Source organism: Onychostruthus taczanowskii, unplaced genomic scaffold (genome assembly GCF_017590055.1).
Source record: "Onychostruthus taczanowskii isolate IOZ18803 unplaced genomic scaffold, ASM1759005v1 scaffold20, whole genome shotgun sequence".
NCBI lineage: Eukaryota > Metazoa > Chordata > Aves > Passeriformes > Passeridae > Onychostruthus > Onychostruthus taczanowskii.
Window position 1 is genome coordinate 6,157,972 of NW_024499240.1, and position 144,179 is coordinate 6,302,150.

Genomic DNA, 144,179 nt, shown 5'->3' on the forward strand with positions numbered 1-144,179 from the left:
CTTCGTTTCCGCGGAACTCCTCGCGGGCCGTGGGTGCGGGCGGCGGGAGAGGTGCTTGTGACCCTCGAAGGCGCCCGCAGCTCCCCCGCAAAGGCGCTCGCTTTCCCCGTGCGCTGCCTCCCCGCGTCCCGGCCGGGGCTGGGCTGGCTGCTCGGGAAGGCAGGCATGGGTTCGTGGCCGGGGCTCGGGGCCCGCCGGAGCGGCTGCCGCAGGCCGCCCTGCCCGGCTCCCAGCCGCAACCGGAGCACTTTGCACGTTTGTTTGCTCCCCGCTTCTCTCAAAGCGCTATTAATAAATGAAGAGAAACATCTACCCTTTGTCTGGTAAAAGATCTGACGCGGACGGAAAGACACGGTGAGGGGCTGCGGACGAGATGTGCATTTATTAACAAAGTCCTAAGGAAGAAAGTCCAAAACAAAGCAGTTTCCGCTGAGAGTTATCACTTCTGTTGCAGGTCCGTGCCCACGGATTATCCAAAGGAACCTGAAGATCCTACTCACACAGTTAAAGTCAAAAATCAAGAAAAAACGTAAGTTTGGTGAGTTCTCTAAATTTCCTTTTCCATCCATCTCTCGCTTTCCCTATCGCGACAGGCCCGTCGCAGGGAGCACAGCCCGGCCCCGGCCCATGCCCTCCGAGCCGGGAGAGCTGCTCGGTGGAACCCGCCGGCGGCTGCACCCCGGGCTCGCCGCCCCCCACGTCAGATAAAGAACGGCCCGCAGAAAGCCCCGCTGGAAGCCGCCCCTGTTCCGCGCAAGTCGAGCCCGGCTGGGGAGCAGCCAAGGCCTGGACCCAGCGGCGGGGAGCGGGTGGCTCCCCGGGGGGCTCCATAGCTGGTTTGAGAGGCCCCAGGGCGGCCCCGCTCCGCGTCCCGCAGGGCCCCTTCGCGCTCCCCAGTGCTCTCAAAGACGAGACATCCGCGGCCCCGGCGCAGCCCCAGCGGTGGGTGCCCGGCTGCCCTGCTTGCGGCCGGGTCCGGCGGCGGCCCCAGCGCTTTCCTTATATACAGGGCTGCCCCGGGCCGGCGGCCGGGAAACGTGCCGAGCGGGGGATTCTTTTGCCGGGCTCCCTCCTACGCGCCGGCTGCTTTGCACTTCTGAAAGTGCCGGGGCTTGGGAAGTGTTTTCCTTTTCATTCCTGGCCGGAGCGTTTACTGCCACGGCGCTAGCAGTCATAAATTTTGCTACAACCGCAATGACAGGTGCATTGATATGCACCCTGAGAGCTCCGGCTGCTTTAATAACCGCTTCGCTGGCCGCTCTCACCGCCTCTTATTTATTCGGTATCATATTAGATATTGATCCGAAGCAGAATTAAGTGTAGTGGAAGTTTTAGTAGAGAACTGCTTAATATGAAAGTGTCGGGAGGAAAGCGACTGGCAGCGCCTGGGCCAGCCGGCTCCCGCGCACACGCGCGGCTGGACGCCTGGGCTCCCAGCTGCTCTCCAGGCAGAGCCGCGAGAGGGTCGGCGTCCCGCAAAAGCACTGGAACCAGCGGCAGGACAAAAAGTCCCATTATCATGTGCAACGCCTAACAGTTCAGATGAGGTTAACCTTTCTGGAGGGGAAGAAGGGAAATCTGAAACACAGACATGGATACTTTGCGGTTTCCTACCCTCAGTGCCTCCAAGCCCACCTCCCACGGCTCGGCCTCACCATTTGGATGTCACGTTTTTTTTTTTTTTTTTTTTTTTTTTCTTCCCCGTAGGCTCTTTCTGGCCAAACCACCAAGTGTTGAGCCCCTGCTTTGGTGTTACCTATAAAAACATCACCCCGGGCCTTTCACTCGTGGAAAATCAAACCCTGGATAGGTCTCCCTCTCCCTCTTTTTCTCCCTCTCTCTCTTTTTAAGATCTAAAGATGAGCCACCAAACAGTTGAGCATTGTCCATGTGATTTATGGCCCATAGCCTCCTTTTTAGGTTCAAGCAGAGTTCACAAGCAGTTGGTATTTCAGAAAAGAAATAAGGCTTTTAACAGCTTAACAGCAATATTCTTTCTTAAGATTCTGTGTATTCTTTTGGGAACTATATTTCACAAGGCATATAAAAGCCTACGCTTAAGGCAGTGTTGTGCTAACAAAAGTCCTCAGTCCAGACCGGTCCCGAAAATGTAGATGACAGAAGTGGGAAAAGAGAGACAGAGTTATTTGGGCAAAAATACTTTCAAGACTCGTCAAGATTATCACATCGTACTAAAACTAATTTTTATCGCCATCGTCCATATCTGAAGACTTTTAAAACAAAAATTTTCCAGGAGAAAAAACCAATTCCCGTTCTGTCAGCTCCACAGATCATCTCAAGCTTTTGTTTAGGAAAGAAAAGGACCCCGGCTGTCTGTGACACGGGATAAACCGCCTAGAGCGGCCGTGGATCGCAGCTCGCTGAGGTTATTTTGACTTACAGAGATGTGTTTGCCGGTGAATTTTAGAGAACAGATCAACGATACTTGGCGGGACCAAGGGTACTTGCGAGAGAAAGAAGAGTACTCTCCTAGTATTGCATAAGTATAGGCACGAGAACAATAATTGTCGGACATCTTTCAAAGATTTCTAGCTACTTTGCTCTAGTATGTTAGTAGCCTTAAATCCTGCAGAAATACAAGGAAGTCTCAAGATATGTTGATTTACAGACTTACATTGTCAGGTGAAGTATGTGCTAATTTACAAAATTGCCAAAAGTGTCAGAGAAAACCCCTATCCCACAAGAAAAATAAGAGCAGGGAATATTAAAAAGGCGCACTAAAATTGCAGAACAGTTTCCATCTTGTACTAAGCGCAGAGAAGTTTTGGGAGCAGCAAGGAGAAAGGTAACAGCACCCTGCCTCAAAACATCTGCCCTAAGGGGACCGTGCCTTTCGGTGGGAGCAGCCTCATGTGGGAGCCGGGGGGCGGGGAGGGGAGAGCCATAAGCTTGCAGGCCGAAAAAAGAAAAGAACCTTCTAAAAATTACCTCAAATGTCTCAGGTTCTTTCTACTGGGTACAAATAAAAGGGACGAGAAACGTTGGGTGAGGGAATTTAATTCATCACAGAATCAAAATAGGGGAGCTGACCTGCGACTTCCTTTATAGTGCAAAGTAAAGGGAGTGAATGGCGCCGGTTATACTTTAACTCTGGAGGAATCCGGGGAAAGAAGAAGGGCGGGTTTACAAAGGGGACGGGATTTTTCTGCCTCTGCCCGGCCGCAGCCCGGGCTCCATCCATCATGTCAACCGCGCACGGCCGTGCGCACGCGTGCGGGGCGGGGGGCGCGGATGCTCTCGCCCGAAATGGGCCACTGGGTCTTTGGGGACACCAGCCAGCACATTTGCTCCCTGAGAGCCCTTGCCTACAACCGCGGGGTCCCATCCAGCCAAACTGGAGCGGGAACGGTGCAAAGGCAAAACAAAGCGAATAAAACATCCCCCAAAATGCTTCAAAAGGTGGCCTGTAGGATGTCCCGCCAATGTGTTCCGTTCCGCCCTGCACATCGCTCTGGGGTGGCTCTTTCCCTGCAGTGCCCCGGGTCCTTCCCTGGTGTACTCTGCTCTCTCCCTGGTATGGCCCAGTTTGCCCTGACTCCTGCCTGGTGACCCTGCTCCTCTCCTTTTGTCTCTTGGTCCTTCTTTGGGTCCCCTGCTCCTTCCTTGATGTCTCCCAGCCCTCCCCTGGATGGGAGGCCGAGGCCGAGGGTGCCGGGAGGCGGGGGGTGCCGGAACCGTCCCGTGCCAGCCGCTACCAGCCGATTTCCCCCTCTAAAAGTCTCTTTTGTGTCCCGGCTGTTTCTCTCCCCAGGTGGCTGCGAGTGGCCCGGGCCGACGACGTGAGGCGCGGGGCGGCGGTCAATGTTATTTGAGCGGGGGCCGCGGGCCTCGGCGATCGCAGAGCAGAGGATGCAGAAAGCCGCCTACTACGACAACGCGGGGCTCTTCGGGGGCTACACCTACAGCAAGGCCGACGCCTACCCCTACGGCGCGGCCCACCAGCCCTACGGCCAGGCCGGCCTGGACGGCGAGTACCCCGGCTCCGCCTGCTCCGTCCAGGGCTCGGCGCCCGGCCGCGCCCCGGCCCACAAGGGCAGCGAGCTGAGCGGGAGCTGCATGCGGCCGGGCGGGGGCGGCCCCGGGGGCAGTCAGCCCCCGGGGATCGGCGAGCACCAGCCCCCGGCCCTGCCGCCCTCCTCCCCGCCCAACCCCCCTCCCAGTGTGCCCCCTCCGAAAAAAGCTAAGGGGGGCCCCAACTCCTCGGGCTCGGCCAGCGCCACCCTCAGCAAGCAGATATTTCCTTGGATGAAGGAGTCCCGGCAGAACTCCAAGCAGAAAAGCACCTGCGCCCCCCCAGGTAGCTCAAAACCCTCGCCCCGACCCACTCCTAGCCCGGAGAGTCGGGCTGAGTCCCTCGGGCTGAACCCGTCGGGCTGAACCCCCTGGCTCCGGGCCTTGTCTGCTGCTCCTCCAGCTGCCATCGCCCACCTATCCCCCCACCCCACCCCGCTGAGCGGTCCCAGCCCTGCCGGGCGCTGCAGGTGGGACAGGCTGGGGGCGGGCTGCCTGGACGGGTGGCCGCTGGTGGTCTCTGGGGGGAGGCAGCTGCGGGAGGGTGTGTATGTCGGGCAGCGAGGAGTGGGAGGCCGCTCCCGGGTCCTCTGCACCCCCTCCCCGGGCGCCGACAAAGCGAGAGGGTACAGCAGGTTTCCGAGGGACCCCGGGAGGAACGGGGGGCTGTCTTTCGTGTGGAGAACCAATGTCTCTTTGTGCCTCTTCCCCGCAGGAGAGAGCTGCGAGGACAAGAGCCCCCCCGGGCCGGCCTCCAAGAGGGTGCGAACAGCCTACACCAGCGCGCAGCTGGTGGAGCTGGAGAAGGAGTTTCACTTCAACCGCTACCTGTGCCGGCCGCGCCGCGTGGAGATGGCCAACCTACTCAACCTGACCGAGCGGCAGATCAAGATCTGGTTCCAGAACCGCCGGATGAAGTACAAAAAGGACCAAAAAGCCAAAGGCATCATGCACTCCCCCGTTGGACAGTCCCCGGACCGCAGCCCCCCTCTAAGCGGCCCAAACCACGTCGGCTACTCCAGCCAGCTCCCCGGCGTCAACAGCCTCAGCTACGACGCGCCCTCGCCCACCTCCTTCGCCAAGTCCCAGCAGAGCATGTACGGGCTGGCCGCCTACACGGCGCCGCTGAGCAGCTGCCTGCCGCAGCAGAAGCGCTACGCGGGCGCGGAGTACGACCCCCACCCCATGCAGAGCGGCGGCGGCGGCTTCGCCAACCCCAGCCTGCAGGGCAGCCCCGTCTACGTGGGGGGCAACTTCGTGGACTCCATGCCGGCCTCAGGCCCCATGTTCAACCTGGGGCACCTGCAGCACCCCTCCTCCGCCAGCGTGGACTACAGCTGCGCCGCCCAGATCCCCGGCGGCCACCACCACGGACCTTGCGACCCCCACCCTACCTACACGGACCTTTCCTCTCACCACACCTCTCAGGGACGGATGCAGGAGGCGCCCAAGCTCACGCATCTGTAGCGGGGCGGCGGCCAGCGGGCCCCGCTCCCCTCTCCATTACCTCACTTTTCTGACGGGACAGTGTTACTGTGCTCTCGAGTGCCAACAGTATTAGTGGATTTGTCTCCCTTAGCAGCTCCCTTCTTTCTTCCGCAGCCCCGAGTAGGTCCGTGAACAGGAGCCTTTCTCTTAGAGCTGTTTTAAGCATGACAGTGCAATATACTGCCAACCGAGGGACTGATAAGCTGGTAATGATGTACTTGAAGGTAAGTCTTAGAGATGCTGTAGTGTTAGCAGCGCGTCATGCTGAGGTGTTTTAGACCAGTCGTGAGCCGTCGGAACTCGCCCGCGCGTAAGCTTATTTCAGAGAAGTTAATTTATGAGTTCTTCCGTAACGTAAGGATCGCATTGGACTAAATGATATGTATTTATTATTTTAAGCGAGACATTTTTTGTATCACTGATTATTTATCCTCGTCTTAATGTATTTATGTGGGTATTTGTAGAGTTTCTTCACCAATACTTCGGGAGAGGGATTCAGGTCCGTGGTGACTTACATTTCACCTATTTAGTATAATCGGTCTGAGCTAGTTGAGAGAGTAGTCTTGAACAGTTGTAACAGTGGCTGGTGTTTGTAGTTTATGTAAGGATTAATTAAGACAGCAAGTCGTAAATCATTAATAGAGTAAAACAAACTGTGGCATCACACAAAGAGCCGTTACACTTTAAAAAAATATTGAAAGTATTTTTAAAGTATTTATTTCTAATCGGCTGGCCCCGCTCGAGCGCCTCGGTGGCGTGGCTGGCAGCTGGCTCGGCCGCGTGAAGCCACCTTTAGTTGGAAGCGCAGCCGCTTTGAGGAGGCGATCTACAAAGAGGGGCTCTTGGCCATCTTGTTTCAGATCAAATCCTGCATATAAAAACCTCGGTGAGGTTAACATTTATTTATTGGCTGGGTATCTATCGTGCATATTATTTCGGTGGGCTATTTTCTTTTTTTTCTTTTTTTTTTTTCTTTTTTTTCTTTTAAATTACACTCTGGCTATCCAAAACTTTAAAGAAATTAGGAGCTTAGAAGGCAAAAAAATTAGAAACCCTCTGATAGTGCTAATTTCATTAGGGTCTCCATAGCAATCCGCGCAGCAGCTGCCACCTCCTTTGTTATTTTTATACTGTTGTCTTTATACTAACCATAAATCAATTTTTAGACATCTTTGGAAGGCCGAGCTTTTCCTCTTGTGTTTTTTTTTCTTTCTTTCCATAAATATAAACTTTGAAAGAAAATTGACAATCAGATACACACAGCCGAAGGGAGACGCTGATTCGGGGTGCGGGCAGTGGCTGGGCGGTGCCGCCGCGCTCCCCCGGTGCCCGGCAAGGACAGTCCCACCCGGCCTGACCGCGGCAGGGGGGCACCGCCACCTCTCCCTGCCACAAACAGGACACTTAACACGGGGAAGAAAAAATTAAAGTAACAAGAAGATAAAAAAAAAATGGAAAAAGAAAGGGAACGATGCTCTGAACCCTGGTGTTTCCTCCTCTCTAGTTACACGGCTGTATTGAACTCGCTGGATTTACAGAGATACTTCTTTTGTAAACGCTGTGATTAAAGTCTCTTCTTGACAGTACATATCGCTCTGAGAAGACTATTCTTGTCTCTTTCTAAAAGTGTCGAGTTAAATATTAATCCAAACTTCTACATTCCCCACCAAAGCGTCTGATGCATCGCTTTCCAGTCTGACAAACACTGCAGCTCCTACACCATCCTCTAATGACAGACCTGGCATTCCTATTGTGAGAAATATTTTGCCACCTCCCATTCTGGTCAATACAGACAAGTTTTCTTTTATTTATTCTTCTTTTCTTTCCCATCCCATCCCTGCTTTATTCTTTGCCATTTGGTATTTATGTTCAGCTGAACACTAATGATTTAAAATATTACTTAGGGTTTTGTTTTCCCCTCTGTGAGATTTCAGCAATGCTGTGATACAGTGAAAAGTGTATCTTTTGTTAAATTCCACTTTTAACCAAGCAAATTTGGATATATGTGTTACAGATCTGTAAACAGAACAGAATAAACTTCTTTGTTTGGAGACATATTTTAACCCTTTTAAGCCCTAAAATTCTATTCTATGGAAGTTTTTGCACAAATTGTTTCTTAGAAACACCACCCAGGAGTAAATAAAACATACAAACAACACAAAAAAGTAATGCTAGACACCACTTGTGATTGATACTTCTGTAATATGCCATAAATATATACATACATTTGTCTCTCCAAAACTTTCTGCAATCAATGTGTCCACAAACAAAATTGTCCATGTAGGTTTTTTGTGTGTTCTTGAAACACAACATATTTTGCATCACCCACTTCTATTGGTGAAACAGCAAGGCACCACCATTTCTGCAGGACACCCAGCGTCCTTTTCCCTTTTGCTTTGTGCTCTGTAGGCTGTTAGTCAAACAGGGTCTGCCCCGACTTACACTATTAGTCCTTCATCAAATCTGTTAAGAAAGAAAAGGCTGTTTAGAGATCTGGGGAAGGAAGGGAGTTCAGAGGAGCCCCGACCACAAACACAGTGTTACTGAGGCCCACTGTCCTGAATCACTTTCATGTTGCAGAAAGATGGGGCCAGCAGATATGGTTTCCAGTGGGGGAGGAGGAGGAGCTTGTGTGAGGGAGAATCTTCTTGTAAATAAACTCACTTTCTTCTCCGTGACTCTGGCAGAGGCGTCTTCTTTGTAATGCAATAGAAGTCCATGATGATAACCTAATTATTAGAAGTAATGTAACTTTAGCAAGATTGCTGGCATTTTTACAATGTTTGTACAAGCATCAGCAATCTAGAGGAGAGATACACTTTGGCACAAGCCAGACTTTTTCTTGGCCCATCATTTAAAACCCATAAATTATAAACAACCCCCTTTCAGACTTAACAGGAGCTCAGCTCCTTTGCAACAACATCTGATGTGATGAACTCCAGCCACCTATTTAAAACACAACTAGCCAGCTAAGGCCAGGCCTGGGGCTGATCTTAGCTTTGTTTTTCTTTACAAATAGGAGGCACGGCACCCCTTCCTCTCCTTCCCTGCTCCCTCCATCTGCTCCAGACCCATAAAAGTGAGCCAGGCTCTCTAAATGCTGGCAGTGATGTTGCACTATTTGGGATAGGCAGCTGCTGATAGCACTGGTTGAGAGATATCAGGGGTGCACAGAGCTTCAGTGAGGTCATGCAAGTTATTTTGTTCAGATCAATGGGGTTTGGGTCTCTACTTTCTGGTTTGGCCTTTACAGTAACCCACCATTGGATGGCATTCCAGCAGTTTCCCCAGTGCAAAAAGGAGCTGAGTCTTTGTGTTATCTCCATGCAGTCAGTGTAAGGCTGAGCTACCCCTTTGCATGAGGAGGGGGGGCATCACTGTCACACTGTGCATGGCCTGGTTAGCAGCACCAGGGCAGGGGAACCTAGATAGGCACAGCCAGGGGCTTCCAGCGATGCCACAGTTTTGTAGGTGCCACTTGTGTTTGGCTGGAAAAAAAAAAGCCAAATGCCTCCTGCTCCATTAGCAAGTACTTCCTGAGCATATACTGCAGGCTCCCAGCCCTGGTCCATGGGCAGGCCAGGGAAGGACTCAGGGGCACCCCCATGGCTTCCACTATGAGACCACACCAGGGTCACCTGGGGCTGCAGGCAACCTTGTCCAAAAATGAAGAGGATGCAGCTGGCTGCACACCCAGGGGAAAAAACAGGGTAAAGGGGATGGGGCTGCTGGTCTACCACTGGGATGGTGCCTTGCTGATAGCTGTCAGCTGAGGGGAGAAGAAAGGAGCTGCAGGTTGAGATGCCATCCTTCTACATGCCAGCCTGCTGTGCGAGCCCAGTGGCCACACACAATGGCAGCCTGGCAAAGGCACAGTGTGCTGCACGGTGGGCAGGCCCAGATGTCCAGCACTCCACTGCAGACCTGCCTGGGAACAAAAGCTGGAGCTGGGTGGGCAGCACAAAGGGGTTGGTGCTGCCAGGGCAGGTAGGGCCGTGGTGGTCGGCTGGGTGTCACATGATGTTATACATTGATGAACAACATACCTCTGCTTTTAAAAGGTGCAAGATAAGCTGGACCTCTGTTGGCTGCAGCCACTCACCAGGGATTGAATGGCAAGTGAATCCCTGAATGGGCAATGTCTCTCTGTTCCCACGTGAGAGGCAGCACTGGGTACCCCGTGGTGCTTGCTTGGAGTGGGGCTGCCAGGGGAGTGAGAGGGCTGGCTCTGTTAAGGGTCATCAATCACACAAAGAGCACTTTTTACTCGACAGTGGGTCCTCCTACTTCTGCTTGGACCTGAGCCAGCTGGGACTGGAGCAGAAACCCCATCCAGCAGAAGCAGAATGCAGTCCCAGAGCCTGAGAGCCATGGAGTAACAGGGCAGGACTGAACCCCTTCGATCACATAGGCTAAGATACAAAATGGGACTCAGTGAGGTATCTGTGCCTGCACATCCCTAAGCCTCTGCACATGCTGCTCAGGAGCAGGGGTGAGTCTTTGTCCCCCCTTTTGGAGCACAGGGTCCTGAAGCTTTATGAATGTTCTGGGATGAATTACAGAAAGACTCAGCTACAATGACAATAAGCACAAAGCAGAGTGAGACAGCAAGGAATTTGTACTAGACAGGATGGATATCTTCTGGGTAAAAATACTCATGAATGTAGGATTTAAACAATTTTCTTTATTTGCTGAAGTGCAGTGTCTCTTGCAACAGAAGTTTTGGGAGCAGTAGGCAATCCCATGCTGAGTGAGGTACATGGGCTCAATCTTTCCTCTAAGAAACATTTTAGGATCTTTGGGAGCAAGAAAGACAAGACAAGACAGAAATCTTGGCTGCAAACTCATTGACACCCATTTTGCACACAGCAGTATGGCTTACCTTGACACATCTGGGTTATCAATATGTGTAATATTTCTGTCCCAAAAGTCACAGCCATGGGACTGGAAACAGGGCTTTACGTGGCAAGGGGCCAGCATGGAATCATTCTTCAGAGCAAATCTTTACAGAAGAAGGGATGGACTATCCTCTTCTCTGTGTCCACATAGAGGATCTTTGTTGTTAATCCCACATACTGGGAGAACAGAGGTTCCTATCTCAGGGGTCAGCTGGGAAAGAGGAACTTGTGGCAGGGAAACATTGATGGCAGAGGGAAACACCCCTTCCTGAGGGTTGCTGTGACTGTCTGAAAGGGCTGTGCTAGTACAGGGTGGCTCCCCTGACGTGCCAGAACAACTCCCTGGAGTCTCTGTGCATCCCTGAGTTTATTCACATTTTACAAAATAAACTCCCAAGAGCTTCCCCTCCTTCTGTAATAGCCTTTCTCACAGGAGCCTTAGGTGATTTATTTGCACTAACAGAGCCACTGTTTAAATATCCAGTTTTTGCCGCCATTGCCCTCAACACACGCTGCTCAAGCAGCCTCCCTAAGGTGAGTGCACCCAACGGGACTCAGGGCTTTTTGGCTGGACTTTTGTTGAGGACTCTCCGTGTGTGGAGACACGAGGCTTGACTCCATTTCAGAAGGCTGATTTATTATGTTAGATATTATATTAAAATGCTACATTAAAGCTATACTAAAAGAACAGAGAGATCAGAAGGCTACAACAAGAACAGAACAGAATAGAATAACAAAAATCCTGTGACTGCTTACAGCCTTGGCACAGGTGGCTGTGGTTGGTCATCAATGGAAAACAATCCACATGGACCAATCACAGATGCACCTGTTGCATTCCACAGCAACAGATAGTAATTGTTTACATTTCTCTCCTGAGGCTCCTCAGCTTCTCAGGAGAGGAAAAATCCCAGCAAAGGATTTTCATAATATCATGGCTACAGACTTTCTCCTACATCATGTCTTGGTTCCACAGCGGCTTTCTCAGGTTTTGTAGAGGCCCACATACTTCCAGAAACATGGTGACACAAGGACTCCTTTGGTCCATTGTTCTCACAGAGGTTTTTGCCCCAGCAGCTCCCCTGTCTCGCCATCACTTGACTACACACACAGGCATTCCTAAACTTCCCAGCCATTCTCAAATTGTCTCTGACAGCAACATGTTCTTCACATTCTTTTTTCTCCACTTTTCTTCTTCTTTCTTTTGCCTTCCAACAAGTCCTTGATGTTTTCCTTTAAACTCCTTGTAAAAAACCAGCTTCAGTCACTCTATTCTGTATCACTGGAACTTAACTATTTAAGTCTGAACACTGAAATTCCTGTGTATAGAAAAAACCCCTCGCTCTAAAGCCAGAGCATCAACAAGAGATGATTTGCCTGTATTTAGCCACTGATTTCTGCTTTTGTCACCCTTGAACAGTCCTGCCAAAACAAACAGGTAATGAACAGGAAACTCGTAACAGCATCCAGCTGGGTAAATGGAAAGATCATATGTTGGTGTGAACACAGACAGCTTTTCTAGCACTTAAAACAGTCTTAGGTGTAATTAAACCAGTTGCATTCTGCAAACACAAGACCCAAGTAAAGCAGCAGACCTGTTCTGAAGCCAATTTTCTTTCCTTCACTGCAGGCAGGAATTTTTACAGCAGGGGAGACTGAAGAGCACAGATGCTCTGCTGCATGGACAGCCATTCTCTGCTAAAGAGAAAACCTGGTGTTCCCAGGCTTCTGATTGTTCAGAAGATAACATTTTCCAAACTACTCTGATTGTCAGGGGAGTGCTGAGAAAGTTTGCATCATCCAGAACTTAACCCCTTCCTCAAAATGTATGTTTCCTAAAAAGGGTATTTGATTTAAACTGTTCTTTATTTATACTCGCACCCCCTGAAAACAGAAATTTAGGTGATCCTCCATTATTAGAATATCAGGGCAGCACAGCCCATCAGAGTGAACAAGTCTGTGCCAGGAGAACACTGAGTGTCAGGACTCTGAGATTTCAGTGCTGCTGTGTCTGTAGACTCAAAGTTCAGGATATAATCCCTACAAAGCCAGCGTATTATTGATCTGCAATAGTTGGTTTGTAGTAGAAAAACAATATTAGCTGGGGAGAAAGTAGGGCTGAGGCCATGTCACTGATCAGAGTCCCTGTGCAGGGAAATGCTCCTGTACCCTTGCAGGATGTGCATGCCTGTCCTAGCAATGTGTCATCTCAGGGCCCCTGCAAGAAAAACCCAACAGATCTGCTCTGAATTCATCAGCTGGGTATAATGGTGGAGCTGAGCTGCGGAGCATGAATCTCCATGGGAAAGAGTTGATACTGACTCGGTGAAATGGTCTGATTATGTCTCCCCATTATATCCTTTTCCTGTCACCAGTCTGGCCCTCTGAAATCCACAGGAGATCCAGTGGAATGTTTTCTTCTATGAGGATTCTGGTTGCCTTCATGAGGTTGGCATCATGCTCGGTCGTTGCAAAATTTGTGGCCTCTTCCTGACCACAGCAAATGGCACTTTTGCCAAGAGCTTGTAGAGCTCCTTAAGCTGTTGAGTGGAAGGCACTGGATGATGGATGAAAGCATATAAATTTCATGCTTTTATTTAGAAATAAAATATATTTTTTAATAATGTACAACCCTTGCATTTCCCAGCTGACTTCACATCCACCTACAAAGAATTAGAGGGTTGCAAGTCTAATTCAACACAGCGCGATGTAGCCCTTCTTCATGTTCCTTGTATGTCCAGTCCCAAGTCACCAAAGCCCAGGTGCACTCTGCCCAGCACACCCTTCTGCTGTTCTGAACTGCACTGACACATGGTTATATCACATGGTTATCAATGCACTGGATGAAACCGATCATTACCCAAATCAAACATCACCATGGCTCAGACTGGATGGTCAAGTGTCATTTGGAGACATTTAGTGAAAGAAGATCACATCGGGAGTCCAGATTTCGCCTCCTTCACCTTGTTGCCGTTTCCTGTTGTTCTGGGGGATTGAAAACCAAGAGAGAGTTAGACGATTTGGCTGGGTAGAGCAACTTGGTGCTCTCTGCCAGCTGTAAACACTCAGTAAACAATGCTGAATCGCCAAGGGAAAAATAAAAGTCCATTAACGGTGTGAGCCTGTTAACGGTGAGGAGATTCATTTTTGAGAGGCTGCAGAGCACTTATCTGATGGAACGAGACCATTAAGTGCCATGAGGTGCAGCAGCAACCCGCCCCTCGCCCCAGCCTCCGGGTGGGGAGACCTGGGTGTGCCCGCGTGGGCTCCCCTGGGAGCCCCCAGGAGTCTGGCCGGCTGCAGGGCAAGGGAGAGCGCAGACCTGTACCCGGACGGGAGCCCGGATAGCGGGAAAGCGCCAGCTCACTCACCTGCTAAACTCCCGGCAAACGTCCCAAGTGTGCGGCGACTCCGTCGAGCGCAGGGGGAACGGCCTGTCCCGGGGCAATCCCGGTGCGGCGGGCTGCCCACCTGCAGCCCCGCGCAAACCCCGGGCAGCCGGCCGCGGGCAGGGGAACTGGCAGCGCCCGGGACCCCCGGCTCGGGCTCCCCCCTCCGGGCTCCCATTGGCCGCGGGGCGGGACGTGCCGCCCCGCTCCAGGGCCTATATTAGGGCAATATTGCCCCGGCGGGGCGCCGTGGTGCCCCGTGGGTCATGGACCTGGGGTACTTTGCTCTCGCCTTCCCGCCGGGGCTGTGCCGCGGTGCCCCGCAGGTCCCGTACCCCCGACGAGAGGACGACGCCTTCCTGGCGCTGGGCACCACGGCCAGCGCCGCGTCCCGGCCGCAGGCGCCGGGGTACGCGGCCGCCGCCCCCGCGGCGCTGGGCGCTGCGGCGCCTCTCGCCCTCCCCCGGGGCCGCCCCCGCGCCCGGCTGCCCGGCTCCCGCGGCGGCCCCGGCGGCGCCCCGCACCTTCGAGTGGATGCGAGCGAAGCGGAGCCCGCCCGGGAGAAGTGAGTGGGGCGGCGGGGAGCGGGCGGGGGCTGCTCCCATCCCGGCTCCCCTCTGCCCTTTTCCTGCCTCGACCCCACGCCTTTGCCCCCGCTGAAGCGCGGTGTTTTTCGGCGTTGCAGGCGGTGCGGCGCCGTGCGGGGGGGAACCTCCCGCCTGCTCCGCACGCACCAGCTTCAGCACCCGGCAGCTCACGGAGCTGGAGAAGGAGTTTCACTTCAGCCGGTACCTGTCGCGGGCCCGCCGCCTCGAGGTGGCCCGCTCGCTGCGCCTCCGCGACGCCCAGGTGAAGGTCTGGTTCCAGAACCGCCGCATGAAGCAGAAGAAGCGGGAGCGGGAGGCGCTGGCCGCCCCCGCAGCCGTGCCCGCGGCTGTCCCGGGCGGCCCCGCCTGAGGCTCCGCCGCCCGCACGGAGGGGCCCGCGGGGACGCCGGGGCTGGGCTGGAAGCTGCGGCCGGCGGGGCACCGGCTGTTCCTTCACCGGGACCGCGGCTGTGCAGTTCCGCTGCTTTTTCTGTTGCAACTTTATGTACAGTTTTATTTATGGGGATTCAGGGAAAATCGCCGGCCCGGAGCGCCGCTGCTCGGTTCGAACCGGGCCGAGGCAGCGGGGGGGTGCAGCTAGGAGTTAGCGGAGAGCGCCGCTTCCCCAAGGCAGGGCAGCGACCGGCTCTGCCAGCTCTCCTGGGTTCGGGAGGAGCTGGGTGCGTGGAGGGGCTGCCCCGTGCTCCCGACCCTTTCTTCGTTTTGCATTTAAAAAGACAGATCCGTGGGCTCAGGCAGCGTTGGTACAGAAGGGGAGAAACCCCGAGAAGGGAGAACAGGGAAACTTCCTCTTACAGGAAGGGTCAGGGATGGTCATGGCATGAATCCAAGATCCCATTTTGAAAGAAGTGTCCTTGTCTTCTGCCCTGCCCTTTGCAAAATTGCTGCAAAAAAGAGTCTGGTTTTGCTTGTATTTATCATTCATTCATTCATTCATGTATTCATTCATTCATTCATTCATTCCCATTTCTTTTCCTGATGTGACTGATTTAGTAAAAAATCTGGTTTTGACAGAAAAAACGGCAAGGTAAAATTTAAAAAGAAATAAAGTCTTAAGAGGAGCACCTCTTCCCTTTTGAGCTGCAGAGGTGCTGGGATTTCCCTGGCAGCCCAGGACTGGCCAGTGGCCACTATGCTGACTCCCAGCTCCCCTCACATGTCCGTAGACAATATAAAGCCTCTTACAGCATCTCGGGCCAGAATCAGTGCATTTAGCCCTCTCAGTCTTCATTGTATCTCATGGTTAAAAAATTGCATCATTATAAATCTGTTTGGAACAAATCTCACCACATGCAAAACCTCAAGACCTGTTGAAGCTCAGAAAGGTGCTTGGGTTTGACCAAAGACTAATTCTGGCAAAAGGGATGAGGATTCCTGGGTCTTTTGCTCGGATACTTGCACAAAAAAGATTGGCAATGTTCCCATAGATAAAATAACAGTATCAAAGCGGACAAAGGAACCAAGCTTAGACTTTTTCCCCATTTGTGCGTGGGAAAGCAAAACAGCAATGTGGAGAGGTATGACATCTGGATTTACATGAAGGTGATTTTATTTATTTGTGGACAGGACTTTTATTTTGGACAAGCCTCTTTCTGCCCTGGATTTCTGCGGAGTGTTGGACTTTGGGGTGAAAAACCAATTATGGGACTCGGGGAGAGAGGCTTCAAGGGGGCCTGTGAAGTGCACTGGGTCCCTGTCTGGAAGCCAACCCCAGACACCAACAACAATTTGTCTTTGTTGGATGCTTGCTGGGTAAAACGAACACAGAGAGAAGATGAAGATGGATGTCTCAAGTCAAAAGGTCTGCAACAAAGAAGATTTTTACTCTGTGTAATACTTTCCATCCCCTCGGGTGCCCTTCTGCTTAAGGCTTTCTTCTGAAGACTTCTGCTGAGGGACTGGGAAGCCACTGCTGATGGAAGCTTCAGCAGAGGTTGGTGGGAACCCTGGGAAACCACTCCCAAAAGCTGGGCAGGCAAGTTATGATGATGTTGTGGCAACAAATCCATGGCTAAACGGGGCCAGGAGCCTCCTTGACAAGGAGATGGATGTTCCCCATAGTGAACATCTGAAGGAAGGGACTTCCCAAGACAGAAGGTTTGGTCACACATCATGTCCTGACTGTACTGGCAAAGGACAATGCTGCTAGAGGCTCACGGTTGTGCATGCACACAGGCACATTTTTGTTCTGTACATAGAGTTATGGTTCATATCCCTTGGGCTGCTTCACTTCATGGCATAACCCTAAAAATTCCCAGGACTGAAGTACTCGTGTGAAACTAGCTGCAACCAAAATGTGTGGTTTGCAGTTCTTCATTAAAGTAATGACACCAAACAAGTGTTTATACTGCAGGCTGCTCATTCATTAAAAACCAGAAAATAATATTTCTGCCACTTTTTTTTTTTTTTTTTTTAAGGTGCTACTTAAAGCAGAATAAATCAAAATCTGGTAAAATTAATGAAAATTTGAATAAATTAAATTTGTTTTGCAAGCTCAATATAAAAGGCAAGTACACTGCTAACCAACCCTTTTTTGCAGCTGTTTTTAAGGTCCATTTTTATGAACTCCTCTGTTACGACTCTTTCATTTTTTTTTTTTTTTTAACAATACAAATGAGCATAGACATACAGCTGGAATAACCCATTTTACTCAGAACACATTTTTCACATATAAACTTTAGAAAACAGCTGTATTTTCAGTTGCCTCCAAATTTGTCGCATGTCTATGGGGTTGCTTGTTTGTCAGCCTTTTATTTTCCTAATGATTTTGACATTTGTGCCAGGCACTTCAGGCCAGAGGAATGCTTCTTGTACTGCTGGCACACTCCTGCACTACCAACATGGAAAGAAAGATTCCCATTGATTTCAGTGGTGCTGGATCAGACCATTAGAGCACACTAAGTCTTTTACAATGAATGTTTTTGTGACATATATTTTCCTGAATAAATAAATACATGTCCTGGCCTTGTAGCAGTGCACAGTTCTGTATCCATCAAAATGACACAGACCGAATGCACAGAGATTTACTCTGAAATTAAGATGAAACCTTATGACTCTCTCAACGGCAGTCTGAATTTGGTGGTATGAGCACAGCTATATTCTGTCTTAAGAACCAGTACTTCTTATTAATTGTGATTTCTGCTCACATGACAGGGCCAGTTTAATAGGATCTTTCTCTTCACAAACAGTTCTAGCTGTATGAGGATTAGATATTGCTCCTTTGCACTATTCTGTCAGCAAGCTACCCAAAGGAAGGAGCTAATGCAAGTCACATGGCAATTCTTAAATAATTAAATAAAAATGCCTGTGATATCTGTGTGTGCACACATGAGACAAATAAATGATAGATAAGGTCTAAGATTCACTCATTTAAACTTAATTCCAAGAGTTTTGTTTCACACATGCTCAATTTGATGCCCAGCAGTTGGAAACAAGTTTTAGATTTGGCAGCTAGTTATAAGAGCACAAGCTGCAGTTTTAACTGCAATCGGAACAAAATATTCCAGACTGGACTCAATAGATACCCACTGCCATATAATTTTTCACAAATTATGAAACTACTATTTCCTGGCATTATTTTTCCTCAGCCATCATCAGAAAACCACAGAAAGACCATTCTCTTTCAGTCATATATTAATTTTTGCATACTGACTGTTGCTCAAAGGGCCCCAGGCTACAAAGGGATATGAACAAAGTAATTTTTTATGTGTTCCCATTTTGCCTCAAACAGAACAAAAATATTGATTTGGAAGTTTTCCAAGAGGAAAAAAGTTGCAAAATTACTGTTCCTAAGTGGTATATGTGAATGTAGAGATTTAATATCTTTTGGATAGGTAAATGATAACAGAAGAACGCACCCCTTTGAAAACCAAGTTTAGGCAAGAACCCAGGCTTGCCTGGGTATCTGTCTTCCCAAGTGGACCAGATGTTACTAAATTGGAATTACAGCACAGGGAACACTTTGCTCAGGGTCAAACCAACGACTGTTTTATGGAATGAGCTTCATAACCAGGTTTATTTTGACCATGCAAGTAGCCAGCAGCAAGGTAGAAAACAAAAATATGCAACCCAACCCCCACATTTTAATCTCCTTTTGAAAGTGTCCCTCTCCATTATTTATTGGTACAACCTGGAACTGTGGTTTATGCTAATAATGGAACATATTGCTAGCAGAGGAGATCAGACTATTACTTCTTCTAAGAAAAATCTTTGCAGACAAAATTACAAATTGCAAACACCTCCTTGGAGTTCCAAGAACTTGTCTCTAGCAGCTAAGAAATCATACTTATGATTTGTCCTCTGTTAGCCTAAGTGCCAAGGAACCCTCAAGAACACTTGCAAATCCCTGACTGGAGAGAAATAGGTATGGAGAGAAACCCCAGATGAGACGTGGCTGTTACCAGCTTATCATGAACAGGTGACTGAAGTTTAGGGGACACACATTCTGTTCTGTTTGCAATATGTGGATACATACAGCTATGTGTTTATGTGATTCACTCAATCTCAACCATTGTTTTTCTATAACTTTTCTTAATGTCAGTGAACTAAGGAGTCTTTGGCAAAGGAAAGTCACCCTGATAAAGAAAGGTGAACCCAATGACAAATCATTCTTCTCCCTATAACAACAATGTCTGTTATTCACACGTTTACTTAACCACATGTCTAAGATGCCCCCCAACTAAATATATAGGGAAAAGATGCTCCACAGAGACAATGTTTTACTGTAGTTTATCTTTTTCTGGAAGTCTTTTGCTGTTCTTGATCATCAGCCAAGTGAAAAAAGTAACCCTTGGCTGTAAATCTTCCTTGGCTGTTTAAGCCAATTTACTCTTACATAGAGTGTTAAAATCTCTGCTGGAGATACAGTCCTGAGACCTTTTTGTAAACTAGACAAGGCTTCCTTTATACTGAAAAAGTTTAGACCACTGGTCCACAAAAGAGCTTTTCATAAACAATTTTGGTACTTTTGTGCTTTTGTTTCTTCAAAAGACAACAGCCACTGGTGATTAGCAGATTGAAAACCACTAGTTTAAGTAAACAAACAAACACAGGAACAAATCCAGTCAGTTTCTTTTCTACTAGCCTAGCAGACTTCCCACCACCTGCAAAATAGATCTTTTTTTACTATGCTTCACCAGAAAGCATAGTGTTGCAAATAATAACTCAAAAAATTTTAATTTTCTTCTGAAAAATGCGGCATTTTTAACCAGGATGATGTATTATGCCTTATGGAGGTGTTTAACAGATCTAACTCAATTAGTCTGGCCTATGGCCCTGACCTTTGAGTGAGACCCCTACACTGACCAGCATGGGGGACACACTAACCTGTGTGCTTGAGCCCTGACACAGAGAACAAAGACCTCAGCAATGCATCAATTCATGCTGCTGTGGGTGAGCATAAAATGCCACCCATGTGTGAATTCAGTGAGTAAGAAGACCTGCTTCTGTGGGGCAAAAAGAACCATTCCTCCTGCCCATACAGCCAAGGAAGAACACCTGTAACCCAGTAATATGATTTTGGTGACATTAGCATAGCAGGAGAATCTGAGAGCTAAGGCTTTCCTGCCATTACTCTTCATCTTAACGGCTGTGCTACACTAAATATACATTCCTAATGCCTCTTTTTATGTTCCTTTAACAAGTAAGCTAGATTAAACACTATAAAGTTTAGAGTGGTATTTGAAAATAGATAAAAATATCACTAAATTTTTTAATGACTACTCAGATATGATTTTGCCCAGTCACTGTTCAGATAATGGAAACAGTTTCTAATCCTGGCAACCTCTAGTATTTGATCCATATCTTAAGCATAGATATTTGGTATAATTATTTTTAATACACAGACATTTATAGATTTATAAATTACACAATTTATGTGAAGTGACATTTTCTTCAACATCCAAATGTATCAAATCCAATGATAATTATCAAACAGTGTTAAAAACCTATCAATAAAATAATCTATCTTTCCCTTTAGAAATCCAGCTGAGTAAATGTGTAGTAGGTACATGACACCAATGAGCTATCAACCCCATTTTCTCATGCTGGAGAGACCAGCCGCCAACAGTGCACGTAACAGGGTGACATCTTCTAATAGGTCCAAGATTTTGTAAAGTTTTGTAATTGTAACCAGCACTGTGAGAACTGTGACTTTAATTTCAATGTGATCAGGCAGAAAGTTCAAAAATACAGGACAGGACTGGCTGAACATTCTTAATGTCACGTCTCACTTAAGAAATGGACCACCTGGTGCTTCTGGTTGCTTTTCAAATGTAGCACTAAATCAAATAGATGTGTTAATCCGATTTGGGACTTTACATGAGCGAATTGCTGCAGCAAGAGTTAGGCAAGAAAATGGCTCTCACAAATCTGGTGTAAGAATGAATTTGAAAGAAAAAAATAAAGATACACCCAAACAAGAATAAAACCTTTACATCCTATCTGCAGGCTGTCAGTGCCATTCATTTGTGATGCTGTGTGTCCATCACCAGTGATCTAAGGCCTGCAACAGAGCTCACCCATCCCAGAGGCAGACAGCCATGCTTTCAAGAATTGGAAGAACATGGCTTTGGCCTCTTTTTCTGAACAAAAATTTCCTAAATTTGAATTTCATTGTATTTAATAAAAAGGTGATGGTAGGATGGCATATCTAGGTGTTGTTGGCATCAGTCACACCCAGACATAGACACCCAGACTTGTGGTCACTGCCAGCCTGCAATTTGTGTCCTGAAGTCTTCCTCAGCTGCAGCCTGAGCCTCACCAGTGGCCACATGATGTACAAGCAATATCACCAATTGCTCACATTTGCTGGATTTGTCAGTCTCGGGGCTTGTTCTGCATTGGTCTTTGCATCCAGCTCTGCTGGTAGTTCAGGCAGACCGGCCATCTGACTCATTACTGTAAGTTTTCAATACCAGCATTACTTTAACCAAACACATTTAGTTCTAAACATCTGACTAAGAGGGTTTCAGGCCCTAGCAACATTACCCTTGTAACTTTTGCCAGCCTCCAGGGAGCTGAGAGGAAGTAAGGGATTTGGAACATCATGCATACACATGGCTGTTAGCTGGACTAGGCTGGAATTTAGCTGGATTAAGTTGAAATTTAGCTAGCCTGTGCTCCCTGCACATTTATGTAAACTGAATATGGCTCACATGGCTCAAAATATTTCTCAAACAGTCTTTCCTTTTCTATGTCCCAGTGCTCAAAAAGATAAAAAGTGCATCTTATTTGCAAAATATTCTGAAATCATTGATGCACAACTTTTTACTTCTGCTGGCTCTGTCTCTACAAAGACCAAAAAAACCACCTGGTGCATTTCTCACATCCTTCTCCTGGTGCCAGGAAAGGGATCAATCTGATCTGCCACATCTCCTCACAAATCTCAGGGGGTACACAGCCTCACCAACTCATACCTACAACCAGAAAGACCATGTGTTTTTAATGTATATACATCCAAGTTATTTCAGTCCGCATATTTTCTTTTCCTTACCACAGTTGTACCCTGGGGAGAAACTATGTCAAGTATGAACTTCTACAGCTGTAATGAAGATATGGCAAAGCTTTTCTTGTTCCTTTTATGGAACAAGACAACGATTTTACATGGAATAGATTCAACTTCTGAAGTTTCTGCCATGTTGTATCTACTGAATCAGTTCTCAGCCTCCCTTAAAAATATAGAATGGCACTCTGATGATCAGGCTATGTGTCTAAACCAGAGGTGTTGGAAAAAAACCCCAACAAACCCCACTAGAGAAAACTTCTTATTTATGAGATACATGGGGGAAATTATTCAGAAAATAAAGTCACTTCCATGTAAGCTTTTTAAAAGAGGAGATTTCCCAGCTAGAGGTAAAAAATTTATAAAAGACCATTCAGCTCTGCAGCATTTAGCTGTAAAAATGGAAAAGCTCCCATAAACAATGTGTTGCTTCTATGAGGACTAAGTAATGAGGCAGAACCAGTCACAACCTTTTTGCTGAAGAGAAACGAACAGCATGAAAAGCCAAGTCCTAAGCCCCATCCTGGCTGAGCAGAGACAGCATTCACACAAGGTCAGCAAGGCTCATGTCCCTGCTCCTGCATGTTGGTTTCCCTAAAGCACTCCCCAGGGCTGTGGAGGTTGAATGGGCTGACTTGGATCTGATGAATTCTCTACCAAACTTTCTTCTCAGGTGTTCTAAGAGCTCCACACATATGACTGATGAGAGGGTTTTGTAGGTGGGTCTTGCTTCCTCTCCCTTTCTTAGATAATTCAAAGGGTTTTGGTTTTACCCTGCTGTGGAATAGAAACACATTCTTAATCTCACAAATCTTTTGGGACAAGGCAACAATTTCCTGCCCAGCTCTACAATAATTCACAGCATATCCCTCTTATGCTGTGTTGCAGATAAATATTTCACTATAGCTGCCTCTCCCCTCCATGCAGGGTAGGTAGTTTTGATCATTTCTACAGCAAGGAGAAAGTACTTTTTTTCTATGCTGGCCTCCAGAAAAGGATTTAGACCCTCTCACAAGGAACTTTGATGAATTAATAAACCTCCTCAGTATTTACCATGCTTGTCCAGAAACTGAGTTGCAGCTCCTTAATTTTCCAGATAACATCTGTAGAGTTTGAGAAGACTTGCCTAACCAGTGCCTACAGTCAAATTGTGAATCATTATTCTTATTTTCATTAACAAGATGGATCTGGATTTTGTGACAGTATGAGCTACATAAATATCAGGATGAACCTTTACAGACACTGCTGCAAGCTGGAGTCATGACTGCTGCTTTGACATTTGTGCCATTTTGCCAATGCAGACCAGATCCATGCTTAAAAAAAAAAAAAAAAAAAAAAAAAAAAAAAAAAAAAAAAAAAAAAAAAAAAGACTTGTTGGTGTCTAGTCAACTAGGGATTAAAAAAGATAGACAAGTATGGAAGCAGCCTGTTAACACAGGTTGGATCCAAGGAAACCAAAGGCAGAGTTTGCAGGGAGAGTAAAGGAAGGCAGGGTGGACTGTGCAGCAGCACAGGCAGGGAAACCAGGACAAACCTGTTGTCTCCTGGAAGCTCCAGCTTGCAGGTCCCTCTGATCTGAGCTTTTGTTTAAAAGTCAAATCCTGATCCCATAAAGCATAAGCTGTGTGAAATGTGTTGCTCTAAATGCACCACTTGCATGGAGAAATAAGCTCCATGGGCAGCTGAGACACTGTCACGGTCCTGCGCCCCAGCTGGGACAGCCTCCCCTCCAGTGACCCAGTGGATCTATTCAAAGCTCAGTCCAGGTCATTGCCCTCTTTGCCTAGCCATGGCTCCTCCTTATTTAGACTCTGACCTATGAGCTGATGCCCCTGGCCCTGTGGAAGTGCCTGATGCCCTGGGCCGAGAGCACTGGGATGGGCTGTAGAGGCTGTGCCCTGCACACCTGCAGAGATGCTCTGGGAAAGCTCAGGTAAAGCTGGGAACATCAAGGTCTGACTTCAACGTCTTAGCTATTTCAGAGCACAGAGCAAGCTCCCTCAGCAGCTGCTGGGAATGACAGGGATATGCAAGAGCCTGGGGGCTGCTAACACCTTCAGTGAATAAAATAGTGAAGTTTGGGTTTCTGCACATCTTCTTTGATGTCCGCTCAGTGCAGCTGCAGGGATGACAGATGCGCTACAGTAGGCCTGGCGCCCCTGAAAATCTCACCCTACTGAATAAAAGAATGCAGAAAAGGAGGTGAGAAAAGGAGAAGAAAATGATTAATCTAATGGCATTCATACAGTTTGTGATTCCCTGTTTGCTTTCAGAAATGCTATTCTTGTATCTCTTAAAACTCTAATAAACCCTTTGTATCTTCATGTAGGTTGCTGGAAAATGCATCAGCATTATTTTGTTTGTCAATCAAGAATGCAGTATCTTCCTTAAGTGTGAAATTATTAATGTTAGTACTCTGACTATTACATTTTTATAGACATATGCTCTTAGAAATAATATCTTGTCTTCTTTATGCAACAATTAAACACTTTTGAGCCTATCTGATTACGAAAATAAGAAAATACTGTCAGCAGCATGCAATTCATTTTATTAGTATGAAAATCTATTGTAAGGCACACCTGAACTTTCATAAACCCAACTTTATTTCTTACTCCATCAGGGACACTACCACAAAACATATAGACCAACTTCCCAAGCAAGTGCATTGGAGCTACAGGTTTGAGTCTGGCCTCACTTTTGAATTCAGGTTCATATAATGGTATCTCCTTAGTATAATCATAGGCCTGTGTGAAAAACTGAAAAATTTGCAACTTGGCTCATGCTTGAATAGTTTTGGCACCATTCCTCATACTGAACAGTGGATTGCATGAAATGGCTGATAGGCAAACACTTGCCTTAAAAGTATACCAAATGCCCTATTAGATCCATTTGATCATGCTACTCCGGATTCATCTGTTCCTGTTGGTCTGTGTACTTTGCCAGACTGTTTAGTGTACAGAGAACCTCTGGCATGAAGTCATGCTAAAAACACCCTCCTGCTGCTGCTTGGCACTGCATGTGCTGGCAGGGAAGGGCTTACTCAAGTCTTCCTTCATTGTAGATTTCCAGCAGCCATAATAGCTCTTTAAAGACACTGACAAGCACCATACCACTGAGCAGTCCCCAGGATGCTCTATGTTACACCAGAGGGGCAGCCTGACTGTGGGCCAGGCAAAAAGAAGGCATTTCAGTGCTGTTTTTTTCCCCATGTCTCTCTACTTCTTGGCCTTTTCTCAAAACTCCAGCTGTCCCACACAAGTAGTCTTCAGACACTTCACCCATGCACAAAATTTCGCACCGTTCTCTTTGACAGAACCATTGCTAATTGAATTTGTGACTGTCAGCATTCCTCCTGTGTCTTGGAAGGGCCTGACTTGTTAGAGACCTGCTCTGTGGAAATGCAGAGCAGTATTTTGGGCAGACATCCCCAACTGTGCACTGAGAAAGTGCTCTGATGAGGTCTGCTGAGCAGTGTGTGACCCAAGCTTGCTGTCTTGGGATGAAGAAAGGTTATACTGCAACACAGATCAACTCTGCAGTGTCCTCTACCACCTCAACAGTTCTCTGAAGAGGAATATTTGCAATCAGTGTTGGGCTGATACAATACTCTTGTATCCACCTTAAACCAGACTTAGCCCATAATGTGCTTCATGAACTTGAGAACTGCACATGACGCCTAGCAGTGTTCTCAGTTTTGGAGAAACTAATTTAAATGCCTTCATTTTTGGGTGATTTGTTTAATCTTATCTACTGTCATCCATATGGCTAGCTAGACTGTAATTTGAATGGCCAATAGTGTAACAATAGTGTTACAAAGCAAATAGCTTGAAAAAATGCACAAGACTAAAAGTCTTTTGTTGTCATCTCACAATTCCTTTTGTAAAGTATTCCTAACAATTGCATCTGCAAAGAACTCATCTGCAGACAAAGGTATGTACTATTGTTAGCCATACATTTTGTAAAATATTAACAGAGAAAAAGAGATGTTAAAAGTTGTCTAAATAATATTAAGGGAACTAATAAGACCTGTTGCTTTTTCCTAGGCAGAATATTAATCCTATCCAAGTTCCATACTATTTAAAAAGCAATGCATGTATATGTGTCCTAGTCCCATTTCACCTGCAGTCAGTTTAACCCTAGCAATTAATACCTTATGGGGTAAAGGCAGCCCAGTGGAGAGATGGGCTACGAGAAAACTGCACTCCATCTTTTTGGTGTGCCCGTGTAAGCACCCCCTCATTGAGGGCTGACCTTCTGAAATGTGAAGCCCAGGGGACAGTGTAATTTTGCTTTCAGTTTCCCTTGAAAACCCAGCTGAAAGCGCATCCTTCTCTGCACTGAAATCAGAGGGACCAACACCTTGAGGTCTGCTGTGAAACCTTTGAAATCTAGGGAAGCTAGGGAGCTTTCCATGGCATGGAGCAAGAGCTACCAGAAAGAAGTTTGTTAATGGTGAGGCCATCTGAAGGAACAACTCACAAGCAGATCCTGCAGAAAGCCAGGCTCGTGAGACTGATGCATTTCCCTGAAAAGCTGGAGGAGAGAGGCATATTGAATAAAGTTGAAGGTCAGTTGCAGTCAGTTTCATTGCTCCCATCTATTGTCCCTGGAGATCTTCTGGGAGGATTTTCTAGAAGGTACTCTGCTAAAACAGTCCTTTCAGTGGGAGCAGGACTGGGAATGCAGAAACAAAACTACTGCTCCAATCTCCTGTCCCAGAGACAGAAGCTTGAGTGTCTGTGTTCTGCCACTTGTTGGAGGCATGGCCTGAGCACCACTCACTTTTCCTCCTGTTTTGGCTAATTGTTTGGATTTGGCAGCAGATTTCTGTTGATATTTATTTGTTCATACTTGCTAGATTACTTTCTGATTTTTGTACCTTGATTTATTTTGCATCATCCGCCGCCATTTCTGCAGATGACATCTCTGTGTCAAACTGAGCTCTTCAAAGAAACATTACTTTTTAATTGGCTGCTAATATATGTATTTGGCCTAGCTTATCCCTAGTTCAAGCTTGGTGTTTTGCCCATGGCTTGTGTTTTTAGCCTTCTAAGTACTGCTGATGATGAAAGGACTCAAACAGCACAAACCAGCTTAATTTAGACTCTTGCAATCTCTTAATGCAAAACCACTCAGCTTCTCAAGACTGCTCAGAGTTTCTGTAATTTCAATGCTATCCAACTTACAGCTGTAATTAGAAATGAAGCTTTCATCAGCATTTAAAAATAATCAGTTGTCTTAAACTTCACTGTTTTAAGTCCTCAGTCCATTGTTCCAATGTATCTACTGTCTCTTCTGCTCAGATGGCATGCTTCTACTATCATGTGAAGAAGATATTAAATATATTCATGTGAAGAATGATTTGATAGTAAGTGTCACCAGGGCAGTTTCACCTACTTTGCAAACATTAATACGTGTTTACATCCCACGTCCTCTGTACATAAAACATTTAAGATTTTACAAGACAGAAATGTTGTGCTATCTGTCCTTCACAGCAAAGCAAGTCATACTTGATAAAATAAAATATTCTAATTCTTATTGAAGTGTGGCTGAAGAAATGAGGATCAAGAGGGACTGCAAGATAATGAAACAAATAATTCACATATCCTTTATCTTCTCTTCTCTGCAATCTACATACTGAGTATGTAATTTTATAGCATTTTCCAACACTTAAGCAGTCTTCCTGTTATAGAATTAAGACCAAAAAAATTTATGGTTGCTTAAAGGCAAGGTATACGTTCCAAAAATCAGAGTCTGTCTTCTTGAATTAAGACTCCCAACCTGGCAGGAAGAAAAGGGAGCTATACCCTTTAGTTCAGACCTACTGTCCCCGAGACGCTCCGGGAAGCATTTGGGAGCTCCGTTCCCTTGCGCCCCCATGTCCAAGCTAAGGGGGCAGAGGCTGAGCAGGCAGCGCCCGGCCGGGAGCTCCCGGGGGTTTGCCCTCAGGCTGGGATACCAGAGGGGAGTGACAGTCGCTCCCGGGCCGGGGTGCTCGGAAATTCCCCCAGGACCATCCCAGCCCGCTCCCGCGGGCACGGCTCCGCGCCCACGCCCGGCAGGCCCGGCGCTCGCCCCGCGGGCGGGGGAGCCGCGGGCCCCGCCCCGGCCCCGGATGCAGTCGTTGTCCCGCCGGCGGCGCGGCGCCCAGTTCCTGTGCGTGCCCTCGGCCCGCCCGCCCTCCGCGACATGTCGCTGGTGGCCGAGGCCTTCGTGACTCAGCTGGCCGGTGAGGGGCGGGGGCGGGCGGGACGCCGGGGCCGTGCCGGGCGCCGCGCTCCGAGCCGCGGGGTGAGGGCGGCGGCGGAGCCGGACTCCCGCGGCCTCGGTCCCCGGGGTGACCCCTCGGGATGGGGCCGCGGCGCCGCGGGGAGGGGGCTGTGGCAGGCTGGGGGCGGCCGCGGTGCCGTACGGAGCCCGGCCCCGCAGGACGCGGACAGGTCCCTCCGCACGGCTCGTCAGCGAGCACACCCCGTCCCCTGTGTGGGCTCCCTAACCCCGGCTGTGCCGGCGCGTATCGTTTGTTTCATTTAATAACTTATTTGAAACGGATTAATTTTCTTCAGTGGTCCAGAAAACCGCGTCGTGTTTACAGCTGCGGCAGCTGGCGTTGAGCCGCGCTGCGTGGGAGAGCTCGGTGGCCCGCGGGTGCGCGCTGTGTCCCCTGTGTCCCCGCGGGGAGGCTCCGGGACCTCTGCTACCTGTCAGGGCTGCCGTGCGCCGCCCGCGCTGGACGCGACCTTGAGATGAAACAGAAAGAAGTGCGTGTCACTGTGGAGCTATTTAGCAAAAATTACAATAATAAACTCTTAAGGGAAAAACCAAAACATGTACCGTAGATAGTGTCTGGCTAGGAAGTTCAAAACCCAGTTAGTGTGTTGCATGGTTAAGATAAGTGCCTTGGTCAGTTTCTCCTTTCTTCTTATTGTCTGTTCTGGAATTTTTGCTGCTATTCGAACTCCCAGACAATAAATACTGCAAGGGAGCAGCATGTTGATTAATACCACCCTGTTGAGGAGGATGCTGGAGTCTGGGCCTTCTGCTACTTCGTCGAGGCCTCCACATAAGAATCTGAGTTGGATTCTCTATTATGGGTGTACCCTGACTTGTTGGTCATGTGAAGGTGGTGGGTCTTCAGTCTGGGTCTGCTGTAGAGCTACCCATAGACAAGCTTGAAAGTTGTGCTGGCCTCTTGAGTTGGTACTTGCTAATAGACAGATGTTAGCACAAGCCATGCTTATGTTGAGGGCCAGAGCCCTGGATCCTTGGGATGTGGAGAATAGGGTATTTGCTTGCCTTTATGATCTCTTTAGTATATTTTATTTATATTGTGAAATACAAGGATAATGGCGTACGTGAGTGAATCTTGATTCTCCTGTCTGTTCTGTAACCTTTATGAATATTCTAGAGTGGCAGCTTGCTAATACTTATTTTGTCTGGAATTACAAACACAAATTCAAGACTCTACTGTATGTAGGCATCTCATTGCTCTGTTATTCAAAAAGCTGTTGTTTCACAGTTTCAAAAGCAGTTATCTGCCTTAAAAATAAAAGATACCTTTGCCGGTGGGTCATGGCCTTTGTAGCCTGTCTGTGTTAGGCACCAGGTCCAGATTGAAAGTAAATAATGGCAACATTGCTCAATTTGTTTATATGAAAGATTTTTCAAATTTAAAGAAGGTTAACCAGGATCTTGGCCAATGCCCACCACACAGCTGGGTTTCCTGAGATGTTAGCACAGACATAGGGAGTATTTAATTCTGGTACTAAGAAGATATTGCCCAGATCTAGGAATATTTGTGAGGAAGAAAAATGGTATATCTGCAAGGAAAGAATACTGTTTAACAATTACACTTGTTTTAATAGCATCTTATTGGGATATGCCATATCTGTGGTTGTGAATGATTGAGAATTTTTTTCATGCTCCTAAAAATGAAATTTCATTGGCTTTTCATTAGGTTCCTGTTCATGAAGATGTCCCTTTGTCATAGCAGTTGCGGCGGGCTGCTGCTGCTCTTAACATATAACAGCTATAATGCATGGGTCCTTACATGCAAGTATTTAAAATAATCAGCTCAGCATAATTTGCTTTCTAGAAATGTTTAAAAGCTTAGGAGAGGGTTTTAGTAGAGAAGAGGAACATAACTTTCTTTTACACACGTTTTTGTGTATGTATTTGGATTTTTTTTTTAAAGTATTACCTGTCTTCACTTTGCGTGTGCCTCGTGCATTCACTATCACCATCTGAGCACAAACTGAAATACAGAAAACACATCTGAAGAAACCTTCTTTCAGTGTGAGGAGCATTGGAGCAAATTGCTCAGTGCAGTTGTGGAGTCTCCATCCCTAGAGGAGAGTGGAGATGGGCAGCCTGTGGCTTGTGTGGCATCCCAGAGGTGCCTTCCAGCCTCAGTGGTTCTGTGCCCAGCAGTTCTCAGCTTCTTGGAGTGCTGCAGGAATTCTCTCTGAGCAACATGCATTCACCTGACCATGCTGGGCACAGCCTGCTGCTCTAATGCCTCAATGATTAAACACTAGGCAATGACTGAATCACCTGTGTGGTGTGTAATGCTTACATTAGTGGCATTCAGCCATTTGCTCATTCAGAAATACAAAGAGGTTGATATTATGTCTCAAGGAATAATAAGCATTTCCATAGCCTCTTGAGTTACAAGCATTCATGAGAAAGAAGCATCACAGTTTAAATCATCCATTTCTAAACTGTAGAAAATATTAATTGAATAATATGGTAGAGAATTTATTTAGAGTAGCTCAGCATCCATCACATATTAACAGGATAGGAAATGAATGTTTATGCTATAAGAAGAATTAGAGTGCCAGCTTTCAAGTGGTCTACAACATTAATCTAACTCTAGTAGTTTTGAGAAGCTGACTGCTTAAATAATCTCTAAATGATTGCTGAACATACATTTAATTGATCACTGAATTACTCAATATGCTTTATTTTTTCCCCCAAAATACATTAGTTTTAGGTCAGTGATCAAAAGAGAGAAAATAATAATTGTTGCTTGTCCTTTGATCTCTAGAAAATGACTTCTGTTTATTGCTGTTATGTCCAAGGGTCTTAGGTTGTTTTCAGTACTAAGGGAAATGAATGCAGTGTGAAAAGCAGGTGCCCTTCTGCCTTAAGGTATTTTATGTTCTCAGTGTGCCTCCAGTGTGGCATGCCAGAGTACAAATAAATCTTTGACATGCATGTTTTGTGTATTGAGACAGGCTTCAATCTGAGTGAGAAAAAATTAATTGGGAACAAAACCTGGCCACCTAAATTGTTCCCATACATAAAGATAATAAATACATAAAGGTATTTAAACTGAGCATGCATTTTGTGCATCACAATGCGCATAGGTAAGCGTTGGCACTTCCTCTATGTCTGAGGTGGAAAAAAAAGTTATTCTTGCTTAAAATAGGTTGTTGTCGGCAGAGATTGTTTAAGCCTGCTGCAGAGGTTCTTGTAATGAAAAATTTGAGTTTATTTGAAAATACCAAATTTGTCAGACTACATGATTTTATCTTCCAGAACTTTTTACATGTATGCTTTTCATTTGGTAATCAAGCTGAAAGGAATCTCTTTTAACTCCTGTTCAGTTTCAATAAGCAAGTTTCTTATGTCACTCTTGCCAATTTGTGCTCAGACATGTTTTATGACTTGATTTCAACCAATCCTTTGAGTGGATTGCTTATCCAATCTATTCTTTTAGGTTGGGGAAAACATTACTTTCACAATTATTGTAGTATAGGACATATTTCATTTTGAAATACTGTTATTTCTTGTTTTTAAACAGCAGCATAATTACAGTTTATAATAGAGCATGCTTCTATAATTGTTTCTGTCTCCATTAAGACTAAGCAGTCTTTCTCTAATCAGCATTTTATTGTTACATGTTTTCTGCTAAAGTGATGTCTTCTTTTCTCATTCCAGAAATGAGATTGCTCTGGAAATAATGGTAACAAAATTAGTAAACCAAATGTAGCACGTATCTTGATATTGTCCAGTTTGAATTTGAAAGTAAACTTTCATTGGCTGATGAAACCATGACAGGTGGTTTGGATGAGAGTGCTGTTTTGGAGCCTCAGCTCAAGAGGTCATAGAAAAAAAACCAAATAATGGGAACAACTTTGGAGAGGAGTCAGATTTGTCTTCTCTTTCTCACTCCTTTTTTCTCTCTGGTCTTTGGATGCTCTGTTCTCTGACTGTCCTCAGGCATTAACCCGGTCTGTTCTTGTAGGTTTGGACCGGGTAAGTCACCTTTTTTTGCAAAACAAGACTAAATGAAAGAGCTTGTTTGCTGTTCTTTGCTCTGGTTAAACAGGCATCACATGTTGTACACTGCTGGGCGTTTTCAGCTGTCTCTTTTGAAAGTTAGTGAGAAACAGCAGCTGCATGCAAGCCATGGTGAAGACAGAGAGAAAATACACACCATGATCTCAAATTTTTATTATTATTATTACTTTTACATTCTGGTCTTTAGTTATTAAGAAGATGACATAGCTATCACATGAACATGGATGTTTTAACACAAACTATAAGAAGTTATATGTAGTAATGAAACCCACGAAATGCTCAGGAAGTATTGGAAACATCAAAGGAAGAAATTCCAATGATGCTGCAAAGAATGCAGGACAAGTCTCACTGGGGAGGATGGTACCTTAACTAAAAAAATTGGTTTGTACATACTGAATTAGAAAGTTAAAAATGCTGAGAGATGGGAATTTTTAACAGTTCTGCCTTCTAGCTGTGGTATAATGACAGTGAAGCCAATGTAATCTTTGCATTCCTAGCAAGAACTTCCAAAGCTCAACTGCATGTGTGGTTTTTTCTTTTGCATTTGAATGCCATGTTGGAGAAACTCTGGATGCATTGTAGTGTTCTCACTGAAAGCTTTGGAAAAGAAATGAGGGAGACTGTGAGGGTATGATTAAGAGAACAGGATAAATGTTTTCAGGTTTTGAAGCAGGGAGTCTGCAGTGTTCCCAGAGGAGAGGGAGGGCGTGAGAGGTGCTGTGGCAAATATCACAGCCTGCTATGGGCTGACTTAAAGGCTCAGAGCCCTAAAGCAGCATCTTCCCCCTTGCTAGCAGCAGCACTTGGCTGGCTGCACCAGTGCAACTGTCTGCATTTCTACCCTGCAGAGCTCTCCTGCCTAGAGATCTCAGCTCGTCTCGCACCTTTGCAAGACTGGTGCTGCTGTGCTTAGGGCTATGGGCAGGATAGGGAATGAGACAGTGAAAGGGAGCCTTAATGAAAGGCCAGAGGGGCCAGGGCTGGGTGCGCTGGAATTGTGTGTGGGAAGCAGCTTTTGGAGCAGGTATGGGCTACTGAGGTCCTGTCTGGTGGGACAGATGTGTGTGGACCAGAGCAGGGGTGCTGTGAACGAGAAAGCAGGGAACTCCTTGGCGCACTCTGCAGAAGCGGTGGTCACACTGCCAGCCAAACATCTTTAGGGGAAGAAAACTTCAGACTACCACAGAAAAGAAGGATCCCAATCTAGGAGAGTTTTCAAAGGACTGATTTTAAAATGTACGTTTCTACAAATGTAGATATCATGGGTAAGAAATGTTCCAGTCCAATAAGGCATTAATAAGTATTATACCTCCACTGTCCTGCTCTTCACAGCTCCTGTGCTTGAAGTTTGACTTTGGGTCGGGACCAAAGAGGAGCAAGGGAGTTAAGTAGCACAAAGGGAAGGGATTGATTTAGAGATCTATAAAAAGCTAATTTTAAGAATTACAGATCTTCTTTGAGATGGAGCACTTATGCTGAATATCAGAAATAAGTAAAATAACTCCAGCTTGTCAGGACTTTATAAATAAATCTTTTGAGATCATTTAGCTGGCACGCTGTCTGATTTTTCAGAAGAAATCCAGATGTTGATTTAGGAACAACTTTTATTTGTGGACTTGATTTTGTTGAGATCTTTTTGGCCTCGTTTCCTGACAGGATCTCCCTCCTGTGGCCTGCCCGAGCAGCAAGAGTGCTAAGCACCCTAGAGGACTGAACCACAGATGTGTACACTCTTGAAAGTCAACTCAAAGACAGTAACAGAATTGGACTAATGCTTAAATATATGCAATTTATAGCTTTCTTGGAGGGTGAAGAAGCAGATTATGTCATATTAAATGGCTGCTGCAGTAATGTCTCATGCTGACCCTCATAGTGGTACAGCTACAGGAAACTCAAGTTTGAGAATTGCTGCTGAGATTGAGTCTTTACATTGAATATCTGCTCAATCAATAACTACTGGACAGTCATGTTTTATTGAATTGTAATATCTCTACAAAGGAGGCCAGGGACAGATTTAAGCAAATGATGTAATTATTTGATACATGATTTAATGCATAGTGTTTAACTAGTGTGAAAGTTGGTTTTCATTTGGCAAGGCACTATGAAACATGTTTTGGTCCTTTGTCAGCAGAGCCAGGGAGTTGCTGATGCTTTCGTTTTTTCTTGGCCCTTGTTAGTTTACAGGATCAGGCAATTACATGAAATTGATGTGTACTCAGTGTGGGAGGGTTGAACTGGTAGGTCTGAAGGAAGCTTATTCACAACTTTCATGTACTTCCTTTATTGATCCCTCTTAATGTACGAGATGAAGACATTTAACTGCTTTGGTTCCAAAGTGGCTGCAGCTTCACTGTATTAGTCAAAATGTACCCCTCCACTTATTTCCTGAATACTAGAAACACATCAGTTCCTGGCATTTTCTTTTTAAACAATGTATTGCTACTTGAAAATACAGATTTGTGTTAAAAGAGTATGAACTGCTTCTTTTTTGATGCATTTTAACATCAAGTGTCTTACAATCCTCCTTCTTTCTGCAGTCTGGGGAATAGCTTTCCATGTGTTTTTCTTTTGGTTACTAAATTTAGAACATTGTGGTCCCTTCCAACTCAGAATATTCTGTGATTCTTTGGTATTGAGCAGCAGGTCCCCACCATATCACCACTCTTTGGAAACCAAAAAGAGTAACTTTTCCTGCTGATTGTTGTAATGTTTGCTTCATGACATTTAGAGACTTGTAAATAATATTGTTGGATATAGATGTTGCCCAGATGTAAGACTGAATTTCTTTTTACTGTTTACTTTTGTGAAAAAGCAGTTTTGAGAATCCTCATTATATTTTAATCAAATCTGTACCTAGGGAGAGGCTAAAGGAAACTGTGTGAAAATAATGTGTAAGTTAATCTCTCCAGCTGTAATACTGCAATACAGTGATTCAGATTAATGCCAAGTATTTTTGTTTGCTTGTTTTTAATAGAGGATATCTTGCCTCTTGGCTCTTACAGCAGGCCTTTAATGCCATGTGAACCAAACTGGTAAATACAGATGTTTTAGCTTTCCTCCTTTTTTTTTTTTTTTTTTGTAAGTTTAGGCTCAAAGTTTAAGAAAAATGTAAGAAAAAGGAAAGTGATCCATGCAAATGGGGTGATTTTATATGATCCATAACAACTTCAGAACACTTAATGAAATTGCTGTGTTAAAGAAGGTCAGATATTCCCAGGCCAGATCCTAGCCTTGCCTACACAACAGCACACAGTGACCTGTATGGAAGAGATTGTTAATCAACTGAATACTGCATTTACAGAAACAGAAGATATCACAGAATAAACTGGTGACAAAGTGAGAATATAGTAAACTTTAATTCAGAGGAGATTTGGGGCAGTAATTATCTTGATTTACTGTTTATTAGCCTTCATTCCTATTAGGCATAGACAGCTTTTATAACAGAAGAATATTTCTATTTGCATTGCATTCTAAAAATATTCTTGTCCCAACAGAATTCTATGGTATTGCTGAGAGCTGGGAACAGTCTGATTTCAAGTTGAGTGTTTTCCTAAAAAACTTTTAACTTGTTGATGACTTAATTTCTCATTTGGGAGAGATCATATTGATGCCTGGATCTAGAGCTCTCTGGCTTTTGTCTGTGGCTGGTATTCAAGAATGCCACAGCTTGCCAGCAAGCCAAACTAGTGGCAGACTACAGGGCAAATCACCCTACCTACCCTACTGCTGAAACTGGCTATTCTTACTAGACTGAAGTGGCTAAATTGATGTTTAGCATATTCCACAATTTAACATGCGAAGTATTTTGTCTTCTCATTTTCACAGTCAGAGTCTTATTTTTTAAGTAAGAGGATTAAAGGCATAACTGTAAACCATTTATTTCATTACATCTCTTTCATCATTATGAAGCTGCTTGGGGAAGGTGGGTAAAAATGTTTCCCCCGTACATCCTGGCAGCACTGACACAAGATGAAGAGTTTCCCAGTAATTCAGAGTGCAGAAGTTGAAACCAAGTTTTGTGCACTCAAAAATAGATTCTGAGCAGCCCAGCCAAGGAATTGGTGGGGCTGAGGCACTGTAGAGCATCTTAGTGATACGGTGCTTCCTTGAGCAGACTTCACTGGGGGAATGTTAATGCAGCCTCTCATTCTTTGGATTAAGGCTCGCCAGTGTGCAAGTGTAGTATGTCCTGTTTTGAGAGCTTCAGTTGGAGCTGAGATGTGTAGGCTTCAGGTGAGCTGCTGGTCCCCTGCTGGTAGTGGGTTCACTGCTCTTTAGTAGGTCTTCTTACAGCATGTGTGCGTTCTTTTCTCTTACTGCCCCAAAAGTATTTGGGTAGATGAAGTCTTGTTATTGAAATGCCAGTCTGAAACATCTGGAAACATTGAAATCAAATTGTTATTTGAATGTCTCTCTCTGGTCTTAATGTTGGTCAAGTAAAACATTTCACACTATGTGAAAATCTGAAAACTGCACCTAATGCAACACACCTTCAGTGGCAAAGAATTTGATGTGACTGTCATGACTCCTTCTGTGCTTTGGAAGTTTTTTTTTAAGAGCAAAAATTATGTTTTTTCTAAGTCATCCTCTGATATGACAGGTGAGGAGTTAGGAATCTGTTTCAACAGTTACAAACCTGAGTACTTAAAACTACTGGGAATGTGTAACACAACAGTTCACAGAATTTTCTCCTAATTTGACAGCTAAGAACCCTGTTATCACTTTGAAATCTTTAGCATTTTCTATGCTAAACTGTTAATAAGTAAAACACTTAGACTAACAAATACATTGAGCTTAGTGAAATTTTCATGCATTTTTAGTCATCCACAAAACCAAAGAAGATTTGGTGTAGGTTTGACTTCCCCATTTGTTGGGGTGCTGTGTCTGCTGAATTCTCAGCACCCAGGATTACAAGGCTTATGTAGTGATGCTTGCTGTGTCCATGTCCTTTTAATTCTCGTTTCCCTGTTACTTTTGAACTCAAGCCTTTTTCAGGTTGTTAATGGAGGGGGGGTAGAGGGGAGGAATGATCCCACAGATTGTTTCCCATAGGCTGTTTCCTATAACTGGCATTATTGTTTTAATCAACAAGCAGTGTGGTAGAGAAGTAGGGAAAGACAATAGTATGAGATTTGATTGTCCTGAACAGCAGACAATCCACATGAAAGACTAAATATTTGAATTTGTTAATCATGGGAAAAGTTTCAGCAGGGTGGGAAAACAATTTTTACTAAAGACTGCAAGCCTGCGAGACAGACCCATTGAAAACCACACAATAGTAATTCCTCTGATTATGGAGGCAGAAGGAAGAATAAAATAGTTCCTTATTCCTAAGAAATGTAGAGAAGCTATTCCTGTAAGGCATGCTTCCAGGCATTTATTTCATCCTGTGAGCAAGTAATGATAAAAATGTCTGTTGCGTAGGATCTAACACATAAATGTGATTCTGTGTTGAAAGCTTCTGAAGCTGAATTGACATCACATTTGTTAATTTTCTCTTTATATACCAAGTGCCACAGTAGCCCTGGTTAGCAGGGAAATGAACATCTACAGACCAGAAGATTATAGTTGCCGAAGGATAAACTGGATTTGACTTCATTAGTGCACAAATGATAAGTTTGTGAGGAGTTATTATAGCATTAATCAACTTGATGGATTGGAAATATGACAGAACTGAAGCAGCGTGTAATATTAGTGCCTATTATTCTACAAATTATGTCTTCACCTACATTCATAAGGCGAGAGTCATTGCTGCACATTAAAGATGTTACACACTTTCTCCTCTTGTGGAGACATGTGACAAGCCTTCAGTGATTCCTCCTCCTCTCATCCCCAGCAGGGCTCTGGTCTCCCTTGGCTGCCTGTTTGCACCTTGGAACTGACCGGAGGCAGCATGGAAGCTCGTACTTGAATTTAGCTTGTACCTGATGAGCCTGGACCTCTTACGTAGCAGTGTGTATTTAAACTTCGTGCTTCATTAGAAATAAATGTTTCATATTCTAGATGTCTTGGAAGAGGGAGAATGAGTAGAAATTGTAAGGTATGGGACAGATAGTGAATGGGTATTTAGTTATTTCATTTCTAAAGTACTGCACAGGTATTTCTACCTTCACATGTATTGTGGAACATGATCTGCATGCAATTCTGAATGCATAGTGCAGAATTTGTTTATTTTCTAGGATGTAGGTAATAACGTGTGAATCTTAATGTGAAACTGATAATTTTAGAATCCAGTCTGTACAGAAATAGTGAAATCAGTTACCTTTGATCTGCTTTGATTACAAAGAACTGAAGACTTTGGTTCAACGCTTGTGAGCATGTGTCTACCTCATCCAAACACAGTCAGAATTGTGACCTCACTCTGGGGACTGTTAGATGCCAAGTGCAGGGTGTATTATCCATTTTCTTACAACAGCTGAAATTCGGAGTTCCACGTGTACTCATAATGAAGGCTGAGATTTTTGTTTGGCTGTTTGTCCTTGTTTCATTTACTTGTCAGAAACATATATTAGTACACAACTAAACTGTATGTAAGTGAATTCAAAGGCTTTAAATTTTCCTTGTCCTTTCCTTCTCTCTATTTGGGTGTCTGCTCTTGTGTACTAGGACTGTGGGATAAAGACTTTATATCATCACTAATAAAATTAGGGTCAGCAGATATGGTTCATGAAAGTAAGTATGTGATTAGGAGATTGTGGAAGTAAGGTTTAAGCTGAAAAGGGCAAAAAAGATGCAAACAATCTTCTACTTGTATTTTTGTTTGTAGCATGGATATGGCATGCCTTTGCAGCAGTGTGGTTTTGGATTCTGTGTACCAAGAAGCTGGTAGAGTGTGGTGTGTGTATTATATCTCCATATCTCCATGGCTGCATATAGCTGAGTGCTAAAATCAGACTGGAATTAGAATCTGAATTTCTTGGAATGTACGATTTTTGTGGTCCAGAAGTATTTCAGCCATGTGTAAAAAATAGGTGACTTCCAGTTTAGGCTGGAAACCAAGAATTAGTTATAAATCTGACATTTCAGTCAGAAGAGGATCAGGCAAAAAGTTTCAGTAGGAATGGGTCCATGGAATTGAAGCTCTGTATACCCTTTTGGGTATGTAAAAAGGATGTTTTTACTGTTTGGCTGGAGCATTTACAAGATCACTGTAATTTAGTCAGTTACTTCTTTAAGTATCTCAGAGTCCAGAAATGATGTTTGCTAAAATATAGCAATAACATTCTTAATTTCCTCCTTCCATTTGCTCCTGCAAGACTTCAGTGGACTTGAAGAAATGTATATTAGATAAATTATTTTAAATGCTTAAGGTTGTAGTATTGCAGACACTATCTTAGTTTCTTTTTATTTAAAGATGTAAATGTACTTCCACCTCAAGAATTTTTACTTCAGGGCAAAACTTTAATGGTAGGGTGTAAAACCAATAACTGCTACAATAAAACATAAAACATTTTTCCATGACACTTAAATGTGATTAGTTGCTTTCTCATGCCCATACTAGTATCACTCTGATAGGCTCTATGCCTTAATGTTAGAGATAGTGACCTTCACAAAACTGTGTACAGTGTTTTGAGCTTTACATTCTTTGTGACTTGCATAAAAGTTAATACTTCATGAGTATCCAAAAGGAATGATAGTTAGATAATTGTGCACTTTTTCAGTTTGAGTTCTAAGGGAGAAGATGCAAAGCCTTACTTAAGCCAGTGACATATTTATGCTTGATCCGCACATAGCTATTTATATGCATTATTGCTTTAAAAAGTAATTTACATGATTAGAGCATAAATTTTATTTACAAATGGCTATTTTAGGTAGAATGCAAGGTTTGAACTGATATTTAAAAACAGATTTTTAATCAGACATTAACAAGGAATGTAATGGATACAAAAAATGTGATGAAGTGTTACCTTAATGCTACCATTAACAGTAAATTGGTACTGATTATTATTTTCGCCTTCCCTTACATTCATACGGTGTATGATTGATTACATGCAATGGCTCTCAACTGGAGGATGTGATTGGCTTTTATTTCCTTGCCTCATTTTTTTAACAACTGCCTAACTGTTTTGAACTGATGATTCAGTTTCTTGAATGCATATTGACATTCCCATTTTAGGGTTGAGCAGTACATGACTTAAAGCTGTAGGCAGCTCTGGTCATCCTGGTGGGCACAGTTTTGACATGCCTGGGCTCCTGGCTCTGTGGGTATTACATAGCATGGGGAGGACACAACTTTAAAAGGCAGAAAGCTTTTCCATTTCCCTAAAGCATTCTTCACACGTTGGAGGTTTGTGCTTCTTTCCTCTGTGTATTGTTCTGTTCTCTCCAGAATTCTTCATTTAGTACCTTAATAAATAGTTGCTCTTGGGAGTGGCCAGAATTAGGATGGGAATGTGCACAAGGATATCTTTATGGTGGAGGGAAAATCGCTGCATCAGTTGCTTCAGAATTGCAAGGCCATTCTGTAATGTAGCTTGAATTTTATCTCTTCTTGCAACATTACATTCTGGGACTTCTTTCTCCGTGATGTACCCCTGTGAGCAGGAGAGAAGTACAGGAGGAGAGCTTGTCACTGGGACATTTTTAGGGCAGGCTAAATATTGCATTATCATCTTTGCAGTCTAAATTCTTGCTCTGGGTAACACTCGTGTTCAGTTAGCATTTATAAGCACATTGGTATTCAGCTTGCTTAATTAATTTCTTCTCTTTCCACAGCCGCAGAGCCTTGGCCTGAAAATGCTGCATTGTATCAGCAACTGAAGGGTAGGTACACTGGTTTTGGCAATTAATAATTACCTTATTTTTAGAAAACACATTAAATATGCACTAAGATAATTAACTGCAAGGAAGCACAGAAACTGTTAAAATTGTCCTTTGTGTTTTTTTGTTTGGTCAGAGGTTTTAGTTATGCTTGCATCTGCCAATATAAACCAGCTATTCATGGCCTATAAGGTCCTTGGTTTATTATTGACTCATTATATTGGCTGCTGTAGCCAGTGTAAAATGATGTGGTTGCAGGCACAGTTGGCAGATTTACTGCACCAATAGCTGAGGCAGCAGATTTTTGAAGTCTTGTGGTAAAGTGGGCTCTCAGTAAAAAGGAACTGTTAAAATGTATAGGCTAGGATGGTTCACTCTCCCTTTAGCAGCTCTTCATATATCATCAGATCACATTATGGCCCCCATTTGGGGCTCAGCAGCCTGCTACAGTTGTCAGAAGACTGCAAAGTAATGAAGACTAATAGGTAGCAGCTCTAGTCTTCTAAGCATGGAATTTTTATTGCAGTGAACTTGTCATCTTTCTTTTGTGTGACAGACCTAGACACAGTGTGCAATATTAGCTGCAAGCTGCTTTTATAGGTTTCTGAATACTTCTACTTTTTAGCCAGAGGAGGTATGAAGATGCGATTTTACTTAACTTTGATTAGAAGGAGAGTAATTGGCATAAAAGTCAGGCTTTTTTTTCTTTCTTTTAGTGTTTCTTATTGAACATTGGTGGTAATATATGATAAGTGCAATTGCATTTGCGGGAGAAAAATTCCTGGTATTTTTTTCCTGTTTTTTAATATTCATATTATAAATTTTCCAGTCCAGCTGCATAATAATTATATATGTGCTGCTTGTTTTATGCATAAGAAATGCAACTCAGCATTGTTTACAGTTACAGGTCAGTAGCTAAATGGGTACTGTTTTTTTGTAATTGTGTGGTTTATTTTTCTTCTTTTTTTTTTTCTTTCAACAGAGGACCAAATTTTGCTTTCTGATAATGCATCTTCCCTTGCTGTTCAGGTAAAATATCGTATTTTCTAAACAAAAGATATTAATGCAATTTTATTTTTTAAATTATTATCTAGGTAACATAACTATATTTAGCTAATGGATTAATTTAAGAATTATTTCTGCCAAAATGAATGACTTACTTCCTTCCTCTGATTCGCTTTACATTGTCGTTGAAGTGACAGAGCCTAAAGGATTTGAGGATTTTGAAAGTCCTATGTAGAGTTCTGCTCCTTGTGTTCATGTTTATATTGATCTGTGTACAGTATCTGCTTGCCTACTTACTCTGGGAACTGCATGGTTCATACCTTTTGTCACTTGCTATGCATGTTTGTCTTGTAGCATCTTGCATGATGTTTGCCAGTCATTTAATTCTCATAGCTAATACTATGCCCAAATATGCCCAAAGTCAGGGCATATTTGCTTCATGCTGTGAGCATCACATCTTTCTGTGTCTCTGGTAGGTTTTTTTTCAATTTCATCATGTGTACAGACTGGAGCTCCAATGTGGTTTTTAGAAATAGTCCATATAATTGACAAACTTGCACCTCTAATTGACTTAATAGCACCTCTGTGGCTGTGAAGTCCGTGTAATCTCCATTAACCTGTGAGGTTCAGTAACCCCAAATCTCAAGGGGACGTTTTCCCTGTTAGTAGCAAAGGCCTGTCACAGTGGTGGGGAGCAGGATGTCTGTAAGGTTCTTGTCCTTCAAAGCAATTTTGTGGCTGCTTTGCTTAGCAGGGAGTTGCACTGTTCTCCTGCATCTTGCATTTTGTGTGTGGTCTAGCTCAGAGAAGCTTCAGCAAGCAGTCTTTGAGGGCTGTTCAAAGAGGTCACTTCTCATTTACCAAAAATGGGGCACTTGGAGATTGTAACTAACGTTACTGGTAAAAAGGTTAGGATCACTTCATCATGGTAGCTGCTTCCAGGATCTTTTAACTTTTTTCCTTCCAATCTGGCACTCTAGGAGATAGCTTTAAGAGTAAATTTGATCACAGGAAGAAGGTAGCTTTATCCTTTGCTGGAAAGAGGAATCACCTCTGAGACACCTAATAAATGGGGCAGTGTTTATTGGTTTGAGTAGTATGTTTTATATTGATCTCAGTGTTACTTTTTACCCCAACAACTGTATTTTTGGGGGTTCTCATGAATTTTCTTCCCATCTAACAATATATGTATATGTGGCTTGTATTTAAAACACAACCCCCTCCATCTCACCAACAAAATAACCCTAAAATTTCCTTTTCTAATGCATCATTTTTCTTTACTGTTCCAAGTACATTGTTATCCTACACATGTCACTTAGATGATAAATTAACTATAATATATTAAAAATCCTTGTTTTTCTTCAATATTCTCTAGCTGGACAGCTGATAGTAGCCATGACTATAAATATGGCTCTGGTGGATATCTGATCTTAAACTTCATAGAATAATTCTGTATTGAGGAATTGTATCAATTTTGAAGAATCTGTGTAACATGGTTGTGACAGGGAAAGGATAACTATTCTTGGTTTCTTTGATCCATTTTGAAACGATACTAGGATATGTAGTGATCTGAGAGGTTTAAATACATCAGTGTGTTTTGCATAAGGAATTTGCTTTTTATTTTGATGAGAGCTTATTTGTTTGTTTATTTGTTTTTTTTTTTTTTTTTTTTTATTTAAGGGGGTGGTAGGAGTTGGGGGATGTGTGTCTTTCTCAAAGGAAAATTTGGGAATGAGGGAGGAGGAGAAATAGGAGCTGGTACCTGGGACTTCATTCCTACTTTTTTTTCCTACTTTTTCCTCCTGTTACTGTTTTGGGGCACATCAATATCACCAGAGCAGATACATAGTTTGTTTGTGGTTGTTGAACTTCCATGTGGTGAAAACATCAGAAATTTGAGTTGAAAGAGCATGTGGAATCAGCCACCACCAAATCTTTAAGAGACATGGTTTAACAGCAAGACTCTGGAGGTGCTGCAGCCAGTCTTTCAGGTATTTTATAAAATCTCCTTGTAGCACCTCTTTGTAAAGCTGCTCTCAGGTCTCAGAGGGACATACACGCTGATACCTACACATAAAATAACACGTACAATCCAGTGCCATAGTAAGAAACAGTCAGAGTAAAACCTGACTCTTTCAAAGTTGCCAGCCCTGCGACACAGATGGCATTTCAGGTACTGCTTGTTAAGGGAGCAGGTCAAGCAGTCAGCAGAGCAAGCTGCTCTCACTGCAGATGTAATTAATGTGTAGAGAGGGCCGCAGGTTGAATATAGGAAGTTGGTTGAGTCTTGCTGTTTTAGTAATGATTGGACTTGCAGCTTCTCATTGTGCAATAAAATCTGGACTCTTAATAGCCACATGTCAGGTGAGAGAAGGGATGAGTCTTTTGGGAATTGCTGAGTAACTGTGCTGGTGCCTATAGTAATTAAAAACCAACCAAACACAAAAATTGTTCTCATCTTGTGGAACTTGGCTGTTGATTCTGGTAGGCTTGTTTATTTTTATTGGTTTTTAAATTCTTCTTCTGCTCATTGTTTATTTTGGAAACAGACTAATTTAGCAATTTCTTTGTCTTTTACTGGGTTCAGATTCTTAGTATTTTCTGAAAATACAACATAACTTCAAGTAGCAAGCGCATTATCTCTGGTACATCTTGGTGTTTGCACTTCTTGTTTGTTAGCTTGAAGCAGTGTATTATACAGCCAAGTCCACTTGATCTTGGGCTGCAAAGCCTTAGTATTGAATGAAATTTTATTTTCACTGCAAATTAATTTAAATCAAGGGAAAATACTAATCAGTAATGAATATCCAGCTGTTGAAAGGAGATTGTAACAGAATGAAGGCTCTGTTCTTGTGAGACACTCAGCCCTCTTCCCATCAATGTTAATGAAAACACACCTCCTGGGTAACAGGACACATGGTTAAAACCATTCTCCATGTGCAGCTACCGTTATACAGTATTCCTGCTTATCTGGCTTATCAGAGTGAAAAAAAGCTACCAAAACCTTTACACAAATATATCTCAATAACAAAACAATGCTAAAACTTTAGGAAGGGAATAATGGAGTTTGAAGTAGATTAAAACTGAATTACCATAGGAGAGTATGTTTCAGTCTGAAGCAGAGGGCCTGTCCAGGCTCTGTCTCATTGATGCCTGGTGCAGGTAAAGCCATTTTGTTTAGTGCCTGGCCAAGAAGGAGGGAGGGGGTTAATACAGCTGCACTCTGCCAGGCCTCTTGCCTCAAATGGCAGCTCAAAGCATCTTCTGTACTGTTCCAACTTGTCAGGAAGAGGAATGTGGATGTTGAGACTGTCTCTTTTATTACAGGTTCTTCTGGAATCTTTATACAGTTAGTCTCATAGTCTTGCTCAAAAGGCTGTCTAAAATGTTCAGAATTCTGGAAATTCTGACAGCTGTCCTGAGGTTAGAGAGCCTGCAGCTCATTTTGTTAAGATATGTATTAATTGCTTGTGCAGTCAATATCCTTGTAAGTAGTCTTAACATATTCCAGGGAAGTGCTTTTAAAATTGTCTGTTCTTAGCCCTGAATGACAGAAGGAAGTTTGGGCAATTTAAAATTGTGTTACACAGACCAATTGCTTATTTACTTCAACAAGTAATCAAATAAATGTGTAAATCATACATGATTAATTGCCCTTGACAGATTTGTGATTTTTTTTTCTCTCTCTCTGTGTGTGTATGAATTGTGGTTTGGTTTTTCTCTAGACAAAACATTAGCAGAAATTTGAACTTGTTGCTGAGTCTTAAACAAAAAGCTTGGTACTGAAATGAAAATCTGCCAATCCCTTTTTTTAAAAGAGAATAAAAGCTGGAATTCTTTATGATGAGAAATGCAGTATCAACATAATCAATCTAGCAGCATTGTGTTGTTGCTAAACATTCTTAAATCCCAAGCTATACAGGTACTGTTTGTGAGTGAAACATCTTTCATATAGTTCTAAGATGAAATTACCTCTGAATGAATAGAATCTTCATTTATCTTCAAAACCTCTGTGCTACCAGTGAATCCACTCTTTCTACATTGTACAACAAGAATTACATTATACCATTAGAGCCAGTGCCATGATGCAGTATAAAATAGATTGTTTTGGAGAATGAACGTGGCTTTGCTATAAATTACATTCACAGGTACAGAGGAATTTGTTATTTTGTTTAAAATAGTCACAAATATAATTAAGATCTTAATTTATGTTAAACTACACATGTGGCCATTACCATAACTGGATTAGGAATTTAATCTGTCACTCAAGCAATGATACTGAACAGTTTTCATTTATAACCTTAGACACACTATTTCAGTTACAGGGACTGCAGCTGTTTGATATGAAAACTGAATTATTCTGTAGATTTTTTTCATGGGTTTTAATTTTAAAATGTGTTCCTGCAGTAAAGTAGAGAATAACTCTTTACTTGTCATCACATACTATCCATTGTATGCTCATGAAATAACATAAAAATGAAAACAGAAAATGCATTTCACTCCTTCTTCCTAACAGTATGTTGTGTGAGTGCCTTTAGAAGTGCTGCTGACTAAGATATGGCTTGGAATGGCTCGTTCTTTATTAAAAACTAATCATGAATATATCTTCTTCAAATGAAGCCTGGACTGTGCCATCTGAAAATAGTGTTCCTCATGTGGCGACATAAATTGTGAACTATTTGAGTCTTGGCATAAGTAATTTCATTCTTGCCTCTGATCTCAGAAACTGCAATCTGGATATGATTTACTTCAAGTTGTAACTCATTTTTAATGAGTGTATGTGTTTGCTCATATGTGTTTTTCTGGGAGGAAACTGTAGGGGAAGAGGAGAGCATTGTGGTGGAGCTCTAACAGGGTGATTTGCTGCCCAACGTGTGTCCTGTGTCCAGCTGATGGTGTCCTTAGCTGGCAGGGCAAAGAGGAAGGGAGAGCAAGAGTGAAAATCACACCTAAACCAATTAACTCTAGTAATAAATAAAAAACCCTCCTCTTTCCCTTCTCCTGTGCCTTCCCATTGTATTTCATGTACAGTCACTTCCCATACTTGTCATCAGAGGAAGACACAATGGCACCCCTTTCTTGCATTGCTCTGGGGGTGGCAGCAGCAGAGGTGAGGATGTCAGTCCTGTGAGGACAGGAGGGTGGGGAGGCAGGAGGAGAGGAAGGGTGGGCTGAGTTGTCCGGTGTCTGGCTGCGGTTTCTGGGCTCTGGGCTTCTGAGCTATGCCAAATCAACACAAACGTGATTGCCCTGATTGTTTTTTAAGATAATTGAAATCTAACATCCTACTTATATTTTGAATTTTAAGTTGGGTTGGCTATAAGAAGAAGCAAGCCTTACTTGAATTGTGTCCTTTAAGCAATGCTGTTGTAAATATACTCCATAATTCTGGCAGGAGGTGTCAACTGCCATGATTGAAATGAATGATAGGCATAAGATATTTGATTAATTTTGTAACAAGTGTCACCTCGAAGCTTCCTATCAGCCCTGTTCACATAGTTACCAATACCTTGTTCTCTCTCAGCAAAAACATGAACTTGGTTGTTCCACCTGATTTTGACAACAGAGTGGCTCACCCTGTTCTCCATGAGTATAAGGCAGTTCAATACAAACCATAGTCCTGTGTGGATCAGTGTGCAGTGGGGCAAGAAAGGCACTGAGAGGCTTCTCCATACTTTTCTTCAATTCATTGTCCACAACTCTTTCTTCCCTACTCTGTAACAGTAAATATTGGGAGGGTAGGGGAGGACAGACATTATTCATCTGGTTGCTTCTGTTTGCCTCCCTCTCATCCCTTTCTCCTCATGGGTGTGCAGAAACATCTCTGTCTACAGCAAAGTCTCCCATTAAAAACAAGATGCACAGGGGCAGTAGCAGCACTGTAGACTCAGTGATTTCAGTCTGGAAAAAGAGAGATATCATTGCTAAAAATGTTTTTTTTTTCACATTTCTTCATTCCTCCTCCTTCTGGGTGTTAGATACTGTTAGACTGCAGGAAAGAGGCAGAGAGCATGTTTGGGAGAGAAACTGACAGACCCTATTAAGCCAAATCTTTATTTTTTAACACCTTTATCTGTTTCTTGCATTAACCTCATCCAAAGAAAGGATGTTTTTTGTTCCTCTGGTGCTGGAGGAGATCCAGCTTGAGGCCTATAGTGTCACCCTCTTCTTTCTTTGGTAGTACACTTTTTTTTCCAGAGGAGAAGGGAGCTGGAAATTTAATGCTGTTACTTGGAACTTTGTGAGGTGGGACAGGCTGTACTCAGTTAGATGTCTTGTTTCTAGTTTTGCTGTTACTATCTTGCTTGCCATTTTCTGGTGAATTTTCACAAGGGTGTCATTAACTAGATCGTGTGTTACTTGGAATTCAGTTGGCCCCTTTCAGTCCTTTTTTGAGTTGATCAGCCAAATTTAGGATGTTAACAATAATCTCTGATGTACTGGAATAAGCCTGGGCCCTTGGTCTTTCGGATTGCTCAACTTTTGATGTCATGTCTTTGAAGGGGTGTTGATATCTTCATAAATCTCAGCAAAACTGCAGTGGGGTGGTTTCAGCCTTCAATCTCTTGCCCAAAAGCTCTCAGAGGAGATGAGCACACTCCAATTTGCTCACAGAAAAAAATTTCTCTCACAAGAAAAGCAAGGGTAACTTGCCTGCTCAAATTGTGTATGTGGGTTTACCCAAAGGGAAGCAAGATGTTCTGAGCTGAAGTAATCAGTGTTCCGTGGCATCTTTTATCAGAGTTGGAAGCCATGGTGGTCTCATACCATCTGCACACCAAATGTGCTGGTTCTTGACATTCTGTGTGAGTGGTCAAAAAGGGAACAAATCCTCCCTTGATCACTGGGCTAAAGCGTGTAATGAGATAAAGACTCAGAGAAATTGCTGCTTTGTTCTATATTCTCTCTCTAAGATTTCTTTGATCTGTTCCAGTTTCAACTATTTTGGTAATAGTTCATGCCACTTACTGTCTAGTATCAGTTATTGTCTAATATCTAGCATACCTAGTTGAATGCATCAGAAAAAATTTCTGGCAGTGAATATTTATAGGAATGCATTGGTCATGATCCTTGTCCTTGTTTTTTTCTAAAAGAAACTGATTTCCATAAATATGGAATGCATTCACTGTGCTTGAAAAGTCAAAACCACCTGACTTGTTAATGCTAATAATTTCCAAAGCCTGTCAGTTACATCAATGAAAGAATGTAAGTACTCATAGTAATGCAAATTGCAAGGCTTATTTCTTAGGCTGAGCCCTCCTAATTTGGGATAATACTGTTGTCTTTTACTGGTTCACATGAATTTTTTAGTTGACTTCAATGGTGTCCAGTGTGCCATTAGTTTAAGCTGAAGTAAGAAGTAGAAGTAGAAGTACTGGCCTACTTCTCTAGTTAATGATTAGTTAAGCAGTGTAGATTCAATAAGGATTAAAGTTGTCTTATACTGAGGATTTTTCCTTCATTTTGCTGCAGAACATTATGTAAGGAGCACTTAAAGTTGAGCAGGTCATATGTTGGATACAAATTACAGCTCACCAGACATACTGGTCTTTTTATTCCCTGGGCTTCTACCTTTTAAAAGATTTAATAGCAGGTTTTTAAAAATTTTAAAAATTAAAAAAAAATTCTGTTCTTAAGTTGATTGTATTTTATATTTAGGTTATACTATTAATATTACATAGTATATTACATATTTAGGTTTATTTCATCACTCATCTTAAAGCCAGTGCTAAATATAGAGAAAGACTGAAGTGGAATAGGTCTTGGCATGGGGATGCTGAAGGGGGTTGCTGGAAGAAGCCTTGTAAAGCTGCTGAAGGGGCAGCTCCAGTAGTCAGTGGTCACTGTTTCAGAACCTTGCAGGAAGACTGATGTGATAAATTCAGTACTGGATGGGTTTATCTGGATCATTCTGATCAGTCTGAATCATTCTTCTCAGTGTCAGTCCTGGTCTCTCATTTAATGAAGCATTCATCAGAACTGAAGTTGACTCTTCCAAGAAAGTTTTCTCAGGTTTTTGATTTGGTGTTTACTTTAGGGTCTTCTTAAATTTCTTTTTCATTTTGATTTTTTTAACTGAGGGTAGACTAAATGATTTCTAACATTACTAGAATCTGTGCTCTATTATGAAGAATAGCAAATCTTAAAGTTTAGGTTGCTTTCACGTGTGTGATTAGAGTGTGAGCAGCTAAAGCTGTAAGAATGTGGTTTACTGCCAGATCCTGCCATCTAAAAAGCAGGGAGGAGGCTTGTGTAGAAAGTGCTGTGTTACAGCACTGTTTTTCTACATGGTGGGAGCCTTGTTGCTCTAGGCCTTTTTTACCTGAAGTCACATTGTAAAAATAGGCAATAGAATAATTTTGTAATCTGGACTTGTGACCTGTCTAATTGCAGAGACAAAATGAACGATAGGACTGAGCTGAGTTGTGAGAGTCTCTAGCGAGTAAGAGATTCCTTATTTGCCATGTTCTGTCCAAACTGCAAATATTTGTCTTGACATTTTGGTATTTCAACAGAAACAGCCTGTAGATTTTGTGGTAGTGGCAGGTGCTGACAGAAATTGTTAGCCTTCTGAGAAAGCTTTGAATCAAAGAACACAGATAGAAGGAAACGGTAAATTGATCACTTATGCTCTCCATGAATCCCATAAATAAAAAATAATACTTTGTCCCAAACCAGACTTCTGCTTTGACAGTATCACAGAGCAAAATTCTGGCTGCTATTGTAATTATAATGTATTGTAATTATAATGTGGGAAGGTGCCATATGTGTTTGCCATGTTATATAACATTACCTTGACTAGCCAGCTTTAGCTGGGAGAAATGAGTATTGTGGTTTTTAAAAGGGGAAAAATGTCACTCAGTTTTGTACAGCCACAGCACTAATTGTGTCTGTCAGATACTGCTTCTTTGCCCATCTTGACAAAACAGTAAAAATAGATGAAACTGCATTAGAAGAATTCCAGTGAGTGTTTGAATGATGAGCACTTGTCTAATGAAGTTAAAATGCCTTTGTTTTTCTTTTACTTACCCTTCTTCTTTCTTCCTAAGAACAGCATGCAAGGAACTATACTTCATAAGTGTGTGCTGGGAACCAGCTAACACAGGCAAATGTATTGAGAACGGCACATTTGTTTGCCACTGGTGTACGAATGCTTTTCAAATGCGACTCTTTGTTTCCAGGCCTTTTTGCAAATGTGCAATCTGCCAATCCGGGTGATTTGCAGGGCAAACGCTGAGTACATGTCCCCATCTGGTAAGTGTGGCCTTCATTTAGATTACTGTGTTACACCTCCATTTTGATACCATGGCAACTGGGCCTTGTCTTGCTGATAACAGCCGGGCAGTGCTTCTGTGTGTGGGTTGCCTTCCCCCTCCTCTCCAGAGCAGTTTCTCCTCTGCAAGCAATCAAACCCGTGAAATGCAAAGTAACATTGGCACAATGCGTACCTGTGTGAAGTGTTCACACGGCTCAGTGCCTGGTGGAAACCTTCTCTCAAATGTCCCGAAGCAGAAAGACATATGTGTCCAAAAATGGTTTTATTCTGCATTCAGGGAATATTCCAGGAAATGCTGTTATATTTTCCTGTTGCTGGAATGAAACAATACTGGAGAAAGGTTCTCTTTTGTTACTCTGTGTGGGAGTTGATTGCCAGGATACATTTTCAGTATTAAGGGTGACAGGTGATTTTAAGTCTTCCTGAGATCCATGAGACTGTCTGGAAAAAAATCCAAACCCACCACCAAAAAGTTAAGTGTTAGAAGGGTACACAGCCTGTTTTTGTTGGGGGTGACTGCCTAAAAATGCCCAGACACCAGCTTCAGAATATTGCCTAAAAATCAGAAAGAACTACAGAACACCAGGTGCCAAGATCCTCACGCTCTGTCCCGGAGTTTTGTTGTGTGAGGAGATCCATATTTACTGATTACCTGGCTCTGGCTGATGACTGCCATATGGAGGTTCCTGTCAGTATATGTCTGCCAGCTACATGGGTTCTACTGCTGGTACTGATATTTTTGGTTAAAGCAGTGAAATGAAGTGATTTAAAAAATACCTAAAACCAGCAATTGCTTGGCAGGAGTGAAACCCCTGCAAAAGCAAAATATGCAGTTATATGAATTATTTGTTAGTAAATAGAGCTTTGAAATGCTGAATCCAGGCACACAGGAGCATCTTGCAAGTGCAGGACTAGGACTGGTGACACTTACATGCTGTGTTTTTTCTGCCACTCACACCTCATGTCTGCACTTGCTGGCATCTAATTTAGGTCTGAAGACTTCCTTCTTTTTCTAAAAACAAGGAGCACAAGAAGGAAGATGATACTGCTTCAGTTTTAAATGTAGGCAGAATTACATACATTCTTTTTTCCCTTACTCCTGGAGTCTTTTACTGTTTCTACTCACTTCTGCTCACTTACCTTGTTTCCTTTCTTTATAATGGTTTAATGATAATTCAGAGAAGGTTTGCATTTGTTCCCTTCTCTCGGCTCACTACCCTCTGTCTCATTACTACAATACATTTCTCTTTTTACAGGCAAAGTACCCTTTATTCATGTGGGAAATCAAGTAGTATCTGAACTTGGGCCCATAGTCCAGTTTGTAAAAGCCAAGGTAATAGTACATTGTTTTCATTAATTATGAATGTTAATCCTGCTTAGCATTGTGCTGATTTAGTGTGCTTTTCTGGAATGTTACTGAATTTGTTAAAACAGTATAGGAATCTAGTGCTGTTTTAAAAGAAAGATATCGTGGAACAGGAGTTCGTGAGGTGAAAATGTTTTTCTTTGTCATTTCCTCAGATTCTCCAGGTAAATTCTATGCAGAATAGCTGCATACCAGTGCCAGTTTCTGAGACTGTTTTCCTATGTACTTTGTCTCTGGATCTCAGAGGTCTTAAGCCTAGAATAAGCTGTTTTAAATCCTGAAATGTCAGATACTGTTCGACTTTGCCTTTTTTCTCCCATCCCAGCCCTCCCCTCTATTTTAAAAAATGCCATGTTTTCACTGAGAAGTTGAATCTGTACCACTGATGTAAATTTGTGTTTACTTCTTGCCATAGGGATAGACTAACCAGGAGGTTGTGTGCTCAAAGTGTGCTCATCTATAACTGATAATAGTCTGAATTTCTTGTAGATTAGTTTAGATTTCGTATAGATCAGATTAGTTACATTATGATGATTTGGTTTTAATCGTAAAGGATACTGGATGTAAAAATTTCACATGTAATATTTTATTGAACTATGTAAGAGAATAGGATCTGAGCCCAAGCTCATTGATGTTTAAGGTCCTTGGGTCATACGTTGCTGAGTATTCAATACCCATTCTTACATGTGTGTCTTTTTTCTTTTTCCCATTAGGGCCATTCTCTCAGTGATGGGTTGGATGAAGTCCAAAAAGCTGAGATGAAAGCTTACATGGAATTGGTCAATAATATGCTCTTGACAGCAGAGGTACAGCAAACCTAGTAACTCCACACACTGTAGGCAAGAAAACGTTAGGATTTTTCCCTGTAGTGGAAATAGTGCTGTTCCTAAATTAGGTCATCAGCTTTTGAGGTGAAATGACAGGAATAAATTCTCCTGCACTGTGGATTGCTTGCTGACCTGTTGCTGTAGCCACATATGATTCCCCTCACCTATGTCCAGTGTGGCACACAGCTGTAGAAGTAACTGAGCAGAAAATGCCAGTGGTTCCTGGGGTCCTAGCGCACCCCTGCCTGGCCAGGCACCCCCTGTCACTGCCCCATGTGCACACTGTGTGTGCTGGCAGCCTGGGATCCTCTGTGCTGCCTGTCTGTGGCCAGTTCAGGTGCCTCAGTCCTGGCATGGGAGCAGTGCTGGAAGCACTGGGAGGATGCAGGTGACTGAGGAGCTGAGGGCTGGTCACCTGTGCCTGGAGCTGGATGTGGTGTGGCAGCAGGAGGAGGCTTTTGGTCTCAGCTTAGTTTTGGTGCTGGTGAAGTAAGGACTAGCAGCTGGGTTTTTGCCTTCCAGTTTTAATTTCTTTGTACATCAAAGGTCTGTGAGAATAAATGAAATGGAAATTTTAATCTAATTTAGAAAAGAAAATTCTACTAGTGAAAAATGATTGTCTCTGTATTCTCCTTTATTAGGAAGTTCTAGTAAGTGTTCTTTCTTTTTCTAGCTCTATCTCCAGTGGTGTGATGATGTTACAGTAGAGGAGGTGAGTGGTTCCGCAGCATTCATCTTAATTAAAATTTAATGAGGAAACACTTTTGCTCACAACTGCAAGTCCCTACTCATAAATGAAACATGGGGGTTTGTACCATTAATGATAAAGTCTTTTCACTTTAATTTCACTTGCATGCGCATTTTAGGGAAGCTGTGTTACTGGAGGGAGCTGACTGCAGAATAGATAGAAACAGGTTTTGTTCATGTTTCTGAAATAACAGCTTTAAATAATTATGCTGCAAATGGTGGATTCTGTGCAAATAGTTACAGCATACACACAGCTGCTTTTCTCTTCTGCAGCTCCTTTTCTGAGAGAAATGTTTAAATATCAGCTGTTTTCTTCAAGAGGTATCTGTATTTTCTTGTATTATAACACAGTACCTTTGTGTTTTTCCACACAGATTACTCACCCAAGGTATGGCTCTCCTTATCCGTGGCCTCTTAACCGCATTTTGTCCTATCAGAAGCAGTGGGAGGTTAGGCGCAAGATGAAAGCCATCGGATGGGCTGAAAAGACACTTGAACAGGTAAGTATGAAAAGTGAACTTTATTTCTTTACCCTCTTTTCCTTTTGATTTCTTTTTATTTTTATTTTTTTAATTGGCATTGGAGAGTAGCATGTTCCTGAAATAGATGTAGTGAAATGTATGTTCTGTACTTTAAACATTTTCAGGAGTCAGGTATTTGCCTTCAGCAGCAAAAAAATTTAAATTACGTGCAACATGATGGGGTCCAAGGAAGGATATTTTGCCACAGCTGTACAACTCTGTCAGTGTTAGTTTAGGCCATAGTCCTGAAAATAGGCTGTGAGTTCTATGCCCTGCTTGCTGTATGATGCTGATAGGCACTCTTTGTGGGATTGTGGCAGGTTGTGGAGTTAAAGTCAATACCTTTCATTAAGCTTAGTTGTAAATGTTATGGGAAGCACTTAATCAGAGTTGCCTTACATCAAATATTAGATTAAGTAACACTTTGCTACCTGCCTGCTGTGTAGGTTTGACTGACTTTAACAGCTTTTGATATTCCAACATGTTACATTCCTTGTTCCCACTGTTGGTGAAAATAGAATAAGGAGGTTATTTCTTCCAATAGTGTTACTTGCTGACAATATGGATCTTTGTTTCTTTCTTCTGTGTATTTTGATAGGTGCTTGAAGATGTAGATCAGTGCTGTCATGCTCTCTCCCAGAGATTAGGAACACAACCATATTTCTTCAATAAGCAGTAAGTTACTCTTCATTGAAATACTGCATCCAGCAATATGAGATAGAGGTATATACCCACACACATACAAATGTATTTGTATGAAACTCCTGTTTCATTTTAATGCTGTGTGATTAGTTGCAGAATTACAAATGTGTGACTGGAATCTAAACATGAAATTTCAGGAATAAGTATTTAAAGGTTATAAAGGGAAAGCTTCTGTAAGTTTGTTGTATTTATGATTTCATTTTACTCCTGCTTGTCTTCTCTGCAGATTCTACCACAACTTATGTAGGCTACAAATGTACATTTTTGTATAGTTAGTTTCTTATTAAGAATGGTACATTTAAAGCTTTACTTGTATTTTTTGGGTAACATTCTCTGCTAGAGGAGTGAATGTATGTTGTGCCAGCCTGATCAGGGCAGCTTGTCTTAACACGAGAAGCAGTTCTGAATGAACTGAATTAGCATGAGGGTGCCTGTGAGTTTTAAGAACAGGGGGAGACGCTAGCTGATCCACAAAGAACTAAATGCAAAGTGAAAAACAAGATTCACATTGCCCAGAGAGAAAAAAGAAGTTACCTGACCTCCATGGAATGTCCTCTGCTCTCACCAGTTTCTTTCAATTACAATATGCTCTTTTAATTTTTTTTTCCTCTCCAATAATTCATGATTCTGGAAATGTTACAGACTTAAATAACATCACATTAGTTCCCTCTTGTCTCCTGTGTGTAGATCAGTCTAGAAGTGCTCAGGTCTGGATCTCAGTTTACTGTATTTGAACAGGGAGATGTCTTCAAATGGCAGCATTTGGTTACTTGTCTGCATTGTGGCTTTGCCACTTAATCTATTCCAAGCTGAGACTACTTGAGTAGTCTTAATTTAGAGGATACAGAAATACGCCTTATAGAAGATGACTTTAAGGTGCATTTTCTCCTTTGATTGTTAAACATAGTATCTCTTAATTTTTCTTTCTGTATTTCTAAAGAATTGTAACTTGGGGAATTTGTGTTGATTGGTTGTTCACAAGGCTTTTTTGGTAGTTTCAGCCTTTAAATTTTTTAGCTGTCTGAAATATTACTAAGAAAATATGTATTTTTAGTCCAGTAGTTTTCAGTCTGTGACTTCTGTGAGTCTTTGGGAGGTAAATAAGAAAAGCAGCCTGTTTCTGACAGATTAAAGTTTGTTATGCAGGGGTCCATATCTCCACTGGAGAGTGCTTAGTCATCCACAAATAAAAAGGCAAAAATTTTATCAGTTAGAAAGGCTTCGTGCTGCATACATTGAATGTTAGTAAAGGGGGACTCTGAAGTTACTAATAGATTTGAAAAAAAAATTATTTTTACATGGACTACTTACATACATGGACTACTTAAAGGTCCAGGGTGACGATTCAGAATTTAGGTCGCCATACCTAAAACATTCCCAAAATACCTGTTTTCTTCTGTGTAATCCCCTTTCAGAAAAGGGATGTTTCCTGCTGCTGCCACCATGGAACTCCTTTTTGTGTTGGTTGAATAGTTCCAGACTATTGCAGAGCACAAAAAAAGGAGTGGGAGTCATAAGCTTCCACTCATTTCCTTTTTTTTTTTTTTTCCTCCTTGTGAGATAATAGTTGGATTTTTTTTAACATACATCTGCAGAAGAAAAAGAAGAGCCACAAAACACCTGATAAGTATTTGCCCTTGTTACAGGACTAAAAGGTGGAGCACGGTTTGAAACTAGATCAGTAAGTCTGTCTGATCTGAGAGATGTTATTTCCACATTTCCAAGCTCCCTGAAGCAAGAAAAATGCCATCCTGAGAACAAGCAGAGTTCTTAATATACCCTTCACATAGATTTCATACATTTGGTTTAGCCTTGCTTGATTTCATCCCAATTCTTAGACTGCATGGCTAGCTAAAGGTTCCTCAGAACAGCATGGTTTTTCTTGATCAGGACTTGTCTTCCAAATAACTGGGTTTTTTTTTGTTTTTTTTTTTTACCCCCAGACCAACTGAATTAGATGCTCTGGTGTTTGGACATCTGTTCACAATCCTTACTACTCAACTAATCACTGATGAACTCTCTGAAAAAGTGAAGAACTACAGTAACCTCACAGCGTTCTGTCGGCGGATAGAGCAGCAGTACTTCGAGGGTCATGAGGGAGACAGCTCTACAATTGCAGCCCGGTCTTCCAAGAGGTCCTTGCTGAGATAAGCATGGTGCTTGGGGTGCATCACCTTGCAGTTTTGGGTTTATCATTGCTCTATAAATGGATTTTGAGAGTGGAAATGTGTGTTAGCTTTTTGAAGCTGCCAAGTCATTCTGGAGCAAGAAAAAATGTTAAATACAGTTTTTGTGTTGTAGAATATACTGTGCACATTTAAGCTGAAATGTCTGTACGAGCGTTTCCATTTTAATAGCCTGTATGCCACTTACTGTAAAGTGACCTTGGAAAAATATTGTATCTGTTTCAAAAAATAAAACACTGAAAGTTGATCTCTGATCCTTGTGAGTGGGATCCTTTTGACAGGACACTTGGAAGAAAGTTGTGAGCTAGTTAGAATTACTAGGCTGGGAATGAAAGTATGCATTAGAGATCTTAATGTTTGTCTGCCTCAGCTAAAACTTACTCAGAAATTGGGTGAAAAAAATGTCTTGGAGCTATGTAGCACACAATTAATGTGATCTTACTCAGTCAGTTCCTATTTTTGTCAGAGTACCTTCTGGCTGTCAGTCCTTCATCTTGTGTGTGTCTTGCCTCTGCTTTTGTCTTTCATTCACCTTTGGTTTTTTGATTATAATTTTTTTTTCTTCCTGTAGTTTCCCAGTTTTAATCCCCAGCTTGTCTTGCAATGTATTTAAGAAACTAATTTGCTAGGTAAGTGTCTTCCTCGCTGTTTCCACTTCCAGTATGTCGACATTGCTTCTGAACTTTGATCTATCTACCAGATGTGGTTCTCATGGAAAAAGGAGTCACTGTGAGCCTGTGGCTGGCAGGTCTTGGTCTTTCTGCCTCCGCATTATTCATGGTACATGTAGCCACAATGACACAGAAGTAAACAAAGAAATCTCACTGTGGTGTTCCAAAAACCCTGGCAACTTGGAACTTTTCAAGGGAGAGTTCTTGTGTGTAGGCAAGGACTGAACTGACTAGTTTTATTTAGAGTGCATTAAATGGTACTACTCTGTTCTGCTGTGTCAGTTGTTCTTGATGCTTTTCCAAAAGCACCACCAGGAACATGCTGGTGGCAGAAACAAACCTTGTGCACTCAGGGGGTCATGGGCACAACTGGGAACCAGCTCAGGCTGTTTGGCTTGTTGGAACCATTGTGTTCTTACTTTGAAATATGTTCATTTGACTATATGCTTCAGTGTAAGAACACTTAATGACTTGAACTAGTTATAAATGGTTATACAATGGTCATGAGGTTTTGGCTGCCATTTCCTTCTCTCTTAAGAACTGAGCAGAAAGCAGCTGCATGCCTTGGACTGGCTGCATCTCATGACAGGCTCCTGAACCACTCCTGCTTACTCACTGCTTTTGTGGGGAGCCAATCTTGCCAGCTGGACTGCAAAACAGAGCTGAATTCTTACTGCCTGCTTTTTGATATAACAGTCCTAAGTCCTGCTGCAGTCAAATCCACTAAGTATCAGTGTATAAGGTGTCTTGGTCTTTCATCAAACCACTCTTGCCAGGAGATGCAGATTGCCCTTGTCCTGCATTTCAGTCTTAGAATTTCACACGTCCCTATGTTGAATACCTTTTGAAACTAAACCCCATCAGCTGTTGACTGCTTAGTGACCATTTCCACTATCAAACCAGTTGGTAGCTGAGAACCCAGATATTTCTTTCAAACTTGCTTTTTTTTTTTTAAAGTTTGGAGGGAATATTGTGATACTTGCTACTTTGAGCACTCAGACTAAAGTTAGCATACCATGGTGATGAGGAAATCCAGTGTGAAAACTCAAGTATCTTACTCCAGAGTAATTAAACTGGTCTTTTAGCCTCTTGCTATTTGCAGAGCACCATTCATGAAGAAAGATTTTAAGCTAGCCTCTGTTGTTTTTGCAATTCTGCTACCAGTAGAATGAACTACAGGACTAATTTACTTAATGGATTTCTAAACCTACCTATTAATTTTTATTGGTCTGAAAAAGTGCAGCTGTATATGTGTTCCTCCTCTTTCAGGACTTCAGTCGCCATTAGCCACCTTGTAGTCAAATTTCAGCAATTACTTTGAAACAGCATTGAATGAAACTTTCTGCATTCTGGCAAGGTGAGGCAAAGCAAGCTCTGTAATACAACACCTTGAATGCTGAACAGCAAGTTATTGCAGATTTTGTGCAGTAGCATACAGTGAGCTTTATAACTTCAGAGTAGTAGAAAAAACCACACAGCGATATGCATTAACCTGCTTTGAATGTCTCATCTAGAAAATAAATGCTGTGGAAGTGGTTGGGCAAAAGATACTGATCTCTTGCAAACAAAGTTTGTGTAAATCCACCTGAGCTACTCAGACTCCGCTTAAGGATACAGAGACAGGCAAATCACATTGAGTTTTCAATATTGAAGTGAGAGGACAAGCAGAAACTGAGCTCTCAAGTTACACTGAAATTTCTGAGAGTTTAACCACCCCTCATTCCTCGTGTGTGACTTTGATAATTTCATTTAAATGGAAAAGAGCATTCCTTACTTCCTGGACTGAAGAGGATTCTTTCTGTATGGAATATTTGCTACAGAGCTAGTTTGTAGTTCAGGCTGCACCTCTTTCTAGGTGATATCTAAACTTAGAAGGAAAATCTTGGCTTTGCTACCCGTGTTGAAAATAGCTATTAAAATCCTAGCCAAATGACAGACTTTGTACTTCATAAATACAAGAAACCATTATGCTTTTTAAAGGGACACTGGTAGCATGACTGGTGCTGTGGAGCAGACTGGGCTGAGCTCCAAGGATCAGCACTTGCTTGGCAAGCTGTGCTTTAACTCATTGAAGCTGCAGTCCCACAAAGGCCACTGAAACGGATTGCTCCTGAAATGCTGGGCACAGCTCCGGAAAAGGAATGAAACGTTTTAACACCACCAGCAATAAAATAAATTAAGGGCGGAAAAAACCCCAAACCAGCCCAAACCCAATAGCCTTTCTTTGAGAGGATTGAGCAAGGACACTGAGCTGCCTTCTCCAAGGCCTAGTAGCGAGGGCTTTCTGCTGGTCTGAGTGGCCCTCTAGTAGACAAGGCTGTGCATGTGCAGTCTGTGGAAATTTTACTCTTGAGTTGTGGATGTTAGTAGATCTTCCATGACTAAAGCACAGCTGCTGCACAAGACAGGAATCAGGCCAAGAAGGCCTATGGTTTGTCTCACATAGCAGGACAGTGGGGATGATGGTTTTCTTTCCTAGCTTTTCAGGCTCAAAAAGACAAAGTTCTTATGGGCTATTTTGAGTGAAGAGAGATAGCTGGAACTTCTAAAGTTTCCCCAAATTAAGACAAAGTTTAGGTTTCCAACAGAAAAAAATGTCAGAAGCAATTGTAACATGGGTTATTATTCACCTTCTAAATGTGCCCCACAAGGAAGTGCAGGAGTTACCCAACCAAAACAGCACGCAAAGTCACAAAAGCTCTCAGAGCTACAAGTGAATAGACATAATTGAGTCTGAGTACAAATCACCTGACCACTGTGGTTTGCTTCTCATAGTTTTTCCCTTCCACAAGTAATTAGCTTCACAGGCAAGTGCTCAAGTTGGAAAGTAGCAGAAACTTTCTTCACCTGATGGAGCTAAAACAATTGGGGAAGTCCTGGTGAAAACTGGACTGCTCCTCCAGTCCTAAGATGCTTCTTTGGGACTGCGGAGTGGACTAATCTTGCTCAGCACAGACCCCCCTCACCACAGTTACCCGCTCATGTCCTTAGTGGATTTTGGTGTCTGCTCCTATCAGAAATATGCAAGGTGCCAGTTCCAGATGTGAAGGTCTCGTTGGCCTGACCAGCACAGCACTGTACACACAGCTGGACTGTGGATCCTGTGTGCCCTGTGCCACTCTTAAGTACAGCACAGGAAAAGGAGCAACCTCCCTACTCCGCCACGGGCTGTAGCAAGCCAGCTGGTGATTTGAAGTTTCCAGGGTCTCAGCCACAGGCTAATTTATAGTATTGTAGTATTGTTTCCAGCTGACAGTCCTCCCTGATCTTCTGGTTTTCCTGTTCTTTGCTGAAGCAAGTTCTCCTTGACTGGGCAGCCTCTTGATGCTGCCTTTTATTGTGTGATGAGATTTCAAGGGAGACGTGAAGGTGATTTGGTGGGAGCAGTTTTTGCTAGGATCTATCACTTTTCACATATCAGTTATAAAAATTTTAGTACTGAGTGGTGTTAATGAGATATTAAACTGCTGTTTTCTTTGCCTTTTGTTTTATTACTCCTTTTCCTCCCCAGGGAAAGAAAAACAACCTGGCAATCTCCTGTCTCTCAAATGTACTTAAAGCTTAGTGTTGTGGAAAAAAAGAGGTAGCATAGCCTTACACATGGAGAATGCTGCTGAGCTGCACTTAATGATGCCTCTTAGGATCAGCTGTGCTGCTAGAAAACACTTCATTTCCTGTGGCTTTCTTTCTTTGTAAGCAGAGTGCAGCTCCAATGGCTCTCACAACAATTAGCACCCACTTGTTCTGCAGGTTTGAAGTTTTTGCATTAGTCAGGTTGAGAAATTCATGGTATTAATCATGACTGAAGTTGTTATTTATCACCTGCTGGGTGAGAAATAATAATTTTGGCACTACTGGGGCAGCAGGCCAGAAGTACCAAATTAAGTAAAACATCTAAACACCAGCAAGGATCATTTCTCTGATTAATGAATTGTTACAAAGAAAAACTGCTACTCGTTATCTGATCTTAGGATAAAAGTAGAAGTAGGAAGTAGGAAGCATTAGCAAAGTCAGGCTCTAGCCTGATGCAGTTTGAAACTTCCTGGCTGATCTGCTCTGTCATTCACTGACTAACATGTGCTTCACAGGTTTGTGATACTTGGCTTACATCCCCAGTGCCAACTTTGTAAAAACCCAGCGTTGGCAGGGAGCTTGAGGCCCGTTGGTAACTGCCTCGAAAGAAATGAAAGACTTCAAGCTTCTAGGGCTTGTCTAGGCTGGCAGGTTTTGCCACAGGAACAGCTACCAGCCTGGCAAAATACCATTGTGTGAAGGCAACAACAGGCGTGCAGGAAACAAAATCGGCGGCATCAGTAGGGAGAAGTTCACACCCACTACCCACACTGGGGCCGTTAGGCACCTATGGGATTAAAAGGGCCCACAAATGACAGCTGCCTGGTGTATTTCCCATGCACCTGGTCAGGTGTATTTCCCATGTACCTCACCTACAGAAAGGGTTGGCCTACACAGAAGTGGTTGCATTGGAGCGAGGTCTGTGTGTGCTGCTACAACCCCAAGCCACCAAATGACCGTGACCCCACATCTCCTCCCTGACAGGTCATTGTGGGCAGCTGAGGAGATACTGTGTGCCCACAGAAGTGCTCATTGCTGAGTTCATACATGAGATGGAAAAATAGCCTTGACTATGGCCAAAGAACTCAGCCTGGGAGAGATGCCTCTCCTCTGAAAACAGTGATTGTTGAATCTTACCTTGTTGAGACTTACAAGAAAAAATTTGAACAGTGAGAGCTTTAGAGCTCCCTTTTGGCTCCAAGTAATTCATTATCTAGAAAGAAAGGACAGGCTTTTTCCATAGAGAGTATCAACCATTCCCATCTATTGCTGCAGACCTCGAATTTGGTGCTAGTTGAGAAAAAGAGCTTCACACTGTTGACACAGATGGACTGCCATCCATGCCACACATGACATCCATGGCAGCCACAGTAACTCCTGTCTACAAGCTGGTGTGCTCAGAAGCTGACTTGAAACAATGAGCTGACAAGAGAGGTCAACGTGAACTCACCCCTCTCCTGACAGTAGCTGTGGGTTGATAGTACTGAGTTGACAGTAACCCAGTTTGTCAATAAAGATGGTTTTTTTGTAAGTGTTGTGCCACATATATGTTTTCTCATCCAGATTTTTTTATACCTGGAAGTTTATTCTGCACTTAAGAAGAAAATTAAAGATCTCAGGAATATAGGGTGTAATGGTCACCTTCCCTACAATCACTGCTCAAATCATCAGTCTTCCAGGATTTATGTTCTCAGTTCACATAGAAAAACTTGAAACAAGAATGAAAAGAATGATCATTCCTAGAAAATATAAATGGCAGCAAATGGCTTGCTGCAAACAAAGACCATCTTCTGAGGCTAAGCAGGAGTCACCAGACTGTATCTGAATGAACCTTGTTGTAGGTACTGTGGGGAGGAACCAGTGAAGCTTAGCCATGACAAATTCTGTAGACCTGTAAAGAAAACCAATCATCACCCAGCTGCTCTGGCCAAACTATGGCATCACCCAGTCCCCAGAGCATGTAGATCTGCCAAAGCTGTCTTCTCTCAGCATGAATTTACATTTTCTGTCACTTCTTCCTGCCAAGAATTTGTCAACAGCAAGTCCACCTTCCTAGTCATACATCTCAGGTTGCCCCTGCCATACTCCCATGGCTGGTGACATCTCTTTCAACTTTTGACTACAAAGTACAGTTTTGTCCAGGTTTCTTGACTTTGAAAGCATCTGTTTCTGGTTATAACATTCTCTCACTGCTGAGATCAACATTTTTTTCACCAACACACAGGATTATTACATGAGATTATCTTGTGGAAATTATCCTTCATCTTTCAGCTTGGACTGTTAGATAAGAGCTAGCCACTTTCTTTTCTTGTCAAGACACTGAAAACTTTTCTTTAGGTCCACTGCTGTTTCTAACTTAATTCCTGTAAATTCCTGCCTTAAGTTCCTCTGCAGTTTTTACAGGCTCCTTCCCTCACAAGTGTGTAGCACCTTGATCTATGATGCCTCCTAGCAAAGAAGTTTATAACTGAGATTACTGGCTATCACCATGATCTCTTTCATTTGCAGCTTTAAGTCTGTGTTGTGGCATGTTGAAGGAACCAGTTGATGAAGATCAGTAGTTTGGGGGCATTATGGGAAGGGTAAGTTTTTAACTACTTAAATGAACTTTCCAGCATGTTTTGTCGTGGGTTATAACATTTTGCAAAACACAGGTAGGTTTCTGCATGTGTGTGTAAAGACCACAGGCCTGACCATGACTTGTGTATTACGTGCAAATGTGAGTGCAAAGGTCTTGCCGTTGTGCCAAGCACATTTGAGGCAAAGCCCAAAGCACTGCTGTGGAAAAAGCTGCCCGTCATCTGATGGAAATGCTTTTGACACACACAGGACAGCTCCTGCAGACCTGTTTCTATGGAGGCGCTTGCATTTGGTTCAGTGCATCTTCCTGGGGCCCATCCTGCTGCCCCTTCTCCCTGATATCATTTGTGATTCCCCTGCCCTTTCTGATGCTTCAGGGGCCTTCCTGCACTGAGAAAAGCAAGGTTTCCTCTCCTGGGAAAGCTTTCACACCTGTGGACTCTATTCCTCCCTCTGCTTTGAAAGAGATTTCTTGTGCCAGTAAAATCCCTTTAGTGTGAGTAAAGAAACAAACATGCTTTCAAGGATTTGTTTAGGCAAAGAGAGTCATACTACAAGCCTATATCCTTCTGCTCTGTGCATCAATAGGGAGTCCAAAAGCTGCTGCCACAGGAAATTAAGTTAAAATAATTAAAAAGCCTAAAATTTGCTTTTAAACTCAGTAATCTGAAATAATTGCAATAACAAGGTAATTGGTGTTAACTGGGATTTTTTAAAGCTTGACAAAATTCAGTATTGAAAGAATGGGAAGTGAGATTAAAACTCATATAGATAATGTGGTTCTCTCAAATTTCATTGGCATTTATAACACTAAAAAATTATTAATGTGGTCATAAACTCTGATTTACTGAGAAGCAGGCTGAGGAAAACTTGGAAGGGCAAGGAGAAGATTCTTCACTCCTGAGGGAGTTAAAAGTGCAAAATGCTTAAATGAGCCATCCAAAAGAGGAAAAACTAGTAGCAGCAAGAGAATGGAGCTCCCTTCCAGTCCAGTGGAGCTCAGTGTGTTTGTCAGTGCATTGTCCTTCTCACCACAGGGATTTGGAGCCATCTCTTGCACTGAAGCCAACAGAAACTATTTGGTGCGTCTTATTTGAAATGTCACTGATCTGCAATCAAACGAGTGATTTCCAGCTGAAGATTACGAAATACTTGGTGAATTTAACCAAGTGGATGAGTCACACAGAAAAACCTGCCTGACATAAGAGTAAGTCAAGCCACAGCAGTTGCAAGTAATTTGTCCCAAATGTGAGCAGGGCAAAATCCAGAGCGGGAGGCTGAAGGCTCGTTTCCCAGCTCCACGCTCCAACCACCACACTGCATTCTTTGCTGCTTTTTTAACCACAACAGCCTCTGAAAATTACTCTTCAAAGGCATTTCTTGGTAGTAATAAATGAACCATCAAAACCTAAACAAAGAACCCGGCAGTTGAGATGATGCAACTTAACAAACAGAAATGACTAGGATTGCCTTGTCCTCTGCTTATTTCCAAAAGAATAAAGCCCAGGTCATTTATAAAGCCCTCCCCCTTCCCCTCTCCTTTATAGCCCCTTGGGAGTCACCCAGGAGACAGCACCACTTTCTTCTGCTTCCCCATCTTTAAAATATATTCATTCCAGTTTTCAAATTGCTATTTTGTAGTGCTAAATCTCTACCCACACTAATTTCTCCAGGTCAGAATCTGACCCTGATTTGAACAAAATCTGGAGTCAAATATTCACACCAGAATGCTTTTGCCTTGCTGCATGTCAGATGCCATCTCCCTGCAAATGTTTCACACACCTTGGAGTGCAGCTTGTGGAACTGATGAGGTGAAGAGCACTGCAGAGCAGCTCTGTGCTGGTAATCACAGGACTGAAGAAACACATACATCATCTGCCACATAGGTTGGCATTTCAAGTAAAAAACCTTCACAATGTGTAAGATGTTGGACAAATGATGGCCATATGCATGTTTGTCTCTGTGCAGATGTCTTTGCATTCTCAGCTAGGAAAGAGCTGAGGTAGGCTTTTTTTTGCCGACAGTTTAATATTAGTGACACAGTTTATGTCCTCTGCAAAAACAATAATGGAGGATAAGGTGACATAAATTATTTGCAAATCGTTTGACATATGCAGGGCATTGTCCTTGCAATAATCACCATCAGTCTGTCAGTTTAAGATATGAACCGTGCCACTGCCATTTTATATCATTGTGTTAAGCTTTCACATGTTGTAATTTCACAGATTTGTTCTTTGGAGAACGCTGCAACACAAATCAAATTGTATTATGTTCAGTTATATGCTGTGTGGAGCACCTCCCTGCAATTAGGGGTGGGGGAGATGAGGAGCAAGCAAACAGTCCTAGATAAGAGGCAGCTCCTCAAAAGTTTGGATATTTCTTCGATACCATTACTCAACTTTCATGGTCATTATTCAGAGCAAGAAGAATTATTTAAATTCATGCTAACATCAGTTGCTGGCTGCATGAACAAAGTGAGCACTGGAAAGCACCATACTGGCAGATTAATTTAAAACACCCTTGTCTGTTTTGTTTTGCTATAACAGTCAGGCACAACATTTGATTCTTATGAATAATGTGGGCTTTTCTAAAGTAAATAAAATGATTTCGACTCACAAAAGATCCCTTTGAGATGCGGTAGGTACTGGTAGTATTAACTCTGCTTTCCACAGACGTGCAGAATGGTTCTGGAATAGCAATGACCTCAGCATTGTCTCTCTTATTCCTGGCAAATTAATTCCTGCAGTATAGTTTAAAAAAAGACCTAAAGCTGACCGCTTATTTTTTAGTCTTTTGTTTTTAAAATTTGAACTGTATATTACTGTGGGAGTTCACAAGTGTATTCTAAACATATTCAATGCCAGACACCTTTGATTAACCATTTGAGAACTGTAAGTGTGCTTAATTGGTAAAGGACTCAGTGGGAAATACTGTAATATACATTCTGGAGTATCACATTTCAGTGATTTTTTTTACTATATTTTGAATGGAGAAATGTGATTTGTTTTCCCCTGGGAAAATTCCCCACATTCAGTTGTCAGCAGAACAGAATCTTTCTGCTTCCAGTGAGCCCTTAAAGCAGAAAGATTTATTGCACTTACACCCTTGAAAGAACATATCTTTTTCTTTGAAGGCAGCCATTATCACCATCCCATTTTATATCTTTTCTGATAAGTGCAGGCAGTAAAGCAGATAAACTCCTTGCATACCAATTAAAGACACATGCACACTAAGACACTGTATACTATCAGAGATGCTCAGAGTAATATTCTTCCTAGCACAGTAGATATATCTAAGGAGTTTGACTTTTATTATTCTCAGCTTTGCACCTCTGACATTTCTAAAACCATGGAGGAAATTAATGAATTCTCACTCAAGGCTCCATTGTCTAATCTTGCACCAGTGCTCATGAATTATGGAAAATGACATATCAACTGATGACGTACAACAGGCTATTTTAAAACTACCCTTTTTAACATAACCTGGATCACGAAAGGTTCATCACTGAATTTCATGCAGTCATCTGACAAAACATTGGCCTCATGTTAATTGATACCTTGCCTCGTTTCCTAGCATCCAAAACACTCTGTTATATGCACAAAACATATGAAAACAAGACCACTGAACCTCAGAAAACCTCCTTTTTATTTTTTGCACTAATGCTCAGGTAGGATGCTGAACCTGCAGCCCTAACTCTTGGCAACCTACCTTGGAGTTTTCTGTTTTGAAATCTCCACAGGGAAACAAGGGCTCAATAATATTTCAAAGTTCTTAAGCACAACCTCTGCCACCTACCTGTGTAACTGCTGCTTCTTCAAGTGCCTTTCCCAGGCAAAGAGAAAGGCCTCTGCTCCCTCTGAGCAGTGGGACTCGGGGGATTTGTGTGAGGAGACTCTTCCCCCCAAGCTGTAAGGTCTGGGAGCAGCTGCCAGCCCCGGGGCTGACTGGTAATGTGGCACTTGGCACTCAAAGCCACCCTGATGCCCTTGGCCAGGACATGTCCCACAGCTTTCTGTCCCAGCTGGGGTGGGAGCCACTCCGCTGGGTTTCTTCCCAAGTAACTGAGAGCCCCCAGACATTTGCACAGGCAGACAATGCCAGCAGTGCCAGTCAGCCCAGAGGAGAGGTTTGGGCAGCCCTGCAGGGCTGGAAAGCCACCCAGCAAGGGACTGCCCCACGCTCCTCCAGCTGGCACTGCTGTGAGCTCCAGGCTGCTCCCCAAGCACCGCACAACCCAGGAGCCCCGCACACTCAGCTTCCTTCTCCTTCTGGGCTTCAATTTGAAACTACATATTTACTCAGGACAATTTTGTTGGAGAGAAAATGATCTGTTTGCATTATTATCTGTGAACTTATTTTTACCTCTCCAAGAATCTCACCCAGGCTTTTTCCTGAAGAACAGCGTCTCAGCACAATGACTTCCTTGTGCACAGTGGCTAGACACCAGTTTTCTGTCAGGGTTCCCTTTGGATAAGAAACTATGGAAAGCAATACATCTCATTCAAAAGATCTGAAAGAGCTGAAGATACAGAAAGCACTAATCAGTAATTAATACAAATAAAAGAAACAATCTTTCATGTATGGGGTAATAATAACACTCTGGAGTTTGTTCTAATCCATCTTTTTGTCAAATGAAGCACCAGGGAATTTGTCTGCAACAATCAGTATTTTCAGAGTTTCTGCTTTGATTTGCAATAGGGGGTTTAAGTCCTGTGTTAACACAGGGCTCAGAATGAATAATCAAAGAGAATGGTTTTAAAATCAATAATAAAGGCTTTAATATGCAGAGGAGTTCTGCTATAGTTTTATACCCTGCTTACAAGTCAATTTTCCAAATTAAGAAGTCCTCTTTTCACTTTATATAGAAATTGCAAAAGCATGACAATATCATTGCACAAACCCTGACAGTGCCCTTTCTTCCATATTAAACCACTGAGAGCAGCTGGAATAAGGGACTTCTACCCTTTCTCTCCAGAGAAACAGTGTCTTCCAGAATATCAGGCAGTCTTGAAATTCTTTAAATAGCCCTGTATTCGTTATATTTAATGACAATTACACAAGTGACTTTGTGACTGCAAATATGATTCATTACTCTGCAGCAGAAGTAATGCCTCTAATAGACTATGCATTGACCTAACCCAAAATAGCTGCTGAAGAACAGTTTTTGCTAAACGACTCCATGGATAGATTTAAAAATTATTCTAATCTTATATAAAAAGAACAGATTATTCTGCCTTGTAACTATTTAGCACTACTCCTAAATCTTCATGTAAACTACATTTCAAATGTGGACAGCCATAAGCAATTAGGAGGTTTTAGGAATGATTTGTCTGAGACTTGCCAGAAGTTATAAAACCCTATCTTAAATGAAACAATTTGCTCTCAATATTTTGTCACCCTTATTGCATTTGGTCACCATTATTGCAATCACTCTTCAAACTAAAAAAAAAAAACAAGAAAAAGAGAAAAAGAAAAAGAGAAATTTAAAAGCAATTTTTCCTCTTGGGTAACATGAGTTGAAATCAGGTATTCTCAACTCTGCTAGACCTGAGGACACAGCTTCAGCTCCCTCCCCAACCTGGAGTAATGCAGAAAGCATAACCCTGCTGAGGACAGCACCGTGCCAGGGTCTGCAAGCCCATCTTTCACAGAACGATGCTGCCCTGCTATTGATTTTAATGCCTACACAGTGCCAAACATCAGGGCTTCACTGCAGGGTTTCCTTTCTAGGAAGCCTGGAAAAGATCTCAAAAGATGTGTCCACTTCCCCACATGAAGACATGGCTGTTTCGTTGTGCACCATCCCTGTCCTCCGAGGAATGGATCACTCACAGGCCTGCACTCAGCTTCTGCAGCTCACCTCAGCAGCCCAAGCAGACTTTCAAAGCAGGATGTTTGACACAGCCAGATCCATGCCCTTGCTCTCAGGGCAGGAAGGAAGTAGACTAGGGAAAAAGCTGAGTCTCACTCTCTCCTTCTCACTGATGCCAACTGCAGTTTATCTGCAAACTTCAGAGAGCCCAAAATTTCTTCTGTATTGTTCAGGATTTCTGCAAGCCAGGTATGCTCTAGAGGGAAACTCAGCTGTACTAGCTTTCAAAAGGAGACACAGAAATACCCCACTGCCTTCACATAGATGACACTAAACACCTGTGCATTAATCTCTCAGCTTCTTTTTTATTCCTCTTTGCAGCAGATGCTCCGTGCAACCTTCCAGAGAGCAGCTGCTGCCAAAGAGGAAGGCTGGGATGCCTGAGCTGTGCTCTCTATGAAATTATCCAGGTGGGTGCTCTCAGCTCTGCTTTAAAATTTTTATAATTTTTTCAGCTTCCTGTCCAAGTGCTGTCCCTGCTTGCTTGATTAGAGCCATAGCAAATGAAACCAAACCTCACAACACACAATGGCTGTTGCCACTGCTGAAAAACCTCACTGAGGCGGTCTCAGAGCAATCCCAGTGCCCCAGCTCACTGTGCATCTCTCCATTCTAGCTTGTAAAACGGCATTCGACAATACTGGTATGTAATCTAAAACCCATCATAAGTAATAATTAAAGATTAAATCAGATTAATTCCAGGTTTTTTTGCCCTTGATAATAATACTATTAATTCTTCAGAGGCAAAAATAAGATAATCTCATGAAAACAAAGCACAAATAAAGTCCATAAAATGCAGAGGAAATATTTCCAATATTAATTTTGTAATATGGAGTATCCATTTTGCAATACAGTGGTGACATAAAATATGCAGCAGCAACAGAAGAAAACTGGTGGACTGCCAAAGCTGTTTCTCCTTAAAATGCACATTGCAGTTGGGCTTGGTGCTGAGATGAGACTGCCTACACAGGCACTTTCAAAGGGCTCTTTCAAGGCTGATGTGCCACTCTCAGCTCTGACATGTGCTCAAAATTAAGAAAACCACGAAAACCCAGCCAGGCTGTGGGACAGCCTCAGAGAGGAGGGCTATAAGAGATGTCTGTGGTCTCGTGGGGTGTTGCCATGCCTGCTGCTTTCATGTCAGCTCTGTTTACAGACAGCAATCTGTTGATGCCAGGCAGTGATGGCCGTGTGATCTGAGGGTGATGAGGCACTGGAACAGTTTGCCCAGAGAAACTATGGATGCCCCATCCCTGGAAGTGTTCGAGGCCAGGTTGGATGAGATTTGAGCAACCTGGTCTAGTGGAAGGTGCTCCTGCCTGTGGCAAGGGGTTGGAACTGATTTTTAAGGTCCCTTCTGACCCAAAGCATTGTGTGATACATCTGTTGGCAAAATGAGCCTGCCCTGGGCTATGGTGGACTCTCAGTAAAGGAAGATGTGCCCCTGAGTAGAGGTGAATCAGGGAGCTGAGAGCACAGCAATCTCCACAAGAGCTGCAAAGGAGGGCAGATTCATCAGATTGATTGCATGATGTTTGAACTAATGGCCAGGAAAAGAGCTGTTCTGGTGCCCTCACTCTCAGGCTGCTTCAGGGAACTTCAGCTGTGCTATCTGCTCGAGTGTGGAGTGAAAGCAATGCACTCTTCAGCACACAGCCAGCAGGGCAGGAGCACAGCTGGCGCAGCAAACCTCTCCTGGATCAATTTTACAAGGCTGAGTACCTGATGCATAATGAATGTTCAATAAGCTCAAATACAAACACTTTGCAAGGAGCAGGCTGTTAGTCAAACCAACACTGCTCTGCCTTTTGAAACAGATTTCTTTTTTATTTTATTTGCAATGCAGGCAGCAGAGACAGAGCTAAGCAGGGTGCAGTATGAATTGCAGCACCAAGAAACTTTTTCTCGTGTCTTCTTTGTGTCTCCTGGTTTCTGAGGCTGGAAAAAACTCACTAATTAAATCCTTGTAGCTCCTGGGAGGAAAGGGGTGGGGAATGATTGCTATCAAATAGCAATGGTCCAGCATGTGTTTGACGTGTGGGAAAACCTGGTTTCAACCCTTGGTGCCAGGGGCACTGCTTGTGGGGTGGGGGGAGTGTGTGTGTGGGGGTGTCTTAATTCTTGAGAACACAATGTCATGCTGTTCTTGGTGCATGTAAGAAATCTGGTTTCTTTCAGGTTTTCAGTAACCTTACAAAACTGGAGCAAGTTCCAGAGCTAAAATTAAATTCACAAGTTCTAGCAGGCTTGCACGCTGGAACAAACTTGCAAGCAACAACCTGCTTCCAACATTCCCTTTGAATGTAATGCTGACATTTCTAAGCATTTCTGGATTACAACAGAATTCTAGCTAAATGGTACAAGCTCCACACTGGAGTCTGCCCTACGTGCCTCGCATCATCTCCAGGTTTGCTTTTGTGGAAAACTTCTCTGCTCTTCATTACATTTCCACCAGTAAGTGAAAGAAGTTTCAGAAAAGACAAAATAAAGATAAGAAAAATTACAAGCCAGCCTAGTCCTGGTTTCCAATTTCTGACCCCGTGGTTCCAAAGCTGTGACTCTGTTGGTCCTTCTTTGCTTCAGCTATCTGGAAATTCAGATTACAAACTCCTTGGTCACACATCTCTTAAGAAATTCTTGCTAGAGAATAAATGCATTTCCACATTTCCCCATGAAGAAACAGCCACTTAGCCAATAAAGGAAACTACTCATTGAGATCTTGTTTCCAGGAGTTCAGTCAACAGTCATTGTAAGTGGATTTGTGCGAGCTGATAAAAATACCTACACTGAGCAACCAAATCATGTTATATTTGTGTGATCAAGATAACCTGTATTAAATTGTTAACAGTCATGTAAATATTTAAACTAGTAGCAGATCACACAAAGAATAAGAAAAGATAGTTTCATCAGATGGCCCAGTTGTACTGAATGTTCCTGTGGTGTTTCTAATTATAAGTGAATGGAAAAGCACTGAGTTACTAAATAGTTTCTTACTTACAGTCATCATGGGCATCACAGGCTGAGGAGTCAGTGATTTGTATGGCCCAAACCAACAGATAATCTGTTGGACTGTGAAACACACAGAGAATTTCAACTGCAAAGCAGTTTCTCAAGCCATGAGATATATCTTGCTGTTATGGATAACTGCAGAAATGACACATCTATAATCAATTAAAGCAATTGTTTTGCTTATGTTTAAGGCAATGCAAGTGAACTTGATAAGGTACTCCTTGCATGTCAAATTTGGCAAAATGTTCAAAGTACACTTTTTAAGACTAGCCTTCAGTTCCATGGAAGTTACTTAAAATTAGGCATACACCATAGTGCTCTGCTAGCTGAAGGTGATACATATGCACAATTTTGAATGTTATTTATACAGGACTAAACCATAAGCAGTATGATAACATGCTCGTCAGTTTTGAAAATAAAAATTATTAAAAATACCCAAATTATTGTAACAAGTACATCTGTTTCTTAAAACATACACTTTTCTAAAAAATTTATAGGTATAAAATGCAGCTACACCATGGGGTCTGGATCCCACTGTGCAGGAGATGCTCACTTGTGTACTGGAGATGAGTGGCTAGGGGAGTGGCATCTGCAGACATTGCATTACCACAGAGTACTGACGCTCCAAGCCCAAATAAATAGTTTACTTTACTGGTAAAAAAATGGGCTTTACTGGTTTACTTGGAGTTTGTTTTTACCCTGCTGTTGTTAGAGGCTTTGCTGATTGCAATAGATTTTTTTCACACGAATAGGAGCAGACACAGTAGCAGAACAGCAGCACAAGTACCCTCAACATCTTCCCTGGGACAATGAATAGTTTTTCAGCGTCTGTTGAATTTTTTTGAACAGGACAAACCAACCCATTCTTCTGTCAACTACTCATCAGGAATGGTTAACTATTTTTATTAGATTAAGAAAATATTTTTAAGCCGCAGCAAATACCAGCCATTCTGATTAGATTGTAGAAGACTATAAGCAGTTCAAACAATGCTGTCATAATTACAAATCACAGGTGATTTTAACCCTTCCAACACCTATATGAGAAAAGCAGAAATAAGATGATCTATATCTTTGTCCATTAAAGCCAGTATTGGAATGTTCTAGTTTCACTACGCTCATTTCTGAAACGACCCTTCTTAAGAACTTCCTAGAAGAATCCAGAACTACTTAATGCATTTGGAAATATTTCATAAGAAACCTTCTCTGGCTTTACTGAAGATTTACCAAGCACTCCTACTTATTCATGGGCCAAAGTTATTAAAATCAGCTTAAAGAGAGTTTGTGTGTACATGCATATTTGTACACAGACTCAGAGGAGTCCACACAGGTGTAATAGACTGGAATAGCAAGAAGAAAACACAATGAACTCTCTTCAGAAGAAAGAGGGAAATATATTGGCAGGAATTGTAAATATGTAATGTGCTTCAAAAGGTATTTCCAACTGTGCTGATTCATTCTCATCATATGGTAAAATTAGCTTTGGTATCACTACTCAAAACCTGTGTGGTATTATAGCTAAATGCTACTTCATCACTGCTACTTAATCTGTTTTTATAAAATGAACTTTCACTGGAATATTCAAACAATCTATTGAAATAAGTGTGTGCTGATTTTGTTTTTCCATGAGCACAAATGCCTTCCTATCAAGTGGGAACATCATGCTACAGTGAAGAAATATTTAAAACTCTTCATTTACAACCTCACATATCTAAACAGCCAGCATTAGGACATGGAATTTATTTTCTCTGTTCCAATTTAAGCCTTCCCCCCCCCTTTATATGTGTCATGGCTCCGGGGCTCTTCACAGCAAGGCTCTGCAGAGTCAGAAACACATCACGGTTTGCAGTCGGTATATTCAGAGGTCTTGTTCCTATTAAGTCTGACTTCAGAGCAGGGTCCAAGCTCAGAGCCGTGTTTTGATCAGCTGCCTCTCTCAGCTGGTACTGCCAGACCATCTGAGGGTCCCCACAATCACCACATATTCCCTGATTTAGACTGTTAATGTCCATAACGACACAGAGCCGGTGCTGACCCGCTTTTCATTCCCAGACACCCTTATTACATGCTCCCCTGGCTACAAATAAATTCCTGCATACTTTCAAGCAATCTCGGGCTGATTTATTCAGTGCACCTGCACGAGACTTGAGGGAACACGCTGCACCGCCCAGTGCCTCCCAGGCGCAAACATTCCCTCTCAGACGTCTTGGTCATGACCCTGATCCTTCTCTCTCGGCTCTGCATTGCATATCTGAAATGCTTCTCAGGGAAACGTGTCCAAAGGGTGCTGGTTGAGCAGCGGGGAGATGGGGGCAGGATGCAGTGCTGGCTCTGGTGACATCTCCTGCCGTTTGTGCTGACCTTTTGGTGTGCTCTCCCGGCCACAGGAAGCGTCATGGCTTTCACAGCACATCAGGAGATGGAAACTGTGGTATACATTCAGAAAGAAGGCATGAAACTGCAGCCTGGGAGAAAAGCAGCAGTATGGCAGGCATTATGGTTTTCTGAAATGAAAGCGGTGTTTCTATGACACCTTCAAAAAAGTAGAAGTGTCCTGGAAATCTTACAGGTCCAGCAGCTGGATCTTTCTTTCCTACATTAGGACTTTTGTCTGGATGAGTCAGAGAGGAATTGCCCCTGAGTTACAGAGAAAACCAGATAAAATGAGAGGCCAATGATCTCCCTGTACAGACAGCACTTCAGTTAATGTACACATGCACAAGGGCACTGCTCCAACAAGGGAAGCAAGAGGATCTGTCAGGCCTTCTTTGGACAACCTAGATTAATTAATTAATGAGGACAATCATATCAGTGTTTGCTCCACAAGGCTGTATATATTTCAGGCACTGTTCTCTTCTCCAATTCTTTAAACAAGGAAACATATATTTGCTAAGATTCAGCCTCAATTTTGGTCCCCTTCTGACACCTCAAATCCTCTCAATGTGCCTGCTGCTGCTAAGCTAAACGGTGGTATGAGGTAATTTATTTGGGATCAGGGTTAAAGTGTTAATGAGAATACCACATTTCTCTGAAGCTCTGCAGAGCTGAGAGCAGCATTCTCAGCTGAGAGAATGAACAAAAACAAGTTCTCAGCACATACTGGAGCCAAGAAGCATATGGAGCCATTTTAGCCCATGGTTGCATAGCTTCTTCTCAGGTTTCAGTGGAGTAAATCTGAAGGGCAGTTTGAATCCTAACACATGTGCAGGAAGTCCCTGCATTCAGGATTACTATAAAAGTAGGTTAATTGGAGCCCTTCTCCAGTGAGGTGCTGAGAGCCCTCAGCTCTGCTTGGAGTTTAGAGCACTGATATGTTTAGCACCTTGAAGGATTAGGCTTCTAAATGTTTCTTCTGCTGATAGCACACTTGCTAGGAGGATTGATTTGACAAGGGTAGCAATGTATGGCCATTAAATTGTTTGCAGATTTGACCTATCTGTCCATAATAAGAAATAATATCTGAAGTGCCATAACTCTGTCAAACATTTGAAAGGAATACTTGTTTAAAGATTGAATGCATTATGTAATCTCATAATGTCAGATTAGGACATAAAACTATGGAACATGACACAGAGCAGCATTACAAGACATACTAGGTCAGAAACTGTATAAACAATTTCTTCTGGACCTCTCACATGTTATCAGTTTGAGAAGTGACTATGATGCATTTCAAATTTCTTCTGGCAGCTGGAGACAAAATGATGTGGCAAAAAAGTGACTGGAAATATCATCCAGGGGCTCTTGAAAAATAATTTTTCTATAGCAAAACAGTACAGACCTGCAGATTTTGTCCTGATGTTAGAGAACCTATGGGGAGAATGGGAAGAGAGAAAGAAGAGCAGAATAATCAAAACCAAGGCAAAGTAACAGAGCTTAGTCCTGTCTGCCAGTAACTGAACCATAGTTCCCAGTTAACAGCTCCAACAAATTAATAACAAACTAAATGTAAAAATCTGTTACCCATAACCAGTACAAGGGCTTAAGAGTATCTAACACTTATGCCTACGACTTCATAAACACTACTTTTCTCCATTTGGATTTATTTTTATTATATGCTATTTGCCGAGGTATGAAATATCTTTCACTTTGAAAGATGTATTTGGTTTCTTTGAAGCATGAAGAACTTTGGAATTTGGGGAAATAGAAAAGCAAAATAAGTTCCTACAAACTAAATCTAAAATTGAGACAGATACAAAAAGACAGAGCTGAGAGGAGAAAAGGAAATAAACCACCAATTAAATAAGCAGTGATCATTTTTTTCTGAGAGTCATAATAAAGAAAAATGATTTTAACTTTCCTTAAGTGACAACTAGTAGAAAAATAGGTAGCAGTTAAAAAAGTAACAACTGAACATGCTAGGCTGGTGAACATCAGCAGGCATTGCTTTTTCTGTGATTTTCCTTTTATGTTTAACCTTCACAATTTTTATGACCTTATTCAATTCAAAGTGCGTATAAATGTAAATATGTATATAAAAGTACATATGAATGTCACATGCAGCATTTTTGTGAATTAAAATTTAATCAAGCAGAAGCATATGGTGGGCACCTTAGCAACATCTGCCTTGGCCAGTGTGGAATAACAGCTCACAAATCAGTGACTGAAAAAGTCATGATTTTCACTCTCACACCCCACCTCCACCAAAAAAAAGCACCACTGAGAACAGCAGAGGGGTTACAGTGAAGCTGTACCAGGCTGCAGACCAGCTTTCACTCAGCTCTTGTTTTCCCTCTGCAAAACAGTGCGTGGTGAAAGGACTACAGCCCCCCAAAAGACCTAAGAAATGAAGAGTTCAGGCCTGTCAAAGCAGCACTAGTGTGACACCCCTTCTTGAAGGAAACTGGGGTACAGCAGGAAAGTGGCACCCAGATACTGCTCTCTGGTCCTGCCACGATGCTGTGCCTTGGGGAAAGGGCGACAGAAGATTGATGCCAAGTATGGCTCTGACAGGGACCAGCTGAGCAGACTCCGGGGTTTTGTCTTGCTTGCCTTGGCACAGCTAGTGCCAAGCTGGTCCTGCACCCCGGGAGTTCTAGTGAGAAATGTGCAAGTGCTGCTCTGCTTGGCACAGTGGATTTTGGAGGGGTTTGTCTCCCTCTGTGAGCCACGTGGACGCGTGAAGCATGGGCACACACCCATGGAGAGTGCAGGAGCTGGGAGCTCTCTGTGCTTCTCTGCTCTCAGCGCAGGTCTCAGACCCAGCTGCCCTGGCCCAGCAGGCTGTGCCCTGGCTCTTTGCACAGGGGCATCTCTCAGGCTGGGCTCAGCTGCCCTGCCCCAGCAGGCTGTGCCCTGGCTCTTTGCACGGGGACATCTCGCAGGCTGGGCTCAGCTCCTGCCGCAGGACAAGCTGCCCACAGCACCACTGCAAGACCTGCACTTGTCTCAAGGGACAGGTGATGCCTTCCACCTTTCCTTGCCTGTGCCTCTCCATGCAGCAGCTGTGCAGGGCAGGGCTCTTGGGAAGCTGGGACCAGGCTGTGCTGAGCAGCCTCAGCCTTGGCCTGTGCAGGACACACCACTCACCACAAATGCCGGCGGTCAGCGGCGAGTCCCCATGGATGGCTGCTCTTCTGCAACCTGTCAGCCAGCACCTCCACATTAGCAGATGCTAACTGGGTCAGTATCATGTCGCATTAGATGTAATAATGCTTTGTTCACTCCTTTTTCTTGCTAATAACTAGCTGCTTCCTTACATCCCTTCTGGTCAGCCCTGTCTGTCAAATGACAAGTCTGTCAAAATATACATTATTCAAAAATGGACCTGTTGCCAGCTCTGTGAGGCTGGGGGATGGGTTCCTGTATCATATCACTCTTCCCTTCCATACATCTCAATTTCCTGCTTTCTGCATGATTAATGTACATTTGCTTCCCTCTACATAATGTAGACAGCAAAGAATGAATTATGCTGCTTCATTACATTAACAGGTAACACGTCTTTCCATACCTATATATACTAATCACTGCTTTCTCGTGCCTTATGTTTGTAAATGAACTAGATAGAAACAGTAAATACAGAATAATGGCATGTTATGCTCCTGTAATGTAATAGAAATCAGAGAGGAGCAAGAAGGCATTGCTCCTGCTGCAGAGTTAGTTTAGTAAATTTCCATAACTTTAAAGTCACCACTATCCTCATAACACTGACATTTGACCTTTGATGTTGAGCTTCAGTAGTTTTTACTAAATTCAAGGAAAAGAAGATAGACCTTTGTTGCAGTTGATAGAAATGGACACGAGGGACTGAAAACAACTAATCTATACATTAGAAATGTAGACTAAAAGATATTGTTCACATATGGTTAATCTCTGCCAAAACTTAATACCAGATAAATAAGCCAGTATTGGCACTCTCAGACCGACTCCAGTATTATATCTGTAAATAACAATATTATGCAGACTTGAAGACATTAATAGCTTGAAAACAGGGAGCAATAGCAGATGCTATAAAATACACAGAATCAATTCTGTTTGGACATTTATTGTATTAATACCATTCTCGATTTATTTAGCAGCAAAGTGCTTTTATTACTGACTACTGCCTATGTATGAATGAGAATGTATGTGGGTGTTGTACACTCAAACATGTGCATGTTAGCTGTTCTGCCTGGCTTAAAAATTCCCTAAGAGGACACACTACCATGTTTTAACCACACCTAGCAGCAGCATATAATATGCTGTACAGGCACAAGAGAATACTGGTGCCACAGATCCAGTAATAATTTTGCTAGAGGGGATAAAGGCATTATTAGCCAAACACAATTGATTGGAAAAATTAGCACTAACAGCTGGTCCTTGAGAAATGTCATGGGATGTTTAAGCAGAAGTAAGAAACCAGCTGTTGGTAGTTGTTTGTCTTTTTTTCCCTCTCTTACTTCACAGAGCCTCCAGAAGGTTATGTAGAAAGAAAATCAATTAAATAAAAATGGACAATGATAAAGAAGTCAAGAGAGCAATTTTAAAATCAATACATTTCTTCAAAAGAAGCTCTCAAGGTGGTTGCAGAATATGGAACAGAAGCCTGACATAGCAAGCAGACACAATGTCAAGAACCAAAAGAAGATCCCAAAATACTTCCATGTTTATCAGAAAGGATGGCATGGATAGATTTGTAATAACCCAAGGTCAATCAAACCCAATCCTCTACTGCCTACCCTGACGCGTGGCGGACAAGTAATGAAGTTTCAGACATCAGGCCATGTCTTTAAATGGACAATATTTGTGTTTGAAGAACCCAGCACTTAAAGAGCCACCCAAGAATGAGCTTTTGTGGTAGCAAACATCAGCAGAAATATCACCAACTTCTGCTCTAAGTACAAGACACAATTAATCAATTTTCAAATAATCACGTCATACATATACCAGCCCCCAACAAACCCTACATTTAAACAATAAAACTCTGCCAAAGCAAAATATTCCATTATGCATGCAATTTGCTCTCCAAGAGGAGAACTGAAGAAAGGACAGACCACATGTGAAATGTTAGTAATTAGTCATCAGTGATGCACTTGGGTTGGTTTGATGCACTTTTGGTTGGTTCTCAGTGCGGCAAGGACAGTAAAAGAGCTTATACAGACTAGTTGAGAAATCAAGAAAAAAAAGCTTCAACAAAAAAATGAACTTCATTTTAATGCTTGCTTACAAGCTGATGGGCAACTTTATAAAACCATCAGAGATCAAAATAACTTAAATCGTCATAAAATATAGTGATGTCAAATTATTTCACTCAAAAAATAATTGGCAGAAAAGGGTCTTAAAAAAATAAACAGTGAATTGATACATTTAGCTATGTTTTAGTGCTGCCTCTAAATTTTTAAACTGTAAAACTCAGTCCAGAAAATATCTTGACTTCTTATTCTCTGAAGATCAAAGCAGAATTAAATGTGACTCAAGAAGTCAGGTAGAGTATTTAGGTAAATAATTCTTAGCCATATTCACTTCTCACTTCAAAACCATTTTTGTTTTACTGCAAATTCATTATTCTGAAAACATAGTCAAAAAGATGTCTTTAAAGAAATTCCTTTTTGTTTTTTTGGTGCAAAACATCTGTGTAGTGATATACCATGACAAGCACAAGGCGTGCAAACACAGCTTGGAGCAACTGGCACTTCTGTCAGCACTGAAAGCACTGATGTCATTTAGTATTTGTGGTAAGCCCCAAATACTCCTCTTGCAGCAAAACATTTGTTGCCTACTTCCTATGGAATTTCTGAGCAGGAATTAGGTCCAGCTATATCATGTTCTATTTCTCCCCTTAAACAAGGTTTTCTTTTTTGAATTCTTCAGTATCAAATGCTCTCAAGTTCACATGTGTACTTCAATATTTGGAAGTCCTACCTCTTCCCAAAACCAGACTCGTTGACTTTTCTTTCAGCTATTACTATTTGCAGAATTCTCATCCTTGCTCATGTTGATGAAACAAAACAATGTACTAATCTTCCTTTTAACCAATACAGTACCTTCATTAATTTAGTCACAAAAAAATTGTAATGACTTTTTTAAAATGAAATTTTTATTTGTGTGTAAGGTGTGCTTCTAGATCATTAGCACCAAATCTTTAATACGGTCACTTTGCTTTTAGAAGTTGACATCTCACCAACATAACTTGTTTTTCCACAGGTAGTGGCCAAGTTCTATAGTCACTGATGCCTTTTTGGGGCTACCTAAAAACAGAGGCCAGACCAAATGAAGGGAATTAAAAGTGGCTACATTTATTGAAGGGCCTTGAAGTACATTTTGGGCAGACAAAGCCCCTCCAGAGGCTACACCCAAAATGGATGATGGGTCACGGGTTTTCACACTTTTGTAAGTTTGGTCCATTTGCATATTGGGGGTGAATCTTCCAATTACATCTCCAGGTAATGAAGTCATTTGCCCCAAGTTTGCTCCCCAATAGCTCACAATTCACTTTTTTTTTACATTTCTCAGAGCTTGGGACAGTGAGGTGCCCTTGCTGTCCAGTAGCTAACACTGTATATGGAGGTTAGAGTTATACACTAAAAAATTGTAAGATTACAAATATATGGAAAACATAAAAGCTAAAATCCTAAGACCTCATCATTCCAGAGAGAGCATCAGTGATACTTTATGTCCAGCTCTGCTGTGGGTCATTCTCTGGGATCTTGGCTGGGTGCTACTGCATAGGCATCAATAAGCACATTAATCTGGCAGCATCATTACTAGGATCAGACTTTAGGACTTCAGGACAGCACTAAATCTCCAAAAATATTTTCCATAAAATACAATGATTTCTGAAGTTAATTTTGTATAAAGTCCTCTCTTTTTTTTAAGCTGCTATCTGAATGCCAGATGTTTGTGATCTGGTCATGCCAGAAATGATGTCTGGGATCAGCAAAACTCTAACAAAAAGACACAGACCTTAAGCAAAAAAAAAAACAAAACAAACCCAGACCCAAAGACCAAATGAGTGTTATATTTCAACATTTACATTTCAACATATACATTGTAGATATTTGGATGTAATATTCCCTCATCCTTTCCATGAGAACCTGTGACTTGTAAATAAGAAAACTGAAAACCCAACAAAAGGAAACAGAACAAATTAATAACCCTTTCCTTCAGCAAGTCAAATTTCACTCTGCTAAATCAGTTGACTTTCAAAGTTTACCCCAGGGGGATCATGTAAGTTTTGAGAGTTTATCTCAAGAAACAATTATGAAAATGGGTATGAAAAATGTAAGGGGGATAGTGGAGTGGATGGGCACAGAGAGGTTTGTCTAGTTACCTCATAGGAAGTTCTTTGAAAGGGGGAACTACCACCACCTCCACATAAGATTACATTTTGTCATGACTGATTATTTACTCAAGGGGACTTACCTCAGCAAGAATGTGTGTGGATAGAAGGAGGAAATGTTCTTCACGACTCTTTACAAAGAGCACTGCACCTGCTTGGACAAAAGAAGAAAAGGCAATACAGAAAGACACTGTTTTTTTCAAAATGGTCCAAGTTAAGGTACAGTACTAACACAAATAGTCTTTAGAGTGGAAAATGTTTCAAACAACCCCAGTCACATGAACTGAGATTACACGGGTGTCTAAGAACTGTAACTCAGCTCCAGAGCATCTTCTTCCCTCTGGTACTTCAAACACACAGGGTTTCTGTCACAATGACTTCTTACAGCTGAAGAACAAGAAAAGGACAAGATCAAGTAAAAAAGACAAATGGCTGTGTGGCTTCTTTGAAAAGAATTCTTTTGGAGTCAGCATGGAGTGTTTCCTTGCACAGCTAGGAATCATTTGCTCCTGCAGACTTAGGGTCGATTGCTGTACCAGAATGCATTCAGGGCCCAGCCTTACAGACTGTCCTGGAACAAACACTTACTTTTCCTTATTTTGGAGGTTTTACTAAGGTGGCTATTGCTACACAAATTTCTAAAATTGTATGATATGGGTACCTGTACAACAGTTGATGATTGTGATTGAATGAGTAGACAGAGGTACATTAAAAAGACTCTCCCAGTTTCTCAAACTGTGAAAGAATAGAATTAGTCCCCAGTACGAGGAAGACTCGAGCACATCTCAGTGCAGATGTAACTCTGCTAACAGCCACAGGCAGATCCTCACTAGTATGGTTCTTGTGACATGGTGATCTGACTAATATCTGAAGACACTTTACATGCTGGCTGCATTGATAGAGAGCAGGAAGTGTAACCTTTGACCAGAGAGTAATAACAGTGTGAGCTTTCCTGCAAACAAAACCGAGAGGAATTAATGTCCAGTATCAGTCACAAAGTGCATTTAGGACTCTCTATAAATCTAACTGAAGCATTTAATGAAATTATCATCTTCCTGTGTAATTTGAAACAGATGTAAGAGTTTTGCCAAAACAAAAAGCAAATTTAAACTCCCAGAGCACAAGGGTTAGAACCAACAGAGGGTATGATGCTGAAGGGTAGGGGGCTTTCACAGGCTCTGAGCTGGTTTCTCAAATTCAGTGGGACTTCAGTGTCTGGAAGAGCCACCTCTGGATGGGTCTGCCAGCATCAACATGCTGAACGGAGGCCACTTACCTCCAATCATTTGGAAGTACTGAGGAGAGCAGGTTTATGTTATCTTTAAGAAAGAAACCACCATAAATTTTCCATGTTGTGTCCTTTTGTTTTCACGCTCCCATGACATATCACAGTTCACACATCAGAAGATTTTTCTGCCATATGAAAAGTTCAGATTCAGTTTCCTCTAGCTCCTCATCTGAATGATTAAAAATCTCTCTGCTCCGTTTCTCAATGGAGTCTCTCCAAAAAGCATCACAGCAGGATTGCATCTGAATACTGTGGTAAGTCAATGGCTACTACTGCAAATAGGAGTGGCTGGTCTTTCTTTTCCACTGTATGTTCTGGTACTAGGCATATCTATAAAAACTAACGCATAAAAAATCAGCTTGCAGGTTCAAGTACATAAATATTAGTAAATAAGAGATGGACCAATAAACACATTATAAATTATTTTCTATTAACTAATTAAAGATGGCTTATTCTACTAAAGTGTTTGGTGTCAGCTAGGTTGTTTCTTTCTTCATTTGAGGAAGATAAATTTAGCTTATTCTCTACCTAAATTTCATAGTGATAGTCAATTTTAGATTTGATTTTCTATTTAATCTGCTTTTACCATGACTTTTTTAACCACCACATCTGAGCTCCCTTAATGTGAAGCTTTTTTATGACCTTGCTGAAAATCTCTTTCTGATGTCAGAACCCCTGTGTGAGCAGGTGTTACATGCTTTGGCAGTGATAGAATTATTCTTTCATAGTCTACAGAAGCTCTTAAGCTGCCTTCATCCCCATAGCATCTAAACTCCATTGAGTAGCACATTAACTGACAAGACTAACATCCATCATCCCTGCCTCGCTCTCCTCTCTGGAAGAAGTGTGCATGTAGGGCAGTGTATGGTTTGGGTGGGGTTTGCAGTGTTTTATTTTTAAATGTCCCTGTCTCTAGGTATGTACCTTGGACAAATTCTCTGTCACATACAGAGGCTGCAGAGAAGTTTCTAAAGGTCTTTCACTCCTGCCATTATTTACACCTGTGTCTCCAGTCAGTCTCTATCTCATCCAAAAATGAAGTTTATAATGACAATGTTCTAGAACAAGTGATAAAAAAGGGCCCCTTTATTCAGAGCACTTTATACTGATGAGTCTTCTGTACTTACAGTAGAATGTGCTTTCCAAGCTTAAGATTTTTGTATTGTGTCCCAAGTATGCATAACACTTGTAGCTAGAACAAGTACTCCTTACACATATAGCAACTGGCAAAAATACATCCAGCTAAGTTCACCAGTGAGTAAAAGCAGCTGCTAAAAACCATCTTTAACTTTCTGGCTTACTTGTGGTTTTACTCATTTAGCTTGATATTCTAGGAACATCTTCAAGCTAAGGGGATGATAATACTGATGATAATGGAGCAGTCCAGTGTGAGGGTAACTCAGCCTTGGAGAGCTGCAGTCACTCTGTTATTAAGAGATGTCATGAAAACAAAATATAATTGCAGATGAATATCTTGGCAGTGAAATCGTGTTAACTTCAAAAACCCTGTAGAGGTAACACTCCTTTACCACACTTGTAAGATGGATTAGGAAAGCTGTATAACTATCCATCCATGATATGATTATCCTGTGATTGTATCCCCTTATCTCACTCATGGTTTTAACTTCTAGGGCACCCCTACACAGTCCTGGCTCACTGCCACTCTTCCTCAGGGAGAGGAGCTGCCAAGTCCTCTGGCACTCTGTAACCCTTGTGGCAAGATGCAGCATCCTATCAAACAGGAAACAGACCCACTTAAGTGTGCCATCAAATATACAGATGACAAAATGCTGCTGGACCACAGGAGCTCTCCTCTAATCTAATATGGTCTGTGTTAATCACAGTCCAGTGAAATACCAACTCATATGATGTTTTTTACCAGTTGTGTTGCATTCATAAACCTTCTGTTCTTAAACTCTGGGGATTTCTTGAAGAACACAGACAAATTTTGACATCACTTTTTAGCTCCATGAAAAGAGGATTCAATATATGAGGCACCAAAACCATGAGAACACAAAGAGAACCCAAAATATATTACTTTAAAGAAAATTTCATTATCTGTGAAGGGCTAGAATTGTGTTGTTTTAACTTAGTTTTTTTTAACTCTTAGTTTTGCTGATGTTGCCAAGTATGAACTAGTTCCTGCTGACAGACCTATAAGGAGAACTTGAACTGGAAATTGTCATACATCCCAGTTTCCCCTGCTTTGTTTGGAGCAGGTCAGTTTTCCTCCTCTTATTTCACAAGAAATCCCCGTTAATTATCCCCCTCACTCTTGTCACAAACACACTTGTACCATTTGCTGTTGGATTTCACCCTCCACCTCCCCATGCAATTAGCAAAGGAGTTTTTATTCATGCTCCAATTTCTTCCCACTGCCGCTGTTCTGCTGTGAGCCCACCTCTCACAGCTCCTTCCCTTTCTTCTGCTGGCTGACTTTGCTCCATCCCTCACTCTCAGTGTTTCCCTCCTCCCACACCTTCTGTGCTCTCCCTCCTCTCCATTTTGCCCCCACCACTCCAGCAGCAGGAATCAAACCATCATCCCTGTCCCTGCTGGCACTACAGAGCTCCGGGGCCAGATCAGCTCTGTGGGGCTGCGGGCAGAGCAGGGGACACAGGGCACAGGGGGACAGAGGGGACAGGGGGACAGGTGGGATGGGTGGGACAGAGCAGATGGGTGGGACAGAGGGGACGGGTGGGATGGGTGGGACAGAGGGGACAGGGGGACAGGTGGGATGGGTGGGACAGAGCGGATGGGTGGGACAGAGGGGACCGGTGGGACAAGGCTGCCCCCGGGGAGGGAGCAGGGAGGTGGCACAAAGGGCACAGCAGAAGGGACTGCCGTGACACCGGGCATGTTCCAATGCCAGCTCCACGGACCACGAGCTGCTGCCGGCTCTGGGGACTGCACAATGGCCGTCCCTTTGTCCATGAACACAGCAGCTGAGTTGCTGCTTTACAAATACTGGGATATCCCGAAGATGAAAGGAAAAACGCACACTGCACTTTTACAGTCTTGTAATTAGCACTTGGCACCAAAGAACCCATTTAAAAAGTCATGACTTTCCTGTGGGCAAATATGTACTAAAAGCACAACGTAGCTTTTGAATATTACTGACCCAATAATCCAAAGAAAACAAAGGAAGAAGTGCTTTTAATTTCCCATGAGCTGTGATGTGGGAGCTCCCAGTTACGCTTCTGTCTTCTGGGGCTCTCAGCCTGTTCATCCTGCCCCGGGGAATCTCTACCACAGGTACATTTCCAAAACTTCACCCTTCTTTTTTTGTAAAGAGATCACATTATGGTGAACAGCCTTGGCATGTAGCAGCAAAAATACACATTCTTGAGAATATCTTGTATCCCACTGTGGGGAATACGAGACATTCTGGAGGTTTCACTGGAATGAAGACCTTGCACTGCAGCTTACCATATCAAAAGCCACTCACCCCACAGGCTGCTGGCAGTTTGTGCACTGACTCATCTGTATCGATCCTGATGTTGTTCCAAGCCCACTCAGTAGGATCCTGAGCTGTCATTCCCAATCACACACAGCCTTCCCATCACTCCAATCAAGGAACCTGCCTACTGACTCACTAGAGCTAAGACATATCAGGAAAAGGGGAAATGAGTCAGAGAAAGTAGCCAAATTTTACTTTTATATCTTTGTTCCACTAGATGTATACAGAACTGAAACAACCTTAATTAAGGCTCTACTAAGAGCCTTTCTATAAAGGCTCCTCTCCTATAAAGAAGAGGAGGAATGTGTTCTGGCCAATACCAACTTAAACTGTAACTTTTGCTGTCACAGAAGATATTCCACAATAATCCTTGATATAGGGTGCTGGGAATCTGGCATTCAGTGAGTTATGGTCTACATTCATTTTACCTATAATTTTCTGTGGAATTCTCTGTTCTAATGTAATCTGCAGGAAAGGAAAAGCATCAGAATTGATTCTCACAGAGGCCAATACCAGCAAACGACTTCTAACTCCTTTTAAAGTAGCTTTGTGGCTGACCAGATTTTCTGGAGACCAGCACAACCATTACAGCCAAGATCAACCCTATGTGAGTAATCCTTCAGAGCTGGACCCTGAAACGAGCCATAACACCTGTTATGGTGTTTCTGGATCAGAGTGAGAAGGAAAAACTAAAGATGACTTTAGATAATTCCATGCATTTCTGAAGAGGAAACTCTCCTACCTGGAAAGTTTGTGAGAACCAGGGAAACTCAACAGAGCTCTTGCATTCTCACCATCCTAGGTATTGTCAGTATAAGCAGGTTTTTTTTGCCTAGCTCGGGTCTTTTATATGACCTTCCTATGTTTGGGTGAAAAAAGTGCCTCAGTTGCATGGTAAGCCTTACAGAAATATTATGCTCTGAATGGCATTTTTTTAACACTCTGCAAAGGTCTAGATGACACAAGAGGGCTTAAACTTCCCCTTTGTAAAAATCCAGTAGACTGTTTACACTTAGTATAAAATCTGCTAACTTTTTAGGACATTTATCTTGGTACAGCCACACTATAAAAATGTTGCCTTTTTTTTTTTTTTCCTTTTGCTATATTTCCTATACAGATTACAAAGTTTATGTTAATGTTAAGAGGGAAATCTCCCTACCTTCTTTGAGCATACAGGGGAGTCTGGAACTGACAATGTGTTTTGTGTCACAGGCTTTTCTCTTTATCAAATCCTATTATGTCCAACTCTTAGGATATCTTAATACTAGGGAGAATTTCATACTCAGCAGCCTGATACATATGGTCATCTGTCTTCAGCTCAGCGCAAGGGATGACAGAGTTTCTCCAGCACCATTGTAGTGATTATACTCCTGCTTTGGCCCAGAAGTAGCATGTTGGTACCTCAAGATGCAGAGGAGACCTGATCACCAACCTACTTTCTTAATGTATTTCTTTATCTTTCTTTGTTGAAACCTACAGTGCTGGGGAGGTAAGTCACCTGCTGCAGACAAAAATGCAGCACTGCCCTAACTGGAAATTACACAGTCACTAGTAAATAGCAAATGTACCAGTGCTGTGGTGTATCAACACTGTGATGTCTCTATGGGGATATGGCACAAATGGACAAAGGAAGAGCTCTCTGACACCATTTAAAGCTCATTCAAAATATCATGTCAACCTACAATACCCACACTTTATCAAGTGGATATTTTAAGATGAAGTCCTGAATGCTGATTATGCCTGCAATGTTGATGGGAGTGCTCTCACTGTGCAGTCCTGTTCTGCTTTGACTGGAAAAATATTTTAGGCTGAGTTCATCCTCACTGTCTCTAGTAAAATTAACATTAAAGCTAGAGCCTATTCTTGGCCTATTTGTTTTGATTCTCATTTTAAAAAATAGAGTGCATTTTAGAGATAACTGCTTCCCCTATAAGACATAGTCTGATAATGAAAACATCATTAATCTATAGTATGGAGACAGATAGATCTGTGACAAAATGCCTTGTAAATGGCTCTAACAGAGTAATATTGACTGATTCTGTCAATACTTAGTCAGGAATTTGTTGCAATATCACAGAATCATGGAACAGCTCAAGCTGGAGGGACCTCTGGGACACCATCTTATCTGAGCCAGCCTTGTACTCAAAACAAGTCCAACTAGATGGGTTTGCTCAGGGCCTTGTCTTGTCAAGATTTTTCTGCCTCCAAGGAAGGAAACTTTGCCTCTCTGGGCCCCTACTCCAGTGTTTAACCACCCTTATGGTGAATTATTTTAAAATTGTATTTATTTATTTATTTTACATCTAGTAAAATTCTCACGCGTCACAACTTGCATTTGTTGCCTTTTGGTCATTTCACCGTGTGCCCCTGAGAAGAGTCTGTCTTCTCCACAGCCTCTGGGTATCCTAGGCAGCAATAACACCCCCTCTGCTTCCACAGCCTCTGGGTGCTCTGGGTGTCCTAGGCAGCAATAACACCCCCTCTGCCTGTTCTTTCCTTAAGGCTAAACAAGCCCACTTCCCTCAGCCTCTGCTTGTGCATCAGGTGCTCCAGTGGCCGCCCTGGCGGGCTCTGCTGGACTCATCCCAGCATGCCAACATCCAGGAAACCCAAAACATGAGACACCCACCCTGCTCTTGTGCACCTGGCTAAAATCTTGCTATGCAGGTAACACTTGGCCTTATTTGCAATTGTTGTTGCAATTATTTGCAATTATTGCTGTTGGCCTTATTTACCACAAAAACACACTGCTGTCTGCTTTTCAGCTCCTTGTCAGCTGGGATCTTCAGGCCTTTCTTTTTGCAAGCCAGATGTCGAGTCTTCTGGCCACAGTGCCAACACCTGCTAGGGGGATTCTGCACCTCTGAACACAACCTGGCGGGACAGCCAATTTTCCTCTGGCCTTAACATCCATTTATTCAGGGCAAAAGCCATCATTTCCCCTACAAGGATACTACAGGAGACTTTGACAGAGGCCAAAGCCAAAGCAGACCACATCCACTGCTCTCCCCACATTCACACAGTTATTTATCTTGCCAGATCAGTCAGACTTCTGCAGATCAGAATGGCTGTTGTCTTTCAAAGAGCTTGTCCTCGAAGATAAAACATTAATGTCAGTTACATATATATGTATGTATTTTGAACACTGCTTAGGAGCATGCACTCAATTCATTATATTTAAATAGTTAAGAATTGGAAGAATTACTCCAAGGAAGGTTTTTCTTTGGTGTGCCTGGTCCTGTCTACTGGTTTCTCATTCAGAAAACAGAGAAACAGCACAAACAAAATCAATGCAAGCTTGTCACCAAAAACTGCACATTCATACTGTCTTGGGCAAAGGCAGTTTCTTTCGGGGACGTTTCAGCAACATTGCAGGTGCTGACAGCCACCTGGAAAAGAGAATTATTGTATAAGCTTTGAACAGTATGAATTGCAAGGGGAATGAATTGCAACAAGAATGAATTGCAAATTTTCAGGTCTTCCCCACAAAAGGGAGACCACAGAGATAAGATTAGCTGAATGACAGGCACAGTACACTACATCCAAATGCAGCTGGAATGTATATTTTTTCTTTTTATGAGATAATCCCTCATCTCTCAGGTCTGGCTTTTCACTTGTGTTGAGACTTCTTAATTAAAAAGCAGATATTAGCCTGAATGTAAGATTTTAGGGAATAATTTTTTACAGAAAATTGATTATATGGCACTACAAAGACTCCCATGAAACAAAGATATGTTTAGGAAGTGATTCATGATCAGTGTGAAAATGCAATTAATGCATTTGGGCCACTCTGGGCCACCTTGGGAGCACCTGTTGCTTTGTTAAAATAAGTTGTTATTTCTGTTATGAACTGCATTACTTTTGATGGTGATAAAAATCATAGACAGCTTCAAAAATGTGAATTCTGCCGCTATCTACACTCTGAACAAGTTGCCTTTTTGGCAGAACCATGACTTTGACAAGCTCCTGGCCACCTGGGCCACATCCCTCTGACCCGTGGGTTCCGGTGGGAGAGCCAACAGGGCCTCTGTGTGGAAGGGGACGTGCAGATCCAGACAGAGTACAGACCCTTTGGAGCGCTTCACATATATACTGTGGGAATAAATAAAACATGAAGCACACCACAGTAGCTCCAATTAGGAGCAGCAGCACACTTTGTGAGATGGAACTGCACTGCCATAAAAATGAAGCAAATTTTCAGGAGTATCCAAGACACGCTTCTCCAAATATTTGCAGATATACCAAAGGGGAGTTTAAACAACATAGGGTGAAAGAACTAAAATTATTTTCCTCCTTTTTTTGCTAAAGAAAGGTTTAGAAGAAGCTGCAGCTGTGATTACATGTACAGGAAATTTCCAACAATGTGGTAAATTATTAATTAATATTGATGCACTATCAATCAGCAGAGTGCATCTATGGAGTATCCAAAGTTAGAGAGAGGCTAATTAGCAGTCTGGAGTGAAGGCCATTTGAGAAGGCAGGGCAGAGACTTTGGTATAGATTTACAGTGGTGTTTATTCAGAGATCTTATGGGTGCATGGAATCTGTGTGTTCAGTGGTTTCAGAAAGTTAGGTACTTGCTACTTCATAGAGGAAAAGTAAACCTGAGCAGACAGAAGTTTTCCCAGGTCAGCTGTAATGGAAATGCCTATGCTGGACAGGAAGAGGAGATCCTTCAGACCAATCCATCACATCACTTCCAGAACTGCTCATTTGAGGTAAGAAAAGCTATTATTTTCTGTTATTTAGCCACATAGCCATTCAACCCTCTAAAGCGTATTTCTCTGTCTGGGCAATATAAAAATATACAACTGTTAAAGACTGTTAAAGATTTTGGATATTAAGTAAACAGAGCCACATGCATACTTGTTTTCTCCTGACATAACATCTATTGTACAGCAACACAGATTAATTACAACGGTTTCAGGAGTTTTCCTACAGTATTTACACCATTAAGATTCAACTGCGTGCTTATTGAAAGCAATAACTTTTGAGAATATTAGAATAGTAATGTCTGAGTTTCAAAATTTCATTTTTGAAATGAGAAGACATGTCCATAGAAGAAATTTTACTTATGATGACATAATTTCAAGCAATAAATCCATTTGTTTTTCTTGCTAAAATGATGGCTGATGACAGCCACTTTACTGGAGTGATTTGATTAATATTGTTTTAAAGCCAGTTGTCAAAATCAACTCTCCTCCTTTTCTTTAAACATTCCTGTAAGGGTTAATGCCTGCCTTGTGCAGGTTCATTCACATTTCCTACTCAATTTCATTGAGAAGTGAAAAATAAAAGTAGATTTGAAATTGTAATTCAGATTTCATTTTAAACTGCTTATCTCTGTTCGTCTTCTGATTAAACATAATTTTTTGGGAACCAAAATGTCACGTTATCTTTATGACCACACGCTCCATCAAAGCAGTAAAAGCTTGAAGGTTTACTGCAAAAAGGGTTCCCCTTACTGGTGTCTCAGTGTACTGCAGCACTCAGCTCTCCTTTATGGCTTTAAACCGCTAAAATCATTTAACCAGAAGCAGCTGCTGGTTGTGTCTTGCTCTGGGGACCCCTCAGGCAGTCTTTGTTCAACGCCTGTGTGTATGTTTAACAAACATATGCCAAATCAGCAATAAATACGGGCTACTGGTTGCTGGATTTGCAAGTGTCTTTATGATATTTGATACTTTTCCATAGGAGGGATGTGTTTGTGTTATGTGTGTCAGCAAACATTCTGTGCTAAGATCCCAATCAGTATTTACAGCTACAACACAGACATGTTATAGTTATATAGGATGGCTGAAAGATTTTATTGGTGTTTACATGGAGTGGCTACAAAAATGACTGAGTGACAATTATTGAAGTCATCCCATAAGTGCTGCTGAAGCCATTATCCCCTGACAGGCTGCACAGAGGACTCCAAAACCTCGTGGCTTCAGAGAGAAGGTGCTTTCCAGAGCAGAGGTCAACTTCAGCAAGGCATTTTCACGCCATCACACAAAGAACCCCACAGGGCAGAGCTCAGCAAATGGAGCTTGTCCTTGAAGAGAAGATCCATTACTTACAACAGCTCTAGCACAAAAGTGTGGAGTAAAGTCCTGAAAGCTCAGTATTTCCCATGGCTAGTCCTAGTCTACCTTGCCAGAATAAGGAATATCCTGTTTCTGTTTTTCCTATCCTGATTCCAGCCCAAGCCAGAGCCCCAGGCATGGCGGAGCAGAGCCCAAGCCAGAGCCCACAAGGCTTCCTGGGACTTGGCTGTCACATCAGGCAAAGGCAGATGCAGGACAGCTGAGCTGCCCAGACATCCCTTGATCAATAATCACAGGACTCCTTTTTTAACACCCCTTGCAGTGGTGGGATTCTCCCTTCTAAGTCCCACCTGCAGGTTTTTAAGGTCCTCAGCTGTGAGGTTTGGCTTTGGAGGCTGTATTTTTTAACCATTTCCAGTTGGAATGGAGAAAAGACATTCCACAATGCCTGTATTTGAAATATTTTTTATTGTCAGGCACCAGAGAGAGATTCAGTGAATATAGTACCCCATTAACTACCAGGCTGGGATTCAGAAAATGCATGGAAACTGTCTTCAGAAAGCACATGTAACTTCTCAGCTACACAACATCCTAAAACCACATTCTTATCTGAAGCTATTCAACTGTAAATTCCTGACCATTTTTGAGGATTTCCTCTTTGTTGTGTGAGGTAGTAATGGCCCTGCAAATCCATACTGGGCTTCTAACTAATTCTCAAGCTGAAGCAAGTCATAATACTAGAATGTTGCTATGAAATAAACCAAAGCACAACAGCCTGATGCTTCCTTTTTAGTAGTTATTCCTGTTATCACTTTTAAAACCTGTATTTTCAAGCAAAAATATGAAATTTTTAACACTTCTCTAGAATTTCATATTCTCTACTCCAAGCACTAATTTAAACAACAGTATTGTCAGGAGATTCCCACATCAGCTCTCAAGAGACTCAAGCTTTACTCAAGCAATATTTAATTTAAGGTTGAAAGTTTTAAACTATGGTTGGCAGAAAAACTTCCAGTGTTACTGTGCCCTGGCTGGCTTTCAAAGGAAGGAAAATCTGTCCTACAAGCGGCCAGGAGTCTGAAGCATCTGTCTGGCCAGGATGTACATTGTAACTAATTCAGGCATCTGCTTTTGATGATGCCTTTTTGGGCTGTTGTGGGAAGCATCCTGCACTAATAATCATGCATGCCATTTTTGGCAGTAGGCCTGTTTCCTTAATTAAAGTAATTTCATTCATACAATCAATAAACACACATTTCCTTCCTAAATATATCTTGAAAAAAATGTTAATTTAGATAGAGTAATAGAGTATTTGGCCATGCTATAATAATATTAAATCAATATTTGAAGGAGATTAGGGAACTTCATTGAGAATATCAATATCTTCACTAATGGATTAATAGTTTGTCACATACTTAACAATAACTTTAAAAAAATCCATATTTAAGCCACACAGACCAACTAACAAGGAAAGTCTGGATTAAGCCTGCTTGTGGTCCCAAATCTGAAACACCCCCAAATATATAAAAGGAGAATGACAAATTAAGTTTACTTTGATACTTAGGATTTTCTAAGTCAGCTTCTTAACACTGTTGGAAGCATATTTTATGCTCTGGAGCAAGCACTTTAAAAAACGGCATGCTTTATTTCTGACTTTCTCACTTAACTAAGAAGTTTGACTACAGGCTTGAACACCAACAGAGAATCCTTTTGAGAGCTGCAGAATTTCAGATCAGACCTCCACCAATCTACTCCAAAAAAAGCACCTTTCTCTAAGCAGAAGCAAAGGAGTATAGTCAGCTAGTTCCTATTGATCTTTTGCTGGCACATGGCCTCTCCTCCCTGTGAGGCAGCAACGAAGGTCTGTGCTTGGGGCAGTGGGAGCTCCCAGAGCAGTCTCAGGATGGGCAGGTGCAAAGAGCTGCTCCTCAAACCACCCCACTTCCATCCTGCCAGCATCTCTATCAGAGCTGATCTCCTGCCTCCCCACACAGGAAAATCCTCTCTTGGCCTCAGATCTGAAGCCACAAAAACCTGACTGCTGATGCTGTGCTTTGCCTGCAGCTTTGCCTTTCATTCCTCCATGGCAGAGAAGCTCAGAGAAGTCTCTCACCATAGCAGCCATGGCCGGTAGAGCCAGGCTTTCCAGGACTGGGAGGAAAGGGCAAGAGAAAGGTCCCTAAATGGAATTTAAAAACCCCTGTAGTCCCCAGCTGCCAAGAGGTGATGAGAGGCACCAGTGCAGAGCCGCATTTCACACAATGAAATCTCTTCTTGCCTTCTCTGCTGTCACTGAGTGGACACAGCAAGGCCAGACGTAAAGTGGGCATCACACTGTGTCCTTGCCTGGTCCTTGCTCTCTCCTTCACTCCCCCTTGCACACCTGCACTGCGAGCTCCCTGCACGTCCAGCTCTGTGTTTGCACAGCTTCAAACCCCGTGGGGGTGGCAGCTGTAAGACTGGATCAGGAGGAGCTTCCCAGAGTAAACTGCAAGGATTGCAAAAGATCCGGCCATGCTGAGTGATGCTTGGATGCTCTCACCTGAACAGTGGAAGTAGTTGCATGGATGGGGCTGCCCAAAAGAGCTGTGCTGGAGCAGGAGATAAGGAAATGTATGACTCAGGGCAGCAAAAGCACAACAGATGCCCAAAGATTTATCTGTTGGTAAAAGCTGAAATCCACTGTGCAACTGTGCCCTAATCCTGTGATAACTGAGAGGTGTGGATGGAGAGTTCCTGCCAACCACCTTCACTGTGCTCCTGAACTTCTGTGCGTCCCTGATGTTCTCCAAGGACATGGCTGTATTAAGGAAGAGGAATAAAGCATGCTCAGCATTAGAAAGTCCCAAGTACCCATTTCCCATTTTTTGAAATGTGATTTTGTGGTTTCTTTTTTGTGTTTTCTTAAATTAGTGTTGGAGGGTAAAAAGCATTACATGGCTGGACACCTCTTGCTTGCCTTGACTGGAGGGATCAATGCACAGAGCAGGACTCCAGACTCATTGGCTTCACCCAGTGTGAGTAGTTGGTCTCCTTTTCAGGTCCAATAAGCAGTACTTGCAGAAACAGAAAAATAATTTGTGAATGGCCTGGGATAAGCAGCAGTTCTTGTCCTATGCCAGATTTACTGCATTTTTAGCTGACTATAGAAAATATTCTACTTTAGAGTGTTTATAGGAAGCTACCAGAATTTCTTGCTGTGTATAATTTTCATTTATTTGGAAATTAATATAGTTTGCAGTGTATATAAGTTTCACAAACTCAAACCTGGCAAATACACAGTACACACTCTTGAAAAGTACTGCGAAAGTCTCCCAAGGCTTGTTTTTTTCCCCCATCTAAAATCTGCATTGAAGGGAGCATCTGGTTGCCACTCTTAAATCTCTGCAAAATGATTCAGAAATGACCAGTTTCTCATTTCCAAAAAGATGACTTAATTCTATCTGTGTGTTACTGCAAAGTGAGCATAAATTCCCCAATCTCTTCCTACTTATATTATTGTAAGTCAAGTGACTTCAGTGAAACTAATCCTGATTTACATCAGTGTAAGCCAAGAGAGACATAAAGGCTCTAAATTTCCCTCTGATAGTTATCCATTAGCCTATAAATCTCAGTACTCCTAAACTCATACAGCTCATTAATTTTTGAAGTGCTTTGGCCTATTTTTAGCAATACACTTGAGCCAGCCCTGGCAGTCGTGTCTCCTGATGCCACGAGAAGATGCCAGTCTGAGGAGCTCAGGCTCAGCTCTGTGGCCATGCAGGACCATCCCTGCAAGCTCCTCTGATGCCTCACTGCACGTCTCAGGGGTGCCTGAGCACTTGCTCAGCAGTGTAGTATTTGAGCACTTACACACACAGCTTCTGTAACTTCTTTCTTCATAATAAAAGTTACCAACTCAATCCCCCAGTCCTCAGCATAGCATCTCTAAATATTCCCAGGGGAAAGGAGGAACCCCCAGAGGTCTCCAAGGAGCTCATCCCCTTCCTTACTGCTCTCCAGGTAACATTTGGACACCTGCTAAGTGGAACAGGTACCAGATTGAAGCTGTTCAATCTGTACAATGTTAATCAATTCAGTAGCAGTTAAGAGATTGTTCAATACACTAGAGGGAGAAAAGGGAATTTTCATCCACACCGTACCTTAGGAATCAAATGCCATGCTCACAAAACCAAACATTAGAAGCATGGTATCACCAGAATGGTGCCCTGCCTCATCAGATCTTTAAGTTACGACTTTAAGTCAGGTTCAAGGGTTTTAGAAAGTTGATAACCCTCTCTTCAATTGTTACAAGGGTCTGTATCTAATAGTTGTTCATTAAAGAGTGATTTCACTAGAGATTTAATGGTTTAAAAATCCCCTGCTAAGCCTCCCCATGCAAACAAACCTCCCCAAAGTGTCAGTTATGGTAAGTGATGTTATTTTTGTACAGGAAACTGAAATTATTGCCTGGCAAAATATCAGCCTTACATCCCTCTGCTTATAAATTTCTAAATTATGTAGTAATTTGTATTCACACAGTTTACATGCTTTCCACCACCTGAATGACTTAAAATAATATTTCAGAGCATTCTTAGAACTGTAAAACTTCAACCTTCCCAAATGCTGAGATACAATTACTTTAAGAAGGAATACACTTTATCATTCTTTTGCCATCAGCCCGTCACCACTGAATTTAGACAGCATTATTCCCTTTCTGTAGTAAAGCATAAGAAATTAAGTGATCTGTCTCAAGTTATGCACCAAGCCCTGTATGTACACCCAGGAACTGAGTTTGGAATTCTTCATTCCCCATTCTTCTAATGCACGTGGCACAGTATGATAAGGACATATGTTTTAGCAATGTAACCTTTCCATGCCATTTTGCTTTAAAATAATTGTTTTGTCTTTGCATAGGGTTGGTATTGAATGATGTCAGCTACATTTCTGCTCCTGAGACATTTGCCCGTCACCTGCCATGATAGGAAATTAAAACTGTATTTATAATTTGCAATATGCTTCAGGGCTTCTGTGGATCAAAGGGACATTGGAAATGGAAAGTATTTCATAATTTTAACTGAACAGCTTAGCTTCAGAGTTGTTTCTCTGCAAGTAATAAATTAGCATTTCCTCTTCTAGTTGCTGTCTTTTGGTCTCTGCTATCTTTAATGTGAATTTGCAACTGTCAAAATGAATAATATGCAGCATCAATTTAAACCCTGCTTTTCGATAAGTTCAGCATAATAGTTTCACTTGGTCTCGATTCTGTTGATTGCTATTAAATTCTGGATTGTTTTAAATTCCTTGAGAACATCTTGGAAGTATCAATTATAAACTGTAGGGATTTATTAGAATTCAGCTTGAGGTAGAACACTCATTTGGCTGGAAAACTACTTTCTGTCCTTTGCACTTCATACAGAAGAGGTCATGGAAGCATAATTTGCTATTTAAGGAAGTAGAATGTTTAAAGAAAAAATGTTATAAATTATTGTAGAAATTAGGAAGGAGAGAAAGTAACCTTCAAAAAGAGCATAGATGGAGATGAAGAACCACACACAACTTTATGTCCATCTACACAGGTCATGACTCGTCAAAGACATTGGAAGAAGTGATTTGAGAACATGGAGTTCAGAAGTAACAACAATTCTCCCCATTTACAAAACAAACTTCCCTCTGAGTTGGAAATGGAAAATGAAGTCTTCATTTCTTGTAGGTCAAAGGATTTCTACAACGATATGGCTTACAACACACTCCCTAAGAAATGTGTTGTTTTGGCATGACAGGATGTTCTAGTGGGTCAGAGCTGGGAATGCTGTTTGACACTAAAACCTGCATAAGTCCTCCCCCCTTTTAAAGTTTTTGTTATTCCAAATGTTTGTGGATACTCAGAATAAACAGCAGCATCCATAGCTTTTCTCCACTGACACAGACACTTTTCACAGCCTCAGCTATTTATAAAGTATAAAAAAATATCCTTATCTCTCTGCTTTGCAAAAAATAAAAAGCTTGTTATCACTGAGATCAGTATCAGGAACCGAGTGAGAAAGTAATGTCTAAAAGGAGATTAGTAAGTCTAGAACTAAAAACTGGAATTACAGTTCAGACTGGATAATACTGAAATCTAGTTGGTTGCTCATTCAAGAGCATGGATGATCATCTGGAGAGTGTTTATAGCATGCTTGATATATATTCACATTTTTTACATCTTGATTGTTACTTCATGTATTCTGCCTCTACAAGCCATCCAATATGTCAATTTCTATCTGAGTTGTATGCAAATATTAAGCAACCATTATTTAGACCAGATGAAGATATTAATTTTTTAACCTACATCCTACTTTTAAATCCTTCTTTGACTTACACTTCAATCTAGACACCATATTTTCTATTAATTAGTCCAACTGAAGTCATCAGTAATGTTGATAAACTGATTACTAAGTCTTGACACAAGCTCAAATGGGAACCAAATTGCTACCAAATGTGTACTGGTTTCCATTTTTAATTTTGTTACAAGGATGCTGAAAATTTCAGTGAGAAAGATTCTGTAGCACTAATAGGAGGAGTCTTGAGTTTCTTACTCTGTTATTCCTCCAGACCATAAAAAGGGAGCGTACAGCCTCGGCTTCTGGCCAGCTTCATCTTGGCCTTGATTCTAGTGTTGCAGGTGAAACTTCATTATATACCTGGACAGTTATTTGTGCTTGAAATGACATGCCTAAATTATCTGCTAGAATCACTGATGTAACCTTTGGCACAGGTGAAATCCCAGCATGAATCAGTCATCTTCAGTATTATTAAAATGCATGTACCTGAACATAAATTTTTAATTCATGGTAATATTTCCAAATAAACAATGCACTCAGTCGAGAAAAAGAATAGGAAATTTTCATGCCAATGATGTATGTCAACTTAAGGAAATGCATAGACATGAGATTTAATCAAACTGGAAAAAAGTGGCAAAATATGATTATACTCTCAGAGCCTCAAAGTCCATAAGATCAAAAGGATAATATATTAAAAATATATAATTATAGTTTTAAATGAAGAAAGATGGAGAGCAGAATAATAAAGAAACTAAAGTTACGTGGTAGAACACAATCTTTTGCCTAAAGTATTCTATAAACATCTGTTTCAGTTTTAATCTCTCTTCTTGTTATCCAGTCTTAGTTGTTTTTCCTATAACTTATTTATTCCATCTAAGTTTGCCATTTATCCCCCTTCTTTCCATTCATATGTTTTTAACCTTTAGTCCTTGACTGCAGTACAGTAAGTCTAGTGTGGCATCTACCTTATCTTTTCTATTAAAAAAGTCCTTCTGAAAACTAGCATTGAGATTCCTTTTTTTTTTTTTTTTTTTTTTCCAGAACAGTAAGTTGATCTGGCAGAAGACTTCTGGAGAGGCCATTTCATTATTGAACTGAGCCAACTACCTTAGATGGAAGTGGCTAAGTCAAAATGGATGATTTGTAAACAGCTGTGCATGCACACAATTCAAATCTGGGGCTTCCTGCCGTGATGGTATTTATTGTTTTCAAAGCTAAGCATTCCTGCAATGAATAGTGAAGCCAGGAAACTGAGCTTAAAATGTCATTTTAGTTTTGTCCAGTTTTTTGCCAGACAAGTTGGAATTCTGTTTGGAGGCTTTGGGCATGGTGATAAGTTGCAACTGCCTTCCCTTTTGCTTTACATTTCTCTCCCATCTCATGATCACAGGAAGCAATCAAGTGACTGGGGGAGAAATGAACTAGAGTAGATGGAGTCAGGGAGTTTCCCGGAGAGACAGGGAAAACAGAGGCTGTAGTTCTACTTCCCTTCCTAGGAAATTACATTCCAAAACCATTGTGGAATCTCACCTATTTGCCCAGTAGAAACTTACTGGTGCTCAGCCTCAGCCCAAGCTCAGTACCTTTAAGATGGAGCCTACTCTTGTTCTTGAGCTTATCCAGGGCTGTTGACTGCCTCTCACCAGGAGCTGAACTCAGCCCATGCCTGGTTACAATAATTATCAGAACATTCATGTTGCTTATGTTCCCCACAATGCTGATGGGGGAAGAGGAAAATGGCATGTCATCAGCACCACTCAGCCACAGAACAAGTCTGCCGCTTTATTCAGTGCCCAGAAATCCAGACTGACGCTGACGTCAGAGCTGCGGCGAGTCCCAGCATGTGCTGGAAGCTGCGAGGGCTTCTGGAGCCTCCTGGCTCACGAGAGCCAGGCTGGTCCCTGCCCTCCGCAGGGCCCAGGCACAGGCAGGGAAGCAGAACAGAAGCCTTGCGGGCTCCTGACATCTGCAGCCCACTGCCAGGTCAGATAAAGCTGTATGCCACTGAGAACACTCAGTGGGTAAAAGTTGGGTTTATTGGGTTGACGTGACACAGGCCATTGTTTGCCATAGAAGAGACAGCCACTGGAGAGCAGAGAATTACACGGGGCTGTAATGACTGCGTACACCACACAACATTCATCATTGCTATTGAAGACTGACTGGGACCATAATAAATACATGACTATTTGATATATGTCCTGAAAAAGGTCATCCAGAAGCATATCCTGGGAAGCCCCTCCTGGCATGGTTTGTAAGACCAGGCAAATTGTTTTAAGTCACCAGTATATTTTTAGAGTTCATTTAAAGCATTTTGTCATGTATGTTCTCTTTTGCAGAATGATACATCACCGGCAGCCAGTGCACACTGTTTTCATAGCCTAACTTTCATAAATATTATGAACAAATATCACAGTGGTATTGTTATAATGAATTACAGTGATGTGTTTCTTGAGAGAGTGCCAATGACTGGTTTATATCCTCTGTGATGTTACTGTCACAAGAAACGCGGCACAAATCTTTTCCCAAGGTTCAGCAGTATGTTTAGGGCAATAATACTACACATTTTTTCTTCTTTAAACAGTTCTCTGAGCCTTGATGTACAGCCTTTTAAAATTTTATTTTAATACGGTCAATGATCTAACAACACTTATTATGTTTGAAGTTGCTTTATTGTAATCTGGAAATAATTTTCGTCTGACTCTCACCACCAGCCAAACATAATAAAAGATGTATAAGCCAAGTAATGTTACACAGAGGCTCTCAGGACTACATGAGGTTCTCATACAGTTGTAGGGTCCTGCAGTACCATAGTGCAGCAGCACAAGCAGGAAAGGAAGCACGGAGCTTTCCCCATGTGCTGGTAGCCTATCTGAGAGGGAAAGAACATTCAGCAGTGCTGCACAGAACCCTCACCAGGTTTCTGTCCTCACACCTGTCCCTTGGGTACAAGCTGAGCTTTCCCTGGGGGTGTTTTGCTCCCAGTCCCTGGGCACTGCCTATGCACTAGGATTGGTGCCTTCCCAGCCCCCAACAACCTTCCCAGATGAACCACTTCCTTCAGGAATGACGTGCCAGCAGCCACCCTTAGAAAGGCAAGGCTGGGTAAACACGAAATTCATTTTTAGAAGATCTGTAGTGGGGAAAAAATGTCATATGTTTGCCAGCTGCTTGTCTCGTTACAGACTTGTAGCTGGAGCTATTAAAAACCCAGGATTTTTAACTTTTTCTTTTTCGTGGTTTTTAATCTAGCCTACCCTGTGAGAACAATAGTTCATTTAACTCCAGCTGTGTTCCACCACATTCATTTCAATAATGTTTGCTCTACTGAACATACAGAATTAAGCACCTGTGTGTTCTGAAGTGGCATAGATACTTTGTCATAGGCCCTCGAAAGTAGTTCTGCACAAAAATACACTAAGGGAGAATTATATGCAAATATATACCTGGCCATGGCTGAAATGGCATTATTTGCTAACAGAAACACTGCACAGTATGGCATGCATTTTTAAACATACAGAATAAGATATAAAAGCAATTACCTTTGCAACTTTGTGACTCTACCTAACATATTAAATGCTGCCTTCACAAAAGTAACCCATCCATAAGAAATTCTAAATGCCCTCTTTAAGCATCCTGAGGAGTTTTGGATCTTATAATGCTTCCCACACAAAAGATACATCCCTCATTAAAAAAAAAAAAATCAAAAAAACAACCCCCAAAAAAATGAAATGCAAGCAAAAATATTTCCAGAATAAGGAGATCAAAAGTAGTGAGTGAAAACAAAAAACTCTTTGCCTAAAAGAACAAAATACCCTAAGGGGCTCAGAGCCACATTTTTTTAATGTGACAGGTACTTAGAAGTGTAATTGATGGGGCAGTTAACATGGCTCTTGACCAAAACAGTTCATATGCAATATCAATGTCACATTTATAACATACTAAAAATCATGTTAATATGTATTCCATGAGAACACAGCTACTTCATAAAAGAGGAGAAAAAAGATCCCTGATGTTAGAAAATATATTCAAAGTTTAAGTTTGAAGGGATATATTATTTCAGATTCTTTCTACTAATAGACATGGAATAAACTTTCAAAAGCTCCCTCTTTTCTGTTGCATGAGTCTGTGCTACCTTTGCTACAAATATGCCCAAGGAAATTGTCTGTAGTCCAGGTTTACAGTGGAAACCAATTGCCTCCCACACCGGGCAGAGGGACGACCAGGCCATTTATCAAAAATCACTTATGCCTAAAGCCATGGGTCACTTTTCAAGCCAAAGGATAATAGTTTTTCCTTTCAACTGCAAATTCCAGTCTAGACATGCTTTAGGATGCCTTTTGAAATGTCTTTTTGGTTAAAGTGTTCTCTGGTGTCAGTTACTCTTTTCTGAGGCTTCTTTACATGAGCCCAGAGCCACCTGCCTTCCACAGGCAGGAGAAAGCCTGAAGCAGGCAGGTACAGCAGCTCCTCTATGTGCTTTTTTTTTTCAGGCTGGTGTTCACTGACTCCCTGACACCTACAGCATTTATATCTATATATTAGCTATGGATGTAGATATCCATACGCACATAAATTGGTATTATTTTTACCCTGTAAGTATTGTTTACTACACAGGTTTGATGCACAATGAAGCAGAGGAACAAAGGGACATGTACTCACGGTGAAGGTGTGACTCCACAGGTATTATGTTTGCTCTCCTAGGGTGTGGTAAGCTCCAGAAAAACATATGGAAAGACAGTTGGTGCCACAAGATACTTGGAGCCTGGCTCTGTCATCAAACTACACGTGCTGCAACTTGATAGTCTCTCCTGACAATGTTAACCGGTTGCCTTATATCATAGAAGAACTTTGGGCACACCATAGTGAAAATTAATCTTAGTAACTATCTGCAGCCCTCTGAGACAGCTTGCTACTAATTACAAAGCTTACATTTATTACAGGTACATGGGGTCACTGTTGACATTTCAGCTCTTAATGGCGTTGCTTCAAGCACACACCAGAGCACAGCGTGTCTCTGTTGTTTAGTGCCACGCAGACCTCACACCACCAGTGGAGCCGGCAGCAGCTTGCAGTGACAAATTCACTAGTTGTGATCAAAGTTCCTACTGGATCTTAACAGCTGCTACAGAGAAAAGCATCAGGAGTGAGGACTCTGTTCTTTAGCAAATGACTTCAAAGAGTTACAAAGTGCAGCGCGCTCCGGCTGCCCTGCTGGGAGGCAGTCTGAGGTGGCTGGGTCTGAGTCACCTGGAGAACATGCAGTTCCCTCAGCCCTGAAAAGCAGAGCCAAGGTGCACTAAACACATTGCAAGCTCCCTCTGCCACACTCTTCTTCCCTCTCCTACAGACTATAATCCCCAGAAGCTGTCCTGCTACTTGCATGAACATTAATTTCATGGAAAGACAGCAATTCTACCTTAGAGCAGCTAATCTCTCCAGGCTACATACCAGTTAAACTAAATGTCTATAAAACAAAACTACTCAAAGCCCCCCAAGCTCTCAGATAGCAGCACGTGGTAGTCGTAAATATCAATTTATGAATCATGACTAGCTTGGAAAATATGAATAAAGATGAAAGTAGTGAAAATAGTGACTGATATCTTTATGACTGAACATGCTGAATTTGATTGGGTATGATTAATGGGGCTCACATTTTGTCCCTTGTAAATAGTTGAGTAATTGCTGTAAATCCATGAAAATATGCTCAAAAAAGTGAAAGGTTTTAGCACAAACATCAACCCACACAGGACATGTGCAATGTGTTACTGCAGAGCTGTTCAAAACCCAAATTCTTTAAAGCCTGTGGTATGACAACAACATTTTCCCTTCAGTTTCTGGCATTATCTTTCACTTCTTCACCCAAACATGATCACAAAACATGGCAAACACAACTCCAACTTTGTAAAAATTATTATTAGAAAAACAAGCACACATTATTGGCTACTCTGACTTTTCACATTAAAAAAAACGTAATCACTATGTTTAAAGATATAATAACAACACTAAAGTATCAGTAATAACTGCTGTGGCTGAAATAAGGATGTGAAAATGATTTTCAGCATTTGAACAGCAATATGAATGTCTGCACTGAGTCTCATTTGGTTAGAGAAAGCATGAGACAATTCAGATTCTCTATTACAAACGGGGGCCTCTGATGTCACACTCAAAACACACTCAAACAGTCTATAATGGGGAGAAATGGAAAGTTCCATTTGATGTGTCCTTAGAGCTTGGAGACCACTTCTGTGCCCTGCCACCCACCAAGCTGTCCCCCACCCTGCTGGCCCTTAACTGGGAAAACTCCTTGCATGGTTTGTCCTAGATCTAGTACCCATGGAATCTCTCTGCTTAAGTTGAAAAAGCATTTCCCTTTTAAACCAGAAAAAGATTCTGAATTTGAATCTCCTGCCACCTTATCTAAAGAGTCTTCATGAACTTTTCAGGTAGACTTAATGGTTAAAGTATTTTAGGTCCACCTCAGGAACTGGCTGCTTATCCAGAGCCTCAGTGGTGATTCAACATCCTCCCAGAAGTCAACACACTAGTTCTTCCAACTTAAAATCTTGCTGCTAAAAACTGAAGATGCAGCAAGGTGTATTTACAAAGTCATTTCTGTATCTGATGAATTCCACCAAGCTACATTGTTGAACTGTATCTGCCTTAAGTTAAAAATATTAACCAGCAAGTGCCAGACAAGGTATAAGAATGTTCCTTGTTGCTGCATATTTACTCAATCAACTCTGCAGACAGGAGCACAAATGACCCACAGGGAATATCTTTCAGCTGTCAAGCAAAACCCAGTTTGGTTTACTAAAGCACCAAAGGTTTTTATGTTCTAAAAAGCCCTTTTGTCTGCAGAGACTCTCCTCTAATGAAAATCTGAAAACATTTGCATCGCTTTTAAATCTCTGCGGAGATTTTGTGTTCTATGCTTCCAGTATGGATAAGGAACATAATTTTTCAAAGTAAATACTAAAAAAGTCCCATGTTAGCAATGAAAATACATTTTAATTCTAAGTGACATTGTATTTTTTTTCTCAAAGAAGTAGTCCAATTTTACCCCTTGATTGCTTTCTTCATCTGCCTTGAAGAGACTTGCCAAAATGTTACGAAGATAGCACTTTTTCCTACCAAAAACAAAGATAAGTCCCCCCCTCCCCCCTTTTTTTTTTTCCCCTTTGAAAACAGTTTTTAGAAAAAGGACACTTTACTCCTCAGTATCCTCTGACAATGGTAACTCTGAACTTCTGCAGAGATCCCTCGAATGTGTCTTTCTCTCAAGCCTGCTACTCACACCAGGTAAGACAGGGCTGGTCAGCAAACACCCCTGAGTCAGTGACTCTTGTGGAACATTGCACACACACTACAGCTTAAAACTAGAAAAAGAGAAGGCTACATCTAGTTTGTGACTATTCAATTCCAAGGAAAAAAAAAGCTTTTTAAAAATTAGCCATTTTAAAAAGAAAAACCCAATATCCCCTTTCCCATTAAAAAAAACCAAAACAAAACAACAAAAAACAACAACAACAAAAAAAACCCCAACAAAGCAAAAAAACAAAACAAAACAAAAAAAAAAAAACCACCACCCAAAATCAAAGGGTTATTTCAAAAGCCAAGAGGTCTACATAAAGTCTACAGAATGAAATACACTATACCAGAAGTTTAGGTAATGTGTGTGACACAGAACAAGAACAAAACAAAGCAGCCCAAACCCCCTCTGCACAGATGGCTCAATTGGAAAGCAGAGGAATTTTTCAAAGGTAAAAGATCAGCATTTAAAAAAACCCCAAAACAACCAAATCACCAGAAAGCTTTCTGAAGAGAGCACAGAAAAATCCCATAAAATAAAGCAGCTCAAACGTAAACAGGAAATACAGAGGGCTAAATAAGAACTTGAAGAGCAACTTGCAAATGATGCTCAGACTGATAGTAAAACATTCTTTGAACACATCAAAAGCAGGAAGCTATCTTGTCATTAGTGGGACCAGTTGATGACAAAGGCATAAAAAGGATGATAATACCACTGCAGACACTCAGGGAACTGTTTGTTTCACCTTTACTGCTGAGGTGGTTCAGGAGATTCTTATGCTTGACAAACTACTTGTAGCACAAGGGTAAGAATTTTCTCTTAAATTTGTAATGAAGTTCAGTACTGCTTAGAGAAGACCAACTAAAATCACCAGGGGGATAGAGCAGCATAGTCTAGGACCCTTCTGTTGACAACAGAGAGCTAAAAAGGAGGTATCATCAGTTTATCATAGCAGAAAAAAGTCAAAAGCTGAATTGCAAGCAGGATCAAACTGAATAAAAATCCTGTAATACTTGAAAGAGTAGTAGAGGACAATCTATGAAACTAATACTAATAGTAGACTGATTTAGTCAGAGTGAAAGTACTTTCCACAGTGAGTAGTGAACCTCAAATTGCTGCCACAGGAAGCTGTTAGCTCCAACAGAGAGTATCAACAATTTCACGTGAGAATGAGGCAGGTTAATGGGAAATGTGTCCATGAACACTAATAAGAGCATGCAGGTGTATGCCCCCTATTATCTGTAATGCACCAGCTGTGATGCTGACAGAGTATGGGAAGAGACCACAGAAGTGGCCAAGTTTGCATGTTATCCCTAAAAGCCTCCTCTGCTGGAGGCATAGGATGCTGGACTCAGCACTGGTTTCCTGCAGTCAGGCATTTTTTTTTATCGACTTTTGCCCATCTTCTCCATCTCAGCTGGTGGTTTTTTTTATTTTATTTTTTTATTTTTTTTTTATTTCTCAGTGAAACAGTCCATCCGTCAATAGGCCGTGTCATTTCCATCTTTTCCTATACACTGCTGTTGCTCCAACCACTTGGGTACAGGTGCTCTTCTGTGGCTGATGCATGAGAGAAGTATGAATGATTCATGAGGGAATATTCCAAACCAAAATGGTATATACCATTCCACAGAACCAGTTATAGAGGAAAAAACCCCTTGGTGTGCTGTAGATTTAACTCTCAATATCAAATACTTCTGTTTTAAATAAAGGGGGGGGGGGGGTCAGAAACATGGGAAACTTGCCCAGAAAATTGTATGAGCATTGATTAACCAGGGCATTGCAGAAGTTAGTAACCTAGTGAGACTGATTCTAAGAGTAATAAGTAAAAACAAAAGAAAAGCTGGGGAGCATTGGATCACAGTTAAAAAGGAAATGTAGTGTTCTGAAGAGTAATTTCTGCAGCTTCTAATCTGCAGTGTTGCAAAGTGTTCAGCAGCCAAAATTAACAAAAATATGAGTAACTGCATCCTAAAGGGATTGTAAATTACAGCACATTAACAGAAGTCACTTGGCTATGGTCATTAGTACAAAAAATAATGCAACAAGAAGCAGCACCCCCACTGTCCTTCACTAACAATCAGAGGAAACAAACAGATTCTTCAGTGCACATGCACCAGACTCCCATCTGGAATATCCTGTATTTCCTTTCTCCTCAGAGTCTGATGAAAGGTGATAACAGATACTACAAATCATCAGCACGAGCTCACTTATTGGCTCGCTGGAAATTCGGTGCAAAAAGATGTTGACAACAGTATTCCAGCCATCTCTTTTTCTGATTTGTGGTGCACTACAACAAACAATCATCAGAGAGCTTTACAACCACTGCAATTGTGTTTTCTATTTATAACTACTGGAATGTGAATTTATGGTCTGCGAAAGGCTTTACAGTTCTGACTGACAGACTGAGAGCGTTTTTATTTCATAAGCACTACATGATTTAATAAGCAAGAAATCAGGAAGCTGGTTCTAAGAAATGAACCTCCAGAAAGTATTTTTCAACCCGAAGACAACCATGCTAATAAGTCTGAGGTTATCCTCTTTGTGTTGATATGCACAGATGCACGTGTTGCTGTGCAGAAACACAGCAAGTGGCAGGGTTCATACAAACTCCTAGAAAGGAGAAAGTGTTGGAACAGCATGTTCAAGGCAGCTGAATCAGAAACCCACCATAAGAAATAAATGACTTTTCAAAGGAAGCATAATACATGCTTTTACTAAGGACCGTTTATTAGGGACTAACACATCGTTTATTTTGAGTGCAGCTTGGAAAAAAAATTTGCAAGGGCCACTATGGTTAAATCTGAAGATTAAATTACTAGTTTGGAATTTTCAAAACATACTGTGCTAGTTTAACCTTGCTCCTCTTAAAGTCAAGAACAGATTTTTCCAATGATTTTAATAGGAAAGGAACTGAAGCAAGCTGAGCTATTCCAAAAGTTCTGCCATGGAGGTACTCCAGCTTTCCTCTTTACAGGAGTATTAGTTACATTTTTATGTGGCTATCTAGACAATCTGTAAGAGCTGGCTGAAGAGAAAGTTCTTATTAGCCTAAGGGATCTGGGAGTTCAATCAGATTCCTAAATATTTTCCTGAATGAATTTCATGTGAGAATTTATTGATGGGTCACAACTTTCCAAATGCAAAGGCTGTTGACAGAATTACAGTGTTCAGCTTCAGAAGAGTTCAATAAATGCTGGGCTGTAAGAGCAGGCTGAAGAGAAAGTTCTTATTAGCCTAAGGGATCTGGGAGTTCAATCAGATTCCTAAATATTTTCCTGAATGAATTTCATGTGAGAATTTATTGATGGGTCACAACTTTCCAAATGCAAAGGCTGTTGACAGAATTACAGTGTTCAGCTTCAGAAGAGTTCAATAAATGCTGTAACAGTGTCAAGGTTTATACCTGTACAGGCTTTCCAAGATCCTTAAAAATATTAATACTTTTAGTCTAAATCACCGCTGAACTGGGCTATATCCATGATCACCCCCCACTTTTTTAATACAGATGAGAGAGACAAAAATATAAAGGCTGTAGCAAAGAACCTACACAGCCACCACAGTCACACCACATGGAAATCTGGGGCCATTCAAACTGTTCTCCTGCAGAGAAAGCAGCACCTAAGCAGTGCCCCAGTCTCATTTGGGCTCACATGCACCACAGAAGTCAATAAAATAATGCTACGTTTTATAAAGTGCATACAGAAAAATTGGGGTGTGAAATGACTACAGGAATTTTAAAGACTGCATTTTCACAGTCTGATTTAGCTGCTTAAATGAATGGCTGAAAAAATTCAGCACTTAGTGTCACCAGATGCAACCTGTCCTTGAATTTGTACAGACAAACTCTGCTTCATACCCTCACATTTCTTCATATATATGCCCTTAGAACAGGAATGTCCACCACTGTTAATATTCAATTGGCCACAGTGCATCTTCCTCACCTTTAACTTGAGCTGCAGAACTCAGTTAATTGTAACAATAACTTTAAGTGTTTTACTTGTTTTCCCAAAGGAAAACATTGCTATGATTTGCAATGAAAAACAACTTGGAACATTTGCCAAAATAGCAAACAAAAATTACATCTTTCAGCAGTGGGACTAGACCCTACATTTTACTAGATCTTACATTCTTTGGCACAGCTTCCTTTTGATATTATGGAGATGGAAGGTTTTTTTTTCTGAGAAGCATCTTAGAAATGTCATCTAGAAGTTTCAGAAAGGCAATAATTAAAGGCACTATTATATCCCACTCCTTAGAAAAAAATCAGTTTTAAAATTCATCCCTGACCTACACTTCTCCCTCTGGGCACACTACACACCAGGCTAGCATCTGCACATCTGTTCTTCAAACCTGTGTCTGTCAAATAAAGAAATACAGAAAAATAAGCCACTGTCTAAATCAACAAGATATTGTATTACACTTTGTGGTTTCCATTAACTCAAAGCAATCAAACTCATGAAAATGAAACCTTATCATTAATCATATGTAAGAAAGAGAACTGCAATTAAGATCTACGTAAATACAAAAACTGGAACATTTACTTAGCTTGTGATTTGTGCAAGTCTTGCCTGAAAAATGCTCAAGAAAGTGATATTCATAATGTCACAGTCTTTGTCCTACAAAGCTCCCTTATCTTTTGCAATCCTGATGTCTGGATGACCCTTCTGACTGACTGTCCTGACAAGACATCTGCTCTTTAGCCATGCCTGGCTAGATGCATGCTTCGCTGTTAACACTAGGCTGTGGGGTTATTCCCCCCTGAAATGCTGTCTGTTACAAGGTCCCAAAAGCTTCTGTTCAAAATCAACCCAGTGATATTAAGAGATGATATCTGACGCAAGCATAACTGACAGGATCAACAAGACTTGTGCTCTTTCAGCTGTTGCTAGATGTGATCTCTATCCACTGAGATAGGAAAGAAAGAAGTAGACGTAGAAGAATTCTAGCAAACAATCCAGAATAAATAATACTTAATGAAGGAACTAAATGCATAGCAAGCACTGGAGGGTTCTGAGCTGAACCTACTCACAGCTAGTGGTGGGTCAACATTCCTATCTCTCAGTGAGGTAAGACATTTTTCTTTGGCCACACAAGCACCACTTTAAATTGGGAGAGGGAATGGACTTCCATGGCCTTTCAAAACTCTGTCTGGAGGCAGAGGTTTGATGAAATTCTGCATCTGGTGCCAGCTCGCCTGTTGAAGAGAGAGAAAATAAGTACTTTGTCTAAGACAATACCATAAAATATCATATGATTCCAAAACATCTCACACTAAAATCAGGCATCTCCTTCAGACTCCTTAAACACCCTAGGCATCCAAGAGCTGTTCACCTATCCCCATACAGTTCTGCTTGCAAAGCAAATGTTGTGTACCTACTGATACCAGTACATGGATGGCATAAATACTGTGAGCTACTGAGGTCTGCCCTAAAATTAACAAGTAACAGTAAAAAATTGAACTATTAGGACATATTGTGGGAATTTGTCAAGAGTCAAAGGACAGAAAGAACAGCCATCACAATCCATATGTGAATTATTCACACAGTATTCACCCGTGGAAAAGTGGTATTGAAATGTTTTAGTTTGAAGATCCAATTGCAAAGAACACACTTCAGTATTTTCCTGAATTGAATCCTGGATAAATGATGATGTTTTGATGTTATCATCAAGAACACATCCAGTCCCCAAAACTTTGCACATACAACATATAACCACATCAACTCTGTTGCAAAAGAATTTACATTAGAGAGTAATGGAACAGACAAGTCTTAATTAAAATTAGAACCATTGTTCCTGAAAAACTCAGGACACACCCACAGCTAACACAGCCTCTCTCATGCTGATTGGGATCTTCTTCAGTGTCTACAAATGCACAGGAATTCAAGCCCACCATTTAGCTCTGCTTTCACAACTCAATGCTGACAATTTCCTGGGACTGTCCACCATAAAATCATTACATGAAATATTTCTGTTTGATGTTGTCTAGTTCTAGAAGTCGCTCATATAAAGTGAAACATTTCAGATTAATTTTTCAGAATTTATAACAAAGCCGTTTCTATCACTTGCTTGCACAGATTGAAGTACAGTGGGTGTTTTTCAGTGTGACATTCTTTCCACAGACAAATTAAATAAGATTGCTTTAGTGCTCTGTGCAGGCTCCCAAGCAGCCAGAGGCACAGGAGGAGACAAGTCCTTCAGGCACCATTACGCACATCCTAGAACAGTAGGAATACTCCTACACTTCCTTTCACTTTGAATATTGGTCCAAAGCACCTATGGACAGTGGAACAGATGAACAGTGCAACAACAAAATGACAGCTAACAAGGGGGAGAGGAAGTGTCCTCTCCAGTTAAGCCAAATATAAAAACTCACTAAAAAATACCTTAAAAAAACCGAAATAATTTGAACTTAGACTTCCTTTCATCACACTTAATGATGCTGTTTGCATTTTTAGCATCTTACCAGGTTTTAGTACAATAAGTGTGCTCAGCTTCTCTCACAGAGCTCAGTGTTTAACCCTACATCACCCCTGGCCCAGCACATGTGACTGCTGCCAACAGAACACACTCAGGGCATTTAAATCTCAGCACTGAACAATGCCTGAATGTTTCCTCTCTCAGTGCTACAAATGCCTGCAATAAATTACTTACAAAATATAGGCCTGATTCACCACTGCATTACACCACTTGTACACAGCTGACTTCAACAGAATGACACGAGTGTAGAAGAAGTAGGGGAGGGGTGAAGCAAGCCCCTGTGTGCAGATAATTAACCATCTTTTTCATTGAACCATAATATACTTTCTCCATAAACTGGCAACAGAACCAATCAGTGTACACATCTTATTTCAAATACAAAGTAATTTTAGGAGCTAGCATTATTGTACCGTTTGAAATATTCTCTGTTCTCATCAAATGATTCCCCCTGTAATTGATGTCATAAAGAATATCTGTGTTAAGCTGTCTTCATTTCCACAGTTTTCAATCCTTATGATGATCAATTATTTATATACAGACTAGATGAAAAGCAAGATTGTAATGACTCCAAGAGATTTAAGAGTGATATAATAAATCTTGAAAGCAGAACTCAAGTGGGTGATGGTAACGAAAGCCAGTCCTGGATGATCATATTTTACTATTTTTAAAAGTTTCCCTTCATCCCCTCCCCTAAAGAGATTGCCAAAGCAGCATCTCCTCCTGAAGCCCTCCTCCTTCTGTGCTAGCACAAACCTTTTTGCCCATGAGATTCCTGCCACCCTCATCCCTTTCAGCTTATTTTTCCTTAAGGACAGCAAAAATATGTGCTTTTTTCCTTTTCATCAGCCCAATCATTTTCTTTGCCAGGAGGACGTCACTAAGTTCCAGGGGAAATTCCCTGATCGAATAAATAAAGTCCTGGTTGTATGAAGGACATTAACACACCTAACGATGACCTGGGGCTTCAAGATTTACATTTGTATCCAAACTTTCCACAACCATCTCTGGCTTTGGTCCATGGCCACAATAAGTAAGCCTTGTCACCAGTCAGTATCCACATCATATGAAAATGAAAAAGGACATAGACTTCATACGATTCTTATCATAGATGAAAAAGAAATCAGAAAAAAATACTAATCAATTAAATAAAAGATTTGAACCATACTTCCCTCTGCCTCCTTTTTCCTCACAATTCTCTAAAAAGATTCAACTCCTAAGGGTCACCTATATATCATCTATGATCCAGTGAACCATCAGAGAAGAACTTAACTCTACCCCAGATGAAACCAGGGCATATCTAAGCCTGTGGGTTTGGGTCTGCTTCCAAGTTTCGCTTCCAGCCGTGTTTTGGGACACACATCCCTATTAATTGTTCAAGCAAACCAACCCACACCAAAGGATATCCTTTAGATTTTGTAAAGACATTGTCCCAGTCTTATGAATCTTCATGCTTACAGTAATTTGTAGTATCTTAGACACGTGCATCATGCTTGGAAATAGATTTATAAACACACATTGCAACTTCAACCAATGATTTGAGTAACCAGTTTTGGAGAACTGTAAATAACCTAATTTCCAAATTTGCTCTTCATTGCATGAACCCACCCTAAGGACTCATGTTGAATGCTCAACTTGGACAACAAAAACAAAGGATCAGCAATTTTGCAGAGTTAAGGTCATAATCTATGGGTAAATATAGGGCAAATTCCAAATCCTTTAAATAATACAAAACTCACCAGCATTTTGTTTCAACAAGCACGTCAGAATTTTATTACTTATATTAAAAATATGTACAGTAGGTACCTGTTGCAACATGATCTTACGTTTTCAGAATATACTAAAAACAGTGTTTCCCCTTGTAGAAAAATGATGCAATTAAAAAATTACACATTTGAGGATCACATTTTGCAGACAAAAAAATGGCAGTTTTCCTCAATTAAGAGTCACAAAATATGGTCCCAATTGATTTGTATAACAATAAACATAGCCATGGCTACAATTAGTGCCAAAGTCTTTTGTTAATTTGTTTCTTTCTCTCCTTTGGGATTTCTCCTTTTCATAATACACTTGCAAGAAACAATAACTCTTCAAAATTTCTGCATGGAGTTAATTCTAAACAATAAAGCAATCCAGTCCAAAAAGCAGCTAAGATTGAGCTCATGTCAACAGGTAGAATTTACAGTCCCACAAAAAGAAATGTTTAACAGTCAACTATTTAGCTGCAATAAATTAGACTTTCACTGTGTTCTTCTTATCACCACAATCTATAGATGAAAAGCAGTATATAGTAGTTAATTTTTAATTTTATTTATTACCACAGGCAAGATTTTCTAGTAGTATTCTGTTCCTTAATGTGAAACTAGGGATCAAAACTTTATGATGACCTGAAGCTGATTTTTTAACAGTTTTGATTTCCTGCTCTTCATAGTCACCATAAATCATGTTTTCCTCCTCAAAACTTCAGATGTTTCTAACTTCTTATCTATCAGCCTCTAAAGTGTTTCCAGACTCCCACAAACGTTGTAGCAGACTCCACAGGCTTGCTTGCCACCCTGCTAAATGTCAGGCCACACATCTCCTTGGGGGAGTTCCCCACTGAAGAAGCCATACCCTGGGAAAAACATGTAAGTAGGGAAGACTCAGAGACACCCCAGTTGTGGCTGTACGTGAAGTCTGAACCCAGTGAAGCCTGAAGCCATGCAGTCATCCTCCCCTAGCACGCAAACTGCTTGGAGAAGACTGCTTAAATTCCCCAGGCTAAAGCAGGACACAGGCTTCAGCAATTCCCTGTGCCTGGCAGGTCAGGGCAAGGCACACAAGTGCCCACATCCCCAGCAGCTCCTCCTCTGCACTGCTCTCTGCTGGACCGCGCCATCCCCGCACTGGGCTCTACCCAACACAAGGTAGCCAAGACACCACCATGTAAGTTTCCAGCCTTCAAACTGCTTGTCTTAAAATAGGAGGGATGGGGACTGAGGAAGGACAGCACAGGCATTGGAGAGCAGGGTGGTGAGGAAGGAAAAGGAGTTTGCAAAAACATGCTTCATGACGGCTTAAGCATTTGAGAACTAGAATAATAGAAAGCTATTTTGGATCTGCCCTATCTTTGTTTTTTACAGATCACAGCCACCAGAAGAGGTCAATGGAACAGACACTGTTCTGCTCTATCTGACCTTGATACTTGGTTGAATGCCTTTTCAGGTTTTTCCAACCAGGATTTTTTTCCCCAGCTTCACTATGGCCTGTCAGGTATTGTCATATTTCTAGGGCAACCACAGGGCAACGTCAAAAGGAGGGGACAGGGAATTTAAAATGTGTACATAGCTGTAAGAGCTGCTTCTGTAATACAAAATGCTAACAGCAGTGGAGCTCAGCAAAGACATTCTTTTACTCAAAAGTAATCTTAAAAAAAATCCCCAAAAGCCATGTAATAAAGGATATCCTGATACTGAAAAACAAGCAGCGTAACATGAAAGGACAGTATGGTATAGAATAAGAAATCTTGTGTGACACACTAGCTCCTCACGTGAAAAATGGTCTAAGATGCCATTCATTACTTTGGGCTGCAGTTCTTAAAGAATACAAAGTGAATATAGAAAAGGCTTCTCTCCTTCGACAGCAGTATCCTTTCAAGGGTGGTTGTATGTTTGATTAATATCCAGCAACCTAAGGAATAAGGTGCCACTTCTTTGGTGCATGAAACGACAGTGGACTTATTGTCATGCTTCCTGATGGTGTTTTCATGTTCAATTATGTTTGTTTTTAAGCTGTATGTTTTGCTTCTGCTGCTTGCATGGGCTTATGTGAATAGTTTTGGGTCACGCTGCTTTTGTCACACGTGGCAGAGCTTATCATATATACCTACATAGCAGGTTGCTGAAGTAAGAGCTGAATGTCTACAGATGTGTCTGACAGAATTAGCTTTTCTGCTCAAAACTCTTTCCAAATCACATTTCTCTTACTAAAATGAGGGAGAGGTCATAAAATGGGAATCCACGTTTGATGGGAAACACAGTGCTAAGAAATATCATAATGTTGTGAAACAGGAAAAAAAAAAAAAAGTGAAGTTAAGTGATGTCATTGGAGGCCATTATTTACCTCTACAAAATTAGAGGGGGGAAAGGAAATTTAACAGCACCCTCACTTATTTAGCTTTTCCCACATCTAGGGCACCCTGTTTCTGTGTGGATGTTCCACTAAGTACAAGAGAAACAGACTGTTTTTCCTTAGGAAAACCAGCTGCTTTTTAATGGACATTAAAAAAAAAATAAAATTAAGTGACCATTCTGTTCCACCCTCAGCCTTGTCTGCATGGCTTCCTACTCTTGTCTCTGCCCCCTTTTCATCCTCAGGCAATGGGAATCTGCTGGGAAGCATAGAAATGAATCAGTGCTCTCAGGATTTCTTCTCGTCCCACACACCCTAATGTGGCTCTTCCTGCTGATGTAAAGAGTTGCACTGACAGTTATAAAATGACTCCTCTGATTCCAATTATTTTTACAGGCAGATGCCACTAGGTTACATTCTATTTGGATGCATTCTTATTATTTACTCATTCACATTTATCCAGGGCAGGACCTGCCTAGTATTAGCAAAGAGCAGAAACTCTACATCTGTTTTCCAGCACCTCCCCTCAATTGCTGCATGCTCCTTCCCCTTCTCCTAGATCTTCCATGCCTTAACATTTTTGTCCACTTTGCCAAGTCCTTCAAACATCTGCTTCCTCCACCCCTGCTCTTGGGCTCAAGAATGCATCTGGCAAAAACCTGGAATGCCTTTCCCCATCAGAAACCTATTCTTCCCTCTTTTGGTCTCACCCCAGCAGAACACCTCTCCTAGCATAAAGAAGTCCCTGGACTGCAGTTTTTAGGGATACCAATCTTCTTTGCCTTTCTCTGCTTTCCTTTTCTCTGCACAGGGCTGTGGCAATCTCTCAAAAGCAGCTTAACAGAGCATGACTTGATCTCTCATCAGTTTACCTTTGCTGTCAGTGATTGCTCCCAAGTCCCTTCCATGTGGGTCTCTACTGCAGGTGTGCAAATTTCTCATCTTTTTTCCTGCAGCCAGTTCCTGACCACCTTGTGAACCATCCCCTCAGGCTCTGCTGCACTCTATTTTACTCTTTTCTTTTAAAATGGAAATATAGAACAAATGCTTCCTCCCAAAACACGTACACAAAATCCAACCACGCAAAACCACAGCAACCAACTTCTTCCATCTCTTGGCTCATTCTGTGATGTCAACACCATTGCAGAGTTGTTGGTTTGTTTTTTTTTTTTTTTTTCACACCACTTCCTCTTTAGTGTGACTCTCCTCCTCACATTTCAATAAATACGCTGTCATTAGAGTTTTGGGAGAAGGTTTCCTAAACAAATCTCACAATCATTTATTCAATTTTCATTCCGTCCATGTATCATTATTTTTAACACTCTCCAGTGCATATGTTCAAATAAATATTTACATCCTCATACCCTCTTGATTTCAATGACAACCTCATATACAGTCTTTTTTCTTTTGGTCCTTTAGAAGGACTGTCCCCTTCTTTCATCCAGTTCCCGTGGGACTTCTGCTTTGTACCACAAAAGATGTTACCCTTTAGATTATTTTGGCCTAATTTCAAGACTAGAAACTTGTTTGATGACTCTCTAGGCTCACAGCAACAACCTCTGTCAGCATCACTGAAACCTGATGGATACGGAACCAGCAGCTAAAGCTCAGCTCAACTCCAGGATATTCTTCCTCCATTTTAAGCACCTCCCACCCATCTCTTGATCTCAACCACGATGAACTACACCACATGATTACCAGCCTACTTGTGTTATAAATTTTGGAAGAGTCTGGCTTGAACTATCTAGTCGTTGTATTCAGACCAGGTCTAATTTTCTCAGCTGAAACTCCCCATAGTTCTCATCTTTTTGTAGCTTGGCTGAAAATATTTCTTTCTCCATCTAACTGAAGTAGCTGTCTAATTCAAAAGCAAAGCACAAAAATCCTTTTTCTAGATTTAGCTCTAGACCTTCTCTTTAAGCATCTTTTGAGGTGATACTCCTTCCTTGCCACATTTTATTTTTACATTTTCCAATGGAACAAATAGAGTACTGATTTGATTTCTCAGGGTTTAGAAACATAGAGATTAAAACAAACATGGAAAATCAGACCAGAATTACTCACCCCTCTCCTCTTCCCCTTAACTGAGCAGAGCTCGTGCACCAGGCAGGAAGGGGTAAAATAGCTTTGGAGACCAAGGCAGCTGGTCTCATCAGACAACCGCACCCAGCTGTTTTATATATGGGACAGGAAGAGGAAATTAGAAGCTAGAGTGGGAGGATAATTCCCTGTTCAGAACGTTAATGTGAAAAGACTGTTGTATTAAAGGCTGTATTTGTCTGTACTAGTAAAGATTTGAACAAATAGGAAGTATAGTCAATGTTGCATGGAAAAAAGAGGAAAGTATTTTTATTTATTTCTCCTATGGCTTATGCCTTTCTTTCCTTAATATGACAGTTTTGATTTGAATATATTTTACCAGGATACTGAAAATTGAAACTGGTTTTGTTGGATTTACCACATTCAGATATGTTTTCCTTTATGCACTCATTTGCCATAAACTACAAACTATGAAAATTAATAGATTTTATAATTTCTAAGAAAGTTTTAGCCTTGAATCTGTGCCAGTTTAAGCAGTTCTCCCACTACAAACTTTACCCCCAGGATGCATGTTTGCTGTCCAAAATAATCGTATCAAATTCCTATGGCCTATCAAACAGCTGGTTTCAACTATTAAAGGTCACTGGAGCAAGCAGGGGTTTCTTTCTTTCAGTTTGTGAAACACTTTGGGAAAATACTGTAACTAAATTTAACTTTTAACCCACATAGTATGAGAAGAAGCAAAAAGAATGACATACCTGTTCTTCCCCTGCTCTTACTCTCTGAATAAAATATCAATTTATTTATTATAGTGGTAACATCTTTCTTTTAATACCTAAGTTAATTCATTAGTTTATGACCTGAAGCCCTGCTCATAAGGATAGAGAGGAATACTGAGTCTCAAAAATACAGCTTTTGTTTACATCATTTTTCTCATTAGGCATGGTTTGTATTACAAGCAATATACAACACAACTTAGAGTTGGTAATCTTGTAATAATATGCATCAGAACTACTTTAAAATGAAGCAATCATATTTCTAAACCTCATCACCATCTATATCTTCGTTATTTTTCCTTTCATTAATAAAAAGACACAGTCCATATCACATTTCCTATGAATCAGTGAAGACTAATGAAATCATACTTTACACACTTGAAAAGAGAACTAAGTAAAAAATAAATATGGAAAGCAGTATAGTGTATTTAGAAATTTACCATTATTGCAGTAAAAACTCCAGCAAGATAATAAAAAAGACCCATAATGACTGCAGATCTATTTAATGGACTCATAGTTTTCCTTTTCATCATCGACTATAACTTCTAAAAATGAAAAGTTTAATTTCTTGTGTTTAGTTACTGAACTCTTGCATAATGTGTTTATTGCATAATGGCAAAGTTTTAATACCAAGACCATTTGGCTTATGTGAGCAACAAGCATCACTATTTTTACCTGGTTTCTTATTAATCATTGAGTTCAATGGGTGTAAATTCCCATATTTTTCTCTTTTAATTCATTGTCATCCTTAAAGAACAGATAATGAAGATAAAAATATTCCTGTTGATAGTGGATATTGCTAGAATGTTTTCAGTTCCACAACACTTGTGACTGGGGTTTTCTTCAGCTGCAGGTGCCAGCTGTAGTGATGATGTTTCTCTCAAGTTTGGGAATACCAAACAGCAGGCTAAGTGGCTCTAGTCATCTAGAGAAGTCACTTGCTGCAAACACCTCACAGTGGCTCCACTGTGCTGAGTGTTGGTGGCATTCCCCCTTCTGTAGGAAGACTTAGGCCTGTGGTAGATTCACAGATTTAATCTCAACTTATCTCAAAGTAAAACGAGCCCTGTGCTAGGAATGCTAATACTTTCCTGCCAGTGTTAGATATTGTTGTTTACATCTATGCCAGTGGTTTTTATACTACATCACTACAATGCCAATGAAATGCATTACTTCCAAGTGTTTGGCATCCCTGGAATATAAATGGAGCAAGTGAGTTGCAAATGACTTTTTTTCCACATAAAGGACTGACTTCTCTGAGCAACCCTGCTGAAACCACTTGAATGACTTGCTTTCTAAGAATTCCACAGGCTTACATACATAGTAGAAACTTACACAAAATATTCTTCAGATTATTGATCTCTGCTGAAGGCACATTAAATATGGGACAAGGAAGAAAAATCAATACAGTCACTTTAGCCAATGCCTATTATGATATTAAAATAGATACTTGCACTGATTTGTGCACGCAAAAATACAAAGGCATAAAACCTGAAGCAACATTCTTACATGTGACTTCAGGAGCAGTCACAGCTTTGTGCAAGAGCACCTCTGCAGTGCTACAGACTTTCCTCTGGGAACGAGTGGGAATCCATACAGGCCTCTGAAGGGGATGGGAAGAAATGCACTCCATTAAAACTTCGCTGCACACTTCCAATAATATTTATTTTCTTTCGGCAAATGTCAGTAGAAAGAAAATTTCTTTGCCCAAATAGATATATTACAAAAACTAGCATGTTGACTTTGCTATGATGCTTTTCCTGCCTTTTTTTTTTTTTAAACATGGAAAAATACTGGAACAGATGGGCTGTTTAATGAAAAATGTAGGAAACCGTTACTATTCTAGATATATGTGTGTAAAATTCAGTAAAAAAAAAACTGGTTAGCTCTAACAGAACCTACATTCCAGGCACCCATGTTTGTATCTTCAATCTACAAACCAGAGTTAAGTTGTACAGTGGAAGCAAACAGAATCTATATTAAAAACTAATGATGTAAAAAATGTCTTCAGTAATAATAATTTAAAATGTGAGTAACCTCAGACATGCTGTCTTATTCCATTATGGAAATTTAAAAATATATTTTCTCAATTCAACTGTATTCCACACTGTTAGCAATACCTCCTCACCCTATTACATAAAGCAAACCTTGTCATGTGCAATGTGGAGCTGCTGCCTATGCAATAAAGATGTATTTGTTTGTCTTTATGACAGAATTTTCTCAATTTATCTTCATTCAGATTTGTTAAATATTCATTTATTCATTGCAGAATATTGTGTATTTCCTTACTCTGCACTCAGTCAAAGTGTTAATAAAGGACCTTAACTACAACCCATATTTTCTGTCATTTGGTTGTTTCTAAATACACCAGGAAGCACTTCAATATACACTAAATATACCAGAAAGCACAGCTTGATGGAAGCATTTTCTCTCTTGTCCTTTCTATCACTGACACAAAACAGCCTATTTCATAAAAATGGGTCTGATACTTTGTGTTACTTACTCTGCTGTCTTTCTGATTCTGGAAGCAAGGCCATTACTGTGCAGCAGGAATGGAAATTAAATTTTATGTAGCTTTTTCTGTATAATTAAGTGGTTATTTCTCATTTTTCCATATAAAATGAAGACTCCCTATCTGAGGGACCCTCTCTATACCCTTCATATGGTTCATGGCTAAACAGTTCAGGGAATATGGTGTCCTGCAAATTCACACAGACCAAGTTATTTCTGTGAAACACTCAACTGCTGCAGCAGCAGAAGACAGAGGGGAAAAAAAATACCCGTCATGTTTGATGCTGGGGTCCTTGTGTGAGTGGAAAACACATGCTTTAGCAGCTGCCTCTTTGTAGAAGCTGAAGCAGGCCAGTTCCGGCTGGCAGGCAACTTAGAATTTGGACATGTTTGCTAACGTAAGGAAAAGCTCTCAAAAATTTCATGAGTGGGTGTAGGGTCAGAACTGAGCCACAAGCATGCATCTCATCAGACTTTAACACGGTAACGATTCATGTTTAAATCCTAGTACTCCTCTGCTGTCTCACACATGGCCTCAGTTCTCCAAAGAGGCCTCTCTCCTTTGTCTGAGTGCTGTTCTCATCTCTGGGTTACACCACATAACCGTAAGTACATAACCATCAGTTATCGATTAACCTGAACCTTCTGTAACGGGAGGGAGAGAGGGAATGGCCCAGCCCTACTGAGTGGGCTGACAGGACATCCAGGACCTCTTGTCATGTGCCACTCGTGAACCTCTTCATGAGTTCCTCATCCCCTCTTTGTGGTCTTGCCTCAGTGAAGATTTGTGTACATGGTTCCAAGGATAAGGGAGGTTGGACTGCTGCATCCCTACACATTGGATTTTACCTGTGGATTTAGAAAAGGGTATGTCACACTCTAAATTTTGGAAAAAAAATCTTTTATTCAAAACAACACACAGAATTCCTTCCCACTCACTTGAAACACAGAGTTAGTAGATGGGAACCAAGGATGAAAACAATTGTAAATACCCCAGAATAGCTGGGATACAAATGGAATAAAATCGGAAAAAAACAAAAAAAAAAAAAAAAAAAAAAAAAAAGAAAGCAACACAGCTCATTTGAAGCATCCTTAATCCTCTAAGGGTTCCTGTATGAATGAACTGCAATTGCTTCAGGAATACAGGTGATGCCAAGATCTTTGCCAGCTTTAAGTAATATATGAGAAATTAATGGGAAGGGACTGGAAAGTTGGGTGTAAAGTAGCTTGGAAAATTTCCCTGGTGCCCACAGTCTGAGTTGTTTTGAAGCCTCTGGTAAGTCTGCTGAGCCACTGAAGTCGTGTGGAGGACTGCTCAAGCCCCCGCTCCCCTGAGTCACTGCAGGGGCCAGGCCACTGCTCGGACTCACTCCACAGCCCCTCCACCTAGAACCCCTGCTTGTCAGCACACATACCAAGCACTGGAATTCGCAAGGTCTCTACAAAGCGTACTCCACATTCTCTACATCAAAGGAATCCTTTTGCTGCAGAACTGGGACTTTTACAACTCCAATCCGCTACATTAAAAGGACTGTATTGAGGATCTTCACCATTTGTGCGAAAGACTTCCTTCTTGTGTGCTTACTTGGGGTTAAGCAAACAACTTATTTTTATATGGCCCTCAAAACCAGCTTGAAAGCACCAGAAAATCAGCTGCAGTGAGCTGTGTTCTGCTCCCAGCAGCAAAACAGAGGGAGACTTCAACACCTGCGATTTTATTTACAAGAACTGTGCCTAGGCCAATTACTACAACTGCTGGATGGCAAGCACAGAAATCTCATTCGCCTGTTCAAATTCAGTTCTGCAGCCCAAAAAGACTGGTGTGATCATCTGACGGTCATCCACACAGAAAATGTGTGCAGCTCTAACGGAGACTCTCCACCACGCAGCCTGCTGTCACCAGTACATGCTCCTGGCTGTGTGGGTAGCAGGGAGCATCCCTGCCACAGCTGCGGGGCTTTTTCCTTTGGGATGGACACACCTCACAGCGCTGCTGTTCATGTTTTATTTATTCCATGGCTAAATTCACAAACAAGGTTGGGAATAGTACTCGTAAGAAAGAAAACAACTCCCTGATGAACTCCAATCTTATCTGTCTGGTAGAGAAACACATGTTCTTGGGGATGGGGATTGGCTTCAATATGTCCCCCTTTGCAGCAGCAGCAAGATCTTTTTTGTTCTTTATGTCTTAATTGATGTCAGGCTATGACGCAAACTGCACACAGCAGGTTTTGGGACCCAACACCTTTTCCATAGCAGGATTTAGAATGTTTGTAAAACATGGGATTGCTCAATCCCAAAATCAAGGAAATTAGTAGAGCTTTTAAACGCGAAAAATTAACCAAAACATAAAAAAAGAAAGAAAAACCTTGTATTCATTAATCCCTTCTGGTGTTTGTTTGATGTCTTTCCCAAGACCTGTTCTGGCTGTCTGTGCTTTCTGATTCACATTAAGCAGCAAAGACACTCAGTCTAGATGCACAAGGTTAGCAGGCTGAGGGCCACCAACTCCAGCTTAACAGTCTTTGTTTTCTAAAGAATTTTTTGAGTTGAGGATATTCCAGCTAAATTCTAACTGGATCTGTCAAATTCCCAACTTTGGATGAGAAGTGCAGGCTTTGCACTTTGCTTTGCAGGGCAAAGCCATGGGAATGATTTAAGCCTGTCTAGAAATGATTGTTTCACACTTGTCAGCAATCTGCTGCCAGGGTAGACTGGACTGAGTGTGTGTGCCTTGGTGTGTGTTCAAGGTGGAAAAACCACACAAAACACAACTGGCTCCCAAAGTGTCCCTGCTCCTGTTCTCATGGACTGCCAAAGCTTCCTGCATCAGTGCTGCCACTATTGATGTATGCAGGCTTGTCATTTCAATGGCAGCATTTTTAAAGCTGAATTTACACAGCTCTTTGCTGTGATGAAGAGTGTTCCAAAGGTACCCTCAGTCCAAAGAGGGTTTGCAGAGCTCTTGAAATAACTTGTTTTATTAGACAGATACAAGATACTGCTCCCTGTAAACTCAGGCAAGTGCCATAATCAGCTCTTCAGGAAAGTTTATTGACTAGGGAGGAAAGGAGATGGGCACAAAAGGAACATGTTCTTGTTTATGTTTAGTAACAGACTGCCAGTAGTTCCTTTTACAACTTGCTAAGGCATCACAGACCAGCAGCCCTGCAGGGCTTGGCTGGTGACAGCTGTGTAATGACCTACCAGGGCATGAATGAGGGGCAGCATTTTGCTCTCCTCCACCTTAGCTCTGGAAGGAGGAAGGTGTTAAATCCAAGGATCTCTCTCATCTCTGCTCTTTAATGTTAGTAGTGCCCCCAGAGAAAAAAAAATCCTACACAGCAAAGGTGGGAACCTGCCTCAAAATGCTGCTTGAGCTGAAATATGTGGATTTACTGTGGGTGTTCAGCAATTTTCACAAAATCACAGAATTTCAGAAAAAGACAGTATCTTACTCTTCCACATACCCTCATTCAAATAAAACAATTTTCCTGTAACAGCCCAAAAGCTTGATTCTGTGCAGTTTTTCATTGAGTCTGCCTTTCAAAATCAACAGCTTGTGTCATAGTACTGGGCCCTCTACTTGCCTAAGGCATTGAGCATCTTTCACCTCTGCACACAATTGTCATGACAAATCATTCCTATTACAAGCTTCTCATCTCCTAATTTGCATTCTTCTCCACTTTCTTTTATTAAGTGTCCAGATGACTCCTGCACACGGGAGTGGTTTCAAGCGGTGATGCCAGAGGGATCCATCTGAAGAGGGCCTGTTGCTGAACTGTGGCTCTGACCAGAAGGGCTCCTGGCATATTCCTGAAGAGGGATCAGCCAGCGTGACACGGAGCGCTGTGACAGAGCCAGCCTGGGCTCCTTGTCTCTCCTTGCCCCACTTTCAGTGGAGTGTCCCCCTGTCACTTGGGATTGCACTGGGGATGGGAAACATCTCCCATTTGGAACCAGATGACCCCATCAAACGTGTACATGGACACCATGGCCTACTAAATCAATCTCCAAGGACAAAATCCAGGGATAAAGGGGAGGAAGGCGTAAGTTCCATGATGAAAAATGTCCCTCAGCGTGACCTGTCCCTAAGAAGGGACCAGGAACAAGTGTCCATTTCTGCAGTTCTGACTTCCCCGGGTTTAAGGGAGGGATAAAACCCAAACGCACCTGCACTGGGCATTTATGCCTCACACCACCTCCCACATCCTCCCTGAATGTCAGGCAGCTCAGCCTGCTCGGCCTTTTCTACAGCTGCAAAACCGTCTACAAACCCTTGTTCAGCATTCTTATCACTTTTCTGTCCCTGATTTGATTTTCTCTTTGCCCCGCAATTCAATTTTCCAGCAAATTATCCCAGCTGCTCGCAAGCGTCCCCCAAGCGCCGGCAGCGAGGCGCGTTCCTTTGTGGCACACGCCGCTCGGCGAGGAGCGACGGACAGGCGGCGGCAGGGCCGCCCTCTCCGCGAGGGAGCTGCCACGCCGGGCCTGCCGGCAGCCGACCAGGGGCTGCCCGAGGGCGGCAGCGCCGGGGCCCCTCCGGCCGCGGAGGGTCCGAGCCCCGCCGCGCCTCAAGGAGCCGGGGGACCGGGCGGGGCCGCGCAAGATGGCGGCAGCCGCCCCGCACCGCCCCGGCTTTGTACAGGCGCTGCACCCCGCGCGCCGCCCGGCAACAGCGACACCCAGCGGCGCCTCAGCGCCACCGCCGCCCTCCCGCGCGTCACGCCGCGCTCGCCCGCCCGCGCGTGACGTCACGGGCGGCCCGCGGCGACGGGCCTGGGCTGGCCCCGGGAGCCGCGCGTGAGGGCCGGCGGAGGTGCGGGCGCTGCGGAGCTGCGGGCCCGCCACCGGGCACCGGGGAACGGCCCGTCATCGCTGAGCCTAAGGCTTGGAAGGGAGCTTTAACGCCCCTGGAGCCCAACCCCGTGCAGTTTCCACTAGACCAGCGTGACCACCCCGAATGTTTCCAGGGATGGGACGTTCACAACATCTCTGGCCAACCTGTACCAGTGCTTTACCACCCTCATCATAAAAACTTCCTTATATCGAATCTAAATCGTCCCTCCTTTTGAACCATTGTCCTTTGTTCCTTTGTTGTTCGTTACAACAGGCCCTGCTAGAAAGTTTGTCCCCATCACAGTCTGCTGTCTGAAGTGCAGTAGGTGGTGGGCTGTGACAATGTGACAAGCACGTGATTATTTTCTGTGCTTTTTACAACTCTGTTCCTTCCGCTGACAATTTCAGAATTCTTTGTTTTTGAAAGCTTTTGATAGGAGGGCTATATTCCTTCATCTGTTTAGGTATTTGCATATTTTGCCCAACAAAAATGTATTTACAGTTGCATATTTCTAACACTGCGCATTTCATGTTTGCATTTGCCTGACCCTCTTTGTGTAATATAAAATAAAAACCAGTGCTGTAATACAAGTCGACCTAATGGATCAGGTCAGGGATAATAACCAGTGAAGGTTGATGAGTCTGCAGAGAGTATTAAGAGGATGTTGCAAGAAAATTAAAGGATCACTTATATAGCAATTACTGTAAAAAATACACATCTGCAATTTCCAGGAAGCTCAGAATCCCCATGAAGTTTAGTACCAGTTCTCATTCCAGGATGAGATGGATTTGACAGCACTGAGTTTGACTGAGGAGTTTGCGTTGCTGCCTCAGCCTCCATTTTTACAAGTCCCCAGTGTCTAATAATGCAGCTAGTCTGGGTTTCTGTGTTCTGTTGGAAAAAGCATCCTCAGGTGACAGCTCCATGCGTGCTCTGAAACTCAGTTGTTCCAAATACAGATCAAGCTCTGATTCTGTGTGCTTTTCAATAAGGTCTTTATTGGCACCTTTTCCTACTGAAGTATTAGTGTGGGAACTTTATTGTCATCAGCTGCAATATTGTCTACTGTAATGTCAGAGAGTTCACTTGGATTTTTAGTTTTCATCTTCCCATGCGTGTCCTGCCAGTGGCTCCCATTTTCCTGGGCTGGCACCTCCCTTATTGTCTGCTGCTCCTGTTAGAGCAATCACTCCTGTAAAATTGCCTTTGGATGAAGTGTTCTCTTTTTCTTAATGACAAATTATAATTTAAAACATTTAAATAATTCTTGTACTGTTCCACTGAGATTTTTGTTCCAACTCACAACCCGTGAGTGAAGTCTTACCAGTGAAGTCTTACCAGTGACTCACCCCAATTAATCTTCTCTACCAAATCGTCACAAACTTTTGTCATTTCCCTCAGAAGTATGCGCAGTTTGGGAGGGAGCCAGTTTGCCCTCTCAGCCCGTGCTAGGTCCTGTGGTACACAGGCAGGTCTCCAGCATATGTTTGCTTTCTGCAGCATCCAGCTCTCTCCAGCCAGCATCCTGAGCTGAGGGACTAAGCTGAACCCATGGCATGGATGAGGTTTCACAGCTGCAGCACAGGGATGCAGGATAGGGATTAATGGAGGAAATTATGGACGCCATCACATCACATGGTGAATCCATGACTGATTTTTATAACGCTTTCTTCTTATAATATCCTTGTGAGAAACTGTAGCCTGTATCTTGGTCTCTTGGTGGAGTGTGCAGTCTTTACTGTCTGTGTGGTTTGTAATGAGCCGTCTTCACCTAGAGTAAAAGGAAAGCTGTTAAGACTATAAGAAACCAAACTCAGAAATAAAGCTAGCCTGTCTTCTGTGTACTTGCAGGGAAAATTCACCTATTTCTGTAAATTTGCATGTGTGGAGAGATGCTTATTGCTCCACTTTTCTTAATTCCCTTTTACTGGTGTAGCTGTGTCTATTTAAGCCCAATTACCAGCACTCTTTCCACCCTTGGTTTCGTGGGGAGCAAGCCCAGCTCTGCTGGAAGGCCTGAGGTGTGACCCTGCAGGTGCTTTGCTGCAGCCCCGCCCGTTCAGTGCCGGGTGCCTGCTGCAGAGGTGGGGAATTACCGGGATCGCAGGCTCGGGACAGCTCACCCTGTGCCCTGGGTGCTCATCACCCCTCTGCACAGCACAGCTCCTGCAGCTCCTCCTCAAACCACAGCCTGCTCCAGCCTTGCTGCCGACGCTGAGAGTGAGGGATAACAGCGTCTAGTTCTGGTAACTGGTGCTAGCTCTCCAAAAACTATTTTAGTACTATGGGACTTGATGCTACTGCAACTTGATAATAATAGAAACCAGTGATACATGCGAATTTGAATTGTAGGACTTATTTCAGAACAGTAGGACAGAAATGGCCCTTTTCTCAGCCCCTCCAGCTTATTGAAACTGGTTGTCTTTTCTGGCTTTTCTTAGTACACCATAACTGCTATTTACATATAATTTATTATAAGCACATGTTGAGTAATAGACCATCAAGCTTTTGGGTCTTCTATTTTCAGTTACATTGTACCACTGCTGAATAAGAAATGCAACTGCTGAAATTTGTTTTCAATGGTATGTTGATTAAAAGCTGCTTGAGTTTAAAATTTCCAACCATCTAAAATGAAAACCCTTCATATGCTTCATGTCCCTGGCCAGCCAGAGAGTTTATTTCCTACAGTGTATAAATTATGGATTTTACTGTTTATATGTATCCATCATCAAACTAGGTTAAATTCTCAATTGGCAGTGTGAATTGTCGTGCAGTGAAGCTAACTAGCTGGAACTAATTTTGAAATGGGTATAGTGCATAATTATGGTAACCTAGTGTACAGGGACTGATCTACCTGAATCAGTCATATCTGATGAAGAAAAACATGAATAAAAATTACATTGAAAACATAGCTGCCTGCTTATAAACTAAATCAATTTTTTTTAGGGATTTAAATTCCTTTACTAGGTGGAAAGCAAGTGTGAAAATTGAATATAGTTCACACTAGGTTCTTCAGTGAACACTTTAAGCAAAACCATTGGCAACAGTTTATGGATAATTTTGCCTCTGGAGAGGGGAAAAAGATGACCATCATCTTTTGACCATTCATCTGAAGTGAAAACCTTCAAACAAACTTAATGGTTTTAAAATTGACTGGGTCAATTCTTTATTCTTGGTTATTCTTTAAATAATTTAGGTTTCCAGTACTGGGGAAATATTTAGCAGGAAAGAAAGTTGCAATGTTGATTTCCATAATGGGGAAGTTTTTGATATAAAGGAGGTTGCCAGCAGAAGGATTCAGTAAGGATGAACTTAGCAGTGAAGCATTGGAAGGAAATAGGTGAAAGACATGGGAGGAGGTATGAAGGGGAAGATAATTTACGGAGATTAAATGCAGAGAGGTTTGCCAGTCGTGCTGGAGTTTGCGGATATCTGAACTAGAGAGGGACTGGGGGAAGGGATGAAGCCTTTGAACACAGAGAAATTTATGGACCTCTGAAAGCAGAGATAAAGATAAGGCCTTTCAGAGATGGTTGAAGATGAAAGATACACAATTAATCTAACTTTGGGAGATATATCTAGCTAAGGGAACTGCAAGATTTAAAACTTCTGTTGGTGCTGCATGACACGTGTTATGGCGTTGTGTCTCCCTGGGAAACAGTCTGTGGCTGGATGAAGAAGGATTCCAGTTACCTTCCAGCTCCATGCCTTGCCAGGTTCATACTGTTTTTCCAGGGTTATTGGCCAACCATGAGCTTTCTGACAACCAAAGTAGTCAGGCTTTGCTATATTGTTATTTTTTCACCTTAAAAAGAAAGGAAGAAGCACTTGCATCTAATATTTCCTGTGAATGTAGCTCATCAAGAGCCCAGTCACTGAAAGGCTCTGGAGGTGTCCAACTGCTGGTTTGTTGTTTGCATGCCGTGGTAAGACAGGTGCTGAGACTTTCACTCGCCCTCAAGTAACAGCAGCCACTGTTTATTTTCATTTTATGAATGCCAGCAAACAGCATGGGAAGAAACACAAATCAGAATGTAACAACTTTACAAATATGCCCAAATCATCTTGGGGAAGAGGGAATTATAGACTGCACACAACTTGGCTGAGCTGGAATAGATCAGAGAAAGTTGTGGGTACATAGGTTTCATAAGGAATTCTTCAAGTTTATGTTTGAAAGCCACAAGTAAAAGCCACATTCCTCTCCTACTGAGGAAATTATTCCTCACATTATGATAATTCATGATCAGTAAGCTTTTCTTAATACTCAGTATATGTTTTTGCTTCTCAGCTGCTCTCTGAACTCTGATATTCCATGAGAATAATGCTGAAAAATGCCTTTCCGTCACTGGTGGTCTTCTTCAAATATTAGTAGGCTGTTATTATGTCCCCCATTAATCATTTCTTAGCCAAGCAATTTATATTTTTAACTCTTCTCATGTCCCCTCATAAATCAATCCTCTTAGTCTTTCAGGATCATGTTTGGTGCTCTTCTCTGAACTCTCAAATTTGTCAATATCCAGAAATGTGTATGATATTCCAGATGGAGTTGTACCAGCAGCATGCAGAAAGTGGTATTTGTTCCTTTCTCAGTGATGTGACACTATTTACCCTGTCCCATAACTGTACTGGCCTTTCACACCACAGCACGTTATCAATTCACGTCATTTAGCCTGAGCTATCTCCCTACATCTCTTTCATCATTATTGCATCTGAAATTTCACCTTCCTGTAATTCTTTCTCAGATGCATTCCCAGGCTGCATTATTTTCCAAGTTGAGTCTCCTTTAATTATTTTGTTTCCATGGTTCTATCTTCTCTAGGAAATTCTCTATTATTTTCTTTGTACACTGTCTTTCTGTCTTTCACACTCATACCTGTGAGTTTCATCAAAGTGCTGTTCATTCTCTTTTCCAGATCATTAATAAAGAAGTCCAACAGACTGTTCCTAGCAGTCATCCACATGGCAGCCAGGAGACAGTTCCCACCACCTTGCTACATTGCAGCTTATTTCCTGTAATTTCATTACCTCAGCAGCTTGAAAGCCACATGGAAATGGCTGAGCCAATGTGAATTACTTTTTCAGCTAAGATCCTGTGAGATACAACACTGTGCCCCTACTAAAGCTCATCTGCACTAGGATAGTCCCCTGTCCTTGCTCAAGGCCCTGCACCCAAGGCTCACTGAAGACAGAGTGACCATTAGGAACAGAAACTGGATTTACGAGTCTGTTTGCAGTACCCTTGCTGTTGTTTAAGGTGGTAATGTTAATATTTCCCTCTGCTTTCATTTTTCAGTTCTTTGTCTTGTGCACAGTGAAGATAAAGGTATTTAGCTAATTAAGTCTTGTAGAATGCATGTTGTCTAGGTTTTTTTACTTGTTCACATTTCCCCAATGTGTTTCCCTATATGTCCTTCATTAGTTGTTGCAGTTTCTTTCACAGGATCCTCATCCCACTCCCCCTCAGTGCTTCCAGCAGTTCTTTCTTTTTCTTTCCCACTAAGGAAATACTTGAAAAGGAACTTATTGTCAGAGCCATTTCTGAATCTGTAATTTACTCTTCTCATGTGTGAAAGAGTCTGTTCTCACTAGCATTCCTTTTCTTCAAAGAATACTTATTATAGCCTTTGAAAGAACCAAGGTCAATCTCCTTGAACTCTTTGCATAACATGAGATTTTGTAATATGTTTTTTTCAATTGGTTTGGGAGGGCTGAAGGTTTTGGGGAGGGGTGTCTTTTGGGTTTGGGTTTAAGGTGTGTTTATATTTGACTAGCAATTCTTGATTGATCAGATAGTCAGAAGAGAATAATTTGTCTTTTAATTTAGCTCCACTATTTCTGTGAGGAAAATGAAATCCTTGTTGTGAACAAACTTTTGCTCCATAACTTGATACCAGTTTTATTTTTCTGAAGCACTGGTGAACTTGCACTCTTTGAAATTAGCATAACTGACCTGGATTTCTTATGCTAGACCCTGAAAGTGGATTAGAGTATATCTAGTTTTTCTTCATTTCATAATTTCCATGTATAATTACAGTTAGTGATCTCCAGAATAAGATGAAATTGAATGATTTTGCACTCTTTAAATTACACAGCTAAAAAAATCATTAGAAACATAGCCTTGGATGACAGTAACTTCTTCAAATAATTGATGAGAGAAGGAGTAGAACATGATAGCTATCAGAAATGAGTCTTCATTCTCAACACAAAAAGGAAGTAAGAAACACAGTGAAAGACAAATTTATGTCTCATATTGCCTCTGTGACACTTTCAGTTTGAAAGATTTTGGTAAGTGATAAGTAATCAGCATAAATGTCTTAAGGAGCAGACAGGTATTACTATCTCTCCTATTAAAGGTGGGAAAGCAAAGGGATGGCAGTGAGGCAAATTGACCACGTGGCATGAACAAGACCTATAGTGAGGTAAAAAAAAAATCTCTTTCTTATTCCATTTACCCAACATTCTTTGCCACTTAGCGTGATATATTAAAAAAAAAACAAAAACAAACAAGCACACAAAAGAACTAGGAAATTATGTTGCAGGAGATTCTCCTGTTGTCAGGAGAAATGCATGAGACTGATCTAATAATTCACATTTCTAATACTTAACATTCTGAGTTATATTCCTGGATAGAGCACTTTTTTTGAGATGCTGTCTGGTTCTATCAACATCTAAGTTTAAGTTATTAGGGATATTCTTACAGTGACTAATTTGATCACAGGTAGGGCTCACTCTCTCAGAAGTTCCTTGGAATATGCTTCAATGACTGCCTGTAGTCTTCCCAGATATGGCAGCAGTGCACTGTAGCCAGGTTAATTGACAGAACCATTGTTTCAGCCCACTGCATATTGTCCTTTTCCCATACTGCTGGATGCAGCTCAAGTTCAATACTGTCTATGCAAAGTCTGCTGTTGATTTCAGTGTGCTATGAATCCACTCTGCTTAGGCAGAAAGGACTCAGAGCAGCATGCTTATTCTGAGTGTCTCATCTGATGTTCTGCTACAGCCTTGTGCCTTAAATGTGAATCTTACCAAAGAAATTGATAAAAAGTGTGAAAAGCACTGCACTTAGCAGGTCAGGTCTCTGGCTTTCATTTGATTCCTTTTACACAGAGGAATGTCTAATTTTATATGGAATGCAGTAAATATCAATGTTGAGTTAGAAATACAATTTTAAAAAGTATTCCTGGCTTACTCAGAGATGAGAAGGAAAGAGATGTCAATTAACAGTAGTTAAGAGCCTATATGTAATGAATGGCTAATTTCAGTCATGTTGTTAGAAAATAGGTGACTTCCTTATAAAACTTTATCATAGTTGGCACTCTTTCTCTTATTGAAAAGAAACAAAAGAATGGTCTGGCATGAAGCCTGTGCTGCATTTTGCCTTTAATGGAGATGCCTTCAGATCTAAGTTTTAGGCAGACTCATGAGTTATATTCCAGCAAACTTCCATTTTTATTGCTTGTTATGAATGTGAGTTTTATGGAAAACAGGACTCTCAAGCTAACAGCTTTTTGCTCTTATAAAAATTTAAAGTTTTTTTTTTTTTTTTTTTTTTTTTTTTTTTTTTTTTAACAGAGGACTAGCAGAGTATTATTTTCTCATAGTGTGCAAGCTTGAGAAATGAAAGCACCTGAAGAACAGTCTGCATTTAGGTGACTAAGAGCAAATGTGTGTGGTCTGAAGATGGAGCAGGCAACATTTAGGTGTTGGCTGTTTTGCTGGCTGCCTTCATTCAGAATAGGTGTTGTGGGGGGCACCTCTACCTTTCCCCTAAACAGCTGCTCAGGAGATGCCATTGGTGTGTACACAGCCATAAAGGTTTAAGGCCTCTCAGTTGTGGACTGCTTGAACCTCGTGGCTGGTTGGTGCCAGCAGCAATATGTCAGCCTTGTTCTCTGCTGGGCCAGCGTTGGTGGTGGCTGTGGGCACCAGGAGCAGCTGGGGGCAGAGCGAGGGGGTCCTGCCTGGCCCCAGCCCAGCAGCACAGCTCTCATGGAGGTGTGCCAAGGTGATTTTGTAGGTCTGCAGTGGCTCTTCTCTTCTAGTTTCATGCAGTTGCCTATGAGTTATCTGAATTTATTGTTAGAAAAACCCCTCTGTTACTTGAAACATGTTCTTCATGCTCTCTGATGTTTTTTCATTACACTGGAAAGGAATGTGGTTATATTAACATTTGATTATCTCTGGTGGTTTGCCTCTGCCGTTGCATTTCTGTAGCCGATGTTTTCCTTTTTTGGGCTGAAAGGCTTTTCCCCTGGTTGTGCGGCCCCTGTCCCTCGCTGTGTGCGCAGTAACCCCTGGCAACACGCGGGCCCTCGGCACAAACACGATGGATGGAGCTGCCCGCGCTCCAGCGCACGTCTGCGGCGCCCGTGCGGCTGGGGACACTGCTCTGGGGCTGTGTGGCCTGACACGCTCCCTCATGAGCTGCCAGAAGCCCTTGTCCCTGGCTGGGCTTTGTTCCTCAGTGGCAGGGCAGCGAATGAAGGTGCTGTGAACCTCTTGGTGGTTTACACCGTGTGCGGTTTTCAGACTCGTCCATCATTGAGCTTATTTTGTTTCAGCAGGTTTTGCTGACATCAGTAACGACACAATGAGGTCAGCACTGAATTCTTCTGCAAATCTGTCCTCTAAGGAATTTGTTTTTCCCCAGTATACCAGTAAATAAATAATCTGGTACTCTATAGTGATTTAGCTTCTTGAGACACTTCAGCTCAGCAGTGCTGTGTGGCTTTCACAGAAGACCTGGTTTTGCCTGGTTGGGTGGCTGGGTGGGCAGAGGAGAGCAAAGTTAGGTCATCTGTCAAAGGGCTTCACCAGAAAAAGGGTGGATTTGAGTTGGACCCAGGCATGTCTTGGATCTGCGAATCCAATTCAGCGAGAAGCGTTATTTTGCTTTCCCCCTTATGCTTACACATCCAGAATGCACTGAACAGCCATGCTGGTTTCAAATAATGCTTCTGATAGTGAGGCAAGGAAAAATGGGGTGATCTTAAGGAAGGGTGGGTGGTGATTTCTGTTGTTGTCTGTGTCTGCAGAGACAACTCAAATTAGTGGAAACCCCTGGGAGTGTCTGAACACAAAAGCTGACCCACTGAGTATTTTGCCATCTGCTTTCTTTTGGAAGAAATATTCCAGAGAAAGTTGGGAAAAAGTCATGAGTGTTTTAGAGCTAGCTAGCATTGTGATATTATTTCCTGAAGATTTATTGCCTTTTGATGGCAGTCTTTCAGCAGAAACTCATGAGTAGTTATGTTGCGAAGGAATTAGGAACTTTTGTGGCTTGTCTTTAATTTACAAATCAGCAAGAGTATATCTCTCTGAGGTGACATGTGATCTTGAGTAATTTACATTATATGACATGGCAACTTTCTCCTGTGTGCAAATTGCCTTCCAGGAACGTGACAAAATGGCAGTCGCTCATATTTAAATGTTGGCTTATAACACAAAATTTAGAGCCAACTCAAAAGTTTTTTGGACTTGTGAGTGGTCCCATTAGAAAAGAAGAGATCCAAAAACTGAATTTGAATCAAAGTGGAGCATCGTCTGTAATTTCAGTTTGTTTGCTGATCTTGTCTTTCAATACAACTTATATTTTAAAATACCTTTTTGTGTTTGGTATTCCTTTGTTTAGAAACACCCTTTTGCATATTTATATCCTTCCATATGTCTGTGCACATTTAATTTTTGTTACATTTTTGTCCTATTTTATTTTCCTTCAGGATCTGAACAATATGTTAAATATGCATATTCGTGCTGTTTCTCTCTACCCTTATTGCCTAATTAGGAGAATATTTTCCAATTTGTGCCTGGTAATAGAAGATTTCTAAAACAATTCCATAGATCTAGACTTACTGTTAGTTCTGTTTTGGAAGGAGTTATTCTCCTGATGAAAATACAACCATTATATCAATTTATTATTCAGTCTAACTCCCTGAATCCAATGTTTATGGCAAAGGATCAAGTCAATAAGGCTTTATGATTTTGTCACAGTAGAGTCCTTTCCTTATTCAAGGAATAAATCCCAGGCCACACAGAAACCCATTATGTATTCTTGATATGTAAACCATTCCAGAATAAAATTTAATAACAGTAATGAAACTAAATCAACGTGACAAATTTCAAATAATGCAGTGGAACATTTTTTTATCCTCCAGCTGTTAAGACTAACTGAAATGGCAGAATTATGATGTGCAGAGTCCTGCAGAAAAATGCTATGGATTTTGCTGCTGCTTCTGCAACAAGAAACAACCTTTATCAAGAAAACATCTGCTGAGTTCCTGTTGCAGTCACTGGCAGCTGAAACTACTGCACAGTAAATTATTCTCCCCATTCCATCAGCTCTGTTCTTTATTCCTCTGATGCAGCATGCAGTGCACCACCAGTAGTTGTTAGAATATTTGTGGTGCTTTTATGCTTGCTCTTATAAATAGAGGTAAACATCAATAGGCAAAAATCCACATCCATAAGGTTTCTGTTTCCTACCCCTTCCATATCTTTAAAAGGAGATAAAAACTAGATTTTAGGAGCATCAATATAATTTTAATTGTGAAGATAATCTGCCTCAGATTCTATGGCAAGAAAGAACATCTCAATTACAAACAAATATTTTTAGGCACATTTTTGATTGATTCAAATAAATGAATAGTTTGGACCTGGCCTAGTTTTTGACAAGTTCTTTCTTGTCTATTGTTGTTGGCAATTTTCTGAAAAGTGTAGATCTCCACTGGTGTATGCTACTGGAGAGTGAGCTAACAAAGGCTGTGTTAACTAACAAATCATGCTCCCAGAGCTGTGGAGGTTGCTGACATGATGGATGGTGCTGCAGTGTCAGGTAGGGCCCTGCTTAGCCCCCCATTCAGGGGCTCCTGAGACTTTGGAAGGCCTTGTGCACTGGTTCCATGTCAGGACTTCCTATAAAGTCAAGTCAATCCCAGTATAAAAGGTCCATAAAAAGAGCCAATTAAAGCAGAGCCTTCCTCTCTGCTGTCAGATAGCTGCTCCACATCAGACCTGGCTGCTCTTGCAGAGGGCTGGTACATATGGCTGGGATTGCTCCACCTGTGGGAGTGTGGAGAAACCAGGTCCTCTGGAAATAAAGCAGTCCTGGTATAGGTAATGGTCTAATAAGTAAAGAAATAAATATATGAGGGGGTTGTGGTGGGGACTTCATCCACATGTCCACCCCATGCCCATCATTCTGGCAGCTCTTGGTCCTCTGGAGAGGGACTGGAGGAGGCAGGAGCCGCCTGGGACTGGATGGCTTAGGCACACGATGCTGCTGGACCTGCAGCTGTAGGAAGAGGACACATGGATTACGTGCTTTTAGAAGGGTGACAAAAGTTTGTTCCTTCCTTGAGGGGAAGTGGGGAAGGTGGACTGGCTTCAGGGAGAGTTTTGCATGTGGACCCTTGTGCATTTACTCTTCCTGTTTACGAATTACTCCCATTGGCACAGCAGTTAAAAACAACTCAGACCAGGTAGTGTTTTTAATATATAAGTTCTGCAGCTGTAAAGGGATATTCCCTACTTACATGATTCAGTGTTTTTTAATTACTTGATGTACTTTCGCCTCTGTGGAGCCTTCAGCTTGTTGTGCTTGCAGAGCTATTTATATTCTGGCTTGCCTTGGGACTACTTTCAGAACCCTTGGTATTCAACCTTTCTGAAGAAAAGCCTTTAAACTCTGGAAGCGGCCAATAAAAAACTAGAAGGCACACAACACAACAAATAATACTAGTTGCACCAAGTCCTATTAATTATTTTTAAGTGTCCTTCAGCTCAATTACAGAGGAAACTACTGCCTCTTGGCTTAGAATAAAAGCAGAAAGGCTGCATGATGGGCTGCTGTAACCCTTCCCCTGTGTCCTGATGGGAATGGAGAACAGGCTTGTGTTCACTGCCCTTGCTGTGTACATAAGGTCAATGTATCAGAAAATAGCCAGTCAAGCTGCTAGTTTCAAGGGCTTTCATGCCTTGATTATGATTTTTATTTAACTGTTAATTTTCCTTTTAAGATTGATGTTAATCTCCTTATTGCATTACACACACAACACAATCTTATTTATTTATTTTTTTAAAAAAAATATATAAAGGAAGAATGAAAATACTCCTGAACTATCTACCCAGTTCACAGAAATGTTGAGCAGTGGACCCAAATGTCTGACAGGATGGGAATCTGCTCTCTCTAGGATTTCACAAGGGGATAGGGAGTCACGTGCAGTCACAATGGTATGTTTTCTCATAAAACTAGTGAGTCATTGCAACCAAAATCATTTCAAGGAAGGGTCATAGTTTCAAAATTGTTTGATTTAGAAAGTAGTGGGAAAATGTTTTAATTTTTGAAGAACTTGTGTCAACATTTTCTTAATGGAAAACAAAAATTCTTTGAGGTTACAAACTCAGGTTAACTCAAGACAAGCTTAAATATCCAAAAAGGAAATATTAGCATTTTGAAATTAGTAAAGACACATTTGATTCCCTTCATGTTTTATTTTCAATTTTGTGAATTTTGATAACTCATATGTTTTTAACACAAGGAAGCCTTTCTTGACTTGTTTGTGGTTATACAGAATCTGAGGAAAATTAATTTGGAGTAAACATTCAAAATGTTATTAACCTGCCTGTGCTTTGAGTGAGGTCTCCTATGACTGACCACAAAGTAACAGACATTTGTTATTCACATTGTCTGCCTCTTCCCTGGGTTGTCTCTGAGACAGCCCATGGTCTCATGCATGCATGTTACCCATCCCTCAATGACATTTTAGAAAAAATGAATTCTCAGTGTATCCTTTTGGAGAGTTCTGAACATCCTGGACTTGTTACATCATCGCTTAGTTAGCAGAAGCTGAGAAGATGCTGTCCAGTTCTCTTGCTTTCTCTAGAAAAGGATTATTTACCAGGCAGCAGCTGGTGTAATGTATATGGAATAGTAGGTAGTCTAAGAAAAGGCTGGGCTTAACTGTCTTGAGACACATATAAATCTTAAAAAATATGTTTAAAATGACAAAAAAATTGCACCTGTTATTTGCCAGTGTTCTCACAGTCTAACTTGGCAATTTTTAATATTCTACTTCTCTGCTTGCTTGTAACTGTTATGCACTCAAACTTGTATTGCAGTGCCACTATAATGCAAAATAAGCTGTGTGCAGGTACAGTGACCTCACTGTAACTGGTGTTCTGGCTGAAGTGTAAAACGCTCTTGTGAGCTGGCAATATCAAATTGCACTGTATATTTTGAAGTTCTTTTTATAGCCCATCACTTTGGTTTTACTAATCTTATTTCAATTTCCATGCCATAAATCCACAGGAAGGTGGGGCTGTGTTTTCAGGAGGTTGCCTGGGAGCTTTCCCGTGCCACAGGAACCACCAAACCTCTGACCTAGTCACAACATACTTGTGGTGGGGGCTGTGTGTGACTGTGGCTTGTGACCAGGACAAAACTTGCCCTAAGCCCCACAGACAGCTTAAACTGCAGGGTATTAAATTCCATTTTGGAGAAACCTCCTTTAAATTTTGATTTCCAAAGATGTAGGATGACCAAAGTGTGTCGGGTGCAAGAGGGCATGAGATCCCTGCCTGACAGTCCACCACAAGAAGTCCACCATGCCCAGGAGTAAATGTACTCAAGCGTTCCTCTAGCTATGAACCATGAGGCCAGCAAAGCCAGGCATTGATTCCTGAACTCATCCAGCCCTGTTCTACAGAATGCTCAGGTTTGACTTTAAAATCAACTTACTGACCAGCAAGAGGTTTTTTATAATTTGTAGTTAAAGCTGTGCCAGCTAGAACTTTCATTTATTTACCTTCTATGTAACAGTGAGGCAATGTGAATAATAAAGGTTAAGAAAATCCTAATTATAGGAACTATTTGTATAGCTCATTCTATCAATTTCTCCATAAGTATGAGGTAAGAATCACCCTCTTGTGACAGCTATGACGAAAAGGACTCATTTGTTGCAATGTCTGAGCTTCTTTGCAGGTATCATAGCAAACCAGAATAATTTAGCAGGCTCTGGTAATATTCAGCCTTTTCTTCAATGACCTTCTCTAGAGAAAATCAGGATTTCTGACTACACATTCTCATGTTTGAAGAATCCAGACTGATAGATTTTAAAATCCCCAAATGTTGTTATTTTTGTTGTAATATTCATTAAAGAATGGCTTGAGGTTTTTTGATAATTATACTGTTATTAATCTTTGAACTTTTATGTGGCTTTATTGTTCTCTAACCAACTGAGCTTATAATTCTATTGCTATATTTGTGGTTGGCCAGGCATGACACATTGTAGCACACTAACTTAATTTTTTTTCCATTCTGTTATTAATGGTCTAGTGATTTTTTTTTAATAGCAGGAACCCTATAACATCTTGTAGTTGACTCTTAAAGTACAGAGAAGAATGAGTGGTGGTGGTGGTGGTAAAGTTCCAGCCTCTTGCAAAACCAGGAATATGAAATAACGAAGGAATACTACTGTTCCTTACTGACAGTCTTTTAAAACAAGGAGTTAATAATTGTTAAAAATATAAAGGAAAGTGAATAAATTTGTGGTTGGCATTTAAATACGCTTGCCTAAGTAATGACTATATGCAGTTTAATGTAATTATATTAATTATAACAAATGTTTTTATTATTGCCATGATGACAAGTACACATTCTGAAGTGGGCTGAAGTTCTCAAGAACTTTCTTTTGTGATTTTCACTTTAGAGAACAGTGGCACTAGCGTAGCAGTCAAATTTGCAGCAGTGACGATGCATCTGGACATTTCAACATCAGTGTAAATGCCTGTATCTCTGATAACCTGTTCTTAGGTGCTCATGAAATTGCAGGGTTCTGCAGTCGCACAGAACCCCCTAGAGGCTGCTGAACAAATGATCACGGGTGGTGGCGGGTGCTTAAAAAATCAGTTGCTTCCAATTGTAAGAATTTAACATCCTGTTTTTGTCTTTCTACAGCCTCGGTTCTCTCAGTAGTTCCAAAGTTGCATTCCTGCATGTTTTTAACAGGATGCAACTGCCATTTCCTTATTTTGTATGGCTATTTTTATTAGATTACAATTACTTTACGTTATGATTGATTGAAGGCTAAAACTCAGCTATTCATTTGATGTTCATATCATCAAAAATATTTCTTTGAAGTTAGAATTCTTCTAAAAACACTATTTCCCCTCAGTTTTGAACACAGTTTGCAAAATTAGTTAACAGCCGTTGTAGTAGAGAAGAGTGCTGTGTTCTGTTTATGCACAATCTGTATTGCTTCGCATGAATTAAGCTCATGTTAGAAAGGGATGAAATCACTTGAAATTGTGTAAAAAAATCTGCTTTGTTACAAAGACATGCTTGCCTTTAAAGACTACATAATGCATTGTATGCACACCTCATTTATTACTCCATGCTTTTCTGCTGCTGCTGTAAAACTGCTGTCAAAACAGATCATGCTAGCAAAAATGTTCTTGGTTTCTCGGTAAAGCTAAATGAAATCAAATATAAAGTTTGTGATACATTAAATCACAAATATAAATATATTCTTTACAGCCAGCTGTTATGTCTAAATGTGCACATTTTAAAATGGAAACATTTATCCAACATGCTGATTAGCAATTTCATTTCTGAAAAGCCTGATTACATTTAAGATGCAAAAGATTAAAATGACTAAACAGATAATGTTAATAGTTCATCTTCCTTGATGGGTTTATATGTTTAAAATCACAAAAGTTACACCAGAACTTCTCGCATAGTAAACTCACCAGAAATAGTGTGGTTGTAATGTCTCTCACTGCAGGTTGTAATCTCTTATGGCCACTGTTTGAAGGAAAGCTTCTGGCTGAGAATGCCTGTCTGTGTTTCCTTTATGATATTTACACACACACACATCTACATCTAAGCTACAAAAGTACATAATAAATGGTTGTACTAAAAATGCCTGAAAAGAATAATGAACAGTTATCTTAATTACTAGTAGAGCTCTA

The 144,179-nt window shown here is 41.8% G+C and overlaps 3 protein-coding genes across 3 annotated transcripts in view; all 3 read left to right on the forward strand.

The window, feature by feature from the left end:
- Positions 1–6,436, forward strand: part of HOXD3 (homeobox D3) — a 21,710-nt gene extending 15,274 nt beyond the window's left edge. The window contains exons 2-4 of the mRNA XM_041403736.1: positions 455–538; positions 3,773–4,318; positions 4,748–6,436. Of these exons, the coding sequence (XP_041259670.1) occupies positions 3,823–4,318; positions 4,748–5,499 (1,248 nt within the window). The 5' untranslated portion in view covers positions 455–538; positions 3,773–3,822 and the 3' untranslated portion in view covers positions 5,500–6,436. The remainder of the gene's footprint in view (positions 1–454; positions 539–3,772; positions 4,319–4,747) is intronic.
- Positions 6,437–14,250: 7,814 nt separating this feature from the next.
- Positions 14,251–15,601, forward strand: LOC121335494 (homeobox protein Hox-D1-like). Its single transcript, XM_041403707.1, has 2 exons — positions 14,251–14,369; positions 14,490–15,601. The coding sequence occupies exons 1-2, from the start codon at positions 14,339–14,341 to the stop codon at positions 14,759–14,761; spliced, it is 303 nt and encodes a 100-aa protein (XP_041259641.1). The 5' UTR covers positions 14,251–14,338; the 3' UTR covers positions 14,762–15,601.
- A 12,422-nt stretch (positions 15,602–28,023) lies between these two features.
- Positions 28,024–57,856, forward strand: MTX2 (metaxin 2). Its single transcript, XM_041403647.1, has 10 exons — positions 28,024–28,142; positions 40,934–40,981; positions 41,961–42,007; positions 51,166–51,238; positions 52,517–52,593; positions 53,340–53,432; positions 54,127–54,165; positions 54,575–54,700; positions 55,320–55,396; positions 57,367–57,856. The coding sequence occupies exons 1-10, from the start codon at positions 28,103–28,105 to the stop codon at positions 57,572–57,574; spliced, it is 828 nt and encodes a 275-aa protein (XP_041259581.1). The 5' UTR covers positions 28,024–28,102; the 3' UTR covers positions 57,575–57,856.
- The last annotated feature ends 86,323 nt before the right edge of the window (positions 57,857–144,179 follow it).

What these genes read in the sequence shown, in the direction of transcription:
- LOC121335494 (XM_041403707.1), top strand. Translation starts at nt 14,339, where the DNA reads ATGCGAGCGAAGCGGAGCCCGCCCGGGAGAA. An exon ending in GCGGAGCCCGCCCGGGAGAA is followed by an intron (nt 14,370 to 14,489) that starts GTGAGTGGGGCG and finishes TCGGCGTTGCAG; the next exon opens with GCGGTGCGGCGCCGTGCGGG.
- MTX2 (XM_041403647.1), top strand. Translation starts at nt 28,103, where the DNA reads ATGTCGCTGGTGGCCGAGGCCTTCGTGACTCAGCTGGCCG. An exon ending in CTTCGTGACTCAGCTGGCCG is followed by an intron (nt 28,143 to 40,933) that starts GTGAGGGGCGGG and finishes CTCTTTCCACAG; the next exon opens with CCGCAGAGCCTTGGCCTGAA. An exon ending in CCATATTTCTTCAATAAGCA is followed by an intron (nt 55,397 to 57,366) that starts GTAAGTTACTCT and finishes TTTTACCCCCAG; the next exon opens with ACCAACTGAATTAGATGCTC.